At 36.3% G+C, this 144,179-nt stretch overlaps 7 protein-coding genes and 1 pseudogene across 7 annotated transcripts; 3 read left to right on the top strand and 5 right to left on the bottom strand.

Moving 5' to 3' along the window:
* Window positions 1-19,061: 19,061 nt before the first annotated feature.
* Window positions 19,062-19,636, bottom strand: LOC145049509 (uncharacterized). Its single transcript, XM_078997904.1, has 2 exons — window positions 19,310-19,636; window positions 19,062-19,223 (listed from the first exon to the last, which is right to left on the bottom strand). Exons 1-2 carry the CDS (start codon window positions 19,634-19,636, stop codon window positions 19,062-19,064), a joined length of 489 nt encoding a protein of 162 aa, XP_078854030.1.
* A 5,574-nt stretch (window positions 19,637-25,210) lies between these two features.
* LOC145052465 (uncharacterized) lies at window positions 25,211-29,278 on the bottom strand. The gene is made up of 5 exons (XM_079000293.1): window positions 28,922-29,278; window positions 27,463-28,294; window positions 26,744-27,371; window positions 25,584-26,679; window positions 25,211-25,500 (listed from the first exon to the last, which is right to left on the bottom strand). The coding sequence occupies exons 2-5, from the start codon at window positions 28,202-28,204 to the stop codon at window positions 25,471-25,473; spliced, it is 2,496 nt and encodes an 831-aa protein (XP_078856419.1). The 5' UTR covers window positions 28,205-28,294; window positions 28,922-29,278; the 3' UTR covers window positions 25,211-25,470.
* A 249-nt stretch (window positions 29,279-29,527) lies between these two features.
* Window positions 29,528-31,359, top strand: LOC145052466 (protein SPIRAL1-like 1). Its single transcript, XM_079000294.1, has 3 exons — window positions 29,528-30,003; window positions 30,663-30,943; window positions 31,087-31,359. Exons 1-3 carry the CDS (start codon window positions 29,952-29,954, stop codon window positions 31,165-31,167), a joined length of 414 nt encoding a protein of 137 aa, XP_078856420.1. The 5' UTR covers window positions 29,528-29,951; the 3' UTR covers window positions 31,168-31,359.
* A 3,324-nt stretch (window positions 31,360-34,683) lies between these two features.
* LOC145052467 (transcription termination factor MTERF15, mitochondrial pseudogene) lies at window positions 34,684-36,275 on the bottom strand (annotated as a pseudogene).
* A 6,871-nt stretch (window positions 36,276-43,146) lies between these two features.
* Window positions 43,147-44,665, top strand: LOC145052468 (protein SPIRAL1-like 1). Its single transcript, XM_079000295.1, has 3 exons — window positions 43,147-43,255; window positions 43,942-44,222; window positions 44,393-44,665. The coding sequence occupies exons 2-3, from the start codon at window positions 43,947-43,949 to the stop codon at window positions 44,471-44,473; spliced, it is 357 nt and encodes a 118-aa protein (XP_078856421.1). The 5' UTR covers window positions 43,147-43,255; window positions 43,942-43,946; the 3' UTR covers window positions 44,474-44,665.
* A 5,974-nt stretch (window positions 44,666-50,639) lies between these two features.
* Window positions 50,640-52,312, bottom strand: LOC145052470 (transcription termination factor MTERF15, mitochondrial-like). The gene has a single exon (XM_079000296.1). The coding sequence runs from the start codon at window positions 52,189-52,191 to the stop codon at window positions 50,896-50,898; it is 1,296 nt and encodes a 431-aa protein (XP_078856422.1). The 5' UTR covers window positions 52,192-52,312; the 3' UTR covers window positions 50,640-50,895.
* A 24,941-nt stretch (window positions 52,313-77,253) lies between these two features.
* On the bottom strand, window positions 77,254-91,562 carry LOC145049510 (uncharacterized). Its single transcript, XM_078997905.1, has 6 exons — window positions 91,384-91,562; window positions 91,099-91,328; window positions 79,319-79,527; window positions 78,956-79,246; window positions 77,522-77,574; window positions 77,254-77,449 (listed from the first exon to the last, which is right to left on the bottom strand). The coding sequence occupies exons 1-6, from the start codon at window positions 91,560-91,562 to the stop codon at window positions 77,254-77,256; spliced, it is 1,158 nt and encodes a 385-aa protein (XP_078854031.1).
* A 1,766-nt stretch (window positions 91,563-93,328) lies between these two features.
* Window positions 93,329-95,913, top strand: LOC145052471 (RHOMBOID-like protein 12, mitochondrial). Its single transcript, XM_079000297.1, has 8 exons — window positions 93,329-93,894; window positions 94,033-94,156; window positions 94,247-94,366; window positions 94,499-94,609; window positions 94,777-94,821; window positions 94,975-95,079; window positions 95,165-95,206; window positions 95,493-95,913. The coding sequence occupies exons 1-8, from the start codon at window positions 93,527-93,529 to the stop codon at window positions 95,580-95,582; spliced, it is 1,005 nt and encodes a 334-aa protein (XP_078856423.1). The 5' UTR covers window positions 93,329-93,526; the 3' UTR covers window positions 95,583-95,913.
* The last annotated feature ends 48,266 nt before the right edge of the window (window positions 95,914-144,179 follow it).

The following is a 144,179-nucleotide window of genomic DNA, read 5'->3' on the forward strand; positions in this document are numbered from 1 at the left end:
ATTGTTAGAGATTCTCAAGACAAAGGCACTACAATAGAAGTTAGCTCCGCTCCTACCTTAGGTTTTGATGATATTGATCTGAATGAGGTAAATCAGCCTAACCCTTCTGATGATGTTTGATGAGGAAGAGGAATCGAGTGGTTCTCAACACTCAACCTCCAAGCCCCAGGAGAAAAAGAAGAAGAAGAAGATGGATGTGTCTAGAAAAGAATTTTTGAGTCTACAATCCAAAGTAGATCAAATTCTTATTGCGGTCAAGTCCACTCAACCGCAATCTGAAGACCATCCAGGACCGCAGTCCTTAATCGAAAGGATTGAAAGATTGGAAACTCGGGAACTTTTAGTTGCTGAGAGAATTTCTCTCAAAGTGGAAATGGGATTCGGTCCCTCGACAACACTCGACAGGCTAATCACAAGCAATTCATGGCTGCTGCGGAGCGCCTCATCTCTAAGGTATCCGCAATCAAGGAAAATTTGCAAACAGCCATTGCAGACCAGTCCACTCTTTCACAGAAGCTGATAGTTGAGACTCACACTGCCTATGAGTCTACTATCTCAGTCCTTCATTCAACCATCAACAGACTTCAATGATCCTTATCGTCCAATTTTCATGGTCCTGAAATTCTACAACTCACTAAGGAGATTCATCGGCTTCTCTTCAACACCGCCATCCCAGACAATCAGCAATTGGCTGATGTTCTTAAAGCTCAATTTCAGGAGGTGTGTGCCAAGGTTGGTGGTCTCAAACAATGGCTTGAGGAAGCTCCGGGTTTGAACTCCTCAAGATGGGGAAGTGAAGAAGACCATCAGGAAGAAGACCATCATTCAAACAGCGTCTCTCATCATAGGAGCCCTTCCATCATAACTGAAAAAATTCCCTCACCGCAACCATCTACTCACCAGACACCACAATAATATCCCTCTCCCTCTCAACAGAAAATTTCTCCTGAACGACCTAAGACTCCTCCTCACTTTAAGAATCTAGTTCCCGACATGTCATCTGCAAGCTCCAATGACTCTCCCGTCACAAAACAGAAGAAAGCTGACTGGAAAGCATCTAAGTTTGTGGAACTAGTATGGAGAGAATTCGGTTTTGACACCAGCATGGATGAATCCTTGATCAATTCATGGATTAATCGCCACTGCAGACTACTGGATGATGACTACAAACCCTACCTTACATATGCTGAACCCCCTTCTGATAGTTACTGGGATGTTCCAATCTCTCCGAATGCTAAATACTTCACGGTATTTGAGCAGTTTAACCGTAGCCTACCAGATCACAGAAGACTGCCCATGGAATTCGAGAGACTCAATCGTTTCCATGCCAAACATGCCTCTTCCATAGAGAAAATTTTTTCTAACAATAGACCATCTGCAGTCAAGAACTTCAAGCCCCAGAAATTCATGAAAGCTGACTTCATTCAATACACCCTTACAAGAAGGAATCAGGACTATGTCCGCACCCAAGCTGACCTCCCATGTATGAATCCAGAAGAAGTCTTTTTAATAGCAAAGGTGTTCCAAAACATATGCGAAAATTATCCAAAAATGAAGATAGCACTTGAAAGGGCAAGCATTTTTCCAAAGGAAACCGTCTGCGACTTTGCAAAGATTGATGCAGACATCTACCCTACAATTGCCAAGAAGTTCGATCTACCACCACTTGATCCTGCACCGATCCCTACCGAAGGTTATCAAGAGAGATCCCTAGGTGCAGCAAACTTCCCTAAACTTGGAGTCATTTTCAAAAGGAAGGTCGATGAGATGAAATACTTCATACCCATGACCTCCATGAATCGTCTTACAAGGAAGCAACTTGAAATCTGTCGAACTATAGTAGAAAAATCAAAACACACGACTGCCGGAGTTAAGTTCAAGATTTTAAGAAGGATCACCTGGTTGGAAAATATCAGAAAGTTTTGCTGGATTCTGATCAAGTTCGTAAAACTTGATAAGTGAAGAAAAGTTAAAGAGGTTACTTAGGGGGAAATTATTGAATCATGGAAGTGAACCTCTTAAACTTCGTCTACTGCAACCCTCAAGGATCCGCAGTCAATCCTTCCTCAGCAACCTCATCTGAATTCATCATCCAACCACAGTCTTTCTTACTCTTTGTTTAGTTTAACTTTATCTACTTTTCTGTAATACTCTCTATTGTTCAGTATGCCTTTCATGGCTACTCTTAGAGATTTGATCCAATGTAATTCTTGAGTCTCTATATATAGAGCTCATTCTTTCTCTGTTAAACATATCTAAACAATCTTCAAGACTATCAATTTCATCTCTCTATTATGCATCTCATATCTCTCCTTACTCTCAAAATCCTCTAGAACATAACTGAATATTATTTCTCTTCGGAGCAAGTCATTCGTGACTTTATCACTAAGCTTGATCTCACTTGCTAACTTGGTCTGAATGCATTCCATGTTATGAATAAACTTATGTGTATACTTGATATATCACTTGCTGTCATTTATATTTCCTTACATTTCCGCAACTAACTCTCTAATTATCTAACTCGTTAACTTATTATTGTTGAGCTTTTAATTCCTTTGAGATTAACTATTCTGCAACTATACTTGTACTAACGTTTGTTCAAGTGTGTCTCAAGTTTTTCTCTCAACATCGGGTAGCACCCGAATCAAATAGAACGTGAGCCGAACTACCATTGACCAAAAAGGTCCATATTCAAGATCATAAATATACACATAAGCAATTTAAATAAATATGGAGCAGGAAAGATAAAGCACGTACCAGCCACGACGTCTAGCGCTGCCCGAGCCTTCTCGGTAGTCAACTGGAATGTGCGGCTCTTCACCGCTGGAGCATCTGCCTTAGCAGGGCGGCCATCTGTGATCCTCAGTGTGGCGGGTGCAGGTACCGCCATTGCTCCTCCCCCTCCCTGCAGCCTCAGACAATCGGCCCATTTTTGGCCGATCTGGTTGTAGTGAAAACAATTCAAGCCCTTCTTGGGGAAATCCCTGATCACATGGCCCGAATGGCCACATACGTAGCATCCCGAGCCTACCGTCTGACAAGCCCCACTGTACGGTTTACCGCACTTGGCACACCGGTCACGACCCTGCTGGCCCCTGCTGGAAGAATCCGAGGTCTTAGGATTTTTAGCCTGACTTACTGCTGTTGGTCCCTCCCTTACTAGCCGTTGCACCTCGATAGGTGGTGCAAACTCCAAATCGAATCTTCTAACAAACTTTGCCCACGTCATCTCTGCCATACCGGATGCTCCCACCTGGCTAGTCACCTCCCCCCACCAATCTCGGGCTCGATCCCTCAACATACATGAAGCAAACCCCACCTTTGGCGCATTAGGGCAAGAACCGGTGCGTTGGGCGTTCTCTATATCCGCCACCCAGCGTTGGCTAACTATGGGGTCCCTGACCCCAAAGAACTCTGGGTGTCGCGCGCCTTGAATTCTCGGAACGAGGGAGTTCGGGCCCCGACCTGGCCCGCAAAAATATTGTCTCTGAATGCCCTGAGCCTCTCCTCCATAATCTCCATCATTCCTTCCTTGACAGTCCCAAAAATCACTGGGGTAACGTCAAGGATGCCCCTCGTAACCTCGGCTGCAATGAACTTGCGCAGCCTTTCATCAATGGGCTCGGTACCGTCGCCCGACCCAGATCCTGATCCCCCTGCTCCAAATCGTGTCACTACCATACTGAACTGCAATATCATAAAATGTAATGATTAGGATGTCCAAAAAGTGGATCCTCCCACACCGGTTCTCCTTAGAGCTTTCAGATCTAACATTGGTTCGAGTACAGGTCATGTACTTTCAGCAGTAAGGGCCCAATACTACCTTCCATACCTTCCTGTACCTTCCCCAAGGCTCTACCTGATAACTCTAATTCATCCCAGAACAAAAAATATCTCACAGGCTACTGCATAGTTCAAATCCTAGGCTATCCTAAGATTTACTCTATCCATATCAAACCAGAACTTAATCATAACAGCTTACGTTTATGCATGCAAATTATACATAATCAAATAGACTTTCGAATAATAGATTCTACCCTAGGACCACAACCAAACAAGGAACGTGAAATAAGGCCAAATCAATCATTCTGAGGCTATAAGACCCTAACCGTATACAATTTTAAAAGCATTCACATTGCAAAATCCATCCGACTATCATAACTCAAATATCAGTATAACATGGCTAACATATTGGGGAACTACTTACTTGGCTCGGCCGATCACGCGCATTGCACTTTCCTCTTTCCCATTTTAAGAAGTTTTTAACTTTTATTTTTTTGAGAACAATTTTTACCATTTCCTTAGATTGAGTCCTGACACACCCGAAAGTGTGCCCGAATCCCTCAAACCAAGGATCTGATACCAACTTCTAACGACCCAATTTTTAAGAGAAATTTTTTTCATTTTTAAATAGTCAAATCATTTCCAATAAACCACAAATCTAAAGAACAATTGTTTTCAAATTCATAACATCAATAATTTTTATTTCAAATATCAGAGTGTCCCATCAAATCAAATACCGGAGAGTGCATGTCGTGTCATCAAGCCTTGCCCTTGCCCTTAGGCTTAGAAGTACCTGAAACAAATCAAAAAACTGTAAGCTAATGCTTAGTGAGTTCCCCAGAGCATACTCCCCCCCCCCCCCCATCCACATAATCCATTTTACCTATAAAAGCTACATAAACCATACAACATATAGGGATGTCGTGAGCTCCCCCCCCCCCCCTCAGGGTCTTACTCCAGGATGTTATGGGCTCTCCACATGGTCTTACACCTAAGTGCCATGGGCTCCCATTGGTTTTTAATAGGAAATCTATGGGGCTCTCCACATGGTCTTACATCTAAGTGTCACTGGCTCTCCTATGGTCTTCCATACAAACATACCACATATACAACTAGCATACCTCCTAGCACATAACCAGCTAACATGCCACATAACAGCACTTCTACTAGTGTACCACATATCGTAAAATGCGTCGACCTTGGTGCCTTCGACCCATTGGTATGGTGAGGAGACTTACCTCTCAAAAATGCTGAATTGATGAAATAAGATCAGATAAGTCCCAATGCGTAGCTCCAACTCAACTGCCTACAATCATCATGTCACTAGCTTGTCAAAATCCTGAAATATCAAAAATACCCTTATGGTCAAACTTGGTCATCCCTGGTTAAAGTTCATGTCAACAGTCAATGTTGACCCCAACTCATCGAGTGCATCTAGGAACTCGTCGAGTTCCTTCAAAGTCCAGAAAACTGGGGAAAATCGTAACCAACTCACTGAGTTGTCTCATCAACTCATCGAGTTACTCGTCATACCAAAAACGGGAAAACCCAATCCAACTTGTCGAGTTATCTTATCAACTCGCCGAGTTTACTCTACAGACCGAAAATGGGAAACCCGCTCCAACTCGTCGAGTCACCAAGGAAACTCGTCGAGTTTTCCCTTGTCTTAACATCATCAGTCCTTCCAGTCGAATCCAAAACCTCTAAACTACAGATCCAGTCCCTTAAGACCGAAATACCACATAAAGTTGCAAATTTTACGTGCATGCATGGCCTCAAATGGCTAAAACACTAAATCTATGGTTCATACAATACTTAGGACATGGAAAAGGACCTAGACTAGGTAAATGGAGAAACTTTATGTCATTGAAGACCTAGAGGTGTCCAGATCTGGAACCATATCGTCATGACAAGTCCAAATCCGAGTATGACACCCTTTTTGCACCAAAAGTGACCATATTCTTCCATAAGATGAGATCTAAGCAAATAGAGATCACGGTAGCAACTTTTTACCTCCAAATGGATAATAACAACAGGTAGATGCCGAATCCAAAGCCCTCTCCTCACTTCAATCTCTTCAACCTTCAAGTTTCCTTCAAAATGCACAAGATTAAATCTCCAAAGCTCACACACACTCAAGAAAGCACCAAAACGCGGATAGGGTTTCTCTCTGGATAGATAGGACGATGAGGGAGGCCACAAATGATCCATAAGTTCCTTATACTTGGTACAAACCCCTGAAAACTAGGGTTTTCCTGTACATTGTGTACTCTTCGAGTTGGGGCCTTCCAACTCATCGAGTATACCCTAAGTCCCCCGTCCAAAATCGATCTATACCCATCGAGTTGGGCTCCCTAACTCGTCGAGTCCTAGTACAAAACCCTAAAAACGTAGAAAATTAAATGATACCTGGAACAAGCGTTACAGATGGTGGTAGTGGTCGGTGGTGATGGTGGTAGGTAGTTGTGGGGCTGGTTGTGGCGGGTGGTGGAGGCGAGTGGTAGTGATGGTTCGGTGGGGGTGGGGGTGGTGTGTGGTGGTTGGTGGTAGTGGCGGGTGGTGGTCATAATGGTAGGTGGTGGGTGGGTGGTAGTGATGGGCAGTGGTGGTGGGTGGGTGGTGGTTGAGGTGGGTGGTGGGGGCGGTGGTGGCGGGTGCTGGTGATGGTGGTGGGTGGTGGTTTGGTACTAGGATGAGGATGGTGGTGGAGGGTGGTGGTGATGTGTGGTGGATATATATATATATATATATATATATATATATATATATATATATATATATATATATATATATATATATATATATATATATATAACTCGTTTCATAAGTCTAGGCGGGGTGGAGCTTGGTGTAACTTGGCGGAGCTGATGTGGACTCGGCAAACACTCAACATGCGGAGTTGAGGCCTCCTCCTCAGCAACCTACTACCAAGTTCCCTTCTTTGACCTATTCTCCTAGTCTTCCGTTTTCCTTGTTGGAGTTGAGGTGGAGCTCGGTAAACTATACACCGCTCGCCTCAACTTAATATTAATTTATTCCAGGATAAATTTCAAAATTGGAAACAAAAATAACTGAAATGAGATAAATGACTAGATACATATAGGTAGGGATGAGCATTTGGACCTGTGGACCAGACCGGGCGGGACCGTTTTTTTGAACCACCGATCCGATCCTCAGTTCTGAGATTTGAGAAAAACCGGTCTGTTTTTTTACGGTTCTGGGTAAATATCGGTTTTAGATCGGCTTATTTTAATATATATATATATATATATATATATATATATATATATATATATATATATATATATACACTTAAACATGCATATCTCATTCGTTTTAAGTTGGATTGACGTGCAGTTTTTCCAACATGTAATTTAGAGTTTGTAGATGATTTTAGACTATAATTTTGTTGTTTTTAGTATTATATTCAATAAGTTACAATCATTCAAAGATGATATATCAAAGCTGAATTATTTCAGCTTTTCAGCAAAAAGTTTAACTTTTGTATTCTGTGAAATTTTTAAACAATCATATCTTATTCCTTTTAAGTCGGATTGACATGCGGTTTTTTCCAACATGTAATTTAGAGTTTATAGATGATTTTAGACTATAAATTTCTTTTTTTTTTTTTTGGTGTTATATTAAATGAGTTACAATCCTTCAAATATGAGATATCAAAGTCGAAATATTTCAACTTTTCAGCAAGAAATTTGAACTTTTGTATTTTGTGAAAATCTTTAAACAAGAATATCTCATTTGTTTTAAGTCGGATTGACATTAATTTAAAATTTGCAGATGATTTTATACTATAATTTTGTTGTTTTTAGTGTTATATTCCATGAGTTACAATCCTTCAAAGATAAGGTATCAAAGCTAAAATAGTTCAGCTTTTCAACAAGAAATTTAAACTTTTGTATATGTGAAGTTCTTTATACAAGCATATCTTATTTGTTTTAAGTCAAATTGACATATAGTTTTTCCAACGTGTAATTTAAAGTTTGTAGATGAGTTTAGACTATAATTTTATTGTTTTTGGTGTTATATTCAATGAGTTACAATCCTTCAAACAAATAGTATAAAATATAATCGAACTTTGACCGGTCCAAATGGCACAAGAAACGGAAACATATTCATTTTTACGAGTTGTACCGCATCAAACCCAAAAAATATTCATTTTAACGAGTTGTAACCTATCAAACCCAACAACATATTCGTTTTAACGAATTGTATCAAACCCAAAAATGTGTTTTAATAAGTTGTATCGTGTGTATGCAATGTTGTACCAGTCCAAACAGGTTCAAGAACCGGAAAACCCAGACCTGGACCTGGATCCGGTAAGTCTCATCCGGTCTGATCCACGGTCCACAAAATTCTCTGAAACCGGCCAGTCCAAATGTTCACCCCTACATATAGGTGTGTGATACGTTATGAGTGGTTATTCCACCCCACCGACCCTAGCAGAAAATGCCTTCAAATTTACATATACTTTTTTATTTAGAAAATTATATTTCTTATTTTGAAAATAATATGAGTTACCTCTTACGTATTGATCATGATATAGGCTGACAGAAACGTTTTTAAAACGATGTGATCGTTTACCTTTTAATACACCTTATACAAAATAGATATCGACAAATTTACAAAACAAAAGGGATCCCTCATCACATGCAAAAGAGGAAAAGGCATCACATGCATGTGGGTGCCCCTTATCAATTCAAAGTATCAACAAATTCACAAAATCATTAATTTTATTTTCATTTTATGTGGTTTAATTCAAAAACAAGTAAACAATTCATTTATCGGGATAAAGCATAAAAATAGGGCCAACATAAAAACATAACCGTTTATCAAGAAAATCTTTATATTTTATTTATATACAGAAAAATCCTTATATTTTCGGTTATCATTCATATTAACCAAAATATTCTATGTTTTTTTTTAAATTACAAACTCTTTTGTGATATTACATTTATCTTTTTCGTTTTTAGGTTAATATGAAAACAAAATTAAGTGAGATTGTTTTTGTCTAATGAAAAACGTGAGAAATATATCATTTACTCAATGGTAATTACTCATAAAAGACCAAGAGTTAGAAGCTATTAAAAGTTGCATCTGGAACACACATTTGAATCAAAATAATATTTGTTAAAAAAAATCTTATTATGGTTCGTGTTTTTTTTTGGGTTTTGATAATGCTTATATAAAGTGGGAGCTATAAAATGTAAATATTAAAACGAATTATATTTATTATAAAAATAAATTATACTAAACTAGAAGTTAAGAAAACTAATAATTTTAAGCAATGATCCAGTCCCTTTGTTGGTATCCCCTTCATTGGCACATGATTACCCAACTTTCTATAACCTTTTTCTAACACTCATTTTCGTATATCTCCCCACCACCAAAATCATCCATAAAGCACAAATTTCGTGACCACTATTGTGTCAAATTACTATTTTGCCCTTGAGATTAGTGGGGTCAAGAATTCATACTCCACCCAAACATCAACACATCTATTATTACCAATAAAAGGTATTAGAGACCTTATCAAAAACCAAAAAATATCATTTTGGTTGTACAAAATTCATTTGTTTTATTATCATCAAAAGTTAGTTTAAGACATTAAACATTTTCTTAATCATTTTATACGTACTAATCGAGCATGCAATCGTGTGCGTTTAAGTAATTAAACCGTGTTAGAATACCCAAGAGGTCTTCTATTGAATTCTTTGCCGTTGGTTATTTTCCAACCAGTTATTAAAGATGTATCAATAAGCCAATGTCAAACAAATTTCTCCCTCATATAGTCACATATTTTTAAATTTTGTAAACAAAATAAACATAATTGAAGGATAAGAACGAAAATAGTTCTAACAATTGAATACATACTTTTATTACAAAATAACGAGTTAAGTTAAAAATATGTAATTAAATATACTAAAGCATGTCAAAATAATGGGTTTTATATAAGTATAAAGGTTTTATTTATTATTTTTATTTATTATTATTATTATTATTTTTTTTTTTTGGAAAAAATGTAACTAGGATTAATCAAATCAAACACCTTTATATATTTTATATATACTTTTCCAAACATATAACTAGGATTATTAAAACCAACCACGTATATATTTTAACGTTCTTTTTATATTTTTGGATACAAAGTATATTAAAATTATCAAGACATAGTTAAATCGTGCTCAACTTTTTTGCACTAATCTTTTATTATATTAAGTCTTAGGTTTAATTAAAAGATGATATAAAGTAGAAACTCAACAATCCACTTCCCAAAAAAGAGATATATTTTTAGCTTTATTGTCTTTTCAACATTTTTTTCAATTTTCTACATATTTATTATGGAATTAATGGCTTTGGTAATAAATCTATATGTTATTTAACGTATATTTATTCATACAAAAATGGTTTTTTATTATCTATTTATACAATAAATTGATCACTTAAATTTATGAAGACATAAATCGATAAAGCTTGTGTAACAGATTAAGTATCATGGTAAACCTTTGTAATTTTATAAGAGAAAATGACAAAAATAGTCGATATTTTTAATGGCTTTTCACTAAATAGCAAAAAAGTAGTCTTCAGCTAAAAATAACCAAAGAAATAGTAGGTGATTAAGAGAACTATAGTTTTGGGTACATTTTTGCTAAAATTGAAAATAAAAAATACTGAAACCGTAGGTTATGTATGCCACCTACGGTGTACAAGCTTTTAATGCACAAATTATGCATTAATGGTTTGTGCACCGTAAGTGGCAACATCACTTACTGTATTGGTATATATATATATATATATATATATATATATATATATATATATATATATATATTTTGTTTTTTTTTTCAACATAGTGATATAGTTGTATGTAAAAATAGGTTATTTGGGTTTGATTTCAATAGAAAAAAATAATTGAATGCCAAGAATGAAATTGTAGATATTTGAAGAAAATAGTAGTTAACCAAATGAAACAGTAGTTATTTATAGGAAACAATAGTTTTTGAGGTAATAGTAGACGCCATATATCTACGGTTTGGAACACCGTATACTATACAGAACATACCATAGTTGACTAACTCACCTAGGTTTCGTAAAAAAAAATGATATATATATATATATATATATATATATATATATATATATATATATATATATATATATATATATATATATATATAGAATGAGTTCTATGGAAAACAAATAACTAGGGCAATATCTACCGGAACCAATAATCAAATGACACGTGTCCATTTCTTTCTTCACAAGTAATGTATTGTGGAAGTTATTGTGGAAGTGATGTGTTGTCATGTTTTCATTGGTTCAAATATGTGTTGCCCTAATCATTCATTTTCTATATAACTTTTCCCATATATATATATATATATATATATATATATATATATATATATATATATATATATATATATATATATATATATATATATATATATATATATCCATTTTCCTTGGCTATTTTTGGCTAAAAGCTATTTTTTGGCTATTATATAAAAAATCATTAAGAATATTGTTTTGTTATTTTCTCATTTTATATATAAACAAATCATTAATCATGTTCTATGCCATGTTTCATATCATATGTTATTTCTTATCCTACTCTGAAATTCGTAATTTTAATATTGAGCAATAATAGGTTTGAAAAAAAAAGGTTCAACTAATCAATCATATAAGCTACTTAGAATTAGATTTTTTTTTAAACAAAAAAAAAAAACCCTTTAAAGTAACGGAAATAGTTGATCTGCAATTACATATCTAACTTAAATGATGTTTTTTTTTCTTTTCTTACAATTATTAACCCTTCTCATCAATCTATCATAACAGTTTGTATTTTAAACGAAAAGTAACATATCATAATTAATTAAAAGAGGTCCACGAATTCGGTCAAGGAGATCAAGAAGGCACATGGTACAACTTGGCTTAATTATACTTAACAATAGTTTATAGACAATTATTACTGAATTATCTTTTATATATATATATATATATATATATATATATATATATATATATATATATATATATATATATATATATATATATATATATATAACACTAACAACTAAAACTTTGCAAAAGAATGTTTACTCGAATAAAGTGATAGGTCTGTAAGATCCTTCAAATGTCTTATTCGTCATGAGATTGGGTAATCGCATTAGATGTTGGCCCTATTGTCTTTTCGGGATGCCACTTTCACGATCATCATTGCTCATTGCTCATGAATACGTCTTATATTATTTTCTTATTTTGATACGAAATATGTATTATGTCATTTTCTTAATTTGATACAATTAAATCTATCATTATTTTAAATAACAACTTGATTTGTTTCGATACTGATCATTGTCGTTGATCGTAAACTTGATCAATTTTTTGGATCACGTGAATAAGATAATATGGTCGCATGCATGTATTTTATATTTAAATTTCATAAGTAAGACGATAAAAACTAGTTATGTTATTATCAAATAGGCTTTTGAAGGGGCTAATTCCCATATGACAAAGTTTAGCAAAATTATATGTATCTAACAATAGATAAAACGATTGTATGAATTTTATTTGTTATTAATTAATAACGGTTCTCGATAAAGATATATACTAGATGGGCCTTTGATGGGCTTATACTCTCTGCCTGATAGGGACTAGTTAGAATTGGATTTTGGTTTATCATAGTTGGTGGGCTCCTCTTTGGTTATGTGGACCAAAAATTGTTCTTTTCAATCTATATTCGAAATTGAAATCCACATGCAAAACCATATGCTAGTCCCTTGCACCTTCTAATAGCTTATATTCTCTTTCGTTATCAATAAGGAATCTAAAAAAACTATAGATTAGTTATCAATTAACAAATTAGAGAGTCAAATGTAATAACAAATGATTTTGCGTTAAGAAAAATTACACAAAAAATGTAGGTTAGAAAACATAATGTCCATGTCTTAGCATATTTGTCCTAATGGTAAGAATGTGATAAACAATTAAACATGACTTCAACTTTCAAGCTTGAATCACTTTCCTTACTTTAATGTCATTATGTTGACCGTACGAGTTGTTAATAGGGACCTTTAAGTGGAAATTCGCTTAAATTTGATGTTTCACAACATATCGATTTATTAGATGTGAGTTCTTTAGAGACTACATTCCATGTAGCCTTTGACCTAAAAGTGATACCAGAGTGTTGACATGTTTCTATTTATTCTTATTTTCTTTTCTTTTAGTTAGTAAACTTTGAAATCAAGACACGTTCTTAAAGATCGACCTCAAGTGTTATAATAAGAAATGTATACCAATTATTCTATAGGATGAATGATATTATGTACAAAAAAATATATGTCACGCCACTCATTAGGATGATTTTTTTATCCCTTTAAAATGAGAAGTAATTTAAATTTTACCGAAACATATTAAAACTAACATAAAATTTCATGCAAACAGAATATAACCAAGATGTAGATAAATAAGATAGCCATGTACAAGTGAAACTCAACCCACACTTGTGTACTTGTTATCATATAACGATTATAAACAAAAGCAAAATAAAAACACCAAGAACACAAAATAGTGGTGAAAAACCATTGTGAGGAAAAGTACGAGACACTAAAACGGGTATATATTAAAATCGATAAGAATGAGAAATAATTACATTGTATAGAAATCGAAGGAGAGAAAGCTGTGTGAATGAATATAACTACGGACTAAAAGGCTTTATTTATAACACTTTAAGTAAAAGGAAACATTCTTAAATTATAGCAAACTTGGTAACCACATTACCAACTCTCATGCAATAAGGAATTGTCTCAGGACAACAAAGTTTACCTTGAAATGTAGAAACTCGGACCTTTATAAGAAATCGAACCATAAAGGACTATTCCCATTTCTCTCTCAGACTACGTAGATAAAAAAAAACATGGTGATAAATCAAATCACTCAAATGCCCCCATAAATAAATCTTCAAACTCAAGTTTCTTGCAATTACCTTGAAGGTATAGGAAAACTATAATGATGTCACATCACTTGTGTTAAAGTGTTCTTGATACCATAACATATAACATGTTTTTAAACACACTCACACACTAAACATATGTCTTGCTTAAATAAGGCTCTATCAGAATTAGAGTTGAGACTTTAAAAAGGTAAAAACTTCAAGCCGAATGTCATGAATGTCTTTAGACCAAAAATTACCTAGCGACCTAAGTACCTTCCGATATCATATATGCAACCTTGAAGTTTTAAATGCTTGAAATGCCTTACGAGAACACGATGAATGATTTTTACATTGATCTTCTTCAACAAACAAGAGACAAAATATCAGGATCATAACACCCCCACAATCAAAAGCCTCAAAAAGTTTGTTGTACCTTCCAAAACTTATGGATCATCAAAAGCAAGATCCATAATACATGTGGCAACTAAAAAACAATAAACTCTAAAAGAGTTCAATCCCCAATTAAATCTCATGGAGCGTGGATTATTTCATATCCTCTATCCTCCAGAACAGTCAATCCTTCTAAAAGCATTTATAGTCCATCATCGTAATCAACTTGAGGCAATAGAGCTATCATCCTTGCTTACCATACGTAGAAGTAGAACTAGGGGTGGTAATTTATGACACGACACGAAACAAAATTGGGACAAAACTGAAATTTGAATTCGTGTTGGTGTTAACTGTAAAAAACAAGATGTCGTGTCGTGTCATGTTCATGTTCAAAATTTGACACGAAATTGACACGATTTTGTGGTTCTTTATCGTGTTTGTAGTGTTATATTTGATAAAGTATTCATTAAATAAACTAGTTTTTAGTATATGTTATATTTTCCGTGTCGTGTCGTGTTTTTCGTTTTTTAATTCGTTCGTTTTCGTGTTAGTTAAAAAAACACGACATTGTGTCGTGTCGTGTTCGTGTTACATAAAATTTTGTCGTGTCGTGTCGTGTCAGACAGAAACACGAAACGATAGCACGATTTGTCACCCGTACGTAGAACCTTATGTCATGATCTAAAAGAGGAAGATCATACCTTGAAAATCAATTTATAGAAGTAAGTTTGTTAGGTAAGAAAAAATAATAAAGAAAATCAATTTATTGAAGCCTGAAATCAATTATAACCTTGAAAAGCTTTAGAAGAAAATCAATTTATAGAAGTATGTTTGTTAGGTAAGAAAAAATAATAAGGAAAATTACAATAATAGTCAATGTGGTATGGTATAATAGGCACGTATAGTCTAACTTCAACAAAATCGACAAACTTGGTCCTTGTGTTATTTCAATGTTACACGGATCATCCTTAAGCCGTTAACTCTAACTACAGAGCCCGTTAAATACACTAAATTACCTTTTTGCCCTCATCTTTTTTATTCATATATTTGTCTTTTATTAAGATGCCCTATAGTTACAAAAATGATCCCGCTCACCCACATCTACCCCACCATCTCGAGTTCAAATATCCGGCAACCACCATCACTTTCGGCACATCGGAAACCACCACTGGCACTCTAGTTTACCTCCAACGTTCGCTTTCAACTACGACGACAAACACTAAAAACATCAAAATCATTCCCTAAAAACTGAAATATAGTTGAAATTATACATTGATAACCTCAAGATCAAAACCAAAATCATACATCAAGTTGAAACTGGTACAATCTCAAACATTATATATGATCAAGATCAAGACCAAAATCATATTTTGGTAAGGGAAATTGATTCAAAACCTTGACAATTTTGATTCAAAGCACTATGCTCTACACTTCAGCGCACTTTTTAGCGTGCATCATGGCGTTGCTTGTTTAATTTCTAATTATCGTTATTAATTGCGGTGAAGCTTCAAGACACCGCCACTTTAGATCCATCGTTGGTGTCATCGCCAACCTCAACCACTCCCTTCTCCGATGACACATTTCTCCCATCCCAATCACCCCCCTTCCTCGTTAACACCCACTTCCACGATGATCGTTGCTAAAGGGTATGTTTGGGAGTGTTTTTTATCTCAAAAGCGTTTTTGGTAAAATTGCTTATTGGCTTATGGCTTTTTGAAAAAGAAGTTTTTAAAAAGTGTTTAGTTTAGCTTTTGTGATGGGAAAAGCTAAAAATTCAGTAAGTTTGTTTTAAAAAGTGTTTGACTTAACTTTTTATAGATAAAAAGTGGTAGGAAAAGCTAAAAGGCTAAAAAGCCATTAAAAAATAGGATTTTGTAGCTTTTTGAAACTCCTTTATTTTACCTATCCAAAAAGTTGGTTGAAAAACGCTTTTGAACAACCCAAACATTTTTTTTAGCTTATTAGTTTTTTAAAAAGTCATTCATACATACTTATAAAGCTAGCATTTTTTCTTGAATCTCATGCATTTGAAACCCCCATAAAAATTTGTCAACACCTCATGCATTTGAAACCCCCACACCTTTTCACATTCAAAATAATTAATCACACATAATCTCATTCCAAGAAAATCACACACTCTATAAGTTCAACACATCATTATATCATATCTTCATATCATCATATCATATCATATCATAATCATAATCATAATCATAATCATATCATATCATAATCATAATCATATCATAATATATTATAAAGGAAGCATTTTTCCTTTCACCACATTCATTTGAAACTCTCATGCATTTTTCCTTTCACCACATTCATTTTGAACTCCCATGACTTTTCAATTTCTTTCTAATAATAATTATAAGTTGGTTAATAAGGTTACATAAATATCAAACCTAAAGTGTAATTATATATAAACCAAATTTCAATATTAAAATAATATCTTTACTTCTACTTATAAAGTTATGTTTTTTTAACTAACATATTATACTTAATTTATTAGTTTTAATATAGTATTGGATGTAAACCATTATCATTTTAAAGATACAATTTTGGAACAATTTGTATAAAACACATAAATTATTAATTTAAATATAACATTACATAGTCAACTTAAATATAAATTTTAGTTTAACTTAAACAACCCAAAAAAATATTTTGTAAATAGTTAAAAGTGATAAATTATAATGTCTTTCTAATAATGCTTATAAGTTGGTTAATAAATATCAAACCTAATGTGTAATCATAAATAAACTAAATTTCAATTTTAAAATAATATTTTTACTTCTACTTATAAAGTTATGTCTTTAACTTTTAATATATTATACATAATTTATTAGATTTAAAATGTTGTTGTATGTAAACCATTATCAGTTTAAAGCTAAAACTTTTGAATAGTTTGGACAAAATACTTAAATTGTTAATTTAAATATAGCATTACAATATCAACTTAAATATAAATTTCAGTTCCACTTAAAAAACCAAAGAATATTTTGTAAATAGTTAAAAGTGATTAATTATAGTGATAAATGCAAAAACTAAATTGTAATCTCAATTTAACTAAAATATTTCCTAAAGATATTTTTATAATAGTTAAAAATTTTCAAATAAGTAGCTTAAAATAACTTACAATAACAATAGTTAAAAATAACTCTATATAAATGATTATATTTTTACCTTTAAAATAAAAAAATAAAAAAAACAATGTTTGATTTTTAAAAAATTATAATGATAGAAATAAAAACATTAAGCAAATAAATTTTAAGAAATTAATTAATAATAACAACAACTATAAATAACATTAAACCATATATTATATTTAATTTTATTCATGTGTAACTCTCGGGTAGAGGTCATTCAAACGATTGACTAAACTACAATATTAAAATTTCATATTATATTTCTATTTATAAAATTATGACTTTAAATTTTTAACATATTGTACTTAACTTATTAGTTTAAATATGATGTCGTATGTGAGCAATTATCATTTTAAAGTCAAAACATTTGTATAATTTATGAGTTGATGCAAAATAGTTAAATTATTAATTTCAATATAGTATTAAACAATTAACTTAAATCAAAATTTCAGTTAAACTGGAAAAAAATCGAGAGACTATTTTATAAATAGTTAAAGATTATAAATTATAGTGTCAAACCAAAATTGTAATCCTAAATTAACAAAATAAATAAATAATAATAAAAACATTAAATTGTTGTTATAATCATTAACAATTTTCAAATAAATAGCTTAAAAATAACTTACAATAAGAATAGTTAAAAGTAATATTATATAAAAAACTATAATATTTTCTTTAAAAATAAAAACAATGTTTTTTGTTTTAAATAACTATAATCATAGAAACTAATAATATTCACCAAATAAATTTTAGACAAAATTTCACGATTGGTCCCTGTGGTTTACACAATATCGCACTTTGAGGACTTTCTAGCAAAAAGTCACGCGAATGGTCCTTAAGGTTTCATTTAATTGCGCGATTGGTCCTTGACCCTAACCCCATCATTTTTGAGCCGTTAGTGAAGGGGTAAATTTGTCTTTTCATCTTGTTGTGCATCAGAGTATATAATTTAAGGTCCGCCTTTGTATCCTTCTACTTCTCGTTCCTTGTCTCTGTTCTTCCCTCCTTACTCACATTCTATTCCAAAATTGAAGAAGATGGTGATATGCCACTTTGGAAGGCCGGCGATTTTGGTGACATCGTGGACTGACTTGAACCCAGGTCGTCGATTTTGGTCATGCTCAAGGTTAGGAGGAACATGCAGCTTTTTTGGATGGTTCGACCCTCCCATGTGCCCTAGGTCAATTGTTGTGATTCCGGGGTTGTTGCGTGGAAGAAACAATCTCGAAGCAAGATTGATGATGGTGAAATGGCTACTTTGTCTGAGTTGGTTGTTTTTTATGGTGTGTTACCTTTTCAAGTAAAAAATCAAGAAGCATTTGGGGGGGAAATCTATAACTTGGAATCTGTGTTTTGGTCCCATTTTTTTCATAGCTTTTGAAGGATTTTCTCTATGATTGTATGTAATGTTGGGACAAGAAAATGTAACAGATATAATATGTAATGTAAGTTTGATGTTTTGTTTTAATGTGATGGATATTATATTAGCAAGGAAGGAAATTGTCAATTTGATTGCATGTAAGTGTAATGTTGATTATTAAAGTGTAGTAACATAGCCAAAAAACTAATTACCAAAGTAGCATTACCATTAACCATAATGCATGTAAGTGTAATATCATGTTACAAACATAGAATACCCAAAAGACCTATCAAAAGTAGTTGTTTTGACTGACATACCATAACCAAACTTAGTAAACATGTTCTAACTTTAATTAGACATAATAGCAAAAGATTACTTAGAAATACAAACTAAGCTACAACATGTTTTCCCTTCTTTTGTCCACCCCCTATCCAGCTTCACTAGGACCTCCCTGCCCCTTGCAAGTCCTAGCATTGTGACCTTTGTTGTGGCATTTGCTACAAGTGACTGTCAAGTGTTTCCTACTTAACTTGGTACTTTGAGTTGGCTCATCAACTGCCCTCTTCCTTTTTTTCTTTGGCCTACCAACCTATAAACAAATTCATATGGTTACATATTAACAAGTTTATTAAATAGTTTCAAGTTAAATTAAACAAAACATGTATGACAACAAACCTGTTTGTGATGTTTGGGTGGGAGAAGGGTTGTTGGACAATCAGATCTAGGCCACATGCTCCTTCCATTTATTGGGTCAATTGTGTGTTGGTACATAGCATTCCATGTACTGAGCCAGTAACATTTGCTCACCCAAGCCTTAGGATCTCCACATTCTGACCCATTCTGCATCTTATCATACATTGCAGCAATAGCATGCTGGCATGGAATACCTGTAATGTCCCATTTCCTGCAAGTGCAACTCCTCTCTTTCAAATTCACAACATACTGCTCCATCCATAGACCAGTCACTTGATATTTATCAGCTCCATTAAATAGAACCCTCATCTTACTTGCCTCTGTCTTATTGTTTTCTAAGATTGTTGTTGCAGTTGTACTTAGAGAAACTTTTCATTTGTCTAGCACCTTATGAACATTTACTATTCTCTTTGTGAGGTATTCTCTAATATATTCCAAACAAGTGATTATAGGCTTGTCCCTTGCCTCATCTAGCTTGGAGTTAAATACCTCACACAAGTTATTTGTTAAACTATCAGTCAATGCCCTTCCTATATATAAAACCAAACAATTAATTACTGAAATCAGTTATGAAATATGTTAGTGAAAAGAGTATGATACTTACCAGAGAAATGGGATCTTGCCCAGTGTTTTGCAGGAATTTTACTTAACCACTCATGTGCTTCTGGGTTAAGCTTTTTCATTTTCTCCATAGCCCTATTAAATTTTGGTATGTTGTATACTTTTCCACAACACCATACTGCTTCCCTCAATTCATCTCCTTTGTGTTTCAATTTCATGTTGTCATACACATGTCTTAAACAGAACCTTTGCTCAGCTGATGGAAATAACTTCTCTATTGCAGCCAAGATTCCCTGTGAGTACAATTAAAATAAGTTAGTAAATGAAATAATAAAAAAAAGTAAAAGTGAATAAAAAGTCAGAGGGTACCTTTTGCCGATCTGAAATGAAAGTGAAGTTAGATGAAGAATTCAAATCTAAGTCATCACCCAAGTGTTCCAAAAACCATGTCCAAGAGTTAATATTTTCAGTCTCTACAATGGCATATGCAACTGGGTAAATGCCATTGTTCGAATCAAGCCCAACTGCAGTAAGAATTTGTCCTGGAAAGGGACCCTTCAAAAACGTACCATCAAATCCAAGAAAATCCCTCAAACCTTTTTTAAATCCCTCCTTCAATGGACCTAAGCATATATATATCCGTTTGAAGATCCTTGTCTCAGAAGACACATTGGGTTCAGTTTCGACATCTATCTTCACAGTTGTTCCTGGATTCTTTGACTTCAATTCCATGACATATTCTCTCAAAACACCGTACTGCTTTTCATAATCACCATAAACATATTGTTTTGCCATAGCTTTGGCCCGAAATACTTTCATCTTTGATATTGAAAGTGAATACCTCTGTACTAACTCCTCTTGTAAAGCACGTGTAGGGATCTTGGGGTTACTTTCAACTTGATGCAATATGTTGTTAGCTAGAAACTTAGATGAACAAGCCCTCACTGTCCTTGTTTGCAAACAAGAATGAGAATCTTCGTATGTTTTGACAGTCCAAAGTTGTTTCTCATCTGCCCTAGATATAAAAAGAACCCATGGACAAGTTGTTTTCTTGGAAAGTACTAAATTGCCCCTATCTTTATTACTGTCACCAGTCAATTCAGGAACAATACCCCTACACTTTACCCTAACTCTTGTCTTGTCATTCTTTACATAATGTAGACCCCTCCTTTCTTTTACAGAGTAGTTGGCAATAACTTCTCTTATTTTTTCCTTTTCCTTGAATGTCTGACCAATCTTAAAAGCTTTAGTGTGAACCTCACCAGATGAACAAGCAACTGGTTTTAGAATGGACCTTAACAATTTCTTCCTAGGCTCTTTTTCACTAGCAAATGACTCAACTACATCATTGTCTAAGACTTCTAAAGGTTCATCTTCAATGTCTTCATGTTCCTTAGTATTATTGTTTGTCGGATCAAGCTAGCCCAAGTCCATGTCTTCATCAAGTACACTACAGAAGTTGATCATGTTCACCTCCACATCATCTATCAAAGGTTCCTCATCAAACACTGTTTTTTTTTTGCATCATGCTGACTATCAAAATCACTTTCATATGCACTATCCTCACAATCATATTCATCATCTACAACTGGATCATTATTCATAACTGGCTCATCATATTGGTCATTTATGATTGGCACATCATTCATAACAGGTACATCATTCATAACTGGTTCATCATTCAAATCTGGTTCATCATTCATAACTGGTTCATCATTCAAAACCGGCTCATCAGTCATAACTGGCTCATCATCCATAACTGGCTCACTATCTTGTATCACTTGTGAAGGTCCATCAAATGTTCCATATGGCACAATGGACTGGGAGTAGTCTAATTTTATACTAGAAGACCCAACAACTTTTCCCTTCTTTTGGTTCCTATCTAGTTCAGGGGATACATCAGTAACCAACTCCTCAATAATAACCTTGGTGGGGGACAAAAAATAACTGTTAACCCTTGTATGCCCATGCTCTATGTAGATACTTAAAAGGTTATTTTTTTCCACATAATTTGACAATACATGCACATCCCCATCATTTCCTAAAGGTAACAGACCAAAGTCCAACTCTACTTCTGGAATAAGAAAATAATAATACAAAGTTTGCCCTTCTACGTACCCTATTTCTCGAACCATTGTATCCAACTCATGCACAGAGAAAACGTCAATATCTACGAAGTCAACATAGTCTATTGTTCCATCTACGTACCTTCTCCCAGGGCTTTTCGTGAATATCCCACCATGATGGATTTTCAGAGTGAAATAGTTGCTTATTCCCTCTGAAATAAAGAATAACAAAAAAAAATTCAACAATTTGGGCATAATATCAAATCGAGAAAATCAAAGATCACTTTAGTAAGTCACTTACGGTATATCCTTTCCAAATCATAATTTAATGCTTTAGTGTGTTTGGAACGAAGTGACCATAACGTTAACACCATTATCGTTTTCAATCGACAGATGATCCTCTGCCTTGTGTTCTGTTGGAGAAGAAGATGAATGCGAAAGGGTAATGGGTAGCTGAGGAAGATGATCTTTGTACTTAATTACAGAGTTCATGCGTATATGTGCATAATGATCGATTATTAGAGTGACTGCAAGATGAAAAGACAAATTTACCCCTTCACTAACGGCTCAAAAATGACGGGGTTAGGGTCAAGGACCAATCGCGCAATTAAATGAAACCTTAAGGACCATTCGCGTGACTTTTTGCTAGAAAGTCCTCAAAGTGCGATATTGTGTAAACCACAGGGACCAATCGTGAAATTTTGTCTAAATTTTAAAAACATTTAATTTCTGAAACCAAATTAAAATAATTAAGAGTTTCGAAATACGTTATTTTAAATAACTTACAAAAACAATAGTTAAAAGTAAAATTATATACAAAAATTATATTGTTGTCTTTAAAAGCTAAAACAATGTTTGATGTTTTAAATAATTACAATGATATAAATTAAAATCTTAAGCAAATAAACTTTTTAAAATTAATTAATCATAACAACTATAAATATCATTAAATCATATATTATATTTAATTTTATTCATAAGTAAACTCCAGTTAGATGTCATTAAGACACTTAGGATTATACAATTTTAAAAGATATCTACATTATCATATAATTCAAAACAAACAATGTTTATACCAACTTATTATAAGATTTATTATATAAAAGCTAATAACAATGTCATTGATATATTTAAAAAACATATATTTGCAAAAATTTCAAATATATTGTTGTATTCTGCACAAAGCGCGGGTATTCGCCTAGTAAGCTAATAAGCTAATTTGATAAACACTCACGAAATCGAGAATCAAAGGTGTACCAAACGTCCAGAAACTGGAACTGTACGACAGATCTAAAGGATGGTTTATTAGGTATAAATGTGTTCTTTACATAATGGTCACTATAGTTTAGAAAAAGATTATAAAAAATGAAAATGAAAGAAAAAGGTAAAAAAATGTCATTTTATGGAAATGAAATGGCATATCATGGGATCGAGTTTGCCTATTTTTTTGAAGTTGGACTATAACACAGGAACCATTTTTATAACTTTCTCAAAATAATAATAATCAGAGCTTTAATAAGTCCTAGAAAAAAATCAATTTATAGGAAAATGCAATATGGAATAAGAGTAAAGAGAATCTAGTCTAAAGAACCCTTACAATGGTTTGTGAAAATTGATTTATACTTTTATAGTGTAGGCTATAAGGGTTTAGAGCATCCGATTAACTTTTATTTTTATGTTATAGAGGTCAAAAATGCTCCAATCAACCATTAAAAGTGGCATTTATTTTTGTTGGAATAAATATGGTCACTATATATAGAGGCCATTATTCATAAACACCAAATCATTTTTTTTCCTTTAAAATGGTTATTTTAATTGCTTTTTAGTTGTTATAATTATTTTTTATATTTTATAATATTAAAATATGTTTTAGTATAATTTTTTAGTATATGGTTGGAGCTAAAATAATTTTTGGTTTTAGTTTTATACAAAAATAGTTTAATTTTTAGTGGTAATGTTGGAGTTGGTCTTAAGAATCTTAAAACCTTGACATCGTATCCAACCTTTTATAATATGATGATGATAAAAATAAGTTAAATATAAAGTACAAAACATATTAACAAGGAACCAATCGTTCGTAAATCATAATAATCAACAGTCAAGAGAATGGATGTATATTTGTATATTAGACGCACATACACCACGTTACACCATAAAAACCACCTCTTTACCAAAAAATCACATCTTTTTTAAATTTTTTTAAGCTACGTTTTTTATCGGAAAAAAAAGCCGAATATACCATTGTTCACGATTTTTCGTCCTCTTTCCATAGAGATCCTTGTTTTCAAAAAAACAAACTTTTTTTCAAACAAAATTCACTTCGTTTTGTTGCTTTTTTTCAATATTGAAGTTTATTTTTATAAAAAAAAAAAACTAATTAAACTCAATCAGTTCAGATTCAAACTGTAAATATTTTAATTTTAACATTTACAATGTGAATCTGACTTAGTATTTCAACTCTTTGATTATTCAAAAATTAAGTGAAATTTACATATGAATTGAAATATATTTTTGTATAGTTTTATAATATTTTAACGTTTTGATTAGTCGTTAATTAGTTTTGTAAAATCAACAAATGAATTTATACACATTGAGAATCTGAACTGTATATAATTAATTTTTAGAATTTACAATGCGAATCTGACTTAGTATTATTCACAGTGTGAATCTGAACAGATTAACATTGCAAATTTGAACTGAAATTCCGAATTTTTTTTAAACATCAATATGAATCTATATATATATATATATATATATATATATATATATATATATATATATATATATATATATAAACAAATAAATAAGAACTTTTAACCACAAAGTGACACGTGTCCGGAAGGGTGAGGGAGTGTGCTTGCATCTGTGCTCTAACGCGCCTGAAGGTTGGAACATATTTTCAGCTTGACTATTTTGGCCTTCTGCATTTGGCCCTTTAGCTGAAATTTCGAATATATGTAATATATTTACATAAATGCCTCCACGAATTTTAGTATTTTTCTAACATTTTAGATTAAATCTCCACCACTCAATTTTTTTAATAAGAAATCAACATTTGTCCTCGCGGTCCACCATATACACCATACCATTGGCCTTGGAGGAGAATCATCAAAAAACACAGATTGATGATCCATTTGATCCTACACCTCAGATTTGTGGATGGAAAGAACCATTCAATGAATGTAAAATGTGAGGCGTAGTAAATGAAAATTATAAATGTTAAAAGCTCTCAAAATTCCTGTTGGCAAGCCAGAACTGACGAATACTTGGAAGCACATGTCATACGTAACAAAGCATCACATTGGCTATTCTTTACAATCGTGTTAGACAAAAAAAAATGGCATTTATCAAACAACACAAGCAACTACCCAAATTCAAAAAAAGATAACATATTACATACATGTCCTGAAGAATCCTTAAACTCCACTGATCCGTGAAGCTTATTTGGACGTAAATAGCAAGATTCCCATAGTTTGCTACACAACAAGTGCTCAGATTCATATCCATACAAAGTTACTATACCTTCACATACTTATCAACATAGCCCTGCAAAAAAAAAAAAAAAAAAAACATAAGAAAATTTGCTTAAACATTATCAACGTAAAATAAATAAAAAATAATATATTTACCATTACAAGCTTTGTGAGCTTTCTTTGAGAGGAATCAATATATTGATTTATTTTGGGTTGGGACTTTGGTATTTGATGTTTCTTCATAGCTCCAGACACTTTATTAACCGTCTTCTTAACAATTGTCTTAAACGCCTCTTTACTCATATTCCCCTGTCTCCAAGACGGCTTCAAAACCTCCTTCACAAACTCCGCAAGAGAAACCTTAAAAAGCTTCATCGATCTCGAATCCTTGTTTTTCTTGATTTTCCCGGGATTCTTCACTTGATCGATCTCGACCTCTCCCGTCGCGACATCTGGCAAGTCGATCGGAGAGCTCGGACTATCGTTTTCCACCGCTCCCACCTCAGCATCCCCCGTCTCACCAAACTCATCGTTTTCCACGTCAGCAGCAGCCTCTTTCTGCTTCGTGTTACTGTTTCCTTCTTCCAGATTTGAAGACGGCTCGATGCTGTCGAAGAGCGGATCGTATTGGTTGTAAGATGTCCCTGTGTCTTGACTGATATTGGTGGTCAAAGGGTGGTCAAAGGTGGATGCGTAAGGGTTGTAGTGGGTGGTTAAGATTCTAGATTGTCCAACGTAAGGTTGTTCCAAGGGTATTTCGGTAACATAGGGTCTGAAAAACGGTTGAAAAAGGTAGTTGAGTTGAAGTGGCGGCTGAGTCTGAATCTGATGATACTGTAACAATGGGCCGCTGATTTGGGGGCGGGGTGGTGGTGGTGGAAGTGGAAGATTGTTCCAGGTGGAAGGAGGTGGAAAGGGCAACAGAGGATAATTTGAAGAAACTGGGACAGGCGGCGTAACTGATTCGGTTACAGGTTGTTCAGGTGGTTGGTCAATGGATTTGACTTCTTCGCATTGACCTGAAGGGTCAACAAACTCTTCTTTGACCTTGTCACTACTTCTATCCGATACCTCTTGGTGTTTGTTTTTATGACGTCTAAATTCGTCATTTTTTTCAGATTCATGAAAGTTGCGACACCGGGCCCCACGTTGACTTTTGTTCCGTCTGGTCCAGTCAGTACCGGTTTCTTCCCGTTCCCATTCCCGTTGCCTGTACGGTGACCTGCTCCTGCTTCTTTTCTTGGGGGACCAGCTGCAAAAAACACATAAATTGGTAACTTTTATACCCAAAAAAACAGCATTAATTACAATAATACCTGCGAGACCGACTACGTTTCTCTCTCCTCCTACGTGGGCTCCGCCTCCTCCTTATATTAGGGGATTGACTCCTACTTCTACCTCTTTTACCACGCCTCCTGTTGTAGTCGTCAGAGTTGTCACTGACACCACCTGTTTTGACTAGTCTCCCAAACTCATCCACTTCTAATTTAGCATTACTATCATCTTGTTTCTCCAAATCTTCTGTTGTTGAGGAAGGTTCTGGAATTTTAGATGATGTATTCAAAGAAGCTTCCACAAGAGGTGCAGATAATAGCCCTGATTTGGGGTCTGAAGAATTTTTAGATTCTATATCTGTTTGTGAAGCATGTAAGACTGTAGTAGTGTCTTCTTTACTATGTGGTGAGAGTGTTACAGGACTGACGTTTTCAAAATGTAGTCCATCATCATTTTCAGAGCTATCATCAGAAGCGTAGCCTTGTATAAGTCTGATTGGGTTTGTGCCTTCAATGAGTTCACCTGATTGGTTCACACCCGAAGATTCAGAGATGAATATATGTCCATCTGTTGCATCTTTGTGTGATATTTGTTGTGAATTGCATGCATGTTCTTCCACTTCATTGGATATAAAATCAGGTTTATGCTCCTCTGGCTGTGTGATGTCATCTAAGAGCAAAACAGAAAATTTGTAATTCATAATGAAGTGTTTGCAGGATAAAAAAACTTTGTAATTTTGTAATGAAACATTGAAACTAACCTTCCATATCCATGTCAGAAACAGCAGGGGAATGAGATATATCCCCATCAAGCAATTTACTTGAACTGCATTTCTTTTTCATCCATTTATAATATGCATGTGAAATTGCAGCTTCACTTCCTGGTGGTCCTCCAAACAGGAACTTGAAATCCGGATTATCAATCTCCTTTTGACAGGTCATGTCTTCAAATTCATTACCATTCTTTGCAATATAATGGCATAAAACTTCAATCATTCGAGTTGTATTCTCATCTCTAGGCTTAGGTGGAGGGATATCAGATGTAATATTAAGGTCAGATGTATCTTTCACACCCGTATCAGAATCATTCACAGCTGTGGAGTTTAAATTATCATCATTCATGTCAGCAACAGAAGGCTTTCTAGAACTTGGACTGAGTTCAGCATCTGTGGAGAGAGATTCGTGAGGAGGAGAAGGTGGATGTGGTGGAGGTCCTGGAGGAGGAGAAGATGGTGGAGGTGGTGGTGGTGGTAGGTGACCCAATGATCCAAAAGGAGCATGTGTGAAGTAACTTAAAGAAGGTGGAGGAGGTAGTAAGGGAGGAGGTGGGAGTCTATAAAAATTATGTCCTTGTGGATGTGGTTGTGGTGGTGGTTGTATTCTTGAGTAAGAGTGTTGTGGAATCAAGTAAGCTGAAGAGCTTTGTTGGAGTAGAGGAGGAGGAGGTGGAGGAACAGCTGGCAACCTCTGCCCAAATTGCTGATAATTCCCCTGATTATACATGGCAATTGGCTTTAATCTTATTAAAACTCACAGACCCTAGCTTCCACAATATGCAGCAACGAAATCATCAGCAATGTCTCCGTTATAACCCTATCAACGATAAATGAAATCGGTATGATCAAGCCACAACATTTTTCCTTGTTACAGAAGCATTAATAAACCAGAAGCATTTAACATATAACTTAATGGTAACTTAACAAAATATAGCACAAGTGGAATCAGATGAGATTATTTTGGGATCTGAAGACAAAACTACATCTGTCGGAGTAAATTCGCAGGTGTGATAGCATGGGAAACAAAAGCTAGTGGGCGATGCAAACCCTAACATCTCTACCATGCTCCGTTCTTGTGTTCTAGACTGTGAAAGTTTGAATTTCGAAGAAATTAAAAGAGAGGATTAAGCAAATCATGAAAGGTACACTGTATAAACGTCTGGATGATTCAAGGATAATGCAAGCAGACTGCGGAGCAATGCATAAATCTCAAGCACTACTCCATTATCCGAGAAATTAACTATCAATTACACATTTATGCTTATATAACAAATCATGGATGACCAGCATAGCTCGTGAACGATACGCATGAAACAGCAACACCACCGCCCTTCCTTTATATCGTAGGAAAAGATTTTTGAATAAGATTTGCATAACCAATTTTAGAAACCTTATGGACCTGATGCAGGAATGTTTGATTTAGCGAATTTGAAATTTGGATTACCTTATTAATCCTCTACGACACTTGATAAACGATTCAATTCATAAATCTGTGGAATTAATTCGCACATCAAGAAACTTGAGGTGGAATCCCTAATAAATCCTTCCGGAATCAATGAATCTTGTTGTTATGGTGATATCAGGAAGGCAGATACGACGGATTTAAAGGATCGGGAAAAGGCGCTCGAGAAACGAGTGACGCGAGCGGAGGGAGGGAGGGATGGCAGTGATGGTAAAGAGGGTTTTTGATTTTTGCATCGTTATGTTTACGCAGCTACAACACTTGTTATTTTTCAATGATGTCCCTTCGTAATCCCTTAACGACTCAAAAATTGTTCCTATAAGATAAAATCAAAAATAGAAATGAAATTCGCTACATTTATTTTTTTTAAACGACAAATAATTTATTAATGAAAGGAACTCTCTCCTAGCAAGAAACTAGAAGAGAGACCAATGAAAAGATATAAACGTAAGAGCAGAATTATACATCATTAAAATGGAGATATTCCCCAATCCTCCCAACTACACATACCATTTCTATTTCTATGTTTTACCCAAAAGAATGTCATGCCTTAATACACTCCACACCATTTTGGACTGAAGTACTCTCACAGTGGAATAGCTTTTTGTTCCTGAATCTCCATAAGTTCCAAATCATGCCATAGCATATTACAACGAACCGTTTCCTTTCCTTCTTATTCCTCCCCCACTTCCTTGCAAAATCTATCAGTTCACAGATTGTTTTTATGGACTCATGATCGCCAGCAACTCCACACCATCTCCAGATGCAGCTTCTAATGTTGATCGCAAACGGACAATTGATCAGCACATGGTCTGCGCATTCAGAGTTTCCAATACATGAACTGCATATTTGCGAGTTGACCAAAATACCCCTGCGTTCCAAGGCCATAGCAGTTGGTATACGTTGTTGTGCAGCTCTCCATACCAGACAAAGCACCTTAATGGGAACAATTTTGTTCCAAATAATCTTCGGAACAACTAGGTTGTCGGTTTTCAGCTTAACAAGTTGACGGATGACGGCCACAGAGAACTTGCCATCGCTACATTTATTAGGTTATACTCCAGGTACGTGCCATTGTCTCTCTATCCATCTACTTTTCAGTTCCGATTTTGCTGCTTGTTTTTTTTTTTTTTGGTGGCGATCGATATTTTGTTAGTTAACTAAAGAACTGCCGAGAAATCTGCCATCTGTATTTGTATATTTGTATCGACTCGTTGCTCAGCATTTTTTCTTACATGCTAATATTCTGCCTAATTTTCGAGCTGCGATTCATGCGTGGATGTCAGATCTGGCATTTGTAGTGTGTGATTCATGTTTGTCTCCATTTATACCCTTAGAATCGGAACAAAAATGATTGCGTTACAAATATTGTAGTCAAATTCGTCATGCATATGTCAATAATCTCGTTTTCGCAGGTTTATGATGCTGATATGTGTTAGTAATAGGAATTGCTTTTTGATTGTGTTTATTCGCGAATAGATCCTCTATATTTTTTGCATCGATTCAGTAATTTCAACGATAGCCTGATTTATTTGAAGAAACTATCTATGATACAGATGATTGCCAAAGTTATATGCTTAGCAACCATCGAATTTGTGACATGATTAGTGTGTATAAGCATATCCCTATTAAGAGCTTAATTCTGGTCTGAAATTGGAACTATATGATAAGCACATTGTGGTTGTTGATTTCTGAATTGTGATCTTACAAAACTTGAAAGCAGATATCATGGGTCGTGGTGTGAGCAGTGGTGGGGGGCAGAGTTCATTGGACTACCTTTTTGGAAGTGGAGGTGAGCCAAAGCCCACTGCAGTGTCCACAGGCAACACAGAGTCTCCTCCAACCCAGGTCCATGTTGCCGCCACTGAGCCACCTCCACCTCCTAAAACTGCCGCCCCAATAACACCACCAGATATTACAAAACAGATTCCAGCTGGCATCCAAAGTAGCAAGCTTAACAACTACATCCGAGCTGATGGACAGAATACTGGCAACTTCATCACGGTATCTGTTATCTTATGAAAACTTTACTTTGTGCCACACATCTCATTCTTTATAAAACACTATCATACAAATCTCAAGATTTTAGATAGCAAGGTTTTAGAATGTAACATGTTGTTGATTTATTGTAATTTGTGAATTTACAGGATCGCCCTTTGACCAAGGTTCATGCTGCTCCAGGTGGAGGGTCTTCTTTAGGATATCTGTTTGGTGATGGTAAGAAGTGATATTTTTTGTTGTTGTAAAATATGAGAATCAAGTATTTGTTTGCTATCTGTTTGGATTTTGGGTGTGGTTTAAAAAAAACGTGGCAGATTTCGACTTTTTAAGAATTGTAATATATGGCTATCGGTTTTTCATAATGTTTCAAAAATGGCAATGAACATATCTATTCAATAATAGTCACATTTTCTTTTTCATTATTCTTTTGTATTCACCATGGAATCCTTATATTCCATTTGAGTTAAATGTGTATCCATTTAGGTCGATTCCAGTTTTAATCTAACATACTTTTCATGCATAATAGCAACATATTTTAATTTTGGTTCATTATAGGTAATGTAGTTTTGTCCTAATACACAATTGTAACCTATTTCAGATTTCATTTGTCTGGAAAATTGAGGTATATGGTTTATTGGGTTAAATACTCATATTTTTACATTGTCTGATTTATTTACTTTATCAAATCTTAATATTGTGTTTTGCATTTTTATCTAATGGTCCGTGAGATATGTGAGAATTGAAATGGCATTGGATAAAAAATATAAATTTAAATAGAAAATGTTTATGTTGTTGGTGATTTTAGTATCATACATTTTGGGTAATTGGGTTTGTACATGCTAAATGAGATTCAGAGTATAATCTTGCACTACCACTTAAACTAGTTGTGTACTAGTAAGGTGTGTGAAATGTTAGGCTCTTCATTTGCTTATTAATGTCTAGAGCAAGATGAAAGATAATGCCATATATGTTAATATCATATACTATACTAAACTAGAGGTGAACATTTGGACTAGACGGGACCGACTCTTCGGATTAGTTATGCAGAAATTGGTGGACATTGGACCGAGCTGTTGAGGCTTATCAAGGCTTGTCAGGTCCACTTCCTGCTTCTTGGACGTAGGTGGGCGTTTGAACCGAACTGACTCTTGGATTCGAACGGTTTTGCCGAAAAGTGGACCTTAGACCGGACCTGTTGAGGCTTACCAGGTTTAGGTCTAGGTCCATGTTTGGTTCTTGGACTTAGAGTAAGCACATGGATAGAACTAGATCTCTTGGATCAAACTGGTTTTGTAGAAATTAGTGGATCTTAGACCAGACCTGTTGAGGCTTACCAGGTCTAGGTTCGGTCATTTAGACATGATCGGTTTTGCAGAAATTTATGGACCGTAGACTGGACCTATTGAGGTTTACCAGATCTAGTTTGGTCCGGTCTGTACGTCCAAATGTTCACCGATATACCAAACACATATGTAACAAAACAAAGCTCCATTATATACGTCTTTATAACTTAAAAGTCCATATTAATACAAAGGTCCATATTACCAAAAGGCTTTTAACAAAGTGGTATCAGGTGTTAACCTCCCTTATTGAGGTCGAGGGTTCAAGCCCCGTTGTGAACATATATAGATTTAAGGAATAGTTTTAAGATTATATTTGTTGTTTAAAAGAATACAAAGGTCCATTATAATGCAAAAAAAAAAAAAAAAATCCAAAAGTCACTTTAGATGGCATGTCTACGTGTTCTTCAAAACTGATTTTTAGAGATAATGACTTGAGAGGGTAACGAATTTTCAATTTTGTTTACATTTAATCACTAATTTTTTTCGTGTTTGATTACCCCCTGAATTATTTGAATTGTTCACGTTTTATCCTTATTATCAGTTATAACTGGTCATTAGGGTAAAATGTAAACATTTCAAATAATTCATGGGTAAATCAAGCACAACAAAAAAAATTCAGTGACTAAATGTGAATTATTTGAAAGTTTGTTACCCTTTCAAGTCATTATCTCTTATGTAATCATTCCTCAATTTATTTTGCTTACTGGTGGCAATTACTTACATTAATAATTTTGATTTTAGTTGCTACGATTCGTTTTGTGTTGTGTTTGTAAGGCAAAAAGCAATAAAACGAAAAATTGATCGAAAATCAAAAGGAGTATTGTGAGAAGGTACATATAGAACCAACATACAAATAGAAAATGTAGATACAAGTAATAACTAGGAAGAAAAGTATCAACAAAACAAATTGAAAATAAAAATAATTAAAACTAGGCAAAATACAGAAACAATGTAACGAACTGAAGGAGTATTGTGAGAAGGTACATATAGAACCAACACACAAATAGAAAAGGTAGATACAAGTAATAACTAGGAAAAAAAGTATCAACAAAACAAATTGAAAGTAAAAATAATTAAAACTAGTCAAAATGCACAAACAATGTAACGACAACTAACACCTACTACTCCACGACTTTGATCTTATGCATCCACTCTCTCTAATCAATGCTCGTGTCCTTATAAGGAGAAAAACCTCATTCAAATTTAACATTACACTATCTTCACGATTATTTATCATATGTTCTCTTGTCCTTGCACGATATACAACGACCGTCTCCACCCTTTGGAGTGAAAATTGTTGTCTATATCCTAAGTATATTTCTAAAACCACCATAAATTTCTATGTGATAAAAGTCGCTTCTATTGTATTTCTAAATGTTGTTTCTAGTACCTTATACAATAAAAATATATCACACGATTACTATAACATCCTTACTTTTATGACCTTCATTATCAAAATACTTACCATTTCACACGAATAGAAAAATAAATAGAAAGAAAAAATATAAGAATATTTAGTTTCTCATTGCAAAATTCGTGAATAAATAATTTCCATAAATATTGATTTCTTCAACAATTGTTAATGTCGGATTCGAGATTCAAACACAATTTTTTTATTCGACATCAAACAAAGAAATTGATTTTGACCCATCCCAAAAAAATCAGAATGTTTTTATGTTTTATAGAACACTAGTTGTGAGACCCGTATAATATACGAGTTGATTAAAACAAAATGTTAACTACGAACGATTAAATAGAAATTTTATTTGAATTTGAAATTGAAATAAGTAAAAATTATGAGAAAAAAATATGCAAAGGATAAATTAATTAAAATTATGAGTTTAGTGTCTACTAAACGAGTTAATTATAACAAAATATTAAACATAAAGGTTTAAATTATAAATTTATTTGGAATTGAATTTGAAATTTAAAATTTGATAGTCATGGTAGGTTTAATTTATGGAAAGTAAATCAATGATATATAGAAAATGAAAAGTAAAGTAATGACAAATGGAAAATAAATATATTTTAAGTTATATAAAATGACATGTGGCTAATCTTATGAGAGAAAGACATGTGGCAAAAGTCATTTTCATTTATTAGAGTAGATTGTTCTCTTTCTATTTAGAATCTCATCAAAATGTTTTTCTTTTCTACAGGAAATATTATTTGCAATTCTATATAATATTTCATGTGATACAAAACTTGGAATATATTCAAAACTTGAAAGTTCACAGATTACCAAAAATTGAGCATTCATCTACATTTTTCCATCAATAATTACTTCAAATAATTTATTATAACCTCTTTTATTTGGGCAAAATTGAGTTTTTATAGCTTCAACATTTTTAACATGACATTCTCAACAATTAGCAGACAAAGATTCTCACAATCGGCAAAAGACAAAAATACCCTCCTCATACTCATCACAAAAAAAGCCATATAAAGCTTTTCCAATCGGAATCCTTTTTCATCTCATGTAACAAACACAATTATACAAATCAATCAATACCTTTGTGTGATTGAATTTACAAGATTATAATGCATCAGCAAAATCAAATGATTTTCTCTATTATCGCAGTTGTTCCATAAACGACTTCATGTTCTTTAAATCTTCTTCTGATTCCGGATACTTCCGTGGTTTAAAAAGCTTCCACATTCCTTCTGGACATCCCTTCCTAACCTTAACATCCACAAACCTCCCATAAATCATCTCACATTCTGGATAAGGCTTCACATAAAGATTATAAAATCTTAACCTACTAAACTTAACCAAACTCCTCAATCCTACTTCATCACCAATTCCACCTCTCAATCTCAAATGCTCAATCACTTTATAACGAGGCATAATCTGTTTCTCAAAATTTACCCCCAAATACTCCGGAACCTCAACCAAACAAACAACATCAAACTTCATCGTATTTATCAAAAACTCAATCTTTTTATTAATCTCATCTAATTCGTATAACATCACCCTTGGCTCTCTCCATAATATGCTAAATGCATCTTTATATATCAACCCGTGTTTGTGTAAGCAATCGATTCTTAACTTAACTTTATATGACGCCCTAAATACACCATCGCTAAAAATCTTTTCTTTAATTGGGACTCTACATTTTAAACTGTTTAACATTCTCAGACATTTCAAAAGCTCTCCCACTTCTGATTGAAGGATTTTGGGGTTTCTCGTGATTTCTTCTCTAATGTCATTAGGTTTAAACCCCATTTCAGTAAACTCGGAGATTAAAGGCTTCAACTTGTTCTCCACCCCAAATCCTAAAATACCTGGATAAGTTTGGATTATGGTGTCTATTTTACTCCTGTGGATTCCAATTCCTAATAAGAATTCGATTTTACCCCAAATATTTTCTTCGTTCATGGTGATTATCATTGGAAGTTCCTCTAAAATCTTAGTTATGGTAGCAGGGGTAAACCGAAAACCCCGCAAACACTCCATACATTGTAAAACATCATCTGGGTATAAATCGAATTTCCTGGAAACTTCAAGGATGTTCATTGTCAGACTACTGTTGTCTGAAAACCCTAATTTGGAAATACCCATTTCCCATTTCTTGAGAAAATCGAGTTCTAAAACCCTAGGACAGTTATTTACCATGGAGACAACAAAATTCTTGGAAGAAGAGAAGGATGATATGATTTTCAAGGACATTTCGACATTGGGAACGTTGGAATCGAGCAAAAATCGGTTCTTTGCGAAAAACGTATGAAGATTAGAAGGTGGGAAACCGTACCTTTCGAAAAGATTTGAAAGAGGAGTCGTGTTGCTGCAGATTGATGTAGAAAAATTAGGGATTTGACTTGGGATTTGTTTGATGGATTTTGGCAGAACGAGGGTTCTGGTAAGGATTTTAAACGCCATTGCTACAGCATATCACTTCATGCTCGCATAAGTTGAAGCAAGGGAGATCTTTGTTGTTTCTCCCACCAATTACGTTGTACACATAACTTTTAAATTTCTAAGAGGTTGAACCTGGTCCCTGCACAATTGCACATAAACCTAAAAGGTTTACATTTTATTTTGCCTATCTTAAAAATTATTTTTGAAGGACAAAATTGAAAAAAATGGGTAAAATTATGTGATCTTGATCTAAAAAAGTGGTGCTTGGATTTTTTTTTTTTTTATTGTTTGTGGTCCCTATACACTTAAAAAAACAATTATGCCCTTATAATTTATATTCTTCATTATCTTTAATTATTGAAATACATAAACTAATTTACTTAATATTTTTTTAACTTAAAACAAAAACATAAAAAAGGGCCCACCCACCCCATTTCTCTTTCCCTCCTCTCAACAAAAAACACCCACCCCATTTCTCTGTGATCACCGTTCCCCACCGCCATCAGCCGCCAACCACCACCATCTTCCGCCAACCACCTTCATTTCCCTCACCCTTACCCCCATATCTCATTCATTAACCCGATAAAAGTTCACCAGTGACTACCACACCATCGTTCATAACCACTATAAGCCGCCATCCACCCTATCCTTACTATCCTCTCTCTCCCCCTGTCTCGTCAGAAATCACTCCCAAAGCTAAAAACCACCATTAGCATATCCCCTTTTTGCCCAGATCTAAACCAAGTGCCCAAATCGATGCAAGGGGTGCTTAAACCCAGAAATTAAACACCATCCCTAACGTCCTCTCTACCCTATCTCACCGGAAACCACTGACAACCGCCATTATTTCCTGAAACCACCATCAAAGTCACCATTATCGTTGGGGAACCGACATAGAAAACCAACGAAGTCGTCCTTACCCTTGATCGACGTTATCAGCTACCCAATACACTTTCACTGTCGTCCAATGGCCTTTATGTAACATCACGATGATAATGTACTTCTAATTTTAACCCTATAATATAATTATGTTGCATTTGGTCCCTAAGTTCAAGAAAGTGTGCAAAAAGAGCCCTAGTGGCATTTACGTAAATACGCATGTGGGAGTACGCTATGCGTACGCGTATACGTTGCGCGCCCTAGTACATTGGGCATACTTGCCAGATTTGGAAACCTTAATTTTTAGGGTTTAGCTTATATTTAAACCCATTATAACTTCATTTCCCCTCACCTCATCAACCACCTTTCTATTAGATCGTTCTTGCACCCCTAATGTGACAACCGTCAATTTTCGGTCAAGTCAAAGTCAACTAAATTCAACAAGTCAAACCGGTCAACTTGATTTGCCCGTAGGTACTAGAGTTTACGTTATGTAATTTCTAAACAACTCGCTATTCTAATGAGAGATCATAAATCGAAAAGTGCGTACATCTAGATCTCCTTAACCTAAAACTGTGGTACGTGGCGAGTCAAGCCGATAAAACAATGTTGCATACTCATCGGGAGTATGCAAGATCCTTAAACAAGGCTTAACGGGGTTTACGGGCCTTGCATTGCGAAGTCAGACACTCAAAAAGGTTACCAATGAAACCTCTCTCAATCATTTTCACTCTATCCCTCTCTATGTGAAATCTCTCCCAAATATCTCTTTGTATGAGAAATCTCTCCAAGAATGTCAAATCTCTCCCAAATCTCTCTAAGTATGTGAAATCTCTCCCAAATATCTCTTTGTATGAGAAATCTCTCCAAGAATGTCAAATATCTCCCAAATCTCTCTAAGTATGTGAAATCTCTCCCAAATATCTCTTTGTATGAGAAATCTCTCCAAGAATGTCAAATCTCTCCCAAATCTCTCTAAGTATGTGAAATCTCTCCTAAATATCTCTTTGTATGAGAAATCTCTCCAAGAATGTCAAATCTCTCCCAAATCTCTCTAAGTATGTGAAATCTCTCCCAAATATCTCTTTGTATGAGAAATCTCTCCAAGAATGTCAAATCTCTCCCAAATCTCTCTAAGTATGTGAAATCTCTCCCAAATATCTCTTTGTATAAGAAATCTCTTCAAGAATGTCAAATCTCTCCCAAATCTCTCTAAGTATGTGAAATCTCTCCCAAATCTCTCTCGAAATCTCTCTCAACTTTCTATAATCACTCGGGGCATTCGTACCCTCGAATTTGGCGAAAACAGCCCAAAAACAGAAGTCTACGCGAAAAACGGACTTAAGGAGCCGAAACCCCTCTTAGGACCCGAACCCTTCTGAGCCAAAGGCTGCTGAACCGAACCTCACTCAAAGAACCGAACCCGAAGGCTCCTGGAACCGAACCTCGCACATCACCCGAACCCGAACGTTCGACACATTTCGGGTCTGATCGCTTTCTCTTCTGAAGACCGAAGACTGAGCCTTCGCTTCTGAGTACACCGAGCCCTCGCCCCTTCGCTTCCTCGCCCCCTTCGCTTCGCGCCAAGCAGTCTTAGGGACCGAACCCAGCCACAGGAGGACCGAGCCTCGGCCAGGACCGAGAGGTCTCGCTGGGAAGCCTCTTTTCTTCCGGTTTTCGACTAATTTTGCGTTTTAGGCCCGTTTTTAATTGTTTTAACACGGGGTTTTCACCCAAAACTTTATTTTAACATATAAGACCCCTTAATTAATGATTAATCACATTTTAAGGATAAAACCTTATCCAAAAGATAGTAGGTGAAGTACATGGGTAGAGTGTTGACTTTACCTTATTTTATGACACAAGCAACCACTCCCACACCCACTCCATGTCACTATTCACCACCAGCCCATCCCTAGTCACTTCATAAGTCCTTTCTCATTATTTTCAACCATTCTCACGTTCTTAGGGTTGGAACATCCACCCTCTCTCCTCACACTTCATTCATTCTCTCATTTTTCACCAAGAACCACACTCCAAACTCTCTCATCTTTCTCTCCAATTCGAGAATTTCAAGGCATACTCCAAGACTTTTCTCCTACATTTAGTAAGTATCATCATCTTTCTTATGATTATTGCACACCCTCCTACTCAAAATCATAGATTGCTTACACAAACATCATCACATTCTTGTTAGATCTTCGAATCTTCAAGTGATTCTGCAAGTGTTCTTGGGTTGAACACTTCTCTTCTTCAACACTTACCTACTGAAATCACTCAAGGTGAGTTCATACCCCTACATTTTCATATTTTCTCAAGTTTTTAGGGGGGGGGGGGGGGGGAATACAAGTTAAAACACCAAGAACATAACTAAACTTTTCTACAGCCTTCATCAGAAAAGTTCAACTCCATTCACGGACTGTTTTGTACAACTTAAACATTTTTGTTTTCAAAACTGTTTTAGGTGTAAGTAGTTCCGGTTCTTAGCTTTAAAATGACTACTTGCACATCTCCATGCGATTTTTCTACAATTTATGGTGATTTTTACAAAACTGCCTATCATTTCAAACACCAACCCGGACCAGTCTGTGATTATGGACTATTTCACCCAAGTTGGAGGTTATTAAAAATCATGATAAAAATTATGACTAAACTAATCACATTTTGGGAACTCTCATAATTTACGGATTTAGTTTTCGACTTCGTATGATTTTTCTATGACTTTTCTAAAACAGTGCAGAAAGGTTTAATTTAGTTAACATCATATAACTTTCATAACACTTTGTATTATGTTGAGCAAAGTGTATAATAATAAGTTCTAAGTATTGAATGTGTTTCCTTGTTAATTTTATCATCATAAACTGAAAATTTGTCATTCATAATAAGAATATTCATTCATTTGGAACACGTATATTAAGCTATAACAAGCATAGTTTATGGATTCATAGCACAAATGTGTTTCATAAAAGAGTTCTTATACATTACAAACGTTTTGGATAAACCATAATAGGTATAGTTTATGTATCATTTACTTCTCAAACTTTTTACCAAAGGTTTTCAGTTTAGATCACGTAAATCTGTTAATGAATAAATTTGTGAGTCATTTGCTTCGGGTTACTTCCAAAGTAACCAAATCAAAAAGTCCTGTAAATTGTAACCAAAGTCTCTTGTAGGGAGAACGTGATAGTTGTGTATAGATCTATATTGGGTTTGACAAACCCACACCAGAGCTGCTTGCAACAGCTAGACCGGCAGGTCTGTGGTGACAAGTGTCATTTCAGTTTAGTGACGCCTGAAGAACATCGCAATTACGAGGCTGTCAAAGTCAAGTATGGTTATGATAGCTCACATGTGGTATTAACAAATCATAAGATTTACGGGTTCTAACTTTAAATTAGTGAGTTATGTCGATTTAGCTCTCAAAAATTACTTTAAGTACGGAAAAATACTTGTACGTCTTCATATTAAAAAGGGTTTTATGTTCATTTAAAATCACTTTTTATATCAATTACAAATATCGCTGTATATTTTCAGTCTTAGTATTTAAGACTACACATCATTCATTACGAGAGTTTTTCTCAAATCAGAAAGGGTTTTACGCCAATTTGAAACCAATTTTATATCTTTAAGTATGACAAATACTAGTTCGATTTCGGTCCTGGTATTATGACCACATAACTTATGTAAGGAAAATATTGGATTTTTCTTGGTAACATACATCTCTTTACAAAGATCGATTTTCAAACTCTTACCGTCAAAAGCTTATGAACTCACCAACCTTTGTGTTGACACTTTTCAAAACTATTTGTATTCTCAGGAATTCAGTGAAACAGGAAATCAACCACGTTTTGAGGATGAGACGTTAAATCGTCAAACAGTTCATTTTGTATCATAATGTAATTGATTTGAATCATGTAAACATATACTTTGGTGTAACTTTTTTTTTTCAATTATATTTATGATGATTGTACTTACTTTGAGCACTATTATACTCATTGTTGTGATACTCTACATGAAGTCCTCCACCCCGGACGTTTCCGCCATCCTTGGTTTGGGGGTGTGACACCTAATTTGCCTTGTAGAGCCATTTCCAAGCTTAAGAATGTGTGTTTGGTGCTTTGAAGAAGAAGGAATGGAGTAAAGTTCACCTTGGAGGAGTGAAGCACTTTGGATCTGGGATTTGTACCTTATTAGCAACCTTTTAAGGTATAAAGCTTGAAACTTTATCCCTCCATCATATAGATCAAGAAATGTGTGTTTTAATGTTGCTTTTTGGTCCCAAAATGTTAATTCTTGAGCATGACATGTTCTTGACCCATTAAGTTGTCCTTTCAGACCCTAGGAAGGGGTCTTAAGTCATAAAAATGGAGTCCTAGTGGTTGGGTTTGTCCCATGCATATTATGGAGAGTCCTAAGGCATTAAGATGTTGGGTTTTTATGGATTAAGCACTTTATGAGCATGCAAGGTCATAAAGTTGGAAACTTTATGACTCCTAATAACGTTTTAACCTTGGATCTGCATTTGGACGTTTTAAGACATTGTATTAAGTGCTTAATGGAAAAAAAGTATGGGGTTACGTCGAGCGTACGCGGTCAACGACCCCGATACGGTCAAACGGAGGAGTACGCCCAGTGTACCTCCAGAGTACACCCCGCGTACGCTTGCTGAGTTGACTCGATTAGGTTGACTTAGTTGATTTATTGATTTTGACTAGTTTGACATTGACTTTGACCAAGTTCGACCTTAAGGGTATTTTGGGATTTTGATTGAGACTGGTCATTTGGTTGGAATAGGTGTTGGTTAGAGCTAAGATTCGGAGTCGAGACCTCATCAGCTTTTGTCTAGTTTGTAAGGTGAGTTTTCCTCATTGTACTTACGGGTCGAAGGCACCAAAGCCGACCCTTTGGATTTGATGTCCTGTTTGGTAAAAGCTGCATGTTTGGTCCCTAACTTTATGTATGTAAGGGACGAAAAATGCAACAAAATCAAACCACAGGGACGAAAAACGCAACAAAATTAAACCACAGGGACGATCCGAGTGCAAAAAAAAAATTAGGGACCAAACGTGCAATTTTGACCAAACCACATGGACGATTTCAGTAATTTACTCTTAATTTTATAAAGTGAATTTCTCAATTGTACCGTGATTAAGAGAATTTTATGGTGCACTTAAACCTAAAGGCAACATAACAATACACTTATAAAAAAGATTACAACGAATGTAATGATTCACTATGAAATATATGATCATATAATTTTAAAATCATAACTATTATCTTAGAAGTATATGTCACGTGGCTATTTTAATGATTTTTTTTTTTAAATTAAAATGTCAAACTTAGACTTGAGATTAATTTTTAAACTTTTTTAGAGTGAATCACATGAATGGTCTCCAAGGTTTTGATTAATTTATATGTTTGGCCCTTTTTTATTTCCCTAACTTGAGTATATAAATGAAATAAATGTTATGCAATTATGTATTTATTCTTATAATTTATCTATATCTTTTATTTATTATTTCATTTATTAAATAAACTTCATTAGGAAGATTTTTAAATAGTATATCGACGATAGAAAAAATCTACATTAAATAAACCCTATTTAATCACGAGAGATTTGAGTGAAGAAAATGGTGAATTGTCAAAGATGATAGTGAATCGATGAAGGTGACAGTTGTGAATTGATGACCGGAGAGGGAGTCACGATAGACCGTAAGGAAGAGAGACATGAAAGGTGTCGAAGTTTGCCGAGAATACGAAGGCACCGATATAGGTTTCAGGAGATATGTAAGTCGGTCTCTTTTATCATTGAAATAGAATGAATAAACTACTTATGAGTTTGGGGTATTGGAGAAACAATATGATGGTGGCGATCCTGGGCAATACATAACAAATAATAAATTGATAATAGAAAAAAATATAAAGATTAAATAAGGAGAAATGGTATTTTTATTGGATCAAAACTAAAACAAAATAAATTAACAGGGACTGTACGAATAAAAAAATATATAAAAAAATAAATAAAGATCAAACACACATATTAACCGAAACCTCAGGTACCATTTATGTAATTTACTTCTGTTTTTATTTATTTATTATTTTTATTTTATTATCACTTTATAGTGTTGCAATTTAAAATGACATTATTTATTCGGAAGAATTTTGGTGTTTGGGAACCGATTCTCCCCTCTATCTTCGCTCTGCTCCAGATCTGATCCCAGAACAACACTCCAGGTACGTGCCATTGTCTCTCTATCCATCTACTTTTCAGTTCCGATTTTGCTGCTTGTGTTTTTTTTTTTTTTTTTTTTTGGTGGCGATCGATATTTTGTTAGTTAACTAAAGAACTGCCGAGAAATCTGCCATCTGTATTTGTATATTTGTATCGACTCGTTGCTCAGCATTTTTTCTTACATGCTAATATTCTGCCTAATTTTCGAGCTGCGATTCATGCGTGGATGTCAGATCTGGCATTTGTAGTGCGTGATTCATGTTTGTCTCCATTTATACCCTTAGAATCGGAACAAAAATGATCGCGTTACAAATATTGTAGTCAAATTCGTCATGCATATGTCAATAATCTCGTTTTCGCAGGTTTATGATGCTGATATGTGTTAGTAATAGGAATTGTTTTTCGATTGTGTTTATTCGCGAATAGATCCTCTATATTTTTTGCATCGATTCAGTAATTTCAACGATAGCCTGATTTATTAGAAGAAACTATCTATGATACAGATGATTGATATGCTTAGCAACCATAGAATATCGAATTTGTGACATGATTGATTATTGTGTAAAAGCATCATGCTAGCTGCGTAATCCCTATTAAGAGCTTAAGTCTGGTCTGAAATTGGAACTATATGATAGGCACATTGTGGTTGTTGATTTCTGAATTGTGACCTTACAAAACTTGAATGCAGAGATCATGGGTCGTGGTGTGAGCAGCGGTGGGGGGCAGAGTTCACTGGACTACCTTTTTGGAAGTGGAGGTGAGCCAAAGCCCACTGCAGTGTCCACAGGCAACACTGAGTCTCCTCCAACCCAGGTCCATGTTGCCGCCACTGAACCACCTCCGCCTCCTAAAACTGCCGCCCCAATAACACCACCAGATATTACAAAACAGATTCCAGCTGGCATCCAAAGTAGCAAGCTTAACAACTACATCCGAGCTGATGGACAGAATACTGGCAACTTCATCACGGTATCTGTTATCTTATGAAAACTTTAGTTTGTGCCACACATCTCATTCTTTATAAAACACTATCATACAAATCTCAAGATTTCAGATAGAAATGGGGTGAAAGAAAAAACAAAAAGCAAGGTTTTAGAATGTAACATGTTGTTGATTTATTGTAATGTGTGAATTTACAGGATCGCCCTTCGACCAAGGTTCATGCTGCTCCAGGTGGAGGGTCTTCCTTGGGATACCTGTTTGGTGATGGTAAGAAGTGATATTTTTTGTTGTTGTAAAATATGAGAATCAAGTATTTGTTTGCTATCTGTTTGGATTTTGGGTGTGGTTTAAAAAAAACGTGGCAGATTTCGACTTTTTAAGAATTGTAATATATGGCTATCGGTTTTTCATAATGTTTCAAAAATGGCAATGAACATATCTATTCAATAATAGTCACATTTTCTTTTTCATTATTCTTTTGTATTCACCATGGAATCCTTATATTCCATTTGAGTTAAATGTGTATCCATTTAGGTCGATTCCAGTTTTAATCTAACATACTTTTCATGCATAATAGCAACATATTTTAATTTTGGTTCATTATAGGTAATGTAGTTTTGTCCTAATACACAATTGTAACCTATTTCAGATTTCATTTGTCTGGAAAATTGAGGTATATGGTTTATTGGGTTAAATACTCATATTTTTACAGTGTCTGATTTATTTACTTTATCAAATCTTAATATTGTGTTTTGCATTTTTATCTAATGGTCCGTGAGATATGTGATAATTGAAATGGCATTGGATAAAAAATATAAATTTAAATAGAAAATGTTTATGTTGTTGGTGATTTTAGTATCATACATTTTGGGTAATTGGGTTTGTACATGCTAAATGAGATTCAGAGTATAATCTTGCACTACCACTTAAACTAGTTGTGTACTAGTAAGGTGTGTGAAATGTTAGGCTCTTCATTTGCTTATTAATGTCTAGAGCAAGATGAAAGATAATGCCATATATGTTAATATCATATACTATACTAAACTAGAGGTGAACATTTGGACCAGACGGGACCGACTCTTCGGATTAGTTATGCAGAAATTGGTGGACATTGGACCAAGCTGTTGAGGCTTATCAAGGCTTGTCAGGTCCACTTCCTGCTTCTTGGACGTAGGTGAGCGTTTGGACCGAACCGACTCTTGGATCCGAACGGTTTTGCCGAAATTAGTGGACCTTAGACCGGACCTGTTGAGGCTTACGAGGTTTAGGTCTAGGTTCGATTTGGTTCTTGGGTCTTGGACTTAGAGTGAGCACATGGATAGAATTAGATCAGACCGACTCTTGGATCGGACTGTTTTTGCATAAATTAGTGGATCTTAGACCAGACCTGTTAGGCTGGTTAGGCTTACCAGGTCTAGGTTCGGTCACTTAGACAGGATCAGTTTTGCAGAAATTTATAGACCTTAGACTGGACCTATTGAGGTTTACCAAATCTAGTTTGGTCTAGTCTGTACGTCCAAATGTTCACCGATATACCAAACACGTCCAAATGTTCACTGATATACCAACCACATTCTAATCTAATAAAAGAAACCTTAATTGCCACTTGTCCATTCTACATCCATTTTCTCGAAAAAGTCAAATTACTCTTATACCCCTGTTTCCTTTCTCTATTTCCGTTTGATCCGTATTTTTGTAACTAATCTGCCATTTTAATATAATTTTATTGGATACCTTATTGAACTAATTACCATAAACGTTCTTCAATTTCGGCCTAAAATACATCTCATCATTCAATAGGAATCACCTGCAAAAAAGGAACTGATAAGCTTTGAAATTTCTATAACCTTCAAATCTTATCTCCGAAACTATGAATTTCAAATTCCAAATAATCCGACAGTTAATATTAGCATATACAATTTCAACCATTATATCTTCTATTTTAAATTAGATTTCCATCGAATATCTTGCACATTATCATTTATATTTACGATATAAATATTTCAGTTCTTTATAACAATCGATTAGAAAGACTTTCTGTCACAAATCCTCTGCAAAAGACAAGCAAAAAAAGATCAGTCTTCTCATCACTCGATTTTGTCGAATCCTTTTAATCTGTGTAGGATGCTTTTTTCGAAATTATATGTTTTTACTAATGTATATGTTTCTTGGTTGAATCGTTATAATCTAGATGTTTGATTATGTTTTCTATTTTATATGTTTTTTTTGCTAATCTATATATTTTTTGGTTGAATGTTTCACCTCTTGAGTTATTGTATTCATCTTAACATTGTTGTTTTTCATTTTTTCTGGTTTCATTAATCTAATTTATTGAACATTCTAAATACATTGTTATTTATATGTTTTTATGTTTGCAACTTAACAAAAAATGGTAGAGTTATGGAGAACGAATAATGTTTTTTATTCTGAGATGAACAAGTTAATAAAAACCAGTAATGTTTTTATTTTATTTTATTTTGTTTTATTTCTTCCATTTAAATCATAATGTTCTGTGATTTACCTCATAGCTGTGAAGTTTTGTAAGAACTATTGTTTCTATCTTTTTAACGAGGGGCAAAAAGAGGAAAAAATAAGATTACTCCAAACATGTTTTCGTTATTGTCCTCTCATTTGCTTGCTTATAAAATTTTCAACTTTTTTTTAGGATAAGTTTATATAAACCAATAATGTTTTTATTATTTCTTCCATTTAATTCATCATGTTTTGTGATTTAAACCAACAACCATATTATCATTCGTGTTTAAACTACATGTTTGTGATATGTTATTTCAGCAAAACATAGTGACCTATTATGTATTTTGGTTTAACATATATTCATAAAATTTTCAATGAACTTACTTTGATTTGATTAATAGCAAAGCTATTTATTCGTTTTTATGTTTATAACTTTACAAAAAATGGTAAAAGTTCTTAGATGAATATGGGAATAAGAACAATTGTTTCTATCTTTTTGACAAGGGGCGAAATAGAAAAATTATAAGATAACTCCAAATATGTTTTCATTGTAGGATGCTATTCTCGGTAAAATAAGTTGATTTGATCGTAGTATATATTTATGCATATCTGATTTCTTTTTTTTTTCCTGGAAATCTATTAAGCGTTGAGCCACCGCGTCAAACTGAAAATCATAGACAAATTGCACAACACATGATATAGCATATTATGGTCCTGTTGTGTAATATAATGACAATTCCTGCAACTGTTATTTATAGAGACGATTCTTGCATATGTTAGCATCCTACTTTCATTATATTTTGTATTTTTTTAAAATGAAATCATTGACAGGAAGTAAAGGTTGGGTGTTTAATAAATATATTATGTTTAATAAATTATGTGATAATATATTAAACTATTACAAATCTTAAAATCTTAGTTTGCCATCCCACTTATTTGAAAGAGTTTTTCATGCCTTTAACTACTTCAAAGATCCAAATCGTAGTAACCGTATCAAATGCTTATACATTTCTAAGAAATAAAATATTTCACTTCTATTTGTATCCATCTCATAAAAAACATTTGTGGTGAATTTTGTATTATCAACACTTTTGGGTTATATTCTTGATTTACTGAATATGTTTTTTAAGGGTAATGGTTTAATTCATTTACTCCATTTTTTAAAACATTTAACTTTAACTCAAATAAAAACCTTATACTATGTACAAAACTATAATATATTCCAGTACTGCCCGTTAAAAGTCAATCTGTTCACCATGTTATTTTTATCAGGGACAATTCATGTAATGTAGAAATATATAATTGTTTTATTTTTATCGAAATTAGAGGATATTATATATTTTACTTATTTAAAAATATAAACTTGTCTAACAATCAAATTATAAATTTTAAGCAACATCACCTAGAAATGCATCCATTGCCTCGTCATATTTTCGTACTTCAATGTATATGAGGTTCTTGGTTAACCTGATTAAAATTAAAATAAGTAACGGATTATTTACAAAAAAAAATGGACCATTCATGTTACTCTCTCCTAAATTAACATGTATGCAATAAATTCTGCCACAAGGACAATAATATAATTATATTTTTAATTTTTCATATATCAATGTCATTTTCATTATTGATTGTGTTTTTGTTTACATATAATTCAACTTTATATTATGTTTTATAAATCATAATCATATTAAATGTCTTGGCATAGATAATTTATATCATATATATATATATATATATATATATATATATATATATATATATATATATATATATTTTAAATGATCAATAATAAAGTTTTAAAACACACTAAATTCTTATTAATTTAATACAATTTTAAAAATATTTTACCCGTGGTTCTCACGGGTTGTAAACTAGTATGTAACAAAACAAAGCTCCATTATATATGTCCTTATAACTTAAAAGTCCATATTAATTCAAAGGTCCGTATTACCAAAAGGCTTTTAACAAAATGGTATCATGTGTTGACCTCCCTTATTGAAGTCGAGGGTTCAAGCCCCGTTGTGAACATATATGGATTTAAGGAATAGTTGTAAGATTATATTTGTCGTTTAAAAGAATACAAAGGTCCATTATAATGCAAAAAAAAAAAATGCAATAGTCACTTTAGATGGCATGTCTACGCGTTTTTCGAAACTGATTTTTAGAGATAATGACTTGAGAGGTTAATGAATTTTCAATTTTGTTTACATTTAATCACTAATTCTTTTCGTGTTTGATTACCCTTGAATTATTTGAGTTGTTCACATTTTATCTTTATGACCAGTTATAACCGGTCATTAGGGTAAAATGTAAACATTTCAAATAATTCATGGGTAAATCAAGCACAACAAAAAAAATTCAGTGACTAAATATGAATTATTTGAAAGTTTGTTACGCTTTCAAGTCATTATCTCTTTTGTAATCATTCCTCAATTTATTTTGCTTATTGGTGTCAATTACTTATATTAATAATTTTGATTTTAGTTGCTACGATTCGGTTTGTGTTGTGTTTGTAAGGCAAAAAGACATATATACAAGCAATAAAACGAAAAATTGATCGAAAATCAAAAGGAGTATTGTGAGAAGGTACATATAAAACCAACATATAAATAGAAAAGGTAGATACAAGTAATAACTAGGAAGAAAAGTATCAACAAAACAAATTGAAAGTAAAAATAATTAAAACTAGGCAAAATGCACAAACAATGTAACGACAACTAACACCTGGATTACTCATGTACTACTCCACGACTTTGATTTTATGCATCCACACTCTCTAATCAATGTTCGTGTCCTTATAAGGAGAAAAACATCATTCAAATTTAACATTGCACTATCTTCACAATTCTTTATCATATGTTCTCTCGTCCTTGCACGATATACAACGACCGTCTCCACCCTTTAGAGTGAAAATTGTTGTCTATATCCTACATATATTTCTAAAACCACCACAAATTTCTATGTGATTAAAGTCGCTTCTATTGTATATATAAGGCTGTGTTTGGCGCGCCACAGCTAGCTGATAAGCTAGCTTATTTTTCGAGCTTTTTTATGTTGTCGTGTTTGGTAAGCCAAAAAGTAGCTGATAAGCTAGCTTTTTGAAAAGCTACTTAGACTAGCTTTTTAAAAGCTTTTTTAAAATTTTCCAAATACACCCTTTAATTAATTATAAAAACACATATTCTTACATGTCCTTTTATGTAATTTTATATATTTCAACTAGCTTTTTAGCTAGTTTTACCAAACGTTATTTTTTATCAGCTAGCTTTTCAGCTATCAGCCAGCTTTTCAGCTAGTACGCCAAACATAGCCTAAATGTTGTTTCTAGTACCTTATACAATAAAAATATATCACACGATTACTATAACATCCTTACTTTTATGACATTCATTATCAAAATACTTACCATTTCACACGAATAGAAAAATAAGTAGAAAGAAAAAATATAAGAATATTTAGTTTCTCATTGCAAAATTCGTGAATAAATAATTTCCATAAATATTGATTTCTTCAACAATTGTTAATGCCGGATTCGAGATTCAATCACAATTTTTTTATTCGACATCAAACAAAGAAATTGATTTTGACCCATCCCAAAACAGTCAGAATGTTTTTATGTTTTATAGAACATTGTTCTCTTTCTATTTAGAATCTCATCAAAATGTTTTTCTTTTTCTACAAGAAATATTATTTGCAATTCTATATAATATTTCATGTGATACAAAACTTGAAATATATTCAAAACTTGAAAGTTCACAGTTTACCAAAAATTGAGCATTCATATACATTTTTCCATCAATAATTACTTCAAATAATTTATTATAACCTCTTTTATTTGGGCAAATTGAGTTTTTATAGCTTCAACATTTTTAACATGACATTCTCAACAAGCAGCAGACAAAGTTCAAGTAAAACACTTCTGAGAAGTGAACCATAAGAAGAAAAGTCGAACTGGCATGAACAATGGGGTAACGAAACTTGATTATCAGTGCAATTCACAAAAATGGAACAAGGTAAGGTAGGAATGTGCAAAAGACATAAATACCCTCGTCATACTCATCACAAAAAAAGCCATATAAAGCTTTTCCAATTGGAATCCCTTTTCATCTCATGTATGATGTAACAAACACAATTATACATAACACCACCTTTATGTGACTGAATTTACAAGATTATGCATCCCAAGTTTCCAAAATGCATCAGCAAAATCCAATGATTTTCTCTATTAACGCAGTTGTTCCATAAACGACTTCATGTTCTTCAAATCTTCTTCTGATTCCGGATACTTCCGTGGTTTAAAAAGCTTCCACATTCCTTCTGGACATCCCTTCCTAACCTTAACATCCACAAACCTCCCATAAATCATCTCACATTCTGGATAAGGCTTCACATAAAGATTATAAAATCTTAACCTACTAAACTTAACCAAACTCCTCAATCCTACTTCATCACCAATTCCACCTCTCAATCTCAAATGCTCAATCACTTTATAACGAGGCATAATCTGTTTCTCAAAATTTACCCCCAAATACTCCGGAACCTCAACCAAACAAACAACATCAAACTTCATCGTATTTATCAAAAACTCAATCTTTTTATTAATCTCATCTAATTCGTATAACATCACCCTTGGCTCTCTCCATAATATGCTAAATGCATCTTTATATATCAACCCGTGTTTGTGTAAGCAATCGATTCTTAACTTAACTTTATATGACGCCCTAAATACACCATCGCTAAAAATCTTTTCTTTAATTGGGACTCTACATTTTAAACTGTTTAACATTCTCAGACATTTCAAAAGCTCTCCCACTTCTGATTGAAGGATTTTGGGGTTTCTCGTTATTTCTTCTCTAATGTCATTAGGTTTAAACCCCATTTCAGTAAACTCAGAGATTAAAGGCTTCAACTTGTTCTCCACCCCAAATCCTAAAATACCTGGATAAGTTTGGATTATGGTGTCTATTTTACTCCTGTGGATTCCAATTCCTAATAAGAATTCGATTTTACCCCAAATATTTTCTTCGTTCATGGTGATTATCATTGGAAGTTCCTCTAAAATCTTAGTTATGGTAGCAGGGGTAAACCGAAAACCCCGCAAACACTCCATACATTGTAAAACATCATCTGGGTATAAATCGAATTTCCTGGAAACTTCAAGGATGTTCATTGTCAGACTACTGTTGTCTGAAAACCCTAATTTGGAAATACTCATTTCCCATTTCTTGAGAAAATCGAGTTCTAAAACCCTAGGACAGTTATTTACCATGGAGACAACAAAATTCTTGGAAGAAGAGAAGGATGATATGATTTTCAAGGACATTTCGACATTGGGAACGTTGGAATCGAGCAAAAATCGGTTCTTTGCGAAAAACGTATGAAGATTAGAAGGTGGGAAACCGTACCTTTCGAAAAGATTTGAAAGAGGAGTCGTGTTGCTGCAGATTGATGTAGAAAAATTTGGGATTTGTTTGATGGATTTTGGCAGAACGAGGGTTCTGGTAAGGATTTTAAACGCCATTGCTACAGCATATCACTTCATGCTCGCATAAGTTGAAGCAAGGGAGATCTTTGTTGTTTCTCCCACCAATTACATTGTACATATAACTTTTAAATTTCTAAGAGGTTGAACCTGGTCCCTGCACAATTGCACATAAACCTAAAAGGTTTACATTTTATTTTGCCTATCTTAAAAATTATTTTTGAAGGACAAAATTGAAAAAAATGGGTAAAATTATGTGATCTTGATCTAAAAAAAAAAAGTGGTGCTTGGATTTTTTTTTTTTTTTTTTTTTTTTTTATTTATTGTTTGTGGTCCCTATACATTTAAAAAAACAATTATGCCCTTATAATTTATATTCTTCATTATCTTTAATTATTGAAATACATAAACTAATTTACTTAATATTTTTTTAACTTAAAACAAAAACATAAAAAAGGGCCCACCCACCCATTTCTCTTTCCCTCCTCTCAACAAAAAACACCCACCCCATTTCTCTGTGATCACCGTTCCCCACTGCCATCAGCCGCCAACCACCATCTTCCGCCAACCACCTTCATTTCCCTCACCCTTACCCCCATATCTCATTCATTAACCCGATAAAAGTTCACCAGCGACTACCACACCATCGTTCATAACCACTATAAGCCGCCATCCACCCTATCCTTACTATCCTCTCTCTCCCCCTGTCTCGTCAGAAATCACCCCCAAAGCTAAAAACCACCATTAGCATATCCCCTTCTTGCCCAGATCTAAACCAAGTGCCCAAATCGATGCAAGGGGTGCTTAACCCCAGAAATTAAACACCATCCCTAACGTCCTCTCTACCCTATCTCACCGGAAACCACTGACAACCGCCATTCTTTCCTAAAACCACCATCAAAGTCACCATTATCGTTGGGGAACCATCATAGAAAACCAACGAAGTCGTCCTTACCCTTGATCGACGTTATCAGCTACCCAATACACTTTCACTGTCGTCCAATGGCCTTTATGTAACATCACGATGATAATGTACTTCTAATTTTAACCCTATAATATAATTATGTTGCATTTTGGTCCCTAAGTTCAAGAAAGTGTGCAAAAAGAGCCCTAGTGGCATTTACGTAAATACGCATGTGGGAGTACGCTATGCGTACGCGTATACGTTGCGCGCCCTAGTACATTGGGCATACTTGCCAGATTTGGAAACCTTAATTTTTAGGGTTTAGCTTATATTTAAACCCCATTATAACTTCATTTCCCCTCACCTCATCAACCACCTTTCTATTAGATCGTTCTTGCACCCCTAATTTGCCTTGTAGAGCCATTTCCAAGCTTAAGAATGTGTGTTTGGTGCTTTGAAGAAGAAGGAATGGAGTAAAGTTCACCTTAGAGGAGTGAAGCACTTTGGATCTGGGATTTGTACCTTATTAGCAACCTTTTAAGGTATAAAGCTTGAAACTTTATCCCTCCATCATATAGATCTAGAAATGTGTGTTTTAATGTTGCTTTTTGGTCCCAAAATGTTAATTCTTGAGCATGACATGTTCTTGACCCATTAAGTTGTCCTTTCAGACCCTAGGAAGGGGTCTTAAGTCATAAAAATGGAGTCCTAGTGGTTGGTTTTGTCCCATGCATATTATGGAGAGTCCTAAGGCATTAAGATGTTGGGTTTTTATGGATTAAGCACTTTATGAGCATGCAAGGTCATAAAGTTGGAAACTTTATGACTCCTAATAACGTTTTAACCTTGGATCTGCATTTGGACGTTTTAAGACATTGTATTAAGTGCTTAATGGAAAAAAAAGTATGGGGTTACGCCGAGCGTACCTGGGTTACGTCGAGCGTACGCGGTCAACGGCCCCGATACGGTCAAACGGAGGAGTACGCCTAGTGTACCTCCAGAGTACACCCCGCGTACGCTTGCTGAGTTGACTCGATTAGGTTGACTTAGTTGATTTATTGATTTTGACTAGTTTGACATTGACTTTGACCAAGTTCGACCTTAAGGGTATTTTGGGATTTTGATTGAGACTGGTCATTTGGTTGGAATAGGTGTTGGTTAGAGCTAAGATTTAGAGTCGAGACCTCATCAGCTTTTGTCTAGTTTGTAAGGTGAGTTTTCCTCATTGTACTTACGGGTCGAAGGCACCAAAGCCGACCCTTTGGATTTGATGTCTTGTTATGTGATAGTATGTTATCGTGTTGTAGTGATCTGTTAGATCGGTTTCCTGGTAGATAATGTGACAACCCCAAATTTCTATTCTGTACAACATTTCAATTTAATAGAAGTCAGAACTGTTGCTGCTAATTATCAAGCTTTTTGGAATAAGTTTGAGTATCTTAGGATTAGCACTTTAGGAGATATCAGGAGAGAGGATTCTCTAGGGTTTATTGTGCAACAATAATACCACAAAGCTCCAAGAGTTTGGAGTTTACGGCCTAAACAAAGGTGTTTACGACCATAAACCCTAAATTGGGGGTATATATATGACACTTAGTCATTATTTACCATTTTTCACAAATTCAAGATCCAAACTCAATTCTCTCTCAAGTATCATCCAACAATTCTTCAAGATCTTCAACTTGTAAGTGTTTCTAGCCTTATTAAGTTGATATATTACTTAATCTAGTGATTTAACACACTTCCATCCGTGAAATCATTCCAAAAGGTTAGATCTTCAAGTTTCACCAAGAACACCAAGAACACACACTAGTGTTCTTGGACTTTTAGCACCTTTTCAAGCCTCTATCTTGTAAGTACTTCTATCCTAGAGTATCTTAAGGCTTGTTACACTTCCATATATCAAGAAATCACCCAAGAAACACCAAGATCAAGGTGTTTACGGTCCAAGATGTTCTTGGACCGTAAACCCTAATTAAGGTGCCAAAGTGTGCCCTAGTCCCTCCTAAGCCTTGGAAACTTGCATAGGTCCCTTCCTTGATGAGTTAAGGGCTTGAAAACATAAAAATACCATAAACCATATGGGTTTACGACCGTAAACCCAAAGGAAAATGGTCTAAGGACCGTAAACTCCATTTAGGAGTGAAATGGTGCCCTAATCACGTCCATAGGCTTATACTTCAAGTAGTTCTAAGGACTTGTAGAGCTTCAAAACAACACATGGTCAAAGAAGCATGAGTTTACGACCGTAAACTCATGATTTTACGACCATAAACTCAATGAGTTATGGTCTTAAAACCGTGAACTCCAATAAGGGTTTCCCTTGAACCCTAAACTCAATAGCAATGTCCTACAACACTTAGATGCAATCCTTAGCACTTATAACACTTATATAAGGTGTTTTACATGTCCTAGGGTGTCTTAACTTTGTTAATTAGTTGTTTAAAGACTAATTGGATACATTTATGTGTTATTATATGTTAACTAGGATCATTGTGTGTGTACAAGTCTTCACTTGACACCTAGCAATCCTATATCATCAGTTCATCCAAACCACTCACTACAGGTGAGTTCATACCCCTTAATTAACCCTTTAAATGTTTTTAAATGCTATTATGGGGGGGGGATACAAGTTGAACAATTATAGTTATTATATCAATCACATGTGATTAATAACTACCAAACAAGTGGCCTTCTTACTTTTCAAAATGTGTTATCAAACTGTTTTACAAACTCTTTTACATATCAAATGCTTTTATCAACTCTTTCACATGTCAATTACTGATACTTAAACTCTTTTAAACTTATATTCTGTTAAATGTGTATCTATATAGATATAGTTATATAAGTAGGATTGAAAGGACTTAGGACTGATAGCTCACCTTACTTCATGTTCCTTGTTTGGTTGTGGACTTAGGGTATCAGGTTTATCTGTCCGAAGGCCGTTTGAATCCTAGTTATATATTATGTATATGTATATAGATATAAAAGGTTACTTCATTCAGTACAATACCTTTGGGTAGCAAGGGTATACAAACAAGCTCATATATACAAACAACATTACTAGTAAACTATAATAGGTATAGTTTAGGGAGATACTAATACTATTACTAGAACAATGAAACGTACGAAGAGTCGGTTCATACATGAGTCAATAACAAACAATAGATACTACAATGAGAATCAAACAATAGATACTATGATGAGAAACTAACAATAGATACTATGATGAGAAACAAAGCATACAGGCTAGATAGAGAAAGAACACACAATACAGCTAGCACATACATTACATATACATTAATACAGTTATGTGAGCCACTAAACGGGGCATGGCACTACCTTCCATGACCATTTTTGTATCCAGAATCTCCTTAATTGGGGAGCGTATGAGTTTATGTATAGATCTATACTGGATTGACTATCCTACACCTTGTTGCTCGCTACAGTGGGACTTGCAAGTCTACGGGTGCCAAACGTCATTTCTTACGACGTTTTACATCGTCGTTTTTTTATTGAGTCGGTAGCAGGGTACAGGCCAATCACATGGTACTTTAAATAACAATTGGTTTAAAGTAGTTAGTACAACAGTAGTTACTTAATACAACACTACAATATTATAATATTTTTTCCCATTACATTCACTTCGTGAACATTCACACGATGCACGGTAATGTAAAAACTATATTTTTGGTTAATGATAGTCGGATTTGGGAAAATACACACTCTTACAAGAGACACACACACAGATACTAGATTCCTTGGTAGAAGGCTACTTTTAGTAGGAAACATAGAGTTTTCTAGGAGTGTTCAAATAAACACAAACTTTACAAAACTTATACATTACATCTTACAAACATCTTACAAATGCTTTCATACAAACACAGACACTAATATACATATGATCTCACCAGCTTTAAAGCTGATAAACTCTTTCAAAATAACTTGTATTCTCAGGTCACCAGTAGACAGGTACCGGTGCCAAGTTTTTGAGAAGATGGAGCTCGTTCAAGACTCCTCTTTTATTTTGATGTATATTTTGGTGTCTATATAACTGGATAGAACACACTTGTATGAAATTATATTATTAATGCAATGGATGATGTTGTTGCTTGTTTACTACTTTGCATTGTTGTGATACTGTACATGACGTCCTCCACCCTCGAACGATTCCGCCGTTTCGGTTTTGGGGTGTGACAGATAGGATGATGTTATGCTTAGTGATCTGTATATATGTCTGTGTGTAGACTTCTTATATGTTTATCTGTTATATGTGCACATATTTGGTTGGTGGCTGAGGCTTTACTGCTTTGTGCATAAGCCAACAGGTCGGGGGCATATGTAACGCCCGGGTTTCAGGGCTAAGCATTTTTGTCAATGTAATAGTCTAGGTCAACTCTTGTAACTCTTTTTGAAGCAATAAAGATGAAATATTTGAGTATTATGTGAATTATGTGCGTTTATGTGTTTATTATTTAATTATAAATGTATAATTAATAAAGAATAAAAATGAGCGTCAAAATTAAAGTGTGAGATAATCCCGATATCTCTACATAAAGTTGTAGAATATGTCTCAAGGTTTCCATACATATAAAGAATGCCAAAATCCGAGTTATAACGAAGAAGTTATGACCCGTCGAAGTTTTGCGACAGAACCGGCACGATACCGGAAAGCATAAATAGTGAATTTACGATAGAGAGAGATTTAGCCTTAGCGATCTAAACGAAAGTCGTAGAATATGTTAAACTAAGAACATCGATAAAAAGAACGCCCAAATCTGACTTCGTATGAAGAAGTTATGATTTTTCGAAGTTTCGAGTCAGCCTCCATTTTCACACCAAAACCCTTTCTCTCTCTACAACCCCAAACCACCCCTAAGCCCTAGATAAAACCCCTAGAACCCTAGGGAAGCCCCGAGGCTCCCGGAGTCCCGAGAAAAAGGAGTCTTTCGGTTTCGAAACGCTGCTCCAATTAAGTTCCGGTTTTCGATAAAATTCGCTGTAAGTGTGCTACGCTTACGCAATTTTTAATATAGCTTTAAAATAATTATAGGGATGTTATTAGGTCCTTAAAATAATTATTTGGGCTATTATTATGAGTTATATTGAGTGTTATTAACGCTTATATAATAATAATAATAGTCAGACAATTAATTTGTCGCGGTTATCGTTAGACTAAACCCTAGTGGTATCGATACTAGGTTTTATCGAAGGAAAATTGTTTTGAGAGTATCGAAGCGCTGTCCGAGTGCTGAGTCACCACCTTTCAGGTGAGTGCATAGTTACTTTCAGCTTACACATAGATATGAAGTATTTTATATAAATTACGTGCTATGTGTGCATATTATCTGAATACTTGCTATCTATGCTGGATGTACATTGTTATACATGTTTTCAATGATTTAAACTGTATATGTATTTTATATCTACGAAAATGTTGGGGTAAAACATGGGTAGATGTAATAGGTGATGTGTGATAAAATGATGAGAGGCCTCGATGTTGATGTTGTTGATTCTGTCATCTAGCGGAGTATGGATGACGACCACAGACTCTTCTAGACAGTCCAGTGGAACACTAGCAGGCTCGCAACCTGTAGGTGTTTGTGAACGATGTGTTCACCGGTGTACTCCATCCCCCACATGGTTGCCTTTAGGACATTTATTGCTGAGGAATCCCCTTAGCAGTAGTGTCCGTCCCGATGATGATCCTTAGGCTAGGTCCCTTATGATAGGTGTTTAGGGACGTAAAGTGAGGATAACGGGAACGGGTAATCGGGTTATTGTTGATTGATGAAATTAATAAACTTATTTATTGTGGGTTGAAAACCCTATGTGCTCACCAGGATCCTAAGCCTGACCCACTCAGTTTCTTGTATTACAGGTAGTGGCGCATGAGCATAGATATGATGTTGGACGAGGGATTACGGATATAGGCCTGTAGATATGAAATAATGTAGTAAGGTTTATATTGTACTGTTTATGATTTTGATCTGTACGAACATGACATCCCAAGTCTTTTAATGAAATACATTTCTATGGAAATGCTTTTGATAAATCTTTATCATATTTTGTTTTGGGACAAATTCCGCAATACTTTCATTTAAAATGTTACTCTGATTTTCAAACAAAGCATAAACAAACCGGTCTTTTCTGGCTGTGATTTTGGGGATGTCACAGTTGGTATCAGAGCATTAGTTTAAGCGAACTAGGAATTCGTAGGATTTCTAGACTTAAACTTAGAATGCTAAGCGATGATTGTGAGGTGTGAGCACTAGCTTATTTTAGGAATTATGCCTAAAATGCTTTTATGTGCTAAATGCTTTGTGCATGATATGCTGTTATTTGTTCGGATCTATGGTCTGTTGCCGACCGGATCTGGAAGCCTTATGTGTTTAGGATTCTAAACGTACGACTACGATATTAGAACTAGCATGTAAACGTTTCGGAGTGATATGGACGATTTAAACGTCTATCCTAAATAAAGATCTAAATTCACCTTATTCGGTGTATAGGCCAAGATGGAAAGGACCCGTAGCGGAAACGTGAATGCAAATGGAGATAGGAACCAACCCCCAGTGGTTCAGCAAATACCTGTTGTTGAAGAAGTTGCACCTGAGCCAGTTACCATGGCTGGAGTTCAAGCCATGATTCAAGCTATGCTAGCTGAACAAAGGGAAGAAATGAGACAGATGCTCCACGAGAATAGGGACGAACCTACCATACATGTTGAACCGACGGAGCCAGTTCCCGAGCAATCTGAGGAAGGGAACTACAGCCGCCAAGTGAGTCAAGTAGGGACTCAAGGTGAGCAAAGGGATGGCCCAGAAGGGAGAAACAACAAGGATGGGCGGATGTACAAAAATTTCTTGGGTGCGAAACCACCAAGTCTCTCAGGAAGCCCAAAGCCTGTTGAGATTATGGACTGGATCTTCGAGATGGAGATGGTGTTTGAGAGCTGCGACTGTAGCGAAAAGCAGAAGACTGTCTTCACTGTGAGACAATTGAAAACTGGAGTCTTGAGCTGGTGGAAGCTATTGGCAGATACAATGCCACGGGGAGATGAAAATGTCATGGGATGAGTTCTTGGAACAACTGAAGGCGCAGTACTGTTCAGAGATAGATTTGATAGATCTGAACGATGAGTTCCAAAATTTATAGAAGGGGAGAATGAGCATCGATGACTATGCTGCTGCATTTACGGGAAAGATGAAGTTGTTTCCATACCTAGTGCCGATCGAACTTTCCAAAATTGAGAAATTCGCAAACGGACTGCCAGATGACTTTGGCCCAACAGTCAAGATGGCAACCACACTGAAATCAGCTGTTCGAGCAGCTAAGAACATGGAGACCCAACAAAAGGAAAGAGGTCTGGAGAGGGCTGAGGTTGGTGAGAAACGGAAGTTTGATGGATCCTCAAAGTCCAACAAGAAGAGTAGATTCTCGAAGTCTGGTTCGAGAGGAGGAGGATTAGAAGAGAAGTGGTGTGACAAATGCAAGAAGAAGCACTATGGCAAGTGTGATGGAGGGGTCACTTGTTTCAAATGCGGAAAGCCTGGGCACTATGCCAATGAATGCACCCTCAACCAGAAGGCTTGTTATGGGTGTAATGAAGAAGGGCACATTTTGAAGGACTGCCCGAAGAAGAAAGAGGCAGGAAGACCCAACATACCACCGAAGCCGAAGGCAAGAGCCTTCCAGATGACGCTCGAGGCTGCGAAGGAGGCAACAGACGTCGCTTCAGGTACCTTTCTTGTAAATGGTTTGCCTGCAAATATACTATTTGATTCCGGAGCCAACTACTCCTTTGTGTCACATAAATTTGGTGGGAAATTAGCATTGCCTGTAGAAAAACTTGATAATGCCCTGATTGTAGAAGTTGCCAGTGGCAAATTCGTACCTGTTAGTGATCGTATTAGGAACATCGTCATTGACCTAAACGGAAACGAAATCCACAAAGAGCTATTACCCATAGAGTTAAATGGTTTCGACATCGTTTTGGGTATGGATTGGCTTAGCGCCAACGATGCTGAGATTCAATGTCGAAAGAAGATAGTAAGGGTAAACCCACCCGGAAATGAATCATTTATGGTGTACGGGGACAAACGCAGAGTGAATTCTGGAATCATCTCCCTGATGAAAGCCAGGAAATGTTTGTCCAAAGGATGTGCATCATACTTGGCATTCGTAATCGATGCTAAGAAGGAAAAGAAAGAGGTGCAAAATATACCAGTTGTGTGTGATTATCCGGAAGTCTTTCCCGAAGATCTTCTCGGATTACCACCTGATAGACAAGTGGAGTTTCTTATAGACTTGTTACCAGGTACAACACCAATAGCAAAAGCACCTTATCGATTAGCACCGACGGAGATGAAGGAGCTTATGACGCAACTTCAGGAGCTGTTGGACAACGGTTTCATTTGAACTAGTTCATCACCCTGGGGAGCTCCGATGTTATTCGTAAAGAAGAAGGATGGAAGCATGAGAATGTGTATAGACTACCGAGAGTTGAACAAGGCAACAGTGAAGAACAAGTATCCATTTCCGAGGATTGACGACCTATTCAATCAGCTGCAAGGTTCGAGCTACTTCTCAAAGATCGATCTTAGGTCGGGATATCATCAGCTGAAAGTGAGAGAGCAGGATATTGAGAAGACTGCATTCAGGACGAGATATGGACACTACGAGTTCTTGGTTATGTCGTTTGGACTAACCAATGCTCCAGCAGCATTCATGGATTTGATGAATAGGGTTTGTAAACCATTCCTCGATAAATCCGTGATAGTGTTCATCGACGACATTCTGATCTACTTAAAAAGCCAAGAGGAGCATGGCAAGCATCTACGGGAAGTGTTGGAAGTGTTAAAGAAGGAGAAGCTTTACGCTAAGTTCTCCAAGTGTGATTTTTGGATCCGAGAAGTCCAATTCTTGGGTCATGTGGTTAACCAAGTAGGGATAATGGTTGACCCAGCAAAAATCGAAGCTGTAATGAAGTGGGAACGTCCAAAGAGTCCCACGGAGATCCAAAGCTTTCTAGGATTAGCCGGATATTATCGACGATTTATCCAAGACTTTTCTTCGATAGCTGCTCCATTGACAGCTGTGACATCCCCAATTTCTCGGCCAAAAAAGACCGATTTGTTTATGCTTGGTTTTTAAAATCAGAGTAATCTTTTAAAGAAAACAGTTGCGGAATTTGTTCCCAAAACAAAATATGATAAGAATTATCAAAGCATTTCTTTAAAGAAATGCATTTTCATTATATAACAAAATCTCGGGATGTCATGTTCAATACAGACCAAAAGCATAAACAGAACAAAATAGACCTTACAACAGTTATTCATAACTACTGGCCTATAATCCAAAATCTCTCGTCAAGTCCACCAACTTATACTCTTGTGCCATTACCTGTAATGCAAAGAAAACTGAGTGGGTCAGGCTTGGGAGCCTGGTGAGCATATAGGGTTTTCAACCCACAATAATATAATTATTATATTCAACCATCAAACAATCAACTCAATTACCCATCCCTATTATCTTTCTTAGGATTTTACCCTAGGAATTCAACTACCCGTCATTCATTCATTCCCGAGGATTGACCTAAGGAATTAGCACAAACTTCCATTGCTACATAAGGCGCATTTGCCAACATTATCCTTTAAGCGCCTCTGCCAGGATTACGTCATACACTATGAGGCGCGACTGCCAGGTTTATGACATTCTCTTTTAGGCGCATCTGCCGACATTATCTTATAAGCGCATCTGCCAAGATTATCCTATAAGCACATCTGCTATTATTATGACAATCTCTATTTGGCGCATCTGCCAAGATCACAACATTCACTGCTTGGTGTATCTACCGATATTATTCTCAAGCGCATCTGCTAGCATTATGGCATGCTCTTTTAGGTTCATCTACCAATACTATACTTAAGTGCATCTACTAGTATTATGTCACTCTCTCTTTGGTGCATCTACCAATACTATGCTTGAGCGCATCTGCTAGCATTATGACATTCTCTAATTGGTGCATCTGCCAATATCATTCTTAATCATCTTTCATATCTCATCATTTTATCACATACCAACTATCTCATCTACCCATGTTCTACCCAACATATTTGTAGATATAAAATACAAATATAGTTTAACTCATTTAAAAACTATATAAAACATTCATTCCATACTCATATCAAATAAACAACAATATATAAACACATAGCACGTATTTTATAACAAATACTTCGTATTTATGTGTTAGAAGAAAGTAACCACACACTCTCCCAAACATATACTTAATACATTCAAACAATACTTGTATTATACCTGTGTTTATGAAAGGGACTATACACCCACACATATAAACAACTTTATATTATACACATAGCACGTATTTTATAGAAAATACTTAATATTTATGTGTTAGAAGAAAGTAACTACACACTCACTCGTATAAACAACAATATACTTAATACACAAAAACATACTTGTATTATTATCGTGTTTGTGAAAGGTAGTATACACTCACTTGATCAGAAGATGATCGGACAACACTATGACTTGCAGAAGTAGTAATCCTCAGCAGATCTGGAAGATCTCCACAAAAATCAAACTTCTCGCAGGCAGAGCTTCGGCTCGGGAACCGCACTTCTCGGGATCTTCGGGATCTCGGGACTTGCTTCGGGGCTCGAGAATAATACCGGGGCTTCGGGGTATTTCTGGCATGCAAATCGATGCAAAACGGGAGAGAAAAGAGAGAAAAATAGCAAAGGAGTCGGTTGCCCTCGCATCCTATTTATAGGAGGCTGGAGCCTCGGAGTACGCGGGGCGTACTGCCTCAGAATCGTCATTGCTTACGTATCCGAAGAACTCGAGTGCGAGTGTCGACATACCTCGGTGTACGCGGGGCGTAACTCGGATCAGATCGGTGACTCCTTCGGATAATCGTCCGAATTAAAGATTAAATTTAAATACAAATTATTTAATAAACTTCGGAAATTCATATCTTCTTCATACGAACTCCGTTTTCGACGTTCTTTATATCCACGCGAAGGTGAGACTACACTCTACAACTTTCGTTTAGACTCCATCGACTAATTTTGAATTTGTTTTTATTATTTATTTTTAGTAGGTCGGGACAGGAAAACTCCGTTATAAAATCATAACTTCTTTATCCGACGTCCGTTTTCGCCTATCTTTTCATCGTTTCACTACAATTAACGAGATCTTCGATCCTCGTTTAGATTGTTTCGGCTATAAACCGCTCGATCTCAAATCGAGTATTCGGGCTGCATACCGCTAAGTCGAAACTTAGAAAAATCATAACTTCCTCATACGAAGTTAGATTTGGGCGTTCTTTTTATGCACGGAAACCTTGTGACATATACTACAACTTGGTTAAGATTAATCCTTCTAGATAATCTTCCATCAAAAAGTCATTTTTGACGCCTATCGTCTCTAAATTTACTAGCCCTGGTCTACGGGCGTTACAATTATCTCCCCCTTAGGATGATTACGTCCCAGAATCATCAACGAAATAGGACTTGCATAAGGATTCCATCCGTCATTCATTCATTCCTAAGGATTGACCAAAGGAATTAGCACAAAATCTATTGCTACATAAGGCGCATCTACCAACATCATCCTTTAAGCGCCTCTGCCAGGATTACGTCATACACTATGAGGCGCGACTGCCAGGTTTATGACATTCTCTTTTAGGCGCATCTGCCGACATTATCTTATAAGCGCATCTGCCAAGATTATCCTATAAGCACATCTGCTATTATTATGACAATCTCTATTTGGCGCATCTGCCAAGATCACAACATTCACTGCTTGGTGTATCTACCGATATTATTCTCAAGCGCATCTGCTAGCATTATGGCATGCTCTTTTAGGTTCATCTACCAATACTATACTTAAGTGCATCTACTAGTATTATGTCACTCTCTCTTTGGTGCATCTACCAATACTATGCTTGAGCGCATCTGCTAGCATTATGACATTCTCTAATTGGTGCATCTGCCAATATCATTCTTAATCATCTTTCATACCTCATCATTTTATCACATACCAACTATCTCATCTACCCATGTTCTACCCAACATATTTGTAGATATAAAATACAAATATAGTTTAACTCATTTAAAAACTATATAAAACATTCATTCCATACTCATATCAAATAAACAACAATATATAAACACATAGCACGTATTTTATACCAAATACTTCATATTTATGTGTTAGAAGAAAGTAACCACACACTCTCCCAAACATATACTTAATACATTCAAACAATACTTGTATTATACCTGTGTTTATGAAAGGGACTATACACCCACACATATAAACAACTTTATATTATACACATAGCACGTATTTTATAGAAAATACTTAATATTTATGTGTTAGAAGAAAGTAACTACACACTCACTCGTATAAACAACAATATACTTAATACACAAAAACATACTTGTATTATTATCGTGTTTGTGAAAGGTAGTATACACTCACTTGATCAGAAGATGATCGGACAGCACTATGACTTGCAGAAGTAGTAATCCTCAGCAGATCTGGAAGATCTCCACAAAAATCGAACTTCTCGTGGGCAGAGCTTCGGCTCGGGAACCGCACTTCTCGGGATCTTCGGGATCTCGGGACTTGCTTCGGGGCTCGAGAATAATACCGGGGCTTCGGGGTATTTCTGGCATGCAAATCGATGCAAAACGGGAGAGAGAAGAGAGAAAAATAGCAAAGGAGTCGGTTGCCCTCGCATCCTATTTATAGGAGGCTGGAGCCTCGGAGTACGCGGGGCGTACTGCCTCAGAATCGTCATTGCTTACGTATCCGAAGAACTCGAGTGTGAGTGTCGACATACCTCGGTGTACGCGGGGCGTAACTCGGATCAGATCGGTGACTCCTTCGGATAATCGTCCGAATTAAAGATTAAATTTAAATACAAATTATTTAATAAACTTCAGAAATTCATATCTTCTTCATACGAACTCCGTTTTCGACGTTCTTTATATCCACGCGAAGGTGAGACTACGCTCTACAACTTTCGTTTAGACTCCGTCGGCTAATTTTGATTTATTTTTATTATTTATTTTTAGTAGTTCGGGACAGGAAAACTCCGTTATAAAATCATAACTTCTTTATCCGACGTCCGTTTTCGCCTATCTTTTCATCGTTTCACTACAATTAACGAGATCTTCGATCCTCGTTTAGATTGTTTCAGCTATAAACCGCTCGATCTCAAATCGAGTATTCGGGCTGCATACAGCTAAGTCGAAACTTAGAAAAATCATAACTTCCTCATACGAAGTCAGATTTGGGCGTTCTTTTTATGCACGGAAAACCTTGTGAAATATACTAAAACTTGGTTAAGATTAATCCTTCTAGATAATCTTCCATCAAAAAGTCATTTTTGACGCCTATCGTCTCTAAATTGACTAGCCCTGATCTACCGGCGTTACAACAGCTTTGAACCACAAAGGAGCCACATATACATGGAGTGAGAAACATGAAGAGGCGTTCGAGAAGCTAAAGAAGAAGTTATGCGAAGCACCGATACTTTCTCTACCCGATGGAGTTGAAGACTTCGCAGTTTACAGTGACGCATCTGGAGTCGGGTTGGGTTGTGTTTTGACCCAAAGAGAAAAGGTGATAGCATACGCATCTCGACAATTGAAAGAGCACGAAAATAACTACCCCACTCATGATCTGGAGTTGGCAGCGGTAGTATTTGCTCTAAAGATATGGAGGCATTACCTCTACGGCACGAAGTGCAAACTCTTCAATGATCATAAGAGTCTCCAGTATCTCTTTAATCAGAAAGAATTGAACATGAGGCAACGACGCTGGCTAGAACTTCTCAAGGACTACGACTGTGAGATACTTTACCACCCAGGTAAAGCAAATATTGTTGTTGATGCTCTCAGTCGGAAAGTCAATCTTGAAAGGAAAAGGCCAAGAGCGTTAAGAATTAAAGTCGTCTCGACGATTGTGGAAAGTATCAGGAAAGCTCAAGAAGAAGCTTTAGAGAAGAATGACCAAAAGGAAGAACGTTTGGGAAGAACGTTAGTGTTCGGTACCAACAATCGAGGACTGAAGGTATTCCAAGATCGAATTTGGGTACCTAAGACGGGAGGAATAAGAGATCTTCTGATGGAAGAAGCACATAAGACCATGTACTCAATTCATCCCGGTAGCACTAAAATGTATAGGGACCTAAAACCCTACTACTGGTGGCCGACGATGAAGCTCGATGTTGCGAATTATGTGGCCGAGTGTGTGACATGTGCGAGAGTTAAGGCACAACATCATAAACCGTATGGGAGTTTAGAACCTTTACATGTACCCATGGGTAAATGGGAAAACATCACCATAGATTTTGTGACTAAACTGCCCAGAACGAAGAACGGACACGGCATGATTTGGGTAGTCGTGGATCGTTTCACAAAGAGTGCACACTTCATAGTAGCCAACGAGAAGTGGTCTATGGATAAGCTCGCAAATGCTTACGTGAAGGAAATTGTAAGACTTCACGGTGTCCCTCTTACAATTGTATCTGATCGTGATAGTCGTTTCACTTCGAGGTTTTGGAGGAGTCTACAAGAGGAGTTGGGTACAAAGTTGTGTTTGAGTACTGCTTACCATCCGCAAACCGATGGTCAGAGCGAAAGAACGATTCAGACATTGGAAGATATGCTAAGAGCATGTACCCTTGAATTCCAAGGGAATTGGGACGAGCACTTACCTCTGGTAGAATTCTCCTACAACAATAGTTTTCACTCGAGCATCAAGATGGCACCTTACCAAACCTTGTATGGACAGAAGTGTCGTATGCCGTCTTGTTGGCTTGAAGCCGGAGAGAAGCAGTTTATGGGCCCCGAGATAGTCCATGAGACTGCTGAGAAGTTGAAGGTGATTAGGGAAAGAATGCTAGCAGCTCATGATCGTCAGAAGAGCTATGCTGACAAGAAAAGACGACCGATAACCTTCGAAGTTGGGGATTCCGTTTTTCTTAAAGTCTCACCATGGAAGGGACTTATAAAATTTGGAAAACGAGGGAAGCTGAGTCCAAGGTTTATTGGACCGTTCAAAGTTATTCAGAAGATAGGGAACCAAGCTTACAAGTTGGAATTGCCCGAAGAACTCAATGGTATTCATAACACCTTCCATGTATGTTATTTGAGGAAATTCATGGGAGATTTTCCCGATATAATTCAAATCTCAGAGTTAAGGATGGATGAGAATAAGAGGCTGATCGAAGAGCCCGAGGCAATTGTTGACCGTAAGACTAAGAAGTTACGACACAAGATGGTCGACTTAGTGCTAGTCCGATGGAAACATTCGAATGGGCCAAATCTCACTTGGGAAACAGAGGATGACATGATGAGTCGCTATCCACATCTGTTTGCTGATGCATGATTCCGGGATGGAATCATCCTAAGGGGGAGAGAATTGTAACGCCCGGGTTTCAGGGCTAAGCATTTTTGTCAATGTAATAGTCGAGGTCAACTCTTGTAACTCTTTTTGAAGTAATAAAGATGAAATATTTGAGTATTATGTGAATTATGTGCATTTATGTGTTTATTATTTAATTATAAATGTATAATTAATAAAGAATAAAAATGAGCGTCAAAATTAAAGTGTGAGATAATCCTGATATCTCTACATAAAGTTGTATAATATGTCTCAAGGTTTCCGTACATATAAAGAATGCCAAAATCCGAGTTATAACGAAGAAGTTATGACCCGTCGAAGTTTCGCGATAGAACCGGCACGATACCGGAAAGCGTAAATAGTGAATTTACGATAGAGAGAGATTTAGCCTTAGCGATCTAAATGAAAGTCGTAGAATATGTTAAGCTAAGAACATCGATAAAAAGAACGCCCAAATCTGACTTCGTATGAAGAAGTTATGATTTTTCGAAGTTTCGAGTTAGCAGTGTACAACCCGAAATTCGAATATTAGATCGAGTGGTTTTTAGCTGACACGACCTAAACGAGAATCGAAGATCTCATTAAAAGTATCATAACGAGAAAAAGACGGGCGAAAACGGATGTCGGATGAAAAAGTTATGAGGATTTAACAGACCAATCCTGTCCCGGCCTATTAATAATATAAAATTTAAAATCGAGCCAAAATTAGCCGACGGGGTCTAAACGAAAGTTGTAGACTATGTTCCCACCTTCGCGTGGATATAAAGAACGTCGAAAACGGAGGTCGTACGCGAAAGTTACGAATTTTTGAAGTTGTAACTCGAAATTGCGAAATCTGATGCTAGAACGATGACGTGGCAAGATCCTGACCGTCGCTTGCTGAACACGGTCCTCGCTTCGGATTGCGACACGCCACCCCTTGCTTACGCCCTGCGTCCAAAGACAGTACGCCCCGCGTACCCTCGCCCTTATCTCTTCCGAATGCGAGACAGTTGGAGTCGATCTGGCAGCCTTATTCGAGCCACTACGCCCAACGTAGGTCCGAGGTACGCCCAGCGTACTGAGGCCTCGTAGCCTATAAAAGGGTCCGAAGTCAGCCTCCATTTTCACACCAAAACCCTTTCTCTCTCTAGTTTCTTTCTCTCTCTACAACCCCAAACCACCCCTAAGCCCTAGATAAAACCCCTAGCACCCTAGGGAAGCCCCGAGGCTCCCGGAGTCCCGAGAAAAAGGAGTCTTTCGGTTTCGAAACGCTGCTCCAATTAAGTTCCGGTTTTCGATAAAATTCGCTGTAAGTGTGCTACGCTTACGCAATTTTTAATATAGCTTTAAAATAATTATAGGGATGTTATTAGGTCCTTAAAATAATTATTTGGGCTATTATTATGAGTTATATTGAGTGTTATTAACGCTTATATAATAATAATAATAGTCAGACAATTAATTTGTCGCAGTTATCGTTAGACTAAACCCTAGTGGTATCGATACTAGGTTTTATCGAAGGAAAATTGTTTTGAGAGTATCGAAGCGCTGTCCGAGTGCTGAGTCACCACCTTTCAGGTGAGTGCATAGTTACTTTCAGCTTACACATAGATATGAAGTATTTTATATAAATTACGTGCTATGTGTGCATATTATCTGAATACTTGCTATCTATGCTGGATGTACATTGTTATACATGTTTTCAATGATTTAAACTGTATATGTATTTTATATCTACGAAAATGTTGGGGTAAAACATGGGTAGATGTAATAGGTGATGTGTGATAAAATGATGAGAGGCCTCGATGTTGATGTTGTTGATTCTGTCATCTAGCGGAGTATGGATGACGACCACGGACTCTTCTAGACAGTCCAGTGGAACACTAGCAGGCTCGCAACCTGTAGGTGTTTGTGAACGATGTGTTCACCGGTGTACTCCATCCCCCACATGGTTGCCTTTAGGACATTTATTGCTGAGGAATCCCCTTAGCAGTAGTGTCCGTCCCGATGATGATCCTTAGGCTAGGTCCCTTATGATAGGTGTTTAGGGACGTAAAGTGAGGATAACGGGAACGGGTAATCGGGTTATTGTTGATTGATGAAATTAATAAACTTATTTATTGTGGGTTGAAAACCCTATGTGCTCACCAGGATCCTAAGCCTGACCCACTCAGTTTCTTGTATTACAGGTAGTGGCGCATGAGCATAGATATGATGTTGGACGAGGGATTACGGATATAGGCCTGTAGATATGAAATAATGTAGTAAGGTTTATATTGTACTGTTTATGCTTTTGATCTGTACGAACATGACATCCCAAGTCTTTTAATGAAATACATTTCTATGGAAATGCTTTTGATAAATCTTTATCATATTTTGTTTTGGGACAAATTCCGCAATACTTTCATTTAAAATGTTACTCTGATTTTCAAACAAAGCATAAACAAACCGGTCTTTTCTGGCCGTGATTATGTGGATGTCACAGCATACCAACCCGATGGTTGATTAGGCTCGAGGGTATTCCATCCCGAGGATGAGAGGACCCGTTGTATGTTGACATTCCAACCCGATGGTTGATTGGGGCTTGGGGTATTCCAACCCGATGGTTGACTGGACCCATAGTATATTGGCATTCCAACCTGATGATTGATTGAGCCTAGGGTATTCCAACCCGATGGTTGATTGAACCCAAAATGTTGTTATTGTATATGTTATCTGTTTATGTGTTGGTACTTTGGGGGAACTCACTAAGCGTTGACTTACAGTTTTGGGTTATGTTTCTGGTACTTCGGATGACCACGGGATGGTGAAGGTGTGACCGTACACATCCTCTTTGTTTATGACTTATGATTTTGGGAAACTCTGATGTTTGAAAATGCTTTGAAAACTATTACTGTAAACAATTTATGAATTTGGGTTGGTTTTAAAAGTTTAAATTTCTTGTGATTTTAAGGGTGTTACACTTTATCCCCTCCACAACCTCCATCTCTATCTCTAGTTAGGGTTTTCAGCCGCCACACTACCTACATCTGAACTCCGATCATCTCCAATCTGGGCCGAGAAGGGTACACCCTGCATCTGGATTCTAAAAAGAAGATATCTCCATCGAAGAAGGGAAATCCTAAGGTTTTCGCCTCTTTGTCTCATTCTTTTGCTGGTACAACTGTTGGAGAAAGCGAAGGGCGAAGTGGTGGCCTAACAATGTGGGTGGTGGTTTCCGAAAGTGGGTCTGACGGTGGTTGATCTTGAAGGGGACGATTTGTGGTTGTCGGACGATTCTTGGCTCTTGGAATGCATGATGATTGTTTTTTTTTTTACATGAGATAAAAGGTATAGGGGGAGAGATAAGAGGGGTGAGTGGGTGAGATTTTTATTCTTTATTTATTTTTAATTAGAATAATAATAAAATAGTTAAAAGAAATTAAAAAAAGAAGAATAATTTAAGGGTATATTCGTCATTTCAGGTAGGATATGGACCAAAACTACCACAAATGTGAACTATAGGGACTAAAATCACACAAGGTATTCAAAATTGGACCACTGATGCACCACCAAACTTTTTTGGGCTAAAGTCACAGAATTTTGACAACCATGGGGACCATTTTTGCGATTTTTTCTTTTTGAAGTAGAGATCTTCTCGAACAACATTCTCGAAAATCAAAACTTACAATCTTGAAAAATGAAAAGACAATTAAGTTTTGTACCTTTTTCATAGTAGATGTAGGACATAATTCGTGCAGGGTGCTCGGAGCTTCTAGCGTTTGTCGAATTTTTTGCTTACATTTTCCATATGAAAAGGTGTGCAATTAGTAGATTAGGTGCATAACATTTTCTTGATAAGATTTTTATATGCTTCGAAAATCTTGAATAACTTTGAAATTGTTTTGCAAAGATATGAACTTTTTCAACAAGTATATTTTCGAAAAAAGATTTAACATAAATTGGTTTCAGAAAATTTGTCTTTGAAAAACTGTCGAAAATACGGTAACAAACATTATTTTATGAATTATCAAAAAAGTTATTATGATTTTTCTTTGTATTTTACAACATCACCTAGTATATGATGTTAATTTAACGGTAAATGTGCAAATGTACTCGAATCCATTATAGAGACCAATTGACTGGTGCAACCAAAAATATATAGGTAAACATGTGAGCTCTTGGCTCGACATACCTAACACATCTAGAGAGTCTATTCATTTGCATAACGTCCTCGTCAAGAGGTCATAACTGATCCACCATTTATGAATCAACAATTTTTATTTAGGGTAGACAGTCAAAAATATTTTATTAAAGCTCATAAATTTTTGTTAGATGACTGAGAATAATACTAACTTATCTAACTTTAAAAGATGAGTGTTCCAAAAAAATAAAAAATACATATGATGGTGTGCAAATTATGGATCTCCGAGGCCCTTTTAAGGAAAATAGTTTAGTAAATTTTTTAGACGAGGATGTAGTGCGACTTTATCTTATAGATTGGTTGAAGTATGGTTTTATGGAGCATGTGGTTGTCGTTAGGGATATCATATCCCGAGCAAATAAATGAGGTTGACTTGTCGACGATGTCACCTAAATGTCTAAGAAAATGAGATTTTTGCATTGTCATTATGTTTTGAGTTCCATAGTTGTGTTTCAAATATGCGACTTACAAGGTCCGAGTGCGTCAAAGTTATATTTTAGAATAATCTAACATTTTTATGTGAGATTACCAGTCCAAAATCAATGTAAGATATTATATTCATTTTCGTGAGTTAGCTATAACCAGGGAAGAACCCCGCTTTGCGGGATTGAATTGTATTTCATTCTATTTCTTTTGAAAGAAAAATGTGATAGATTACAATTCTTTCAAACTCTTTAAGAATAAAATCTATTATCAAAATTTTAATCACAACCAAGACAGTTTTCCTCACCTCAGTCGGTGGTCCTAATGATGAATCAATCATAATATATTGTTCAACCTATAAAGAGTACAAAACACAAAAAATATTGTCATTTGAAGGTGCCACCTGGAAATAAGTTGTAAATGCTACAACCAACAATCCAAATCTGATCATTTTTCCTTCAAGGGCAATTACAATGGCAGTGCTATCTCATGGTCAAATAATTCATTTTAGTTGCCACCTACAAAAAAAAATGAATGTTCATAAGAAAAAGTTTAGAACGCATCACACTTGGTCATTTTGTTTAATATCAATGCCATTATAATTTTATGTTAAGTCGAATGTCAAAGAGATTGGATATATATTAAAGCATTATGAATAAATTAAAGATGAAGTAATGTAGTTACATTACTTTTTATCAGCAAGCACTGCCACCATTTGCGAAAATCAAATCCATTAACCTCATCTACGAAATTAAGCCAAACCTTTATCTACTCTTTGAAAAAGTGATTATCCTTTGGTTCCCTCATTTAGTCTCATTTGAAATGGTTAGTTCAGTCTAGAAAAAGAAACAGAAAAATATCTTATGTAAAAAAAAACACTTTATCCGGTCAGAGATCTATATGCATGAGAAGCTTTCTGCGTGACAGTCCTAAATGAACAGTTATGTGAGCACAACATATAATGTAAACTCTATTATATAAGTATACCATTATAACAGGTAATTGGATATTTTAATGCTAACTGTTTATATCAAAGAATACTTGTTGGTTGTGTCGTATCCTCCACCAAAAAACAAATCCATACCTGAAAAGTAGCAAACAAAAACACCACTGGCTTGTTCCAAATGCTAAAGGATATGTCCCTGTAAATGGAAGGTTATTTTAGTAAATTCAACCAAATGAAAAGGCATTTGACTTGAAAGATTAAGGTTTAAAGTTTTTTATTAAAGAGATCACGCAAATGTGAGTTGGGTCAAGTTAGCCAACACTTGTGGAATTGGTCCTCTTAGACTGTTGTTATTTAGCCTCTTGGTATAGTTCAAACTCCAAAAGTTCAATAAACTAAAATCATCATAGGTGATTATTAAAAAAAAGGTAAATAAGTAATTTTACTACTTAAAAATATTGTAAGGTGTTAATATTAGTTAAGTAAGGACGTCAATTTTATCCTTGTAGGAGTTGATAAAAGTAAAAAAAAAACAACTAAACTTGTTTCAAAGGAGACATATTACCAGTTACAACAGCTGATGAAGAACCTCCAGAAGCAATATGGACAGCTTTCTCAGCAGCTAGAGACTCAATAAATGAGGGAACACTGTGATGTTGTCAAGATCCATGTCTACCATACCCCCAACAGAGCACCCAACCAACATCTTTCAAATAAAAAAACAATAAATCATATCAGTGGAAATATTGTTAAAACTGTTTGTTGGAATATAAGAGTAAAACGGTCATTAAAGTTAAGAAAGGGGACAAAAAGTGTTACCAAAGGTGATTTTAGGGGCAAAATGCTCATGTTAAATGAACTTCACACCACAACGGAATTTTTTTTACCAGACTGCAACAAATAGCAATGTTCTTTTACTTTTTACTTTCATTTATTCATGTATTGTAGCATCTTTGATTAAAAATTAAAAAAATTAAAAAAAAATACCTGAAATCGCTTTAATGCAATGGTAAGCACATTTGGCGCTTCCAACAATGTCAATTTCTTTTTGGCTTTCTCATAGGATTTACACCTATAAGTTAAAAAGTTAATAAATAAATAAATAAAAAGTTTTAAGGTAAGATTAGATGAGAGATTTTGAACAAACCTGCTGCATTTGTACTTTTTTTCACCATCTAGTACTTCAGTGCATGTAAGCTTCTTCAAGAGTTGCTATATCACCTTCAGTTTCAACAGTGAGATCCATCATCCGCTCATGTCGCTATGATTTTCCACCACATTTCATGCACTTTATCTACAATTCAAAAGCCACAGTAGCTTTAGAAATTAGAAGCTTCTTGTGTTTTAGATAAAGATGATTTGAAGTAGTTAATAAAAGACATTGTTACCTTAGATCTTAGATAACCACCAAATGTAAGTCCGATTAGAGTTGTTTCTTCTTCTAAGGAGTTGGAAGATTTTGTTCCAGCTTCCTTAAGACTGTCGGATTGCAAAGTATCAATAGCATACCTGTAATAACATCACTTGATAACTGAGTCAACTAAGTCAACTCACTAAGAGACTATTACAACAATTTAAATGGCATAAACCATAAATGCAAAAGTATAAGTCACTTTACCTTAAAAATTCATGTGCATCTTCTTCTTTCCCATGGCCAAGATTGCTTCATCGGAAGACCTTCAATCGATCATCATTTTTCAGAATTTCTGATAATCGATCATCGTTTTTCCAGAATTTCTAATAATCGATCTTTGCAAGTCGATGCTGATAGAAGCATGAAAGGGAAAGAGAAGTACAGGTACCGATTCAAAGTAAATCATATACCTCAACGTTGTGGCTGCCTTTGACCCCATCATTCCTTCTTGCTCATCTAAGATTGCTAGGATTTACTTCAATCTCAATGTGAAACCTCTGTATATCCAACCTGAGAAAGCAGCAGACAATTTAGATTTTATTTGGGCTTATCAAGTAAGCGAAGAAACCAACCGCATCTTAATTATAATACAAAATTGGTGATGATGTTGAACAGGTAAGCAACAGACAAACCCTAGAAATTTAGAAAAAAGAAATCGAGTCGACATATGCGAAGAATATACCCGAGATTAGGTAAACCGATCGGGAAATCGGAACAGATCAAATTGCTTCGTTCTCTCGTTTGTGTCCTTCAGACGACAAATTAGAAGGGTGGAGAGGGTGGTCTGGAGTTGCTTCAGACGGAAGCCGGTGGAGGATCAAACCAAGGTGGGGAAGGTGAGTAGTAGAGGCAGAGAAGAAGAGAGAGGTATATGGACGGATGCTTATTGAGTCGGTGGACATTGAGTGTAGGTGGACACTAATCTCTTTTCCACTGGCTTCTGTAACATGTGTATTTGTAATCACTTCCATATATCAACAAAAAAATTAAAAAGCGGTTAACAATGATCCAGAGGAAAGCAAAAAACAAAAAAAAATCCCCACCACCAATGAGAAGCAAGTCCTGTTCAGTTGCCACTTCAAAATTAGTATATATATATATAATATAGATAAAATTACAAAAATGATCCCTGTGGTTTGTCAAAAGTAACAAACTTAGTCCCTATCTATTTTTTTTGATGCATTTGGCCATTGTGGTTTGTAAAAGTTGCATTGGAGGTCCTTTTTCATAACACTGTCAATTTGTAGCCGTTTGGGATGGGATGTCATGTATTAGATTCTTAATGTAATGTATGGTTTTGGTTAATCAGTTTAATAGTATTTTGTCTTATGTTAATTATAAAGCATTGTTTTTTTTATTATTGATCAGGAATATTGGAATGGAATGGAAAAAGTTGTGTCCATTTATCAAAGATTGGAATGGAATGAGAAAAATACAAGATAAAAACCCTATAAGTAAACAATGGAATGGAATGTGTTTTGGTTATTTATCAAACAATGGAATGGAATGAGTTTTGGACATTATCAAACAATGGAATGGAATGAGTTTGGTCATTATTAAACAATGGAATGGAATGAGAAACACACCATATCAAAACATGATAACTGAGATCATTATAACCAGAAATGTAGCATGACATACGGCTAGTATCAACTTAATTACATCACTAATTTAGGTAGTTGCAAAAAGATGTAATTATCTAGATTAAACATGTTTTAACAAAAGCATCAATACAAGTTTATAATCTTAAACAAAAGGTAGCCAAATAAATTGATTAGTCATGCTTTCATCTGTATCCAACTTCACTTAGGTCCTACTTGAGGCTTTTTTCCCTTGTCTATCTTCTTTGCTCTTAACCCACCCATGACATCTTCACTTGATCCACCCACTGAACCTTGACTTGTTCCACCAACTGCATCTTTACTTGATCCACCCACACCACCTTGAATTGATCCACCCACTGCTCTCTGACTTGACCCCCCTTGCCCCTTACATGTTCTAGAGTTATGTCCTTTGTTATGACACTTGGAACAAGTAACAGTCAAGAATTTCCTAGATAGGTTTTTTTACTGGTTAGTAGGCTCATCTATAGCCCTCCTCCTCTTTTTCTTGGGCCTTCCAACCTACAAAAATATTAAGGAAATCTTAAAACTAGATGAATAAGAAACTATGTTAACTAACATTCAACTTACTTGTGTGTGATGTGTAGGTGGTATAAGAGTGGTTGGACATCTAGATTTTGGCCACATGCTCCTGTCATTGATTGGATTTATTTTGTTAGAGTACATTGCCCTCCATGTTTCTAGCTTATAACAAGGATGCACCCAATATTCAGGTTGTTGGGCTTTTTCACCATTTTGAATATGTTCCCATATTGCACAAACTCCATGCCTGCAGACTATCCGTGTTATCTCCCAGTACCTACAACTACATGTACCCTCTTTCAAGTTGACCACATACTGATCAAACATCATACCAGTCACTTGATATTTTCTAGAACCACAGAAGAGTGCCTTATATTTGCTTGCAACTGTTTTGATTGTGTCAAGTATAGTAGTTGCAGTAGGGGTTAATATGATGGGTTTTGGTCATAAGACATCCTATGTGCTCATACAAACCCTAATGCTTGGATCTAGGTTTCTCTATTGTACATGCAAGTTATCCAAGACTATAAACCCTAATTCTAGCATTCAAATAATCATATTAACATGAGAATAGGTTTATAATGTTACCTTGATTGTTATGTAGTAATAACAATCCCAATTCCTCCTTGAATTGACTTTAGAAGGCTTAGAGTCACAAGTGTCACCCCTCTAATGGTTCACAAACACCATAAGCAAGAGGATGAAGAGGAGAGAGGATGGAGGCTTCCAAAATCGTGTGAAAACCCTAGCAAGAGGCTTGTCCACGTTTTTGGTCCTTAAAGGATCTATATATAGTGAGGCAATTAGGGTTATCTAACAAGGAAACCCTAATTTGGATGCTTAAGCCCTAAGCAACCCATGAAGCCCTTTTCTCAAGGCCTTGGAAGATTTCATATGGGCTTTCCCCATAGAATTTGTCCACCTTATAATAAAAGGCAATCCATGGCCCAAATTGCAATTATCTTATAATTACAATTTCAGTCCCTTAAGTTTAATTAATCTCTTTTAGTCACAAAACTAATTACTAATTAATTCTTGACTAATATTAATTAAACAATATGATTTCTCCTTTAATATATTATTCCCATAATATATTAATAAATCATATTTAATCCTTTCTCTCCATAATTCATCCTATCAAGTTGCTTTGGTGAAGGCAACCCAAAAGGACCATGCACCATCGGGTCAAGTACATACCAAAATAGTTATGGACTTAGACACTAATCCAACATAATAGACTTTTGCATTTATCAATTTCTTTTTGTACAATGCAATGTCTCTTCATCAAGTACACTCTTATGTACTCTAAACATGTAATTATAGGCTTGTCCCTTCCATGCTCTAGCTTAGAGTTGAATACTTCACACAAATTGTTTAAAAGACAATCTGAATGGGCTCTACCTGAGAAATGAGACCTAGCCCAATGAACTGGAGGAATATTACTTAGCCATTCAAGAGCCTTTGCACTGAAATCTTTGAATTCATCCATTGTCCTTTCAAAGTGCCTAATGGTTGTATTTGTAGCACACCTCCATAAGTGATCTCTAAACTCATCTCCCCTCCATTGCAACTTCATGTTTTCATGTATATGTCTCAAACACCATCTATGTTGTGCATTTGGAAACACTTTTGCTGTTGCCGGTATTATGCCCTACATATAATGTAATTTATAGTTAGTATTGTTACAAGCTTTAAAAGATACTTATGTTATATGTATTCATACCTTTTTTCTGTCAGATACAAAAGTGAAGTTGCACGATGCATCCAAATCCAAATCATCACCAAGGCATTCTAAGAACCATGTCCATGAACTTGTTGTCTCAGCTTCCACAACTGCATAAGCTAGTGGATATATTCCATTGTCGGAATCAAGACCTACAACTGTTAGAATTTGTCCAGGGTGTGGTACTTTCAAGAAACATCCATCCAATCCTAATAATTCCCTTTTTCCAGATTTGAACCCCAACTTAAGTTCTCCAAGACAAATGTATATCCTCTTGAAAATACGAGTTTGAACATCAGGATTTGTCACACCCCAAAACCAAGAACGGCGGAAATCGTTCTGGGGGCGGAGGACGTCATATAAAGTATCACAACACAGTATAACAGTAAATAAGCAAACAACATCATCCATTGCATTAAATATATAATTTTAATACAAGTGTGTTCTGTACAGTTATATACACCAAAATGTAAATCAAAATAATAAGATAAGTCTTGGCTGCGCTCCATCTTCTCAAAAGCTGGCCTCGGTACCTGTCTATTGTCGACCTAAGAATACAAGTTATTTTGAAAGAGTTTATCAGCATTAAGCTGGTGATTTCATAAGTATTTAGTGTCTGTGTTTGTTATTAAAACGTTTGAACATGTCTTAAGTGTAAGTTTGTAAAACGTATGTAAATGTTTGTAAGTGCTTGTAAAAGTTTGAATCTCTTTGAAAAACCTATATTTTCTATTAAAGTAGCCTTCTACCAAGGCTTAACTGTTTTGTATGTTCGTTTGTTGTAAAAGTGTGTAATTTCCCAAGTGTAACTATCATTAACAAAATATAGTTTGTACATTAATGTTTAAGTGAAATAATCACTAAATATATGTAAGGGGTAAATTATTGTAGTACTGTAGTGTTGTATTATAGGAACTACTGCTGTACTAACTACCTTAAACCGGATTTATATTAAGGTATCATGTAATTAATTATACCATACTATCAACTGGATAAACCACGACAAATGTAGGTCGTAAAAAGAAATGATGTTTGGCACCCGCAGACCTGCAGGTCCGGCTGTAGCTAGCAGCAAGGTGTAGGATAGTCAATCCAGTATAGATCTATACGCAAACTCATGCTCTCCCTTCAAGAGACTTTGGCTACAACTCGGGCCATGACATTTAAGTCATGCTCCGATTCATATCACAATAATTAACATATTCATGTATATGTAATGTAATGAATTGTTCTAGTATAGTTTTATATGTTCTCCTTCTAGTATAGTTGTATATGTTCTCTTTCTAGTATAGTTGTATATGTTCTCTTTCTAGTATAGTTGTATACGTTCTCTTTCTAGTATAGTTGTATATGTTCTCTCCCTAGTATAGTTGTATATGTTCTCTTCCTAGTATAGTTGTATATGTTCTCTTTCTAGTATAGTTGTATATGTTCTCATAGTAATAAGTATTGACTCATGAATGAACTGACTAGTCGGTTCATTCATGAGTCAATACTTATTACTATGAGAACATATACAACTATACTAGAAAGAGAGCATATACAACTATACTAGGAAGAGAACATATACAACTATACTAGGGAGAGAACATATACAACTATACTAGAAAGAGAACGCATACAATTATACTAGAAAGAGAACATATACAACTATACTAGAAAGAGAACATATACAACTATACTAGAAGGAGAACATATACAACTATACTAGAACAGTTCATTACATTACATATACATGAATACGTTAATTATTGTGATATGAATCGGAGCATGACTTAAATGTCATGGCCTGAGTTGTAGCCAGAGTCTCTTGAAGGGAGAGCGTGAGTTTGCGTATAGATCTATACTGGATTGACTATCCTACACCTTGCTGCTAGCTACAGCCGGACCTGCAGGTCTGCGGGTGCCAAACGTCATTTCTTTTTACGACCTACATTTGTCGTTGTTTATCCAGTCGATAGTATGGTACAATTAATCACATGATACCTTAATATAAATCCGGTTTAAGGTAGTTAGTACAACAGTAGTTCCTATAATACAACACTACAGTACTACAATAATTTACCCCTTACATATATTTAGTGATTATTTCACTTAAGCATTAATGTACAAACTATATTTTGTTAATGATAGTTACACTTGGGAAATTACACACTTTTACAACAAACGAACATACAAAACAGTTAAGCCTTGGTAGAAGGCTACTTTAATAGAAAATATAGGTTTTTCAAAGAGATTCAAACTTTTACAAACACTTACAAACATTTACATACATTTTACAAACTTACACTTAAGTCATGTTCAAACGTTTTAATAACAAACACTGACACTAAATACTTATGAAATCACCCGCTTAATGCTGATAAACTCTTTCAAAATAACTTGTATTCTCAGGTCGACAGTAGACAGGTACCGAGGCCAACTTTTGAGAAGATGGAGCGCATCCAAGACTCATCTTATTATTTTGATTTACATTTTGGTGTCTATAACTGTATAGAACACACTTGTATTAAAATTATATATTTAATGCAATGGATGATGTTGTTTGCTTATTTACTGTTATACTGTGTTGTGATACTTTACATGACGTCCTGCGCTCCAGAACGATTTCCGCCGTTCTTGGTTTTGGGGTGTGACAGATTGGTATCATAGCATTGTTTATAGTGAATTAAGTATTAACCCATAAAAGATATACTAAACTATAAACCCATTTGGGATTAAAGCACTCTGACCAAGAGTCTATACTTTAAATATTAAAATATTTAATTAAGTATACTAGTCTGCATTCATACTAAAATCAGTGTCACAATGACAAGAACAAAAGTATTACGATTGTTAAATATCACAAGTGAGCTCGGGGATGTATGGTCAGTCCTGGGAATGGCATAGCCTGATCAACTATGCTGGTCCGAGGAGTGATTAGCATATGCCCTAGAATGGTTGTGATATGTTAACAAGTCTAAAAACTTACCAACGATACCACAAGAAGATCAGTAGAACCTAAACTTAAAATACTATAGGTGTATTTTGTACTACTAGCTACATATATACTATATTCTTATACCTCTCTTCTCGCGTAGATTTAAATGGCTGGATTCCATCACGGCGACCCGTACTTTCCAAATGAAGGCAATGTCGGGTGGATCGAAGCAGAGCCCGAAGATGAGCATCCAATCCCTTTGGATGATCACCTCGCAGAAGGCTTTTCTGATGGATCTGACTCTGAGCCTGAAGTCAACAACCTACCGCTAGTAGGTCAAGCCCCGAACAACAACCCCCGACCAGCTTTTCCAGGTCCTACACCCTTGTGGGCAACCAACTTGAATCGCTGGAGTGACGAACAGGGTCAACCCTTACATTACTTTGGAGACCGAAGCTTTTACAACGTCAACGAAGGTGGTTCTGCTAACCGAGCTCTGCCCGTCATTATCCGCAAAATAGCTCGTAATGTTGAGCAGGGTCGAGTAGCCATCAACCGGGTCATGGAGATTGATGCCAACTCTGGTGTCAACACAGTCCGCATCCGCCGTCTTGAAGAAGACATGGAACGGACCCGGAGAACCAATGAAACCCTGCAGCAACAGCTGGCTGCCTCCCGAGCTGAAGTCTTGGAACTTCGAGTCCGTCAGAGGGCTCAGGAGCGATACCTTCAGGAGGTGTTTCGTCAAGTGGCAGACCTCAGGGTTCGCCCGAGGATTTCCCACCGCCGTTAGAAGATGGCTAGTACATCTCTGTCTTTTGGTTAAGGAATAGCCTTTAATATCTGTGCTCTAAGTAGCACTTGTCTGTAAAATATTCCTAACTTTCAGTACTCTAATTAGGAATCTAAGAACTGTCAAACTTTTCCGTATGGTATGATGTAAGACCTACTGTTAGGTCGATTTTCCCTGAACTTATTACATCGGTAATACCAGTATTATTGACGTTTATCTAATCTGTGGGAAAAATCTGTACACTTGTGTTTTCCTACTAATATTCTTTGTTGTGATCTCAAACACTCATTCAAACTATTGGGCTATGGTTAGTTAGTCCATGTGTCACTCTCACCCCACTTACAAATTGATTCTTACCACTTTGTTTATCTTTATAAACTTATAGCTGAAAGATGCCTCCTCGCAAATCTCCCCGGAATAACCCTGCACCTCCACCGCCTCCTCCGCCTCCGGTCATCGATACCGCAGCCCTGAATGCTGCCGTAGCTGCAGCAGTGGCAACTGCCATGGCTCAGTATCACTCTACTGACGCCAGCAGAGGTGGAGCCCCTGTTAACTCCATTCCGGTTGAAACCCCTGTGCGCTCGAGAGAGTGCTCCTACAAGGATTTCACCAACTGTAAGCCGATGTCCTTCCATGGCACCGGCGGAGTCATTGCCCTCTCGCAATGGTTCGAGAAGACTGAATCAGTCTTTGAAAACTATTCATGCCCTGTTACGAGCAAAGTCAAATATGCCGCATGCACCTTTGAAGGAAAAGCCCTGACGTGGTGGAACGGCCACGTTAAAGCGCTGACTCTCGTAGTGGCGAATGATATGGGATGGGAAACCATGAAGGACCTCATGATTGAGGAATACTGCCCGAGGGGCGAAATCCAGAAATTGGAGCAGGAGCTTTGGAGCCTGACCATGAAGGGTACCAACGTAGTCGCTTATACCGCCAGATTCAACGAATTGGTGGCTCTCTGCCCCAATATGGTTCCCACTGAAGGGAAAAAGATCGAAACGTACATATGGGGGCTAGTGCCTCCGTATCAGGGGAATGTCCTATCATCAAACCCCGCTACCTTCGACAGTGCCAAGCGACTGGCACAACGACTCATTGACCATGGAGTCAAAACCCCTACAACAACAACCACCCTAGCCATCCCGGAACCCTCCAAACCCGCTGACACTAAGCGGAAGTTCTGGGAAGACAAGAAGAAACAGCGAGCTGCCAAAAAGCAGCAAGTTGTGGCTGTGCATGCCGCAATAACCCCTGCTGCTACTACTGCTCCAGAGAGGTAGTATGCTGGAAGTTTGCCTAAGTGCAACAAATGCAACTTCCACCACAATGGCCCCTACCGTGTAATGCAGTGCTCTAACTGCAACAGGAAAGGACACACCGTCCGTTTCTGTAAATCCCCGGCGAGGCCGATCACCCAAGTCCCCGGCTTTGGCACGAGCCCGACCTGCTATGGATGTGGTGTAGCAGGCCACTATAAGAGGGACTTCCCCAAAGCGAAGAATGCTGGAGGAGCAGGGAGGGTACTAGCAATAGGCCATGGGGAAGCAGTTGCTAACCCGACGGTGGTAACTGGTACGTTCCTCCTCGATAACTCCTATGCATGCATTCTGTTCGATAGTGGAGCGGAGCGAAGCTTCGTGAACCATAAATTTGCTCGCATGCTTAAGCAACAACCACACACACTTAAGGAACAATTCACAGTAGAAATGGCTAATGGAAAAACTGAAAGTACGAATAGCATATACTTAGGTTGTACCCTAACTCTAGATAACCATTCATTCCCAATCGACCTTATGCCGGTCTCAATAAAAAGCTTCGACGTTATCATCGACATGGACTGGTTAAGTCTTCATCGCGCTGACATCATGTGCTACGAGAAAGCAGTCCGTCTAAACCTCCCGTCTAATGAAACTCTTATTGTCTACGGCGACAAACCCGGTGCGAGTCTTCGTATAATATCAAGTATTCAAGCACAGAAGTATCTGCATAAAGAATACCATGCATTCCTTGCTCACGTCGTCGATACGAGCCTCAAAATGAAGGAACTAAAGAACATTCCAGTAGTGAGCGACTTTCCCGACATCTTCCCAGAAGAGCTACCAGGATTACCTCCGCAACGACAGGTCGAGTTCAGAATCGACTTAGTCCCAGGAGCTACCCCAGTAGCCAAGCCGCCCTACCGTTTAGCACCAGCAGAGATGCAGGAACTATCTGTTCAACTTAACGAACTGATCAACAAGGGCTTAATAAGACCCAGCTTCTCACCTTGGGGAGCACCGATCTTGTTCGTTAAGAAGAAAGACGGATCATTCTGTATGTGTATCGACTACAGAGAACTCAACAAACTAACAGTCAAAAATCGTTACCCTCTGCCTCGCATAGACGATCTATTTGACCAACTGCAAGGGGCAAGCTACGTTTCTAAAATTGATCTGAGATCCGGATATCACCAGTTACGAGTGCTAAAGGAGGATGTTCCGAAGACATCCTTCCGAACTCGTTACGGACACTACGAGTTCGTAGTGATGCCATTCGGATTGACCAATGCGCCCACAGTCTTCATGGATTTGATGAATAGAGTATGCCGACCTTACTTGGATCAGTTCGTCATTGTATTCATTGATGACATCCTGATCTACTCCCGAAGTAAGGAAGAGCATGGCGATCATCTGCAACAAGTTCTAGGAACGTTATGAGCGGAGAGGCTCTATGCGAAGTTCTCTAAGTGTGAGTTTTGGATACGAAGAGTCGAATTCTTAGGGCACGTGGTAAGTGAAGAGGGAATCCACGTGGACCCATCCAAAATTAAGGCCATTGAGAACTGGTCAGCACCGAAGACGCCTACAGAAATTCGGCAATTTTTAGGTCTCGCTGGCTACTACCGCAGGTTCATACAGAACTTCTCCCGAATTGTAAAACCTCTTACAACACTGACCCACAAAGGCGTGGCCTTCGACTGGGAAGAGAAACAGGAGAGAGCGTTCCAAACGCTCAAGCGAGCCTTATGCACCGCACCAATACTATCCCTCCCTGAAGGAATAGAAGACTTCGTAGTCTATTGCGATGCATTGAATCAAGGGCTCGGGTGTGTTCTGATGCAGTGAGGTAAGGTCATCGCCTACGCCTCGAGACAGTTGAAGACACACGAAGTTAACTACACGACCCACGATCTTGAACTAGGAGCAGTGGTGTTTGCTCTGAAGATCTGGAGACATTACTTGTACGGAACGAAAAGCACTATTTTTACCGACCACAAGAGTTTACAACACATATTCGATCAGAAGGAGCTCAACATGAGACAACGATAGTGGGTCGAGCTACTCAGTGACTACGAATGCGATATTCGTTATCATCTGGGTAAAGCCAACGTAGTAGCAGACACCCTAAGTCGGAAGGAATATTCTGGTCGCAGGGTCAAGTCATTGACAATGACCATCCATCACTTGTCTAAGCAAATTCAGGCGGCCCAACTTGAAGCCATGAAACCTGAAAATGTGACGAGTGAATCCCTTAGAGGAATGGATAAGAATTTAGAAGCCAAGGGTGGCGGAGCCTTATATTTCATGAACCGGATCTGGACACCGAAGCACGGTGGTTTCCGAGACTTGGTCATGACCAAAGCACACAACAATCGGTATTCCGTTCACCCAGGTCCAGATAAGATGTATCTGGATCTTAAAAAGCTATACTGGTGGCCTAATATGAAAGTAGAGATTGCTACCTTCGTAAGTAAATGCCTTACTTGCGCAAAGGTTAAGGTCGAGTACCAGAAGCCCTCCGGTTTACTACAACAACTAGAGATTCCAGAATGGAAGTGGGAGCAGATCACTATGGATTTCATAACCAAGTTGCCCAAGATAACGGGTGGACTTGATACCATATGGGTCATCGTCGATAGATTGAACAAGTCTGCACACTTCCTGCCTATCAAAGAAACTGACAAGATAGAGAAACTTACGAGAACATACATTAGGGAAATCGTACGGATACATGGTGTACCTATGTCCATTATCTCCGATAAAGATAGTAGGTTCACCTCAAGATTTTGGCAATCGCTACAACATTCCCTGGGAACAAGGCTGGACATGAGCACGACCTACCATCCACAGACCGACGAACAAAGTGAGAGAACCATCCAAACACTGGAAGATATATTGAGAGCCTGTGTGATTGACTTTGGAAAGGCATGGGATACTCATTTACCCCTTGTCGAATTTTCCTACAATAACAGTTATCACATGAGCATCAAGGCTGCTCCATTTGAAGCCCTCTACGGCCGAAAGTGCAGATCCCCTCTGTGTTGGGCTGAAGTGGGTGATACCCAATTAGCTAGGGGGCAAGTTTCTGACGGTACTCTTACAGGCCCGAAAATCATTCGGGAAACGACAGAGAAGATCGTTCAGATCCGTGAACGATTGAAAGCCTCTAGAGACCGACAGAAGAGCTACGCTGATAAGCGAAGAAAACCTTTGGAATTTCAGGTGGGAGACCGAGTCCTTTTCAAAGTCTCACCCTGGAAAGGCTTGGTACGCTTCAGTAAGCGTGGGAAGCTTAATCCAAGGTACATAGGGCCTTTCGAGATTCTCGCAAGAATCGGCCCCGTAGCTTACAAACTCAACCTACCCAACGAACTTCGTAACGTACATTCTACATTCCACGTATCTAACTTGAAAAAGTGTCTGTCCGACGAGACTCTTGTAATCCCACTCGACGAGATCGAGATCAACGAGAGCCTCAACTTTGTGGAAGAACCGGTAGAGATCATGGACCGTGAGGTCAAGCAGACGAAGCAAAGCCGTATCTCGATAGTGAAGGTTCGCTGGAACGCCAAGCGCGGGCCGGAATTCACTTGGGAGCGTGAGGATCAGATGAAACTGAAATATCCTCGTCTTTTTACTTAGTTGATTGTAACTACTTATTTGCTTAAATTCTAATTTCGGGACGAAATTCCTTCTAAGGAGGGGATGATGTGACAACCCGAAATTTCCATTTTGTACAAACATTATCAAGTCAATAGAAGCTAGACCAGTTACAGTGAATTTCAGACTTTTCCGAATAAGTTTGAGTATTTCAGGGTTTACATTTAAGGAGATATCAGGAGAGTGGATGCACATGGGTAAGTGAAACTCGAGTATTTCAAAACTTCATAATATTAGAGTTCATTTCCGGAATAATAATATTTTCTGCCAAAAATATCTCAGGACTATAAATAGAATTCTGAACCAAATTCATTCATTATTCGCATTTCCAACTAGAGAAAAACCATTTTCTCTCTCACGGATCTTCGGGTTTTTATCCCAAATCGTGAGTACACTTCTCTAGTTGTCTTATAATGCTTATAATGTGTTTAATAACTTAGATTACATAGCAAATCTGTGAGATTCGGGAGTTTACCCCCCAAGAACGTTCTTGGAGAGTAAACTCCTATATGTGGCTTAAATGCTACCTAGTCTTTTCCCCATGTTAGGTAACGAACTTAGGCTTGTATATAAGTGTGTTTAAGAGTAGAAAACAAACAAGAACACCAAGATTTGGGTGTTCACGGCCCAAGAAGTTCTTGGACCGTGATCTCCAAAAACAAAGGCCAAAGAGTGCCTAGTTCACTCCTAAAGCCTTGGACATTAGCCCCTATTTAATCCTAGTTAATTTGTGGACCTTAAAGCATCAAAAACCCATCCCCATGAGAGATTACGACCGTAATCTCTAAGGGAAATGGTTCATGGGCCGTGAACATGAAAGGAGGGTACCATAGTGTGCCTAATGCCTTCATTAGCCTTAGATAATTGTCTAAAACCTTTCCTAAATGAGTTTGGGACTTGAAAGCACAAAAATACCCATTCCCATATGAGTTTACGGCAGTAAACTCAAAGGGAAATGGCCTTTGGGCCGAAAACTCCAAAAAGGAGTGTATTAATGCCCTAAACTACCCAAAGGATTAAACCACCAAGTAGAACTTATTTTAGAAATCAAATAACACTTCAAAACACCAAATGCCATCAAGTTTGGGAGTTCACGGTCGTAAACTCAAGGATTTACGACCGTAAACTCCTTGTGTGGAGTTTATTGAAGAGTAAACACATATATAAGGCCCTTTGGAACTTTACACCCCTTTAGCCTTGTCCCACAACAACTTAGATGCAACCATTAGGACTTATAACACTTATACAAAGTGTTTACATGTTCTAGAGTGTCCCAACTTAATTTATTAGTTATTATTTGGCTAATTAGTTATATATATGCTCATTATATGATAACTAGGCTCGTGCGTGTGAACAAGTCTCCGTTTGCCACCTAGCACAGTATCCGACACTTCAATCCAATCCACTCACCACAAGTGAGTTCATACCCCTCTAATTAACCTTTGAAATACTTCTAAATGTTTTAAATGCTTTTATGGGGGGGGGGGATACAAGTTGAATATTATGGTTATTACATCAATCACATGTGATTAATAACCACAAAACCAATGATTTTATTACTGTTCAAACTGTTTTACTTCAAACTGTTTTACAAATCTTTTGCTTATCAAATACTTTTACTTAAACTTTGTTACTCTTATTATAAATTGCATGCCCATATATGTATAGTTATATAAGTAATGTTTAAAAGACTTAGGAAGGCTATCCACCTTGTTTCCTTTTCCTCGATTTGGATGTGGTCTGATAGGATATCAGGTACTCGTCCGAAGGTCGTTTAATTATTAATTATATATCATGTGTACATATATAGGCATAAAAGTACTTCTATATTCATTCGTACTAGTTACATCATTAGTAGGCTACCATCGGGGTAGCACATGATCATACTTATACTATTGCTAGATCAATGAGTCAGTTCATTCATGAGTCAATACTTATTACTATGAGAACATATACAACTATACTAGAAAGAGAACATATACAACTATACTAGGAAGAGAACATATACAACTATACTAGGGAGAGAACATATACAACTATACTAGAAAGAGAACGTATACAACTATACTAGAAAGAGAACATATACAACTATACTAGAAAGAGAACATATACAACTATACTAGAAGGAGAACATATACAACTATACTAGAAGGAGAACATATACAACTATACTAGAACAGTTCATTACATTACATATACATGAATACGTTAATTATTGTGATATGAATCGGAGCATGACTTAAATGTCATGGCCCGAGTTGTAGCCAGAGTCTCTTGAAGGGAGAGCGTGAGTTTGCATATAGATCTATACTGGATTGACTATCCTACACCTTGCTGCTAGCTACAGCCGGACCTGCAGGTCTGCGGGTGCCAAACGTCATTTCTTTTTACGACCTACATTTGTCGTTGTTTATCCAGTCGATAGTATGGTACAATTAATCACATGATACCTTAATATAAATCCGGTTTAAGGTAGTTAGTACAACAGTAGTTCCTATAATACAACACTACAGTACTACAATAATTTACCCCTTACATATATTTAGTGATTATTTCACTTAAGCATTAATGTACAAACTATATTTTGTTAATGATAGTTACACTTGGGAAATTACACACTTTTACAACAAACGAACATACAAAACAGTTAAGCCTTGGTAGAAGGCTACTTTAATAGAAAATATAGGTTTTTCAAAGAGATTCAAACTTTTACAAACACTTACAAACATTTACATACATTTTACAAACTTACACTTAAGTCATGTTCAAACGTTTTAATAACAAACACTGACACTAAATACTTATGAAATCACCCGCTTAATGCTGATAAACTCTTTCAAAATAACTTGTATTCTCAGGTCGACAGTAGACAGGTACCGATGCCAGCTTTTGAGAAGATGGAGCGCATCCAAGACTCATCTTATTATTTTGATTTACATTTTGGTGTCTATAACTGTATAGAACACACTTGTATTAAAATTATATATTTAATGCAATGGATGATGGTGTTTGCTTATTTACTGTTATACTGTGTTGTGATACTTTACATGACGTCCTGCGCTCCAGAATGATTTCCGCCGTTCTTGGTTTTGGGGTGTGACAGGATTTGGTTCATTACACACTTCTAGCTTCACTCTTGTACCTGGGTTATTGGTTTGTAACTCCGAACAGTAATCTCTCAGCAAATTATATTGCCTTTCGTAGTCACCATACAGTTGTTCCTTTGCAATTGATTTAGCCCTGAACACCTTCATTCTTGATATGCTTAATTCCAAATCCATTTGAAGCTCTTCTTGCAAGGCTTTTACTAGGATGCGAGGGTTGGAATCCACTTTTTGGAGAATAGTGCTTGCAAGATATCTAGATGTATGCCTTCACATTTCTACTTTGTAAGCATAAATGCTCATCAATAACTGTCTTCACCAACCATTGTTCCTCTTCCGTAGATCTAGAAATCTGAATAGCAAAAGGAGAAGAATCTTTTTGTGAAATTATAGTTTTGCTCTTCAATGTGGCTTTACTTACAGTGGAGGGCCCACCATCAGTGGAATCTGGAACCACCCCTTTACACTTGACTCTTAATCTCAATTTTTCATTTTTTGCCATGTGTAGGGCCCTCCTTGTTTTTATTGAAAGCATCTTCACGTGACCTTGTATATCTTTTTTGGTTTTAAAAGCTTGACCCACAAAAAATGGTGTAACATGAACTACCCCAGAAGAACAAGGCACCTTCTTGTTCAGGTTTTGTTTAACATTCTCTTCCTTAGGTCTTCCTCATATCCTGCACTTTCAAAGTCATCATTGTTGATCACACCTAAATCATCATCTTGATTTAAATCTAATTCTATGTTTGGACCTCGTCCAAACCATTCAACCTCATCCACACAACTGTGAAACTCTCTCATATCAACCTCCCAGTCATCTAAAATAGCTTCTGGGTCAACAATGTAGTCAGAATCATCATCTTCTTCTGTATGCTCTTCTGAATCATCTTTTGAATCCTTTGCATGCCCTTGTTCATCTTTTTCATCATGTTCTTCTTCAGCTTCAACCTCTCTTTCAAACTCACCCATATTTTGATATCCATCACTACTAAAAGGCTTAAAATCATCTAGCATTTCCCTATGATTCTGGCAATTAATATCAACTGTAATTTCTTGCATTGTATCAGTTTCTTTTGGTACAGGGAAATACGAATCATCCTTAAACTCATTAACCATGTCTTGTTTGTTTGGGTCAAAAGGAACTAGGGGCATGGAATAATCATACACACCATCTTCTCTCTGAGCTTGATTAGCTTATTCTTTAAGTGGGACATTCATGTCTAATTTCTTGCTACACGAACCAATTCCCTTCTTCTTAGGCCTAATCCTATTAAGCTCTGGAGAAGGATCATTATCCAGTTGCTCAATAACAACTTTACTCGGGGACATGAAGTAAGTATGAAGTCTTGTAGAACCATGTTCAACGTACACATTAATCACTCTGTTTTGAGGGACAAATTGAGTCATAGATCATATAACGTCTTGATCATTTCCTAGAGCCTTCGATCCAAAATCTAAGTCTAGATTAGGAATTCTATAATGATAGTACATTGTGTCATCCACAGAATACCCTATCTCACGAATCATGTCATTTAGATCATGAACTGAAAAAAGATCAGTGTCAACAAAGTCATAGAATGCCAACCTTCCCTCAACGTACTTTCTTCTTGGGAACTTTGAAAAAAATCCACCATGATGTATCTTTAAAGTGAAGAAATTTTCGTGACCATCTGAAAAAGAAAAATGATGAGCCTTGAATATATAAACCAAGAAACACCAAACAAAAGATGAAACAACTTACTGTAATCTTTATCAAGGTCGGGTGCAATTGTATGAGGACCACGTAAATTCCACATACAAAGTACCATTTTCAGTTGATAAAACCTAAAATCGGATGAGAGGGATGAATATGAAGATCGTCAAGATGATCAGTAAGCTAAGGTGAAGAGGATATGAATGGGGTTTCTTGGACTCTGCTTAATGAGGATAGGTTAATGACGTATCGCTGCCTAATCCATCTTAAATGAGCGCCAAACGTAAAAAGACGAATATACCCCTAACTTAATGACCCCAAACGGCTACAAATTGACGGTGTTATGAAAAAGGACCTCCAATGCAACTTTTACAAACCACAATGGCCAAACGCATCAAAAAAAATAGATAGGGACTAAGTTTGTTACTTTTGACAAACCACAGGGACCATTTTTGTAATTTTGTCTAATATATAATTACGGTTTGTGAATTTTTGTTTTTTAGGAATATAAACTAGATTACGAAGCGAACGTTCATATATGTTGAGACAACAATTTATTAACCTAAATAAAATCAATTCTTACCGATACGAACTAAACTTTTACCCTAAAATAGTAAAATATCACTTTTCATTTGGGAATTGGGAATAAGGAATTGGGAATTAGGGTTTGAAAGGTTTGTTTTTTGATCCGCTTAGCAATCGAGTACTTTAAGTCCAAAGAGTAACCAACTTTCAAAGATCGTGAGGGGTTCGTTATCGTAGATCATCACACTATGCAGAAGCTATTCTCCCTCAAACTAATTACCAGAAACCCAAGAAAAATTGCTTCACAAACCTTACGATCAAACCCATTCCCTCTCCACCGGGCCCCCGATGTGCCCCCACATCACCACCACCTCCACCACCGTGGTTTCTCTCATTATACCACTTCTCCACAGCCATTGCAGCAAGCACCCACCAACTGTTTGATGAAAGTCCTTTCAAACCAAGTTCTTCTAAAGCGGCTCTTGCCTAATGCGCTTTTGAAACTGAAAGCTACAAGCAAAATTTTCGTGGATCATGGTGAACTTGGGTTTGTAAGAGCTCAATTCAGAAGACAAAGCTTCCAATTCGATCAACCTATTAGTTACCAAAAAACATGGTAATTGCTTTTGTCTATCTTCTGTTATCAATATCACCAACGATTTGTTAAGTGTTTGCTACACGACATGAACGTTTCTAGTTTTTTTTCCCCTTTCTAAATAAAAAGATCAGTCTACAATTCTTCTTATTAACACAGGCAGTCGCAGTTTAGAAGGAGACTCACCAGCGATGGTGTGGTAATAGGTTTAATCGTGACAAATGTAGCTGTTTTTCTGCTATGGAGAGTTGCTGATCGTAAGTTCATGATGCAAAACTTCATGGTGAGTGATTCAGTTCTCTTTATGCTTATTAACATCATAACCTAATTCTTTTATGAGTATTACTTTATTTGAATTATATCATTTGTGCAGATACAATTGGACAACTTCAAAAGTGGACGATTCCATACCATGATAACTGCTGCTTTCAGTCATATTGAAGTTGGACATATCATCTCGAATATGATCGGGCTTTATTTCTTTGGCAGGAGTGTGAGTGTGCATGCCTTTAAATAAATGATATGCTTAAAAAGTTTTTAAGAAAATAACACCACACTTAAGAAATGGAAGGGCAAAAAACCCTTAGTTTTGTTAACTTGTCCTTTTTGACAAATCATTGAACAGATTGGACAACAATTTGGGCCTGAATTTCTGCTGAAGTTATACTTAGCTGGGGCTTTTGTTGGTTCAGCCTTCTTTCTTGTGCACCATGCTTTTCTGGCTCCATCATCAAAGGTAAGTTGTTGCATAAATTGGTAAAAGAGTGAAACATTGTTATATTATTCGGTAAAAAAGTGAATGATTGTTGCATTATTTGGTAAAAAAGGCTAAACATTATTATTGCATAAATGAAAAAGCAAAACATATATTGATATATTTTTTCGTTTGTTTAATAAATACAGGACAGACGATTATTCGAACCCGACCCTTCAAAAGTTCCAGGGCTGGTATGCTAACATTCCTATTTAACAAAAAAAAAAAAATAGTAACACTGACACATGATATAAACAATATATATATATATATATATATATATATATATATATATATATATATATATATATATATATGAGTTTGTATATGCAATTTTGTGATTTTAGGGAGCAAGTGGTGCAGTGAATGCTATTATGCTTCTTGATATATTCCTTTACCCAACAAAAACTATATATCTTGAATTTATCATACCAGTTCCTGCAATCTTACTGGTAAATAAATTGACTTTCATTTTAACGCAACAATCATATAAATTTAGTTTTTGACTTTTCCCATTGTTGCGTGTGATTATTTCAGGGCGTATTTTTAGTTGGGCATGATATGATGAGAATACTAGAGGTACCATAATTTATTTGATATGTTAGGGGTTGTTTGATATGTCTCTTACTGGGTCTCTAGTAAATGGTTGAGTCTGACTCGGTAAAATTCAGACTGTTTGATACCATATGCTTGGAAGCTTATGACTCGGTCCTGACTCAGATTCAGATTCGGGGCTGAGTCAACTTTGACTCAACAACTATTAGACAATCCTTTAGTCTCTTTCTTTTTGGCTTTATATAGAAAGAAAGAAAGAACGACTTAATACAGAAAGTTAGGTAATTGGTATTACGATGAACTGTTTCAGGGAAATAGTCAAATCTCTGGGTCTGCACACTTGGGTGGTGCTGCGGTGGCGGCGATAGCTTGGGCACGGTTGAGGAAAGGGCGGTTTTGACTTATGAATTCTTTTAGTTAAACTAGATTTATTTGACTTAAAAAGAGTATATAGATTCTATTCTAAGATAGGCTAAGGGTGTTGTTTTTGCCTAACTTTCACACTCATTTGGGCCTATTTATTAGGGAGTTTAAATATCAATTCTTAACTATGGACTAGAGAACCCATTTGATTGATACTTGTATTTAATGGGTCCAGTTAAATAGGGTTTAGTTCATGGGTCTCGTTTATACTTTATAAGAAGACTAACAATGGTTTTGAGTTGAAAGTAGGTTTGAAGTTGGACCAACTCCAAGCTCTATGATATATACTTGAACGGATTGCTTTTTTAGGTAGTGTTCCAATAAAAGCATTTTATATAGTTTTCTGCCTAGGTATTTATTATTTATACGTCTATTGAACCTATTATAATATTTTTCTATGATTCCAAAAGAAACATCATCATGACAAACAACAATAATAACGAACCAAAGTTTTTTCAAACAGAATAAGAGGTAGGCAACCTCTATATGTGGAAATACTATTTTCATCGACGACATTTGACATAAAATAATATGAACCAATACCGGATGATTTCATGCATATTTAACGTCTGTCCACAATAAAAAAAACAACCATGTATGACTTAACTAAAAGAGGAACAACAAATTTTGGGATTTAATAATGAGTGATGTAATTTCGATGTAGTTTGTAATGTTGCAACAAATTTGTAATGTCACAACAAAAGTTTGCGAACCATTTGATAAAATGTTTGGCCGGGACTTAGTGTAGGGTGAGGAGACATCCAAATCCCATGTAACATGACATTGGGGGTTGAATTCAATGAAGAAAGCTCACACTTGAATTGGAACACACACACCTAGGTTAGTTTGTTCGGACCTACAGTGGGAAGGTTGAATGTATATATTCTTAATAATTCATTTGATAAAAATGCGAGCAGATACATGAGTAAATGAATTACATATATGATCGTGAAGTGTAGTTGCGCTTCAGAAAGTTAGGACTTGCTTTTATACGATGAAAGAATAGATTGAGAGACTCGGTTTAATAATAGTGTAAGGATCTTCAATTATATGATCTATTTAAACATATTTTTCATGTTTACAAATGAGTTGACGGGTTCAATTCTTAGAACACCCGATTCTCGAATATATAGAATGTGTTATATACTAATATGAAAATTCAATCTATTCAACATTTTCATATACCGAGTAAGTTTGGTTTTTCAAATCTTGTTTGTGTAGATTCATGGTTACACTAAAATTATGGTTTGGGGATTCTTTGTGATTTTAGTATGGCTAGATCATTTTAGTATAATTGGAATTTACAATATTATCAATATATTTCAAGTCTTGATTTTAGTCAAGTTAAAAGGTACGGAGTGCAAATTTGTATATAACAAGTTTGTTCTCGGTACGATCACATTGATAGAAATAGTGAGTATTAAAACTATCGATGATGATTATTTAATTTTATTAACAATCACTTAGAAAACTACATGAAAATAATGAGTATTAAAACTATTGATGATCATTTATTGCTAATAAATGCTCGGTTATCAATAGAATTTGAACTCATATAAATAATCTAGTACATGATTTGTTATGACTATCTTGATTTGAGATAGTTACTTGAAAGGTTATCATCTTAATTTAGATTTCATGATACCCAAACATAGGGTCGAAATCTTATATTCGGTTAGTGATTTACACGATCCTTTATGTAATCTAGGAAACCTCTCACCCTATATTCCTCCCAAACTCCAACAAACAAACACACACATGTGGATCCAATGTAGACCCCGAAGTAGCCCGAGATGCCCCTTAACTTTTTTAATAACTAGTGTAACTTTTTTAGGAAAAATTCATTCTATGTAGTAGGGGTGAACATGGGTCGGTTTGGATCGGTTTTGACCTAAAACCGAACCCAACCCAATAAAATCGGTTTTCAAAAATATAAAAACCGAACCATGAACCCAAACCGTCGGTTCGGTTTGTCGGTTTTCAATTTCTTCATGGGTCGGTTCCGGGTTTAAACCCGAACCCAATGATAATCCCAATTAAACTAATTTGAGGCTTGATAGAGGTTAACGATTCCTTATATTAAGGGTGAAACATGCGCAAATTGCAAATTAAAATAGAAAACTTAGGGAAAACTTTGGCAAACAGCAAGATTCGAACCCTTGACATAATGTTCAAGGGGAAGGCGCTCAACCGCTGGGCCAAGAGTGTGTTTGTATATCTAATTTGCGCCTTAGATATATATATTCTTATGATTACATATAAAAAACATGGCACTCAACCATTGAGTCGGTTTCTCGGGTTGGGTGGGTCGGTTTCTAGGCAAAAACCGAAACCGAACCCGATTTTCCGGTTTTTAAAAATTTGAAACCCTAACCGTCGGTTTTGCTTCGGTTTCGGTTTTATCGGTTTCGGTTTCGTCGGTTTTGATCGGTTTCCCGGTTTCTTGGTTCGGGTTTGCTCACCCTACTATGTAGTGTATATATACTTAATATAAATATGTTTAGCGAAATAATAACAAAAGCTGTTGTTAGCTATGGCGTTATGACGTTTTTTTGGAGGTTACAAGGTTGGATTTTCTTCCTAACATTTCTTTTATTTTCGCAGCCATATAAAAGGATTTTATATATCATTATATTGATTTTATTTTGTTTATTGGTTTCTATCTTATATCCCTTCAACTTGTTTCTTATAATTCTAAAATTGTCCCACATTAGTCATAACATGAAACATAGCTCATATACATATCTTATATAAACATCACAAGTTTCTTAATTTTCAACATACTAAACTTTCGAATGAGTTTGAGTTTGAAAAACTGAGAAACTGAACCCATCGATTTAGGATACCTCTTTACTTTGACCTATATATATATATATATATATATATATATATATATATATATATATATATATATATATATATATATATATATATATGTGTGTGTGTGTGTGTGTGTCATGTTCGTTAAGCCAATATTTCATAATATATTTGTATGTCTTTTTTGATCTCCACCGCAAACATTGAATATGAGTCCTTCGGAATAAACCAAGTTCATTCTGAGATATACTTAAACATATAAAGAAGAATATTTATTGGAACCAAATGTCTCTTACTAAAAGAGGTATATTAACTTGACGATGAATGTTCTTATTCATCCTCTCCTGTTCAACTCTTAGGGAGGAGGGAGTCGTTCCTTCCCAACCCACCGAACCCACCGCCACATCAATTTCTGTCTCTTTTTGAACCCACTCAATTAAAAAAAATATAAAACAATTAAGGTACAAGTTTTAAAACACATGGTACAAGAGAAAATAAGAAAGAGAAAATAGAGAGAGATAATGAAGTGAGTTAGTGAAACCAATCAACCCACTCGTTAAAGCGAGAGTGGTACCGCCGATGACTCTATTACTAATTAAGATTTTACCTTTGATTGTTTTGTATTTTTTTTAATTGAGTGGGTTCAAAAAGATAGGATTTCCGTGTGTTGTGGGTTGGAAAAGATGAAGAAAAATAAAAAAGAAAAAATGATATGACGGTAGGTTCAGTGGCTTGGGAGGGAATGACTCTTTCCTCCCTTAGAGCTTGGACATTAGGTCTTCCTCAAGTGTAAACCTTGAGACGTAGTCCTGAATCCTATCTTGGATTTATTCATCCTGAAACGTTTCACAGTTTGCTTTTAGTGAGTCCATGATTTTTTTGACCTATCTCTGTATATCTTGATTCTCAATATATATGTCGTTTCTCTTAGATATTTTATATAGAAACATTTACACAACAAAAACTTGACAAAAAGCATACATTATATAGTACCCGTTAATAAATCTAACTAAGAAATATAATCCATAATTAAAGTGAGTTATCCTATTAAGAATCAATCCTTGGTGCACCCTAATTTACACTGGAAACGCTTTGTGTCGTTACCCTTAGTGCAAAGGGGGTGGTTCTCATCTCATCGTCTTGTTTTTGTCTCTCTTTCCTTTTCAAATTTATTTCTTCTTTATACCTTCAAACTTCTTCCTTTCTCCTCCTTTTCTTTTCTTTTTCCTTTTTCGAAATTTCTATAATAGTAAATATTACACCCGTGATAGTGTTTGTGGTGGGAGGTGGTTCAGAATTGTTTTGCAAGTCGATTACCCCATCATGTATTTGCTATGAACACGTCTTATCATTGAAACATCAATTATTGTTTCACTTTCATTGATATTGATTTATATCCAAATTAAAACTCAAAGTATTCAATTATTATTCTTTTTGTCTCTAATTTCAGAGGCAAAGTTTGAAATAATATGTGCTACAAATTTTGTTTAAAGAGAGAATCTTTTGTTTATTGGTATTTCCACATTAGTATGTGTACCTTCAATTTGTTCCCGTTTTTGGAAAGTTGGGTTTATGCAATAAAGAAGCGATAGGGTTATGTTTTACACAAATATTAGTTGACCTTTTTAAAAGTCAAACAAAGTGAATCTTTTTATCTTGAAGTTTTCTTTCATGCTATGTTTTTCGTTTTAATGTATTTCCATTGAACTCTTCATCATTAATACTCTTCATTTATAAATAATAGATTACCAGAAATAAATAGATATACAATCATTTTTAAATTTTAATATTTGTTAAACAAACATAAAAAAAATGTAACTTTTACAATATGCAGATATGCACACTTTAATATGCACCCGCAGATTTTTCAATTAAAACATCACCGATGTATTTTTATGCAAACATCTTGAGAATTCGTTAAAAAGTAACCTTTTTAACGTACACATATGTATATTAAACAAAATACATTTTTTGGCTTGCATTTGTGTACAATTTGGTGTTTTGATTAAAATTCATAATTTTAAGAAAAAAAAATCTGAGAAAACCAAAGTTCATCATTTGGTGGTTTTTTTATTTTCACCTATTTCGTTTTTTGGCCATATTTTTTTTTCTTTGAATTTTTTTTAAGAAACCAAAGTTTCTAAAATTTAATTATCTACAAAATGAGCACAATCATGAAAATTTGAAAACAATATTTATTTATTTATTTTAATAAAAAACCTAGAAAAAAAAATTCTCTAAAAAATCATAACAATTTAATAGATACTTTTAGTCAATATACTAGTGAGTTTGTAAAATAAATATTTCAAAAATAAGTTTTTGAATTATTTATTTCTAATTTTAAGAATATTAGTTTTTTTTTTTAAAAAAAATGTTGAAGATAATATGATTTAAACTATGATGATTCAAAACATTTATAATCCAAAAAAAAACTTTTGATTCTAACTTGTTTATGATCTAAAAATATTTAGACTCTAATATTTTATAATCCTTAATTATATCTTTTATGATTCAAAATTAAATGATTCAAAATATACAATGACTCATAATTTTTCTGAACGAAAGCCTTATTTAATTGAATATCTTATTGATCTAAAATCATATGATTAAAAAATGATTTGATTTAAAATACTACGATTCAAAATAATTTGATTCAAAATTTTATGATCCAAGAATAATATGATTCAAAAAAATTAAGAACGGAAAGTATTATGATCCTTAATATTATTGTTATTTAAGATTTTATAACTGTTAAACTTAAAAACTCAAACCAATATTTAGTTTAAAAAATATAAAATATCAAAAAATAAAAATAAAATAAACAAAAACACTAGTATCTTCAAGTATGCAGTAACGATATTAAAAAAAATAAAAAATAAAAAATAAAAAAAGAAAAATATATATTTAAAAAAAACAAAAAAAAAAAACGTTAAAACCGTGCATATATATATATATATATATATATATATATATATATATATATATATATATATATATATATATATATATATATATATATATAAACGAAGGTATTCGTGCTTGGTTGAGGGCTCAAGATCAGCCTCATGAAAACCTTATATTTCCTAACTTATAATTTATTCTATTTTATAGAGCAACTCGACGAGTTGGGGCTCCCAAACTCGTCGAGTAGAGATCATAAGGGCCGCGTATTTTAAGTGACCTACTCGACGAGTTGGGAGGACTCAACTCGACGAGTAGGCTGACAAACGTGAAACCTTAATTTTCGGGGTTTGCACCATATTTAAACATCTTAACCCCAAGGTGTTGGCCTAATTTCCAGCCTCCAAGTTCGTAACCCTAGATCTCGAAACCCTAAAGCTATTATGAGTGTTTGTGAGCCATTTTAAATGTTTTAGTGTGTGCTTAAAGCCATTGGAAGAAGGAAAAGCTTGAGGACACAATAATGAGTTGATAGATCCAGAATCTTTGCCTCATCCACGACATTTTGCTGGTATAAAGCTTGAACCTTGCCTTGTAGTTGAGTAGATCTCCTTTTTTGGGGTTATTTGCTTGGTTTTGTCTAAATATCACGGTCCTTGGGAATGGGACGTACCAAATGGGTTGACACTTCAGATCTAAGGTGTTGAGGGGTTTTCATGGCATAAAGATGCAAACTTTATGGCCATGGAAGTGCCATGCAACCTTTAGACCATCATTTTGGCCTTTTGGAGCTTCTAATGGCCATGCATGTAGAGAAGGCTGGGACTTTACATGATCTTCTTGTCCCTAGAGTCCAGATCCAGGACCTCATGGTCTACCTTGTAGTTTTGGTGGTGTTTGGATTAAGACTTTGGCCATTTTGGGTTAGGGTTTGAGCTTAATCCCTTTAGGAAAGGTATTAATGGGTAAATTTGGAAACTTTACCTTTTTAGAGGCATTTCTAGTCTAGGTCTAGAGTATAGGGTGTAAATCTGAAGAGTAAGGGATTAATGCATTAAGAAGGGCTAACAGACTGAAGAACTCGACGAGTTGGGTTGAAGTGTCCCGATTCTGTTAAAAAGGAAGAACTCGACGAGTTGCAGGAAAACTCGATGAGTTGGATTGCGATTTCACAATTTTGTGATTCATGGGAACTCGGCGAGTTGAAGGGAAAACTCAACCAGTTGAGTCAAATCGGAGCATTGACTTTGACTTTGACCTATACTTGACTTTGACTATAGTTGACCCTAAAGAGTTATGAATATGAAGTGACATCTAAGGGGTTGTTTTGGTTCAGGGATTGAGTAGATCTGATTTTAGGACAGAGACGTTTCAACTATCATCTAACATTTAAGGTGAGTTTCCTCCTGGATTGAACGGGTCAAAGGCACCAATGCCGACCTGTGTATATTATGTGTGATGATTAGTAGTTAAGTGTGGGCAGGGCCCGTATCTTAGCATTACTTGAGTATGGATATGGAATGGATTGGTAGGTTTTGGTTATACTTGTTGTTTGTATGATACTTGTATGTGTCTCTTAGTTAACTGAGTGTGGGCAGGGACCGTATCTCTTAGTTAGTTGAGTGTGGGCTCTCACTATTAGCTGAGTGTGGGTGGGGTCCGTATCTCCTAGTTAGCTGAGTGTGGACAGGGCCCGTATCTCACTAAGTGGGAAGGCCCGTAGCTCCTAGTTAGCTGAGTGTGGGCGGGGCTTGTATCTCACTAAGTATGGGTGGGGCCCTTATCTCATAGGGAGGGGCCCGTTATCCTAGTGTGGGCAGGGCCCATATCTCCTTGAGTGTGGATGGGGCCCGTATCTCCTAGATGCATGTTATGTGTATGGTATGTGGTAGTTTGGGAGAAATTCACTAAGCTTCGTGCTTATGGTTTTCAGTTTTGGTTTCAGGTACTTCCAGTAGCAAAAGGAAGAGCTCGGGATGACTGTATTGAACACACCATGATGCTTAGCTTGAGATGTTTTCTCTGATATATTTGACATATGTTTTGATATAAATATATCGTTTATGATGTTTTGAGATACTATGACTTATGCTTTAATGAGATGATTTAATAACTATGGTTTATTTATGATTTAAAAATGAAATTTTGCGACCATATTTTATGAGTGTTACACCTGAGGAGGTTCAACCCATGGCAATTCTCTTTAATGGAACTTTAGCTTTAGCTGGCCGTGACTAAGAAACCACCGGTTTTCCTTGTTGGGTCGGGAATGTCCGACTTATGAATTTATTTGGTAAATTACTAAGGGCTCATGTAGCCCATGCCAGATTAATCATATTATAGGCCGGAGCAATGAATCTATTTGAAGTGACTCATTTCGTACCAAAGAAGCCTATGTATGAACAAGGATTAATTTTAGTTCCCCACCTAGCTTCTCTAGGTTGGTGGGTGGGTCCTGGTAGGGAGTTATATATACTTTTCCATACTTTATATCTGGAGTACTGCATTTAATTTCATCTGTAGTATTGGGCTGTGGCGGTATTTATCATGCACTTTTAGGGCATGGGACGCTTAAAGAATCTTTTCCATTCTTCAGTGATGTATGGAGAGATAGAAATAAAATGACCACAATTTTAGGTATTCCCCGTAACGCCCGTAGATCCGGGCTAGTCAATTTAGAGATGATAAGCATCAAAAATGATTTTTGATGGAAGAATTATTTAAAAAGGATTACTCTGATTTTAAAACAAAGCATAAACAAATCGGTATTTTCTGGCGGTGAAATTGGGGATGTCATAGTTGGTATCAGAGCATTAGTTTAAGCGAACTAGGAATTTGTAGGATTTCTAGACTTAAACTTAGAATGCTAAGTGATGATTGTGAGATGAGTGTCTACCATATTTTAGACACGAGCACTAGTATATTTTAGGAAAGATGCCTAAAATGATTTTATGTGCTAAATGCTATATGTTTGACTTATATGTTATTGTTTGTTCGGATCTATGGTCTGTTGCCGACCGGATTTGGAAACATTATGTGTTTAGGATTCTAAGCGTACGATTACAATATTAGGACTAGAATGTAAACGTTTAAGAGTGATAAGGATGATATATGTATCTATCGTGAATGATGATCTAAATTCACCTTATTCGGTGTATAGATCAAGAATGGCAAGAACTAGAAGCGGAGTTGGAAACGCAAATGAGAACAGGAATCAACCACCAGTGATTGAGCAAATACCTGTTGTAGCTGCAACACTTGAGCCAACGACGATGGCTGGTGTACAAGCAATGATGCAGACGATGTTGGATCGTCAAATGGAGGAGACCAGGCGGTTGCTTCGACAAAATCGTGAAGAACTGTCAATTCAAGTGGAAGAGCCCGAAGTAAATGGAGGGCATTCGGAAGGAGGGAACTATAGTGGGACCGTTGGTCAAGCCAACCCACCAATAGTTTTCTGAAGCAACCAGGATGGAGGAAATGACGGACGTGGATGCAAGTACAAGGATTTCATGGCATCCAAACCACCATGTCTTTCTGGGAGCCCGACACTGGTGCAAGTCATGGACTGGATCTCCGAGATGGAGACAATGTTTGAAAGTTGCGAGTGTAGCAACAGACAGAAGACCGCTCTTGCAATTCCTCTGTTAAAATCTGGAGTACTGAGCTGGTGGAAGTTACTGGCCGGTTCGATGCCCAAGGGGGAAGCTATCAAGATGCCTTGGGAAGAGTTCGTGGTGCAACTGAAAATGCAATATTGCTCTGAGCAGGATCTTCTGTAAATCAATAATGAGTTCTAGAATCTGAAGAAGGGAAAATTGAGCATCACTAAATACGTTACAAGCTTTACGGAGAGGATGAAGCTTATTCCATACCTAATTCCGATTGAACTTTCCAAGGTCAACAAGTTTGCCAATGGATTACCAGCGGACTTTGGTTCGATAGTCAAGCAAGCAACCACTCTGAAAGCCACCATCTGGGAAGCCAAAAATGTTGAAACCCAAATAAAAGAAAAGGGTCTAGAGAGAGCTGAAGTTGGAGGGAAAAGGAAACATGATGGATCTTCAATGATCGAAAAAGAAACCAAACTCTCAAAATCAGGAGGAAGAGATGAAACCAAGTGGTGTGAAAAGTGCAAGAAGAAGCACTTCGGAAGATGCGATGGAGAAGTGACCTGCTATAAGTGTGGTAGGACCGGTCACTATTCCAGAGATTGTACGTTCGACAATAGGAAGTGTTGCGAATGTGGAGATGGTGGTCATATTTCGAAGAACTGCACAAAGAAAGACAAAACTGCAAAGAAAAACGTACCACCACAGCCAAGGGCATTCCACATGATCCTTGACGAAGCGAATCAAGGATGAGGATTTTATATCCAAGGATCAAGTTATGAAGTAGTAGTGCGAATAGTAACTTATGGTGTAGCCTATTAGAGGCATAGTATAGGGTGAACTTGAACTTTTGTGTAATAGTTTCAAGATTTAATATAAACCCTGGTTTTGTTATCTGATGTGATTGTGTTATTATGTATGGTGACTTGGTTGATTGAGGGACAATACTTGGGACAAGTATGAGTAGGTGTGAATAGTAGTAGAGATCTATACTACTGGAAGCACAGGACTCACGCTTGGATTAGGGAAAGTCGCAAGGTTACCAAGAAACTAGTAATTGATTTCGTTTTATTCATGTATGTCATTACCATTGTTTCGGTAATGACTAGTAAGAGGGTTGTTATTCTGACCCTAGCGGTCATGACAAATTGAGTCCTACGAAAATGAGTTTGTTATGTGGTTCTGAGAACCGAGTTTGATGTAGCATCTGACTTAAGTCAGAAGATTGAAATCAGTGCGATCAATAGCATCACGCTCGTTGTTAAAGAAGTTAGTAGATAGAAATGCTACATGCTAAAATGTGATTATATCACATTAGAATATGAAGGAAGGTATAATCCATTCTGGAATTTGACTCTAAGAGACTTGAGTCTAAGCGTTGCATCATACGATGAGAGGTCATTAGAACATGACCCATTGGTCTGTTACAATAGATAAAGGAAAGTATTTATCATAAGAAGAAGAAGGAGTCCAAAATGAGGACTTATTATGTAACTTGAAGGTTATGATTGAAAGTCCAACATAGTACGAAAAGTAGATGCAAGATTGAGCATTGTTTACAGTCAAGAAGCCCTAGAGTTAGTTACTCTTTCGAAGAAACATAGAAGTTACGGTTATTACCTAGGATGAAGAGATAGCGTATGGAATCATTATACAAGTCCTATTTCATTGATGATTCCGGGACGTAATCATCCTAAGGGGGAGATAATTGTAACGCCTGTAGATCCGGGCTAGTCAATTTAGAGACGATAAACATCAAAAATGACTTTTGATGGAGGAATTATTTAGAAGGATTAATCTTAACTAAGTTATAGTATATGTTACAAGGATTCCGTACATATAAAGAACGCCGAAATCCGAGTTATAACGAAGAAGTTATGACCTGTCGAAGTTACGCGAAAGAACCGACACGACACATCGCGACGTAAATAGTGAATTTACGTTAGAGCAATATTTAGCCAAAACAATCTAAATGAGAACTGAAGATCTCATCGATAATAGTGCAATGACAGAAAGACAGACAAAAACGGACGTCAGACGAAGGAGTTATGAGTTTATAACGGAGTTTTCCTGTCCCGGCCTACTAAAAATAATATAAAAAAATAAGTTCAAAATTAGCCGACAAAGTTTAAATGAAAGTTATAGATCTTATTTTTACCTACACGTCGATATAAAGAACGTCGAAAATGGAGTTCATATGCGAAAGTTATGGATTTCTGAAGTTCGGGGCGCGAAACCCAAAGTTGTGTCAGTGACCACGACGTGGCATGACTTCTGACGCCTTCTGAAGCCTGAAAGAGCAAGTAGACGATGACGCATGCAATTACGTTCAAGCCCACGACGTGGAAAATGAGAAATTTGCCCTATAAATAGAAATCAAGGGCCAGCCGAGTTTGGTTGCTCAGTCTCTCATCTCTCACCTGTATTGCATCGATTTACGTGCAAAGAAATACCCCCGAAGCCCCGGTATCAACCCCGAGACCCGAAGCAAGTCCCGCAGCCCGAAGATCCCGAGAAGAAAAGAGTTTCCGAGCTGAAGCTCTGTCCACGAGAAACCCGGTGTGTGAAGATATCCCGGTTTCACCGAAGAGTTACTACTCTTAGAGCCGTAGTGCTGTCCGACCATCTTCTGATCAAGTGAGTGTGTGGTTACTTTCTTCTAACACATAAATATAAAGTATTAGCCATGAAATACGTGCTATGTGTTATATATTATTTGTCTATTTGAGATGGGCTTGGAATTGATGTTTTTATACGTGTGTTAAATGATTTAAATTATATATGTAATTTATATCTACAAATATGTTGGGTAGAACATGGGTAGATGAAATAGTTGACGTGTGTTGAAATAATGTGATAAGAGATAGGTGAGGATATAATGGTGATGATAATTAGGTGATGATAGATAGACAAATAATATATAACACATAGCACGTATTTCATGGCTAATACTTTATATTTATGTGTTAGAAGAAAGTAACCACACACTCACTTGATTAGAAGATGGTCGGACAACACTATGGCTCTAAGAGTAGTAACTCTTCGGTGAAACCGGGATATCTTCACTCACCGGATTTCTCGCGGACAGAGCTTCAGCTCGGAAACTCTTTTCTTCTCAGGATCTTTGGGCTTCGGGACTTGTTTCGGGTCTTGGGGTTGATACCGGGGCTTTGGGGGTATTTCTTTGCACGTAAATCGATGTAATACAGGTGAGAGATGAGAGAATGAGCAACCAAACTCGGCTGGCCCTTGATTTCTATTTATAGGGCAAATTTCTCATTTTCCACGTCGTGGGCACTGTCTCCATGTCGTGGGCTTGAACGTCATTGCATGCGTCATCGTCCACTTGCTATGTTAGGCTTTAGAAGGCGTCAGAAGTCATGCCACGTCGTCAGCACTATTTCCACGTCGTGGTCACTGACACAGCTTTGGGTTTCGCGCCCCGAACTTCAGAAATTCATAACTTTCGCATACGAACTCCGTTTTTGACGTTCTTTATACCGACACGTAGGTAAAAACAAGATCTACAACTTTCATTTAGACTCCATCGGCTAATTTTGACTTTATTTTTATTATATTATTTTTAGTAGGTCGAGACAAAAAAACTCAGTTATAAACTCATAACTCCTTCGTCTGACGTCCGTTTTCATCTGTCTTTCCGTCGTGAAATTGACTTTTTGACCCTTTGTATGATTTACGAGACGATAAGCATAAAAAATGACTTTTTGATGGAAGAATTATTTAAAAAGGATTACTCTGATTTTAAAACATAGCATAAACAAAACGGTATTTTCTGACCGTGAATTGGGGATGTAACATTCCCTAAGGTGCTTTTTGTTTTTTTGAAGACAAAATGGCTGCAGTCTACGGATCACATCTGCAAGCCTCTGCGGCAGAAGAGGTGGACCAAATGTCTGTAGTCTGCAATAAAAAACTGTTTGTTTTTAACGTCTGCAGCTATAGAAATAAATTGAATTTTCAAACTTAATTTCATGTCATAACATTAAAAATGCATTTTCAGCAAAAAAAAGAAAGAAAAAAAAAATTGCACAGTGGTCCATGTTTTTTTTGTTTAGGTTAAAATGAGGTCTGAAGACCTTTGAAGACAGTGTCCCGTGTCTGTGCCAGGAAGACCTTGCGTATACGTTTTTTGATCTGTGACTTCCAAAAAACAAACAATCTGCGAGGGCATATGTCTGCATGGCACAGAGAAAAGTAGTTGCGCAGATCTTCAGAAAAAAAAACAAATAACCCCTTACTCTTGTTAGGTATAGGTGCTTTTCTTCTAGTATTCAAGGCTCTATATCTGTCTTTTCTTTCATTATTTATTGCTTTGTTTGGTTCAATAATACGGCTTATCCTAGTGACTTTTACAGACCAACTGGATTAGAAGCTTCTCAAGCTCAAGCATTTACCTTTCTAGATAGAGACCAACGTATTGGAGCTAACGTTGGATCTGCTCAAGGTCCTACTGGTTTAGGTAAATATTTAATGAGTTCCTTGACTAGAGAAGTCATTTTTTAAGGAGAAACTACGTGTTTTTGGGATATGTGTGCTCCTTGGGTAAAACCCCTAAGAGGTCTAAATGGGTTGGACATAAGTCAGCTGAAAAAAGACATACAACCTTGGCAAGAACGTCGTTCCACAAAATATCTGACCCATGCTCCATTAGGTTCTTTAAATTTCGTGGCTGGTGTAGCTACCGATATCAATGCAGTCAATTATGTCTCTCCTAGAAGTTGGTTAGCTACTTCTCATTTTGTTATAGGATTCTTCTTCTTTGTAGGGGATTTGTGGCACATAGGAAGAGCTCGTGTAGCTGCAACATGATTTGAAAAAGGAATTAATCATGATTTTGAACCTGTTCTTTCCATGACCCTCTTAATTGAGATAGGAGATCAAAGACTTGAACTAGGAGTCACTTCGGTTCCTTCATACATATAGGGATCATGTCATAACAAATATTCTTCTTTTAACTCATTTATATTTAATCCATTTTTCTGGCTTGACTAGGTGGGATAGCCGAGCTACTCTCCCTTCTTTATAATAATGAAGCAATTCGGTCAAAACCAATCCAATAAAGAAATAATTTATTTAACAAGAAAAAGTAGAGAAATAGATAGATAGATAGATAGATAGATAGAGAGAGAGAAAGAGAAAGAAAGACAGAGATAGAGATAGAGATAGAGATAGAGAGAGAGAGAGAGAGAGGGATTCAAACCCTCGATAGTAAACTATATTTATTTTCAAGACTGGAGCTTTCAACCACTCAACCATCTCTTCGAACATGGCCATATGAGTGGATACCGCCACTATCAAAGATCTCAGGTGTGATGGTCAATCTATCTATCACGGTATATGGATAGATATATGTTCCAACATGCCCATTTATAAAATAAAAAAACCAAATTCCATTCTCCCCGACTCCATGTACGAATAAAATGAAAAAAAAATCAAAAATGTTAAAACCGAGCATATATTTGTTTATTTTTTTTAAATTAAAAAAATAAAAATAAACAAAAATAAATAATGAAACCCACTTAAATGACGTTCGATACACAGTTTACACACGTGATTGAATCATCGAGTCCGTATTAGTTACCATGGACGTGAGTCGCATGCGAACACACCACGACCAAGTATTTGAGTTTGGCGTTTGTGCCCTTGACAAAATGGGTGGTGGAGAATTGTCCTCGTAGTCCTCACCATTTTTGAGTCATCATAAAAAACGGACCCCTATATATATATATATATATATATATATATATATATATATATATATAGAGAGAGAGAGAGAGAGAGAGAGAGAGATAGAGGTAGGCAAGTTCAATTGAGAAAATACAAAAAGACTGAATTTGGGGAATCATTCTCAGCCAATCATTTAACTAACATGTAAACCTTAAAAAGTTGCAGATCATTTTTTCACTAAGGGTATATATGTAAATTAGCAACTTTTTAGATCTCCTTCTTTCTTATTCATATTCAGTTTCCCATTTCCTCAAATGTTGAATATCAATCCGATTTTTCTTTCTTCATTTTCAATCGGAATTCGTTTATCTTTATCTCATTTGAATTGGATATATCAGAATTCAGTATCAAGATTCTTTCTTTATATAATTCGTTAGCAATTACACGTATTCATTGAATTTGCGTCGTTTATCCATTTTTCATGAAGTTTTAGATATGTATTTGATGAATACCTGGGCTCACGAGTTGTCGTCAGTATTGCAATTGCTTCATCGGATATTTGTTGTAAAGTTTGAGATAAGTATTGCAATTGCATCATCGGATTGCAACTGATTTAATTTTCAAGCAGACCGTTTGTACGCTCTGAAGTGTGACAGATTCAAAATTGATTAGGTTTTATATTTACGATTTTTTTTTGTGATTTTTGTTTTAATTTTGAATCTATATTAATGTTTTTGTTGTCTTTCAGTTACTATTTTATTTTATCATGATTTCCATCGATATTAAGATTAGTGTTGTTGTTTATTATAGTTCAATTGATTTACTATGTCAAATTCAAATGTTATTGATATCGATTTCTATTCTTCAACGTGTGAGAATGAAGAAGAAGATGTTGAGAACTCATTTATTGAAGGTATCACTAATTGAATTCTTATGTTATTTTTAATTTGGTGATGATGATGTATTTACATTTGAATATGTAAACCTGAATAAATTATTGTCTTATTCATATATGAATAAAAGTGTGATAATTGTAATTTTGAATTTATTATTATTTATGTTTTATTCATATATGAATAAATATTGTTTTTATTTTATATTTTTTTTGAATCATATGAATTTAATGTATTCATATATGAATGTTTTATTCTTGCATTAATAAACTTTTTTTTTTCATATGTGGATAAAGAGCGCATTTGTGTTTATTATTGATTATAATAAAGTGTCACTAGATTGATTTAGATTTTATAACTTTTTATCAGGTGAATCTTCTAGTTCAGTAGATGATGCGTAAAATTGTAGTAATGTAATCGGAGAACATGTCTATAAGCCAGATGTACTTGTTCAACTTATTCCATTTGAAGGTTTAATCTTCAAATCGTTAAAGTTGGCTATAAAAATGTATTATGAGTATGTTGAAATTGGTGGTTTTGATGTGAGACTGAGCACACAAATAAGGTTTGATAACAAGATTATAATGAAGAAATATGTTATATGCAATCGTGGTGGAAAACAGAAAAAAAATATTCTGACACATTGGGTAAAAGTAGTGTTAGAAGGAAAAGAAATTCAATTCAAGAGTTGTTGGTTGTCAAGCAAATATTATATTTGAATCTGTGTATGAAACTCCGAGATTATATAGTTTTTCAGTTTGATGAACTTCACAACCATACCCTTGAGAAGACGAATGATTTAAAAAAAGCAAGGCAAATATCATATTCAGAAAAATAGTTTATAGAGCATGCTTCCACATAAAAGATAAGCCCAACTATGACTCATATGTTGAGGGAAAGTTTGAGAGGTGGGTATGAGTTTGTAAAGCCCAAAGTAGTTGACTATAAAAATTTAAGGAGAAATATCAACTTGGTTATAGGTTATAAAGATGCCCAGTTGATAGGAAATACAATAAATGAATGTCGAGCTCACTATCTAAATTACTCATTTGAGTTTAATTGTCCAGATAATGTTTTGGGCTGATGAAATGGAAAATGCATATTATGTTGAATTTGGTGATGTTATTTCGTTTGATGCAATTTTATGAACAAACAAGTATGTTATTCTATCAGTTTTTATAGGTTATTCATATTTGCATATTTTAACTTTATGTTTAGTATTTAGTCATAAATATTGAAATTATTTTAATATTATTATATATTCATGTATTATTATTATTATTACTATAATATACCGTAACTCTATTCATACATGAATATTTTTATATTTACTTATGAATACATCAAAAATTTACTTTAATGAACAATTTTTTTTATATGTTATAGGTATCGAATGGTTTTTGTTCCATTTATTATTATTGACTGCCATAAAAAAATAGTTACCGTTGAAGCGGGGTTGCTAACCAATGAAAGTATTGAGCCCTACTCTTGGTTGTTTAAAGCGTTTCTTAAAACTCATGAGAAAGAATCAACACTAGTTTTAACCGACCAAGATGCGACAATAAAACAAGTTATTGAGAATGTGTTTCATGATTAAAAGCACCGATTATGTGTGTGACATGTAATGAAGAAGTTGAAAAACAATGTATTATTTTAATATATTTCAAATATGTTACATAATATTAGTTATTCATACATGAATATAGTAATTTTTTCAAATATTAGTATATTTATTTATGAATATTTATTATTATTTATTCATAAATAAATATAGAAGTTTGTTTTATTTTTATTTTTATACTGATATCAGATGATTTATTTATGAACACAAACTTCAGAAAAAGATTATTGAAGCTTGTTTGGGACATGAATATGAAACCTGCTGTCTTTGAGGTGAAGTGGGGTTTTCGTATGAAGGAATTCAATCTTGAAGACACAAGATGGTATAAAGACATGTTTACGAAACGTGATTCAAGAATATGTGGATATTTTATTGATATTCCAATGTATGGGTTGATGAAGACTACATCAATGTCATACGGTATGAATTCTTTCTTTAATACCTACTTAGGAAATGATAATTTACTTTTGAATGTCATGACGAGTTATGACACTGCCATTCAAAAAGAAATGAATACTCAATGAGAGATTGATAATGCAAGAAAGAAAGCATCATATAAAATGGAAGCACCTCTAAAAATAGAACTACAAGCATAAATTTTTTATAAAAGTACATTATTTTTTGAGGTGCAAAAGGAAATATATAAAACCATTTTTTTGTACATACTCCTATGTTGGTATTTGAAATGGGTGGAAAGTTTACGTATGCAACACAACAATAGTAGAAGCGAACTTAAAAATGAATTCAAGGTAATTTAATACTTTTTTATGAATAATGTAATATATATATATATATATATATATATATATATATTTATTTATTTATATAAACATTATTAATATTCATATACGAAGATGAATTGTTATATCTGATTGGAATGTAATATTCATATATCATTACTTATTTATGATTGTTCATATAAGAGTATGAGTATTTATATATAATTTAAGATGTGTAAATTATGTTTTCATTTTTTTGTTATGTTTTTGTATCAGGGTGGAATAAAAGTTGAAGAGAAAGAAATAAATTGTTGTTGTGAACATTTCAACCGTATGGGTGTTTTATGCAGACATGCTTTCACTATAATGATGAGATGTGGTGTTAAGAAAATTCCTGAAAGGTACATTCTGAAAAGATGGAGAAAAGACGTTATATCAAGAAATTAATGTTTTAGTTCTCATTAATCCAATTCAGGGGATCATAAGAATGTGAAGCTAGTTAATGATTCATATTATAGTTTTGAATCATGTTTGAATATTATAAGAGAAGACAAAAAGAAATTGGCTTCCTTTGTTGAGAATCAACAAATATTATTGAAGCAATTTGAGAGTGATTGTACATCCGGTGGATTGAAAAACAGGACAGATGGTGAAGTCATATGCAAGCTTATGGTTGTTTCGATTCCTATTATAGAAGAGATTAATATTCACATTCCCCAAGTTCAAAGCAATAAAGTTTTGAAATCAAGAAAAGAGTCGCAAGTGTCGGTGAAACAACATATGTTAATTCTAAAAAAGAACTAAGAATGTGCTCAGAATGTGGAGAACGAGTTCCTCATAATTTACTTACATGTCCAGTAAGAATTGCAGCTGCTGAATCAACAAAAGACATCTAGGTTTTTTATTTAGTTATGAAGACAATATTACTTCATAATTTTTATATGTTATTTCCTTCTATTCATTTATGAATGTATACAAATAATAATCATCAACGATTAAGTAGTTAGTGAATATTAAAGAATATTCATATGTGTTTTATAAAGTTATATTCATGTTTGGATAATACAATATTATTGTGTCATTATGCATTTATCAGAAGCTACTACTTAAGACATTTATATTGATATGGAAAATGAATACATCATAATAATCACAAATGTATACGTATTTATGCATATCGAAGTTATAATAATATTGGATTATTAATTTACTAATAAGTAAGTTATATTAATATGTATTCATAACTTAATCATAAATGAATACATCAAATTTGTATTTATTTATGAATGAAGACGTTATTAGTTACAGATTAAACATAAATGAGCATATCATATTGGTACTCATTTATGAATAAACATAAATAAAATTGAAAAGTATCAAAAACAATAAAACTTATATTGATATTGGATTATTAATTTATTAACAAATAAGTTATATTTATATGTGAAGTTTGTTAAATTCACATATTATTCCTAACTAAATCATAAATGAACACAACAAATTTGTATTCATTTATGAATGAAGACGTTATTGGTTACATATTAAATGTAAATGAACATATCATATTTGTATTCATTTATGAAAAAACAGAAATAAAATTGAAAAGCATTAGAAACAATCAAACTTGTTCATAAACCATTATCGTAAACTTTGAAAATATTTGAATATAAAAAACAAACAAAAATAAGGAAACTTTTTCTATTACATTATTATTCAACACAAAGTAATAAAACCTATTCAGAAGCATTTCAAAAACCATTTAAAAAACTATTTAAACTTTGTTCACAAACACTTGACAAACCATATAAAAGTTGTACACAAACTTGTTTAACTAACCAACTTACATGTCCTCCAAAACCATCACAAATAAACATCAATAATCTTTTAACCTTTTTTTGAATTGTTATAATAGCCTTGTATGCATGAGTATTACACACTGTGAATTCCATATTTTGATATTTGTTTGTGAGATCCAACACCTTAGCCTTCAACATGTTAATCTCGAAAGTTAACATTTTGTGCACATATATTTCCCTGAGCTTGTCTAAAGTAGTTTGTTAAATTGCTCTTTCTTTATAAAGGCATGGTTTCCACTTATACATTGGCTATCCCATATAGGTCTCCATATGTGTCATTTGAAAGCCCCACAATCAACTCTATTGTTAACTGTTTTCCATGACATTTTAAGTTGTTGTGGTATGATAGCTTCATTTGAGATTGCATTGATTTTTGGATGGTTTATTTTCAAGTATCTCACAAACAAACTTGTCTGATTATTAAAGAAAATAAAAGCTAGATATGTAATAAACTGGTTATGATACATTGTTATGAAGTAGGTACTTACCAGAGGTTTCAATAGTACCACATATTTTCCTTCATAATCTTGTAACATCTTGTTTTGATAAGTTTCTTATTTCAGGATTGTGGATATTAAAGGGATCAAGTAAAGTTCTTTGGCTTCAAGGGAATGGAGTTTAGAACTTATTGGATGATGATAATGTTGGATAAGTGATTAAAGTCTTGGTTTGTATCTTGGAGTCAAAGGGTAAAATAGGAAAAGTTATGTTTCAGACTTCTTTCATGAATTAAGGATTTTAGTTCAGTTTGTTTTAAGTCAAAAGTAATTACATTGGGTTGTGGAGCTTGTCAATATCTTTCCGTTCATATAAAGAACGCCGAAAATAGGTGCTAGTTGATTATCTTAGGTGATCAAGGTAGTGAATCGGGAATGGAAGCTGGGGTTGTCTATGATGTGTCTCGACAATGAGAACAATGCCTCTTGTATTTATGAATGATTAAATAGATGGTTGGGGATTTGCAGACGAGGTGTGTGATAGTCCATTTGCTCCTAGATAGAGAATCGATGTTATGAACGGACATAATTATTGCTTTTGCATATGTATGGGATTCTTGATGTTAGAGGCGGTTATGACCGAGGAGTTTCTAAGGTCTCCATCTGATATTCAGAATCTCTTTGATTTTGCTTGGTCTTTATCTCGAATATCATCTTGCGCTGTGTTATACATTCCAAGGGCCTGAGATGCTATGTATCTTGTTGAGCCGGTTTAAGATTTGGTTTGTTTACAATGTTAGCTGGTGGTAGTTGAACCCTAAGTGGGGGAGAACTGGGTATTTTTCTTAAAGGATCATCGACCTATTCGAGTTTTTGATTTCATAAGAATGGGTCATAGGGATCTGCGGTTTGGGTATGCGGAACTTTGGTTCAAAATTCGGTCAAGACGGGGGCGTAGAGCAGGTCGCTATCATATATATGTGCTCTGGAATGCATAAGTTGTCTTCATGGTAGGAAGCTGTGGACAAGGAGATCGATGTAGAAAGTGGTTGCTTTTGAGAACTCCATTGAATAAGTCAAGAGGCATTTGGGTCGCTCAGTTTGATTATCGGTTGTGGAGGGATTTGTCAACTCGTTGTATAGATTTCTATCCATAGTCTAGGCTGGGCAGTTGTTGATCGGTAAATCAGCTTCAGCGTTTGGTATGTTTAGTTTCACATGGGTTTTTTTCATTAGTGTATTGGGTCATTGGGTTTGTTATCAATTCATTCTCTATCCTTGGTCATTTTGTTCATCGTCAATAGCTGAGGTTCTTCGAAAGTTTATAGCTTTATCAATTGAAGTTTAATGGTTGTGTCAACCTATCATCAAAATCTATACATTGCACATTTTGTTTTCTGGGTATGGGTACCCTTAATTTTTGGTTATGGAAGTATTGTTCATTGTGGGCTCGGTTTTGGCAGCTGTCCTTGGTTATTAGGAGTTCAGATGTCGGAGCGGTGTTTTTTAGTTTTTTAGGTGTGGCTTTGGATCTTTGTAGAATCCAATTTTGACATGTCATGTCGGCAGGGTTGGTATTTGTATTGATCCAACTAGGGGTTTAGCAACATTTCTGGATAACTTTGGAAGTTTTATCGAGCTAGTTACGTATTGGTGGAATGAGTTCAGTTTCAATCAAGGTGTGGGATCTTGTTTCAGTCATTCATGAGGATGTTTATGTTAATGATTGAGGTTAGTCATTTTGTAAGATCTACTGGTACTTCACCCTTTGGGGAAGTTTGTAAGGAAAAAAGGAATGTAGTAGATCCATGGTTAGTTATGGGGTCTCTTGAGGGTGTGTATTATGGTAAGTCCATTAGATATTGTCATGAGGGGTGTATGTGGACTGAACAAGATTGCAAAGGAAAACTTGGTTCAAATTATTGGCATGGTTCTTATTTGGGTTATAGCCTTTGAAATGGAACAAGTGTACAACACACTATCACATTCTCTAGTTGTGTGACCATGTTTTCGTCTATTTTTGCGTTGGTAGTAGCTTGTTCTGTGAAAGGAATTGCGTGTTATAGAAGGGTATGGCTCAGGTTGTGCTTAGCTAGTATTGAGAGGGATGTTTATTGGTTTACTTAAAGTCGATGGTTTGATGGTTGAGTATCTTTATGCCCCTATGGTGCTAGTCGTGAGTCTTTAGGCCAATGATGGAATGATGACAATATTGGCGTATGTAACACCCGTTCTGAGAAGGTTTAATTCTAACCCTAAAACATTTTAGTTCTTACCATTTTGGTCCGTACGTCGTGCATACTAGAGGTGTATGCATGGGATACTCATGCATGAGAAAAACATGACTCGCACGCGTACGCCGAGCGTACTCAACAAGTATGACGCGCGTACACAGTTCAGAACAAAACCCTAGTTTTGAGGGTTTGCACCCATATAATCCCCTTTATGGCCCCAAGATCTTCACCCTCATCAGCCTCCACCTAAAAATCGTCCCTTTAGCTAACCCTAAATGTGAAGAGTGCACCGTGAGCTCACTTATATGTTTTGGTGGTCTTCTTGAAGAAGATGAAGGTGGTAGAAGGACAATGGATCTTGAAGGAAGTTTGGATCTGGGATTCTCACCTTGCTAGCAACCTTCGGGAGGTAAAAATCTCTTAGCTTGATCATCTTTTCTTATAGATCTAGATATATCTTCATTTAGGTCATTTTTGGTCCCAACCTTTGTGATTCTTGAGCATAACATGGTCTTAACCAAATAAGTTGTCTATTCAGACCCAATTAGGGGTCTTGAGTCATAAAAATGAGATCTTGATGCTTAGTTCTTCCCATGCATGCTATAGAAGGTCTTTATGTGTTAAGAAGTTATGATTGTTGGTATTAAGCACTTAATGGGCATGCAAAGTCATAAAGTTGGAAACTTTATGACTCTTAGTGGTATTTTGGACTTGGATCTACAATTGGAACGTAAGATCTTAATGCATTAAGCTCTTAATTTGGAAAAGAAGCCTCAGTGTGTACATCGTGTGTAAATCTGCGTACGCCGCATGTATGAGGTTAATTGCTTGATATCGGTCAAGGCCTGTGTACGCCCAACGTACAAGCTAAGTACTCCCCACGTATTTAGCAGAGTTGACCAAGCTGACTCCTTGACCTTGACCTTTGACCAAAGTTTTGACCAAGTTTGGCCTAGGGGTATTTTGTGCTATTAATTAAGATTAGGTCCTTGGTTTCAGTTAGGTGATCATTGAGCTGATTTTCGGAGCAGAGATTTATTTAACTTGTATTCCAACTGAGAGGTGAGTTTTCCTCAGTGTACCCATGGGTCGAAGGCACCAATGCCGACACACTAGATTATTTATCCTGATCATGATAGTGTTATGATTGTTTGTAGTTGTTCAATAGATCTGTATGATTATTTGTATTTGCTAGCTCTGTGTTTATGTTTGTCTATTGCATATGTCGACATGTTGTGTTAGGTTGAGGCAGTCTTGCTTTGTGCTGTAGGCCAAGACACCCGGGGACGACCGAATAGGCTGTAGGCCTTGTGAGGAGATACAGTCAGGCCGACGGCCCGTAGAGCAGTCTGGATAGGCTGTAGGCCCTGCGAGGCAGTCCAGTCATGTCAAAGGCTCGTAGAGCGGCCCGTATAGGTTGTAGGCCCTGCGAGGTGGTCCAATCAGGATGGCTACTCATATTTGTATGCTTTTTTGCTATGTGGTGTGCTGGTACTTTGGGGGAATTCACTAAGCTTTGGCTTACAGTTTTTAGTTTATTATTTCTGGTACTTCTGAGGATCATGGGAAAGCAAAGGCGTGATCATGCACATCTTCTATTTTGATGTCATTGGGTCTTAGAAAAACTTTGATTTTGAAATAATGCTTTTGGAACAATGACACTTTTTGTAAACAATGTTGGTTAATGGTTGATTTTGAAAATTTTTCATTTCTTTGATTTTTGGTGTGTTATAAGTTAGTATTAGAGCCTTGGTTTGAGAGAATTGGATGAACATTCGTGCGAATCTAGACTCAAATTAGGGAACTGCAATAGTTTTTAAATGGTTTTCAAAATAACCAAGGAAGGATGTGATGTGTACGATCAGTCGGAGCAAGAAAGTATACCCCAATTTACCCACATTGTTGTTTATTATGATATTGTAAAACAACATGCTAGTTGTAGGATAGGGATCTTCAGGAATTGCATGATAGAATTGTCCAATGTATGATGCCTTATTTCCTATAGAGTTTCCTTGCTTATTGTTGTAGGACTCTTTCGGGTGTGAACTGAATATTAATTAAATACGTTAAGTCACATGCTGCATGGGTTAAATAATTTTAGAGTGAAGGATTTGGTCCTGTGGCGCAACTCTTGTCTGAGTCCAACCGTCGTAGAGTTGGATTTGTTAATATAAGACTATTTAAGTTATTTTGCATGTGATTGTATTCATGAAGTAGTTAACTGGAACCAATGGGGGACATTTGGCAGTTGATGGTAGGGTGAGGTGTGGATCCTAGGATAGCCTAGGCAGTATGTAGTATTCATTATATGTTTTTTTGCAAGTGTTGGAAGTTCCATGGATGGGTAATGTGTAAGAAGCAGGATAGTTGAGGAATGTTTAGCCTTTCTCTAGGGAGTGACAATAGGATGTATGCGTATTCTAGTGTGTGTTGTTAGGGTTGTTGTAATGAAATTCTTGTTGGATTTAGTGTTTAAGCCCATAACTATAATTGGTATGTACATGAACCGTCCATTTGGGTTGCATGGCACCAGAACAATTTGTAAGAATAGACTTTTGAGAAGAGGATATTTATGATTTATTAATATATTATAAGTTCTAATATATTAATATGAAATCATATTATTTAATTAGTATTGATCAAGAATTAATTTGGAATTATTTTTGTGATCAAAAGAGACTAATTAAATATATGGGGATTGATTGTGTAAATCAATCATTCTTATAAAGTGGGCTTATGATCCGTAGTTCTTTATGTTGGGATAAACCCATGTGGTGACCCATGGATACTCCATGGAGGTTAAAACCCATGGAGCATAAGGAATGTGGAAAGTCATGCGCATTAGGGTTTGCATGGTGTAACCATAGTTGTGTCACACTATATAAGGAAACTCACGGCTACCAAAATCGACACCTAAGAGATACACAAGAGTGCTAGCTAATTTTGTTAGTGCACGTAACCTCCTCTCAAGTTCCTCCATTGTTGGTGGTGTTGTGTGAAGCATTTGAGGCATCACACTTGGGGGGCTATGATCTTAAAGGCTTAAGGTTTCAAAGCTACAACAAAGGTAAGTCATCTAACTAGATTTTTGTACTGTATGTACTCCATAGTATGCTAGTTAGGATGATGCCTTGGAAAATTGAAAATTTGCATTTATAATAGAGAAAACATAGATCCAAGGTATCTGGGGTTGCATGTACACCTTAGGAGTGTTAGAATGCTCAAAACCCTTCAGTGGTATCAGAGCCTAGGCTTATTTTCCATTATACTTGATGCTACTTGTATTCAAAGCTTGAAAAAATCAATTTTATGCTTTTTGGACAGTGGAGTCGTCGAGTCCACTGACAGACTTGCCGAGTCACCCCTAAAAAATGACCAACTCTCCGATTCAGTTCATGCAATCGACGAGTTGGTGCTCCAGAATGCAGAATTTCGAGTTTCAAAGGTGGAATTGGGCTAGGATCATTACCCTAAACTGTTTTTGAACTTATAAACCTGTTTTTGATGAGGTAATGATCATGCTTATCCAATTCAAAAGATAATTGTCGAAGTTTCATGTTTTGTATTAGTTTATATGGTTAGGCTAATTACAATAAATTTGTTTGATATGAATTGTCTTGTTCATATGAGTTTAATCTAGATCATGGACATTACTTGAAATGCTTGTTAGTTTAATTGATGATCTTAATGGCCTTTGATGTGCTCCATAACTTGTCCTCAAGTTATGGAAAATGAAAAGTCACTTCTTTAAAAGGCATTAAAACTCATAGTTATGGACTTGAAAAGTTTTGACAAGTTTCAAAACTTGCCCTCAAGTTTTGGAATTTGTAAAGTTACATTTTTGCATACTTTAATTCCAAACCTTAGAATTTTAAAGAATTAAAATTCAACCCTTATACTATTATAATATTATAGGTTTAATATTTATATATATGTATACGACAAGTCAGTCTTACCGTTAGTAGGCCTCATTCACGAAGTCGGTCTATAAGGGTGGGGGGTATAAGGTTACTGCTTATAAAAAGGCAGTTTAATGGGTGTCCACTCTCACCCACTGCTTCCTTAACTGGTGGAGGGTCGTTAGCCGAACGGGTATGATAGGACTATAATTCTTATTAAGTATAATGATAGTAATAAAGTAACTAAGACTTTTATAAATTCCCAATCTTAGTTACTTTAGGAAAATGTGAAATTGATGCTAGTCCATGAAAATTGCACTTTGCACCTTGCCAATTCGTTAATGGAGCATGTGTGGTTAACCGACACATTAACTTGGACTAGTAAGGGTGGCAAAGGGTGGCTCTATGTTTATCGCAAGATCGATGGAGCATGTGTGGTTAACCGACACATTGATTGGGTGATAAATGACATCGAGAGTACCAAGCACATTTTGCATGGTTATTCACACCTTGTTTGCGATCCTCAGTATCCCAGTCACAAACCTGAAGGGCATAATCGAGATTTAAACATGCCATTGAATTGTTCAATGAATCTCAAAGGATCTAGGAATTTCAATCAAATTAAAACATAATAACTATTTCGTTTTTTATGGTGGAAATTGGTAAATCGTCATTTACCTACCTTCACATATTTTGCAACTTGGATTACGGCATCCCTCTCCCAATTTGTAAAATGTTGTGTTGGGTTCTAGCCTTAATATTTCATTTTGGGTGTTATATTAAGGACTCTTTATCTAATCTAAACTTTGTATTTCTTCCTTTTCAGATGTCTTCCAATAGTGCTTCTGGATCAAAACCTACTGGCTCTTTCTCTCTCATGAACCTTTGTGGGAAAGTAATCTTTGGTGGGTCCAACTTCAATGATTGGATTAGGAACATCAGGATGGTCACCCACTGTGAGGATAAGTTATATGTCATCAACAAGGAGCTTAAGAAAATCAATGAGTCTTCTGCTACTCTTGAGGAGATCGCTGAGTTTAGGACCCATGAGAAGGATGCCACCAAGGTGTCTTGTATCATGTTGGCCACCATGATAGCTAAACTCCAAAAGTCCTATGAGGAATTCTACCCTTTTGAGATGCACTAGGACCTGATGGATAGATACCATCAGAGTGCTCGTCAAGAGAGGTATGAAATCATCTGCTCCACGATTACAACAAAGATGAAGGATAGTGAACCCATCGCAGGCCACTTGGAGAAAATGCAAAGGTTTGTGGACCATTTGCTAAAATTGAATGTGAACCTTCCTGAGGAGCTGACCATAGATATCATTCTACACTCCTTACCTCCATGTTATGATCAGTTCCACATGACCTATCATATGAACAAGGAGGAGGTCACACTTAGCAAACTTCAAGGGATTTTGAGAACCGCTGAAAGTGGTCTGAAAGGTAAAAATGTTGTATCTACTCTTACCGCAACTACCCCTGTTCTGGAAATTGGACAATGGAAAGGGTAGAAGAGGAAGGCTCCCTCAAAGAGCCGCAAGGGAAAGTCTCTTGATAGATCCTCTTCAAGTGGGACCAAGGCTGGTTCTGCTGCTCCCTCTTCCATTCATAAGGAAGCAGAGTGTTTCTACTATCACGATAAAGGGCACTAGAAGGAAGCTGCCCAAAAACTTGCAGGATGTCAAGGATGGGAAGGTTAAACCCACCCATGCAGGTATTTATACTGTCTTGTCTAAAAACTCATCACATTCTAACTCTCGGGTTCTTGACACATGTTGTGGATTTCACATTTTTTCTGATGTTCATGGCCTAAAAAGAAGTAAGGATGTGGAGCATGGGAAGATAAACTTGATCATGGGGAATAGGAAGGTTTCACCAGTCACCAAGATTGGGGTTTACTCTTTATTGCTTAGCAGTGGGTTAGAAATAGATTTAAATAATTGTTGCTACTTGTTTGATATGGTGACAAATATTATTTCCTTTCATGGTTTGTACAAACAAGGCTATAGTTTTTCATTTGATAATGAAATTGGTGCTATAAGTGCTTATTATAATGGTGCTTTTTATTTTAAAGCATTACCTTGTAATGTTGTATATGAAACTGTGAATGTTGTAGACAACTTAGGAAATAATGTGTTGCATATCGATTCTTCCAATGAATTTGATAAAGCATGCTTCTGTCATTGTCGTCTTGGACATGTCAGCAAGACGCACATATGCCAACTCCAAAAGGCTGGAGTTTTGGAGTCATTCGACTTAAGGCCGGATGACACTTGCAAATCTTGCTTACTTGGAAAGATGACCAAGTCACCTTTCACTGGTACTTGTGAAAGGGGTGAAGGTATGTTGAATCTCATACACACTGATGTGTGTGGGTCCTTCAAAACCGCCACAAGGGATGCTAACCGCTTCTATGAGACTTTTACAGATAATTTCTGTCACACCCCAAACCGAAACGGCGGAAAAGTTCGGGGGCGGATAACGTCATGTAAGTATCACAACACATGCATTATAGTAATCAAAGTACAACCAACCATTTCATTAATAGGTATAATTTTTACATAAGTGTTTTAAACATTACATATTCTAATATCAAGGAAATACAAAAGACAACAGAATTCGCAGTCTGGTGCTAAGCAGTCTTCTCAAAACTTTGGGTGTACCCGTCTACTAGAGTCTTGAGAATACAAGTAGATTTTGAAAGAATATCAGCATAAAGTTGGTAAGTTCATAAGCATTTAATTTTGGTAGAAAATGTTTCTTTGATCCTTTTGAAAAGTGTTCCTTAAGAAAATCCTATATTTTCTTATGAAAGGTGTTTGAATATCCGTTAGTTAGTTGTTAAACAATTTGTTTATATAAGATTGAGTTATCCTAGGAAAATCCTATATTTTCCTTAAAAATTGATGGTTCGTTATCTGTTCTAGTCTGAGGTGTACAAGTATCCACCATATTTATATCGTTAGACGTAGTTTTCTTGAAAAATCCTGTTTGCTTCCTGTGAGGTATATTAGCCTTATTACATAAATAAAACTAATAAATACGTAGCTAACTAAATCCTAAAGGTATTATTAGTACCCTCTAGTAATCAAATCGATTATTACTTTGAGGTTAGTACTCTTTTTTCATTATTAAAAAATTAAATTACTGCTATCTAGGTTGCGAGTGTCATAACCGTACTTAGACTTGATATGGCACGTAACGAGGCCAATATCTTTTTATGACTTTGTCACCCCTAGATCTATCGGTCCAGCTATAGCTAGCAGCAAGGTGCGGGATAGTCAGTCCCGTATAGATCTATACACGACATTTACGCTCTCTCTACAAGAGATTTTGGTTACAAGTGCTAGTCCTACACTCTTGAATTCTGTGGGAGTGTTACCAAGGACGTGTCTCTGACTTAGACTAACAAATTTACAAGTAATAATACTGAAAATCCTGTTTATGGTTTGCATGAATCCTTTATAAAATAACACATTTCACTATACGATTCACAAGTTCATTGCTTTAGTTTTGAAAACTGTATCTACGAGTTGATTTCTAAATCGTTTGGTAAAACTGCTTTCCGTGTTTAAAGGATACTGAACATATAATTATCTTATACAAATAATGTACTTTGAGCACAAGTTTCCTTGTACTTTTGCTTGTATTCCCCCTGAAAACATTTAAAACCATAAACGCGTAGGGGTATGAACTCACCGCTTTGACGTAGAATTTGAATGTAAGACCGGTATGGATGCTGAGTGTCTACTGAGGCCTCTAAAGCAAAGTAAATTTTCAAAACAAATTTTCAATTTTAAAACATTCATTCACTCATAAAATAATGTCAAAACACATTGTATCAAATGTTATCATCACAAAACATTTCCCCAGAATCTCAAACATAACTCCAATGCATGTAATAACACATATATGATTCAAATTAGGGTATTTTACGACTATACATGATAGGAAACCACTCTAAGGACTCGGGAACACTTGAACTAAGTGTTAAAACCTTATGTTATTGAGTAAAGGAGGTGTATGGCCACCCTAAGGGTGTGTGCGTCCAAGGGTGTACGGTCCATCAGTGTACGGCCGTACACTCATGATGAGGGGGCTTTTGTGGCGTTTCCAAGGTTCTATAAGCATCCAAGGAGTGTTCTAGGTCCCATACTTAGTGGTTTTGCAAGTTTAAGGCCAAATATGAACATCAAAGTGGGTGTTTACGGTTCTGGGAGGTGTGTGCGGCCGTACAAAGGGTGTGCGGCCATACAGAGGAGTGTGTGGCCATACAAAGGGGTGTGCAACCGTACACTCTTCATCCATGCCCAAAATGTCGATTTTTCAAGAGAAACAAGGCTAAGGTCATGCCCAACTAGAAGAACAAGGGGCTTTAAGGTGTGTACGGCCACCTTATGAAGGTGTGCGGCTGTACACCTTTAAAAGATGAAGAACAAGGCCTAAACCATGAAGAATCAAGGAAATCTTTCAAGTATAACAAGCTAAGGGATAAATCACTTACGTTTTTGATGCCTTTGGAGTGTTCTTTGATGAAGATTCTAAAATGAAAAAGTAGCAGGGTGCAGCCAAAGGAAGAAAAGAGTGAATGAGAGGGGTCTCCTCATATTTATAGGGGTGGGTGACCCATCACCCTGGGTGTGCTGTTGAGGGGTGGGTGTGCGGCCATGAGGGGTGTGTACGACCGTACACCCATGTGTGTGGCCGCACACTCCTCCAAAAGGGGTGTATGGCCCGGTTTTGTCACTATACAACTTGTTGACTCATTCCTAACCTTAATCACGGTTGTATTCAAGCTTAGAACACCTCAATGAACCCTTAAACAGTGTTAGAAGACAACATATACAGTTTTAACATTGGTTGAGTTGACTAGGTATACAAGGTGGCAATTCGGGTTGTCACACCATCCCTCCGATAGAGGGAATTTCGTCCCGAAATTCAAGATTAAACATACAATTCGAGGATCTAGAAAAGATGGGGATAATCCTATTTCCTTGGATTCTCGTGCTCCCAAGTGGATTGAAATTCCCGCTTGGTATTCTAGCGGACCTTCACTATTGGGATGTGACGTTATTTTGTTCGCTTGACTTCTTGCTTCGTGAGTTCGAATGATTCCTAGACGAAGTGTAGACTCTCGTTTAACTTGACATTGTCGAGGGATTGTAAGTGTCTCATCGGATAATCACTTATTTAGGTTTGACATGTGGAATGCAGGATGGAAGTTGCTAAGCACTCGAGGTAATTGGAGTTTGTACGATCTTTTTAGTCGTCTTTCGGATGTTTTTAGGACTCGCAAGAGTGTTGTCGAGGACTTGACTCTTGACTAGTTGCGTGTCGCCCACCTCAGCCCAGCACATAGGGGATCTGTACCTACGACTATAGACGACTTCGAATGGCGCAACCTTGACGTGGGTATGGTCACCGTTGTCATTAGAAAGTTCAACTAAGGGTAGATGAGTGTCCCATGATGTGCACTAGTTGATGCCGTAGTACCTCGGCATATCATTCAATGCCTGGATTGTCCTCTCACTGTGTCCATCTGTCAGTGGATGATAAATCGTGCTCATATCTAACTTAGTTTCAAAAGCCTTTTGCAACGATTGACAGATTCTAGAGGTAAACTTGCTAACCCGGTCGAAGGTAACGATTACAGGTATCCCATGAAAACGGATTAATTCTCGAAGGTATACACAGGTGAGTCTCTCCTTTTTGCATTCGGGCTCTCGCTGGATGCTTCAGTGGATCTTCATTGTTGTATCTGCTGGTTCCGATTCATACTCTTCGTATGAATACCTTCAGGTTTCTAAGAGAGATGAATTTTTGAAGTTCACATCTAGTTTTCCGTTACGAATGACAAGAGTTTTGCGATCGAACGATGTAACATAGACTCAGTCGGGCTAAATAGGAGAGCGACATATAATCGTGCGTTAAGTTTGTCTGAAAGGATTGTTCTGTTAGCACATTGGTGCTCCTGAGTGAATATCTCTGGTGTTTGCTATGTTGATTTGAAATTGAAGGGTACCATGAGTGCGAGGGTTCTGATACTCCGAACTCGGGAACTGTTATGAAATGGTTCTACTAGATCTTCCTATAATCGCTTGGTGTATGCGAGTCATGTACAACTACAACTGACTCTAACGTATTCACTAAGCTTTCATAATTTACTCATTAGAGCTTCAACTCTTATAGGAATGTTGCGATTTGATTTGGACGAGTTAGTAATCACAATCATGAACAACTTATAGGGGTTTTTCGAAAACATACCAAAACATAGCAGGGTTCTTTGATGCTTCCTCATCCTATGAGGTTAGACTCCTCCTGCTCCCCCGTTGTTCTTCTCTGTTGGGCAGTCTCTTTTGAAATGTCCCATTTCTCCACACGTACCGCACACTTAAACTATGCTAGCATCGGTAGTGTAAGTGATGTGTTGAGTTGGGGTCTTTACGAAGCGAGCTTCCTAGCCATCCTTAACCCTTGGACAATTTCTTTTGAAATGTCTGGGTTCGCCACAATTGTAGCAAACTTGACCCATCTTTATGCTAGAAATCGAGATGTTTGGCTGTATAGGTGTCCTACAGTACCGTGTGGTGTGTCCTTGCCTGTTGCAGTTCTTACATTGAAGTTTACGACACTTTCCTACGTGGTGGAAGTTGTATTTCTCGCAATTTGAAAGTTTTTTGGCATATTGCCGCACTGGCGTTGGCATTGGTTGGGTGGATGTGGTGGTTGTAGGATTTATCTCGGGTTGTCGTCTCTTGGTAAGTTTCTGAGATAACTTGTACTTCCTCTCGGTCCAGAATTTTCGTTGGCACTCTTAGGTTTGGGAGTTGGAATGTCCTCCTAGATAAGCCCTTGTTGGTTTCCTAGTGTGTTGCTACAGTTCAAGGTGTGGAAATTATTCCCATTCCCATTTAGGTTGTTAGTATTAAGAACATCTAGGGCGGCTGCTACGGCTACTATGACAGTAGCTTGGAACGTGTCTGAGTCCATCTGGAGGACTGGTGTCTTACTGGTGGGTTGGTTACGTTCCTTCGGCGGCATGATTCAGCTACATGTCAAGAAAAGAAGTTTGTGAGCAACAATGGTTGCCTCTTGATGTTTCCTAAATGTTTATCTATACATTATGATTTCCCGTTTTGCTATCTGACTCTCATTGATTCGACTCACATCCCCATGATGTGGTCCTAGCAGGAGTAGAAAAAAAATTGAACACAATAAAGTTCACATACAATAAACTTACGAACTCCTTGTTACTCTGCTTATTGCACTGGCGGGATAACTCTCACACTTTCTTTGGCTCTAGACGATATGGAGATTTAACTATAAGGGTAGTTTCGCGGATCAAGTCGTTACAGGATTTAACTTGACACTCGGAAGAAATCCTTGGAATGTCCTTGGGGAAGACATCAGGAAATTTGCAGACTTTGGTGATGCTCTCGAGGTCTCTAACTTTTTGCGTCTCATCAATCACATGAAATAGAAATGCATGGCATCCCTTTTGTCACACCCCAAAACCAAGAACGGCGGAAACGTTCTGGGGCGGAGGACGTCATGTAAGGTAATAATAACACAGTAAATGTAAATAGGCAAACAACATCATCCATTGCATTAAATATAAAATTTTAATACATGCGTGTTCTGTACAGTTTTAGACACCAAAAATATAACATAAATCAAAATAATAAAATGATGAGTCTTGAGTACGCTCCGTCATCTCAAAAACTGGCATCGGTACCTGTCTACTGATGACCTGAGAATACAAGTTATTTTGAAAGAGTTTATCAGCATTAAGCTGGTGAGTTCATAAGCATTTTAGTGTCAATGTTTGTTGTCAAAAACGTTTGGACCTGTCTCAATGTATAAGTTTGTAAAAGTTTGAATCTCTCAGAAAATCCTATATTTTCTATAAAAGTAACCTTCTACCAAGGCTAAACTGTTTTGTAAACTCGTCTGTTGTAAAAGTGTGTAATTACCCAAGTATAAATATAGTTTGTACATTAATACTTAAGTGAGATTATCACCAAAATATGTAATGGGTAAATCATTGTAGTACTGTAGCTTTGTATAATAAGAACTACTGTTGTACTAATTACTACTACCTTAAACCGGATTTATATTAAGGTATAATGTGATAATTGCACCATACTATCGACTGATAACAACGACATAAAGAACGGTCGTAATAACGGAATGACGTTTGGCACCCGCAGACCTGCAGGTCCGGCTGTAGCTAGCAGCAAGGTGTAGGATAGTCAATCCAGTATAGATCTATACGCAAACTCAACGCTCTCCCTCCAAGAGAATTCTGGCTACAACTCGGGCCATGACATTTAAGGCATGCTCCGATACAGTGGATCACATTTGTTATCGTATTCTTGCATATGTGATGAAATGTTTCTTGTTCTAGTATAGTTGTATATGTTCTCTTCCTAGTATAGACTCATGAATGAACTGACTCATTGATCTAGCAGTTGTAATAGTATGGTTCTGTGTTACCCCGATGGTAACTTGTTAACGGTGCGTTTAGTACGTATGATTATGGAAGTACTTTTATGTCTATATATGTATATTTGATATATAATTAATATGGAAACGATCTTCGGATGGTCACCCAAAATCCTATCAGACCACATCCAAATCGAGGAAAAGGAAACAAGGTGGGTAGCCTTCCTAAGTCTTTTAAACATTACTTATATAACTACACATATACGGGCATGCAATTTATAATATCAAAGCATAAATAAGTATTTATAAGGCATTTGAAACATAAGTATTATTTTTAAAGAAAGATTGACTTGATGTCAATCTATAAAACAATTTGAAGGCGTAGATTTGATTAAAACAGTTTAAGTATAAGGAACATTTGTTTAAATCACAGTTGCAGTGTAAATTCGAAAAGTAAATGGGTTTGGAAAACATTTATAAGTAAAACAGTTTGATAGATAGTTTAAATAGTGATAAAATCACTGGTTTCCCTAGTTATTAATCACATGTGATTAATGCAATCACATGTGATTGAAACGATGACTATAAGTATTTAACTTGTATTCCCCCCCTTGAAAGCATATAAAAGCATTTAGAATATTTAAAAAGGTTGATTAAGGGGTATGAAACTCACTTGATTGATTGAAGAAAGCGAGATGGAAAACCGGGCAGAGTTTTCTCTCGGAAAACGGATTTTTCTCGGGATTCTCGGGAATCTCGGGAGTAAAAATCGACCCTCGGGACTTGAGCAAAAAGACCAGAGCTTCGGGTTATAACGGGCACGGAAAACGAGACAAGGTTGTGAGAGAGAGGAGAGAAATGAGCAACATTTTTGGAAAGCCTCGCATCCTATTTATAGGAAGGCTGAACCGCCTCCGAACGCGGGGCGTACGCTCGTACGCAGCGCGTACGCGTACGTCATGCATGACCGAAGCCTCGACTGCCTCGGTTCGGATGGGACGGGTTGCTGGGTACGCGGGTCGGATGGGACGGCGGGTCGGACGGGACAGCGGGTCGGATGGGTCGGAGCTTCGGACGGGTCGGACGGTTTAGAATTCTTCGGATAGCGCGACGTGGACGATCCGAGACCCTCGATCTCAGTACGCGGGGCGTACGAAGGTACGCAGGGCGTACTTCGGTCCAATCCGATGACTCCCCTTCGGATAATACCGGGAATATATAATTAAATTCATATTTATTTTAAATAAACTTCAAAAATTCATATCTCCCTCATACGAACTCCGTTTTTGACGTTCTTTATATCCACACGAAGGTGAGACCATGATCTACAACTTTCGTTTAGATTCCGTTGGCAAATTCCGAAATTATTTTTATTATTTATTTATTAAAATGACGTGATTAAGGAATTTCTTCAAAATTTCATAACTTCCTCATCCGAAGTCATATTTGGACGTTCTTTTTATGTATGCAAACCTTGATATGATTCCTACTACTTTATTTAATCCGAACAAGATTTTAGGAAGGTTACATTTTGACCTAATTTTGATCGGTTTTACATTACATTGACTCGAAATATCGGGTTGTCACACCTTTCGCAGATATGTCTGGGCTTTGGCGTAGGAAATGACACTAAGCTTCGAACAAATTGTCTCACTATAACCAGTGAGGACTTCATCAGAGGGAAAGATTGAGGCGAATCGTTTTCTCGAAACGGAGGTTATTAACGTGATTGAAACTCAACCCATCCATGTCGATTATAACATTGAAGCTCTCTTTAGGGATAATGGCATGAGTTTGTTGGGAAAAGAGTGATCGCCAGGGTAAGAGTACAGTCTATGAACACATTTCGTAGATGGAATGGTGATACGAGTTTGATAAAGTTACTTAGTTCGCAAGTTATGAATCTGAGATATATGTTTGCTAACGATGATCTTTAACTGAATTAAGACTATTGCCTCTACAGTTGGTATTAAGATTACATAGAGTTAGGAAAATCATGACCTACGAGTAGGTCTACAACATACCAACAGAGGGAAAACTTGATAGCATGAAGAACTAGTAAAACAGTACTTTACAACACCGAGATGTTTACGGGGGAAAAGTGCTACTTAGAGCATAGGCAGGAAGGCCATTTTTAACTAAAAGAAAGGATGAGTAGAGTATTTCCTACAAGCGACGGGTACTCCTCGAACGGATCCTTAAGTTAGCCAGCTGGCGCTCCATGTTAAGAAGGTGTCACTTGAATACTCTTTGGCATGCTTAGAGCTCTATGACTTCAGCTCGGGTTGCAGGAAGCTCTCGCTGCAGAGCCTCGGTGTCTCTCAAAGACCTCTCACGAGCATCTTCAAGGCGGATGGTGCGGACTGCATACATTCTCGCATGGACATCCACTTCCATGATTCTGTTGAGAGCTATCCTACCCTGTATTTCGTTCCGAGCAACCCTGCGGACCATGATTGGTAGGACTCTGTTTGTTGAGCACCCTGTGCTCAGATCGTAGAAGCTTTTGTCTCCATTGAAGGGCATAGGTTGATCCTGTTCTGGACTCCATGTTTCCATAATTTCCACCCATGGAGGCGTCGGGCCTTGAAAAACCGGACTAGGGTTAGGATTTGAGACAGGAGCCACCGGGGGTAGATTAGTGACTTCGGGCTCGAAGTAGGAACCTTCCGAATAGTTCTCGACAAAATGATCTGATGGGTTTTGAGCATTCTAACACTTCCTAAGTGTACATGCAACCCTAATAACCTTGGATCTATGTTTGTCTAATTGTCATGCAAAGTTGATTTCCAAGGCTATGATCCTATCTAGCATACATGGGGAACAATTTTAACTTAAATAATAGATAGAACTACATACCTTGTTGTTAATGTTCCTTGAAACCTTGTGAGCCTAGCACCCCAAGTGTGATGCCTCAAATGCTTCACACAACACCAAATGCTATGGAGTAAACTTGGAGAGAAAGTATAACACACTAAAATCGGCCAAGCCCTCTTGTTTCACTAGTAGTGCCGATTTTGGGAGAACACATGAGCTGTATATAGTGTTGACACATCTAGGGTTACACCATGTAAACCCTAATGTGTCATGAGTCTTCATTTCCATGACCCATGGGTTTGTAACTCCCTTGGAGCCTCCATGGAGCATCCAATGGGTTTAACCCAACTTGATTATCCATGGAGCCTGTTAGCCCAATATATAAGTTATGGATGATTTACATATTCAACCTATATATTTAATTAGTTATCTTTTGATCACTTAATTAATTCTAAAATTAATTCTTGATCAAACTAATTAAATAATATTATTAATGTTGAGTCCAGTTGTGTTGGGTCTTGGGCCACATATATTTTGTATTCGGATTGGGCCTGTCCATCCGTGTCTATCTAGATTAGTTTCGTTGTTATCTAGATTAGCTATTAGGGTTATAGTATATATATGCATTCATGTATGTGTATATTAACAACAGTGATTAATTACGTAGATTCTTGTAACCCTAAACACCTCTACAGATTGAAGTTCTTTATCGAGCTCTTCTGAGGTGTTATCACATTAATCATATGACATATTCAGTGCCATTCTTGTGTTCTTTATTACGTTCTTATTTAATATCCTGCTTAGAATCATACGATCCTAAAAGAACTTTGTTCTAACAATTGGTATCAGAGCAGGAGATTGTGTGATCAATACACATTACTTCTGTATTCATAATACTTTAGGGTTTCCGCTTTTATCGTATAAATAGAAGCCGTCGTCTTCATAACGACGACAATTATTAGTGCTCTTGATCAATCGCTCTTTCGATAATCTCTAGAATCTTAACCTAATATGCATGCAAGCATTTAACTTATATACAATACATAAAAGGCTCTCGGTTGGACAGGCCCAAACCGGAGAATAAAAGGCTAATCTAACGAGCCCAAAAGACGCAACATTTAATAGAACTTCAGCCCAACAAAACCCTAATCTTAAGTTTACAGGTTTGATTCTATCAGCTCACCATGTCTCACGATGATTCGCATACAAACCCCATAAACATCTCAAACAGCATCGGATCAACAACCAGAGTACCCATACTCTATACTCAAGACTACGAAGTATGGGCTCATCACTTTGAAGATTATGTAGTTGGATCTGAAGAAAATGGCTATCTCATCTGGGAAGCTATCACTTGTGTACCGTTTGTGCATTTAGGAACTAACACGACTGTTAAGATGCAAACGGATTACAACAAGCTGGTGACGGATGTTGAGAAGATGCCACAGGATGAGAAGGACAAGCTCTTGTGTAACGTTAAAGCCATGCGAATGATAAGATTCGCCTTGCAATCTGATACCTTTCATCTAGTAGGTTCATGCACAACTGCTAAAGAGATCTGGGATAGGTTGAAGGAACTTTACTCAACTGATGAAGACCTGGAATACTCCATTCAAACTCTGTTGCTATCAGAATTTGGAGTTTTCGAACAGAAACATGAAGAGAAGCTTGTACAGACCTTTGATCGGTTCAATCATCTCCTCAGTAAGATGATCAAGCATGGGATAGAGAGAAAGCTGATCGAGCAGAAAGTAACGTTCATGAACGGGCTAAGACCAAAATGGATGGCTGTGGTTTCCACTGTGAAGGCGCATGAACAGTTCAAATCATACTCGCTGGCGAAACTAGTAGGAATACTAAAGTCTCATGAAAGTGTTGTAACCAAGGAAGCGAAAGTGATGTCTGGTGTGGGATCGTTGGCTCTTGTTTCTAAAGGAAAAAATACTGCAGAAGAAGAAGAAGAGACAGACATGTCAGAATGCGACCTTAAAAGTGAGGAGTATGCCTTGATGGTCACAAATCCAAAGAAATTTGCAAGGAGAAAATTTCCCGTCAGCAAGAACTGAAACTGGCAGGGAAGTTATAGTTCTGAAAAGATAAAGGATGAACCGAAAGTCTCATCTCAAAAGGAGAGCAAGCTTGCGGGAGACTCTAGATACAACTGCAACTATTGTCACGGCAAGAACCATTTTGCCAAAGATTGCATGTTGAGAAAGATGGCTGAGAAAAGAGAAAGTGAAGATGATGAGGCATATTATATGCGAAAATTAGAAGAAGTAAAGAAGAAAAAGGCATCCAACAGCTCGATGAATGCCTTAATAGTACAGGAGAATGCAAGGGAAGATGAGTTCGGAGGCGTAGAAGTCTGGTCAATCGACTCTGAAGACGAGGAGGTAAGAAGGCCCACTCATGGAAAGGCATATGTGGCAAAGAATGAAGGTTCGGGTGGAAAATGCTTTATCGTCACTGCTGGTCCATCAACCGAAAGTGCAGATACGGAACCGAACCTGACAGATAACAAGTGCTTTGCGGCCAAGCCAGTGAGTGAGAAGATCAACGACTGCGATCGATTGATCAAAAAGGTACATTCTATTATTGAGTCTCTTAACATCTCAAAAACTAAATATCAAGAAGAATTAAATGAATTAAATTTTAAATATTCTAACCTAAGTAGTAGCCTCATGCAAACCCGCTTAGCAAATTCTAACCTAACCGACCAACTCGGCAGGGTGTCTTCAAAAAGTGAAGAAAGGAGAATGTGGATTGAGCAGAAGGAAGCGGAGTTAGTTAGAACTAGGGATGGATGTATTTATTTGCAAAGAGACAATTTAAAGTTATTAAAAAAAAGAAAGTTTTTCTGTTTAATTGCGAAGCGTCTTTATACTAACATTGCTCAATTACATTTAAACTGTGAAATTGGCAAGAAAATTCATAAAATGATTTTGCCCTTTCTTGAATTTAAGGAAGATGAAGTTATAGCAGAATGTGAATCAGAGGTGTCCTCTTAAGAGACATCAAGTTCGTATAGGCTAGGTTTGGATAAGATAGAAACCTTCATCGATTCTAAAGAACATAAGAGTATGTTGAAAAATATATTGGATGAAAATGATAGGCAAAAGATTAAAACTGAAACTATACAAACATTCGATCTGTCAAATGCCATAATTGTTCAAGATAATAAAATAAACTTAGATAATTAGTCTGAATTTGATGCGGAAAGCGAGATGAGTGAAATCTCAGTAGAAGATGAAGTTGATTGCTTGAAGTTTATGAACCATGAAACCGAGAATGAAAAACCTCTTATATCAGAAAATTCTGTCGAGTTTGCTCGTCTGTCAAAAGAACAGAAACCAAAACTCAAGGAAAAGGCCTTGGTCTATCAAAAGGTTCAGACCGTTCCAAATCAGGTATATGCTGTGACTGGGGTCACTCAAAGGCAAACGACGAAATTAAGAATCTTAGTTGACGAAGATAACGCTGAAGGATGCGAAGACTATTTCTGGTCTGCTCCTATTGACAACGCGGACGAAACTGTGGGACTATCTGATAAAACCACATGGAGAGTCAAAGGTAGATACATACCAGAGCCCATCAATAAACCCTCCAGTTTCGATATTCCATGCTCAAGTGGAACTAAAGATGTTCCTGAGGAACCAGTGGTTGAATCTGATGTTCCAATCAAAAGGGAAGAACCAAAAGCTCAAACTAAGAAGAGTACAGAATCTAAAAAGAAAGGAAACACAACTGCAACTCAGAAGGAGAAACCAATGTCCAGCTTCAATATTCACAAATCTCAGAAGGAGTTAGCTGAACAGAAACGCTTGAGAAATCAGAGATATGCCACGAATCTGAATGAAAGGAAAAAGCATTGGAATTCTCAAAATCCTAACTATGAGCCATTCAGGAAAGGATCCATGGACAAGGGAAAGGAAAAGTTGAAGGAAAATTTCAGTCCAAATTCCTACTATTCCAAATCCCAGAACCGAAAGTCATGTCTCGGTCCTGAACCTACTTTTGGTCCTCGACCTAGATTCGGGCCTCAACCTAGATTCGGCTCATAACCTAGATTCAGTCCTCAATCTAGATTCGGATCACAATCCAGATTCGGTCCCAATCCTAGTAATGGATCCTCCAAATCCCAAGTTGAAACAAATTCTTTAAAGGACATCAAAGGAAATGGAAAGCTGGTATCAGATTCTGAGAAGGAAAATAAGAAATCGTCTACTAAACCTAGGAATCAAACGAAAAATCCTAAACCATCAAAAACAACCCCAATTAATACACTAAAATGTAAAGAAGATAAAACAAAAATCAAGGTATATACCATTAAAAGAAAAGATCAATCCACTCTCATTAAACGAACCTTTTTAGTTAATGTTTCTGCAGTTATTCCTTTCTCTGTGAAAAACTCACCAGGACCCAAGAAAGTTTGGGTTCCTAAATCTGCTTAAATTTGCAGGTAATCAGTGACGAGCAGTTTGACGACGAATGGTATATAGACAGTGGCTGCTCGCGTCACATGACAGGGAGGAGGGAGGAGCTAAGAGAGTTTCGATCCCTGAAAGATGGTGGGTCTGTGAAGTTTGGAAACAATTCCTATGGAACAATCAAAGGATACGACATGATAACTAATGGATACTTCTCGATCAGAAAGGTGGCTTATGTAGAAGGATTGCAACACAATCTCATCAGCGTGTCGCAATTAGTTGTAGGCACGGGTTTGAAGGTATCATTCGATGATGAGGGGTCTGAGATAGTGGAAAAACAATCCAAGAAGATACTGATGAAATTTGCACGAAAGGGAGAGATGTACCCTCTGAATCTTAACCCAATTCGAGGGACACCAGCTATCTGTCTGCTATTAAAGGCAAACACCGATGAAAGCTGGTTATGGCATCGACGTCTATCACACCTGAATTTCAAAGACATCAACAAATTAGTGATTGGTGATCATGTTCAAGGCCTTCCTCTTCTCAAATTCGAAAAGGAGCATTTATGTGTAGCATGTGAAATGGGTAATCAGAGCAGAAGAAGCCACCCTACACGCATCAATACTAAGATAGTGGAAGCACTTGAACTATTACATATTGATTTATGTGGACCTTCTGCTATAGAGAGTATCGGTAGAAGTAAGTACATTCTTGTTATTGTAGATGATTTTTCACGCTTCACTTGGGTTTTCTTTCTTAAGCAGAAATCAGATGCTACTCCCAGGCTGAAGGCATTCATCAAGCAAATAGAAGTAAAACTAAAGAAAACGGTCAGAAACATCAGAAGTGACAATGGTCTGGAATTCAAGAACAAGGATTTTGAGGACTTTCTGGTTGATAAGGGGATAACTCATAATTTTTCGGCCCCTTATACACCACAGCAGAATGGGAATGTTGAAAGACAAAAGCGCTTGTTATGTGAAGCAGCCAGAACCATGTTAAGTTTCGCGTCCCTTCCTTTATACTTCTGGGCTGATGCAATTGCCGCTGCATGCTATACTCAGAATCGGTCTTTGCTCAACAAGAGATTCTCCATAACTCCTTATGAGATCATAAACCATAGGAAGCCGAATGTCAAATTTTTCCATATCTTCGGTTCAAGGTGCTTCATTTTTAATTCCAAAGAGAACCGAAATAAGTTTGATGTTAAAGCCGATGAGGGCATATTTTTGGGTTACTCTCTGTCATCAAAAGCATACAGGGTGTTGAATAAGCGTTCCAAAACAATTGAAGAGACTTATTATGTCACCTTTGATGACAATTGTATGCAGAAAGTTCAAAGGAATGAAAGTGCCTTAGGAGACATATTCCCAGAATCTGGACAGGTCTCAGTTCCAATATCCAACCTGTTTGAGGAATACATTCGGCTATTCGATGAACCAAAAAAGGCAATTCACTCAGAAGCAACGGAAGCAGATAACAAACTCGATAATCTCAAGAAGATCATAGAAGAAGCTACTAAAGAGATGGAAAGCGAACCACCAAGTACTAAGTCCTCAACAGGCTCTCCAGACAAAGATTCAACGTTCCAGGGGGAGAGCACTACCACTTCCAAGACAACCGAAGTTTCTGTTGAGGGGGAGAATTCAAGTTCATCCCCTACATCTACATGTTCGACTGATAGGGCAAACACTAATCCAAAACAACCAAGTGACAGTCAAATCGAGGAGGAGAAACCTACTTCCACCAGAAATGCAGACTCTGATATTAACAGAGGTTTCACTTCGCCAGTCGAGGGGGAGAAGGAGAAAGAAATTGATAGTTCTACTGACGAAGGTGATGGGTTTTAGCCATAAGACCTTTCCTATGTGCGCATGCAAAACCCTAATGCTTGGATCTAGGCTTTCTAATTAAACATGCTTTGAATCCAAGACTTCTAATGACTAATTAGGTATAAGAATAATACTAAATCAGATCTAGAATCATACCTTTGAATCTCTTGTTTGATCTTGTTGTCTTGGAGCTCTAGAGTCACAATTGTCACTCCTCTAATGGCTTACAAACACCAAATAGCAAGGAGGATGATTTGAGAGAGAGGAGAGGGGAGGGAATTCGGCCAGGGTTTCTCTACTTTAGATCAAGTGCCGATTTCCCTTTGCCATAGGGTCTATTTATACTTGTAGACTCCTTAAGGGTTACAGCTTAAACCCTAATTGGATAATCTTCTCTTAAAGCTATCCAAATCTATTCCTTAGATAGCCTTGGACGATTTTAAGCTATCCGTTAGCTTCTAGAATCCGTCCACCCCTATCCAATATGGATTTACAGTCTAAAGTTTAACTATCAAACAATTGACAGTTTATACCCTCTTATTTAATTAATCTCTTTAAGTCACCAAATTAATACCAATTAATTTATGACTTATATTAATCAAATAACAATATTATTATTCTTTATATTATTCGCATAATATTTATTCTCTCTTAATAAATCATCCTATCAAGTTGCTATGGTGAAGGCAACCCAAAAGGACCATGCACAACCGGGTCAAATACTTGCCTAATATAGTTGCAGCCTTAGACACTATTCCAACAGTCTCCCACTTGGATAAGTCTAGTAACTATATGCACAAGTACAATTCGATTTGCAATCGTAGCTCTCAAAGACGCTATCAAACTCTGATCTAATCAATCTTGTCCTTTAGATAAGGGATCGTACAGTCCTCTGTTCGATATCATGCTGACAATCCTATGGAATGGTTAGTCAAGCATTTAGGTTTCTCGATCTCTAATTTATTCGACATAGAACTTAATCGAACACATCAATTCAGTTCTGACCGGGCCCGACACATCACTCAAATCAAATCATCGAGCGGCCGAGATATTGCTTTTACCTTCTTAGATAAAAGTTACAGATAAACTTCGACTTATAGCATTTACTTATTCATTAACCAATTATACACAACAATGCGTTTTATAACACCGAGTTACTGATGTGTTTTCGTATTATCAATGTACAATCAATTAACAAATAACAAACCATATATCTAGGTTTTACGACTATATGATATTATCGTCTTGCGATCACCCTTTTATATCATATTCCATAAGGTGATTCCAGCAAGCGCGGGTTTGTTCCAATGCTCAAAACTAGTTCATAAGCACTCATGAACGTTGCAGCAACCTTTTGCTATGTCTAATACCATTTAGACAATCTACACACCAATTCACGACAATCTTCATTCATATCTACTTCCAACACATGAACGATTGTGGACAATTTGAATAATTCGATTATTCCTAATAAACTCAATTATTTTGGAAGTCAAAACATGCAAAGTGAAACAATAGTTAAATAATTAACATAAGACAGTAACATTACTCATAAATAAAACTCCTTTATTTAATCATCAAATGTTAATTACATTTATCTATTACATGTTTCTAATACTATCTAATCTATGCTAATATCATCCTTCAGCCCAATACTCCTAGCATGCTGCAAGTGCTTAACCCTACTCAGTCCCTTCGTAAGCGGATCTGCTGGGTTATCCTCCGATGATATCCTCTTCACTACGAGTTGTCCTTCTTCTACACGATGTCTAATAAAGTGATATTTTCTGTCGATATGTCGTGATCTACCATGATCCCTTGGTTCCTTGGTCAAGGCAACCGCTCCTTCGTTATCACAGAAAATCTCCATGGGCTCCTTTATGGCAGGTACAACTCCAAGATCACCGATGAAGTTCTTCAGCCATATTGCCTCCTTCGACGCTTCGCTTGCTGCAATGTACTCTGATTCGCACGTTGAATCAGCTACGGTTTCTTGCTTGGAACTCTTCCATGTCACTGCTCCTCCATTCAGGGTAAAGACCCAGCCTGACTGCGAACGGTAGTTGTCCCTGTCGGTCTGAAAGCTGGCGTCACTATACCCTCGCACCTTCAAGTCATCACTCCCTCTGAGGACTAAGAACCATTCCTTAATCCTCCGAAGGTACTTAAGGATATTCTTCACCGCAATCCAATGGGCTCTGCCAGGGTTCCCTTGATATCTACTAACCATGCTCAAGGCGAAGGCTACATCAGGGCGAGTACAAGTCATAGCGTACATGATTGAGCCAACTGCGGAAGCGTATGGTACTTAGCTCATTTCTGCTATTTCAGCTTCGGTACTCGGACTTTGAGGCTTACTCAATTTTGCATTACTTTGTATCGGTAATTCTCCCTTCTTCGAGTTTTCCATACTAAAAAGTTTTAGTACCTTCTCTAAGTAAGTGTTCTGACTAAGTCCAATTAGTCTCTTACTTCTTTCTCTTACTATCCTTATTCCCAAAATGTAAGAAGCCTCTCCGAGGTCCTTCATAGCGAAGCACTTCCCGAGCCAGGACTTAACTTCCTGCAGAGTCGGGATGTCGTTTCCTATGAGTAATATGTCATCGACATATAGAACGAGGAAGCTTACTATACTCCCACTGGCTTTGACATATACACATGACTCATCTTCGCTTCGTACAAATCCAAACTCTTTGACTTTCTCATCGAAGCAAAGATTCCATCTGCGAGACGCTTGCTTAAGTCCATAAATGGACTTCTCAAGCTTACACACTCTATTCGGATGCTTCGGATCTACAAACCCCTCTGGCTGAGCCATGTAAACATCCTCAGCCGACTTTCCGTTAAGGAAAGCGGTCTTGACATCCATTTGCCAAATCTCATAATCATGAAATGCGGCAATTGCTAGCATCACTCTAATAGATTTTATCTTCGCAACTGGTGAGAAGGTCTCATCATAGTCAACTCCGGGAGTTTGAGTAAAGCCCTTCGCGACCAATCGCGCTTTATATGTGTGTACGTTTCCATCCACGTCGGTCTTCTTCTTAAAGATCCATTTGCACCCAACGGTCTTACGTCCGGGCACATTATCAACCAAATTCCAAACTTGGTTATCACGCATGGATTGGATCTCGCTATCCATTGCCTCTTTCCATTTTGCAGACTCCGGGCCTGCCATGGCTTCCTTATAGCTATTAGGTTCATCAAGGTTTATTAGTGTACCATCACTAATATACGTGTCCCCTTCGGTTGTAATATGAAAACCATAAAACTGGGGTAGAACTCTAACTCTATCAGAACGTCTAAGAGGTAAGGACTCGTCAATCGGTTCAACCGGAGTTTCCTCCTCGGGTTGAGTGCCAGCGGTAGAGGTTCCTTCATTTACCGACTCTTGAATCTCTTCAAGTTCGATTTGCCTCCCACTGTCTCCTTGGCTTATGAGTTCTCTCTCTCTCGGAAAACTCCTCTCCTCGCAACGAAGACAACATTGTCCTTCGGTCTATAGAAGAGATATCCAAAGGATTTCTGCGGGTAGCCGATGAAAATACATCGCTCACTACGAGGTTCGAGCTTGTCGTGAGTATCTCGTCTTACGAAAGCCTCGCAACCCCAAACCTTGATATGTGCCAACAAGGGAGCTTTCCTTGTCCACATCTCGTGAGGTGTTTTGGCAACCTACTTTGTAGGGACTCGGTTAAGGATATGGGCGGCAGTCTCTAAGGCAAACCCCCAAAAAGAGATTGATAGTGAAGCACGACTCATCATAGAGCGAACCATATCCAATAAGGTTCGATTACGCCTTTCTGTCACACCATTCAACTGCGGTGTCCTAGGAGGCGTCAATTGGGAAACTATTCCACACTCCTTGAGATAATCGTGGAATTCAAGACTTAGGTACTCTCCTCTTCGATCGGATTGAAGCATCTTAATTTTCCTGCGCAATTGATTCTCCACTTCATTCTTGAACTCTTTGAACTTTTCAAATGTTTCTGACTTTTGCTTGATTAAATAGATATACCCATATCTACTATAATCATCGGTAAAAGTCACGTAGAAGCGGTTCCCATCCTTCGTGGTTGATCTAAATGGTCCACATACATCGGTATGTATTATATCCAATAGACCCTCAACCCTCTCACACGTACTCGTGAAGGGTGATTTAGTCATCTTTCCAAGAAAGCAAGACTCGCACGTGTCATCTTCCCTAAGGTCGAATGACTCCAGCACTCCATCCTTTTGGAGTTGGGATATGCGTTTCTTGTTGACATGTCCAAGACGACAATGCCACAAGGATGCTTTATCCATACTATTGGAAGAATCTATGTTCAAAGCATCATTTCATAAGTTATCAACAATCATAACAGTT

This window comes from Lactuca serriola, chromosome 5 (assembly GCF_051521515.1).
Source record: "Lactuca serriola cultivar US96UC23 chromosome 5, Lser_US96UC23_V15, whole genome shotgun sequence".
Taxonomy (NCBI): Eukaryota; Viridiplantae; Streptophyta; class Magnoliopsida; order Asterales; family Asteraceae; genus Lactuca; species Lactuca serriola.

Excerpts from the sequence above, each read along its gene's own strand:
- LOC145049509 (XM_078997904.1), bottom strand. The coding sequence starts at position 19,636 with ATGAGGGTTCTATTTAATGGAGCTGATAAATATCAAGTGACTGGTCTA. Across the intron at positions 19,224-19,309 it reads CACCCAAACATCACAAACAG|GTTGGTAGGCCAAAGAAAAA; the intron begins GTTTGTTGTCAT and ends ATTTGTTTATAG.
- LOC145052465 (XM_079000293.1), bottom strand. The coding sequence starts at position 28,204 with ATGTATAATCAGGGGAATTATCAGCAATTTGGGCAGAGGTTGCCAGCT. Across the intron at positions 27,372-27,462 it reads TTCTGACATGGATATGGAAG|ATGACATCACACAGCCAGAG; the intron begins GTTAGTTTCAAT and ends TTTTGCTCTTAG. Across the intron at positions 25,501-25,583 it reads AGCTCACAAAGCTTGTAATG|GGCTATGTTGATAAGTATGT; the intron begins GTAAATATATTA and ends TTTTTTTTGCAG.
- LOC145052466 (XM_079000294.1), top strand. The coding sequence starts at position 29,952 with ATGACGGCCACAGAGAACTTGCCATCGCTACATTTATTAGGTTATACT. Across the intron at positions 30,004-30,662 it reads TTTATTAGGTTATACTCCAG|ATATCATGGGTCGTGGTGTG; the intron begins GTACGTGCCATT and ends ACTTGAAAGCAG. Across the intron at positions 30,944-31,086 it reads ATACTGGCAACTTCATCACG|GATCGCCCTTTGACCAAGGT; the intron begins GTATCTGTTATC and ends GTGAATTTACAG.
- LOC145052468 (XM_079000295.1), top strand. The coding sequence starts at position 43,947 with ATGGGTCGTGGTGTGAGCAGCGGTGGGGGGCAGAGTTCACTGGACTAC. Across the intron at positions 44,223-44,392 it reads ATACTGGCAACTTCATCACG|GATCGCCCTTCGACCAAGGT; the intron begins GTATCTGTTATC and ends GTGAATTTACAG.
- LOC145052470 (XM_079000296.1), bottom strand. The coding sequence starts at position 52,191 with ATGGCGTTTAAAATCCTTACCAGAACCCTCGTTCTGCCAAAATCCATC.
- LOC145049510 (XM_078997905.1), bottom strand. The coding sequence starts at position 91,562 with ATGGCAAAAAATGAAAAATTGAGATTAAGAGTCAAGTGTAAAGGGGTG. Across the intron at positions 79,528-91,098 it reads GTTACAAACCAATAACCCAG|GATTGGATGGATGTTTCTTG; the intron begins GTACAAGAGTGA and ends GGGAATTATTAG. Across the intron at positions 77,575-78,955 it reads TTTTAAACAATTTGTGTGAA|GTTGGAAGGCCCAAGAAAAA; the intron begins GTATTCAACTCT and ends ATATTTTTGTAG.
- LOC145052471 (XM_079000297.1), top strand. The coding sequence starts at position 93,527 with ATGCAGAAGCTATTCTCCCTCAAACTAATTACCAGAAACCCAAGAAAA. Across the intron at positions 93,895-94,032 it reads ATTAGTTACCAAAAAACATG|GCAGTCGCAGTTTAGAAGGA; the intron begins GTAATTGCTTTT and ends TTATTAACACAG. Across the intron at positions 94,822-94,974 it reads CTTCAAAAGTTCCAGGGCTG|GGAGCAAGTGGTGCAGTGAA; the intron begins GTATGCTAACAT and ends TTGTGATTTTAG.